We start from the raw sequence: 144179 nt of genomic DNA, 5'->3' as shown, positions 1-144179 counted from the left end.
TCATTTTCTCCCTGTGGAGACAAGGGACAGCTGGCCCCTGCAGGAGGGAGCCAGGAGGCCCCAGCCATGGGCGTGTGTGCGCACACAAGCATGTGTGGTCTGGCGAGACCAAACAGCCCCAGCAGAGCAGCCCAGGACTGATGATCCCAAAAGCAAAATGTTCTGAGTGAGACCTTCACGAGTCCTTCAGACCTTCCCTAAGTAAGGCAAAGCACTCAGGAAACAATCGTTGGCCTTGAGGGATGAGGGGAAGATTGAGGGCTCTGCAGGCTCAGAGAAAGACATGCGACTTTCATGGCAGTATTTTATAAAGAGAGCAAAGTGGGTAGATAATATGTCTAAGTGCTGTTCTAGGGATGCTTTCTGTGGCTCGCTCTGTGCCTCTCTGTGTATTAGGGAGGGAGGGAGGTACATAGAAAAATACAGACAGATGATAGATAAAGTTCAGACATGTAGATGAAGGTATTGAATCCTCACATCAGCCCTGTGAGTTGGAAACTGGGGCACAGAGAGCTTAGGTGACTTCCAGAGGCCTGCAGCTGGTCAGTGTCAGAGCTGAGATTTGAACGCCACACTCTTGCCTTTAACCTAACACTGAGCTGCCTTCCCGCACACGGGGTCCTGTTGTGGGTCCTTTCCATCTGGGCTTCCCAGGAGGAGGAGTCACGCTGCGGCACATGGCATTACATCCGGGGCAGGCCCAGCTTGTGGGGCCCGCAGCTTTGACAATTTGAGGGGCTCCTTCTTTAAGACAAAGACCATAAAACTTTGACTACCTATTGCACAAGCTTTGGAAGCGCCTGTGCCAATAAGGAGCCCTGAATTTTCTGTTTCATTGGCCTCATGGTAAATAGGCGCTTGCCCTAGTGACCTGTAGGGCTGTGAGTCTCCGATTAGATCTGCAAGGTCTTCCTGGGCTCTTTTCTGTCCTCTGGCACCTGGTTTATCTCTCTCCTCTGGGAAAGAGAAATGATATCTCAGAATCAGAAACTGCCAGGGGGCCTGAGGAAAACCCTAAAAGATCCTGGCCCCTCTAAGCCCACTGTGGAGACGAGTGCTGTAATAGGGATTCCGGAGGGCGGGGAGGGGCCTGGGTGCTGCTAAGCAAAGCTTGGATGATTCAGACAGGAAGCTGCTGGCACCAGGCCAGCTTTCAGAAAGCATGGATTACCAGGGGAAGATGTGGAAAATTTTCTGACCAGCCCTGAAGCTGGCGGGATCATTAAAATGTAACCCACCCAGGGTCACACATGAGGCCTGAAGCGAAAGTGGGAGCACTGAAGGAGGAAAAGACCCGTTCCCATCCTGAATGCTGTATCCCACTCCTCTTTTTAAGAGGTACAGACAAGGTCACAGATGAGCTAAGCCAGAAAGAAAGCCTCAGTCCCAAGAGAACTGCCATGAGAGGGGTAGTCACAGTTTCTAAGTTTCAGAAACCGTCACCCTGGCTAGAATATTCTGTGTTGTCAAAGTCTCCCTATCATTCTTTGAGCATTTCCTGACTTTCTGGCACAAACATATATTCTAGGCTCATCTGTAGTCTCCCTGCCCAAGCTCTGGAACCAGCTGTCTCTCAGGAGACCTAGTTCTCTTCAGTGGAGAATGAGTGGTCTCCCTCTCCTTCCCTCACAATGTCGTCCAAAAGCCATGAGATGGGGCCAAGTGAGGTTAGTGGGGCTGGGGGTGTAATGCCCTGGGGGCGGGGGGACCAGGAGGGCTGCTGTGGGGCAGCTGGCCCAGCACAGGTCTCAGAGCAGCCTCACAGAGGAGCGGACAGCTTGATGAGCGGTCATAGGTCAGTCGCATATGGCAGGAGTGACCGAGTGTGTCGCTGGATTAAGGACGTTGGAGCCAGCTTTCTCCCTACGTGAGAAGGGGCTACAACACAGCAAGGAGAAAACCAGAATGAGCCCTTTGGTGTCGAGTTGGAAATGTAGATGATGTGCACTGGAGCTTTTCAGTCTGCATCGACAGATGGAGAAGTAAACGTGGATGTAACTGTGTGAAGATCTACGTGTGAATATACACACGCATCTTCCCAAGCTCAGTCCACTGACACTGCAATATCCTCGAGCACACATGACGCCCAGTTGTTGGCTTCTGAATGAAGACCACTGTGAGACAATAAATGATTGGCGACACTTGTTAGAGACGCTAAGCAGACCACTGGAGGAGGGCTCTTGCAATGGGGATTTGTAGTAGGCCGAGCGAGCAGACCCAGCTTCAATTCCAGCAAGGACAAGTGGGGGTTAGAACCCAGAGTGGGGGCGGGGCGTCAGAGGATGGAAAATTACTGCTGGAAATACCAGGGGAGAAGGGCATGCGTGCTGGACACTTGCTGAAGGCAGACCAGGAGATAAGATACGGAGGTGGGGGTGGGGGGGTCTGATCAGATAGTGAGGGTGGTCAGATTCCAGCGGCGGGTTTTTGATAAACTGACTTAGCAGGATTCTTGCTCAAACTGCATTCTACAAGGACAGAGGGGACAGTTCAAGCCAGGCAAGAGCCCTGGGGAGCAGCCTGATTAAAGTCAGACCAAGGAGAGAGTCTTTGTCACCACTCATTCTCCACTGAAGAGAACCAGGTCTCCTGAAAGACGGCCGGTTCCAGAGCTTGGGCAGGGAGACTACAGATGAGCCTAGAATATATGTTTGTGCCAGAAAGTCAGGAAATGCTCAAAGAATGATAGGGACATGTCAAAAGGACACAGAAGCCAGTTTAAATGGGTTCCCACCGACCAAATCTGGGACAATTTGAGCATCAAGATAAACAATGATAATCATGAGTCATACCCAATGGGATGAAATAGAGTCCACATATATGTTAACTGATTAATTATATTGATTAGTTGTATTTATGATTATATTTAGAACTAATTATTAACTGTAATTATTTGATGAATAACTGGATATTCACAGAGTTTCAAAGTACCTCCCCACAAAATATAAAATAATTACAGATGAAAATTCGCTTCATATGAGAACCGGGCAGACAGACCTTCATGAAGGGATCAGTCACATCAGTGATGGGACCAATGGAAACCTCACACCACCTGATAGGACCCAACGAGAACACAGCACCATGTCCGTGCTATTCCTACTGAAGATTCACAATCTGAATCCAAGCACAATGGCAGAAAACTCAAATTCTATGAACAACTGAGTCCGCCATGCTCAAAAGTGTTAAGATCATGAAAGTCAATAAGAGATGAAGGAACACATCCCATACTGAAGGAGACTAAAGAGATGTGACAAGTACGACACATGACTCTGCACCGCATCCTTTTACTGAAAAGGACATGACTGGGAAGACGGGAAACAGAGTGGGAGATGATGACTGCATGGTAGGAAGGGAGCAGCACAAGCTTCTGGATTTGACTCTTGCATTGTGGTCACGTAGGAAAATGCCCTCGTGTGTAGAAAAATACACGCGAAAATATTCAGGGCTCATGGGGCATCATGTCAACAATTTATTCCCAAATGACTCTGACAAGTACTTGCAGCTTTTCTGTAGAAGTTTGAGGCCGTTTCTCAGTGAATCAGCTAGTCTTCCACAGAACTGCCGTGGTCAGATACCAGGGAGCTCGAGAGATCAAACAGCCTGGAAGGGTTTTACTGTCCCCATTTCACAGAAGAGAGGGCTGAGACCGAGCAGAAGGTGTGATGGGCCTTCGCTCACTCCTTTCATAAAGGGACAGAGGAGGAGAAGTCAGGGAGCTCCTTCCACTGAGACCCCCCTCCTTACGCCTCCCTTAGTCCCTTTCTGATCAGGAAATTCCACATTAAAAGCAGAAATATAGGATTTAGGCGTGGACTTGATGGTCGGGGATAAATCCTGATGACTGCGAACCTTCCACCTGTTTTTCAGGTTTTCTTGGCAAGAAAAGGCGCCCCCCACACACACACCCTGTGCAGCCCATTTAGGCTCCAGTAGCCCATGAGGTAAGGGGGTGTTCTGTAAAGGAATTCATCAGGAAAAGCCTTCTCCTGGAGACAGGTAGGCATTACTTACTAGAGGACAATGGCACAGACATTTATTTTAGGGGAGGGGTCTCTCAGAGACGTTAACATGAAGAGAGAGGGCAAGGCCTGGGTTCTGTGGGCAGCAGGAGGAGACAGCTGCTGAGGCCCTTGTCTGCACTGCTCTGGCCCTTGTCTGTGCCTGGAGGGGTCAGGCCCCACGAGACCAACTTCCCCTCACACGGCACGGCCCAGACAGAGCTGGATATCAGAGAAATAAAATGAGAAAATAAATAAAATGAGAAATAAAATGAGAAATAAAGCTGCTGAAGTCCCATGGCTAATATGGGACAGCACCAAACAAGCCCAGACATGCTCCAGGGACACAGAAGTGACACCAGGCTTGAAATTCTTAGGTCAACACCAGCACGGGTGCTTTTTCCCCTTAAGTCAAACTACTTGAGACATCAAATCAAACATGGCTGTCACCTTGGGAAAATACAGTCTGCCACAGACACAAACAGAAAGAGCTCTGCTGGGCTCCTGAGGACAGATCATGGTGACAAGGCTCTGTAGAGAGCAGCCGTTGTCGTTTCTGTTTTTTCATATGGCAACACTGGTCCAGGGCCACTGCGAGACCTGGTAACGGGGGTCAGAACCAGAACACAATCTCTCCCCTGCCTTCAGGGCTTTTCCTCCCCCACCAAATGTCAGTACCAAAAAAACATAAGTGTGAGTGAAACAGAACCAGGGCTGGCCCCAATTTTCTAGAAGAACTGACCTGTCAGCCAACTTTCAGGGAAGGAGGCTACGTGGATTGAGCTTTCCTTCTGTTTTCCTGTAACTCATCCCAAAATGTACTCCTTCCTGTGACCCCGGGCAGATGAGGTGTGGCATATGCTGAGGCCTTACAGCATGGAGTTTCCTACACACGAGGAATTACAACCATCGCACCCAAGGGGTACATGGGGAGTCTGTCCATCTGAGCTTTGGACTGCATTACATAGGAAATCACCTGGCCTGCTGAAACAAAGAGATGCAAATAGTATGTGGTTAAGCAACAGAAACCTGTGCCTATGTCGTGTAAAAGTTCCAATGGGTGGACAGAGCCAGCACGGCACCTCCACAACCATCCGGGATCCTGGATCCTTCAACTGTTTGCTCTGCCATCCTCAATATCTTAAGGCCCAGAATGGCCGCTCTAGCCCCTGCCATCACATTTGCATTCCAGTCACGAGGAAGGCAGCATGGCGAAAGGTAAGGGCACACCACTTCCTTTTAAGGACATGACCCAGAATTTGCACACAACTCACTTTCATGAACATTTCATTAGCCAGAACTTTGTCACATGGTCACAGCCAGCTAAAAACGAGGTTAAGAAACTAGCAACTCCAGTACTACATAAAGAAAGAGAATGCATAGTGGGGGTCGTCTAGCAATTCTGCCATACCCATAGTGCTCAGAATTAACAGGAAAGTCTTTCTCAAGCCCTAGCACTTTTAGTTTTCAACTGGACCCAACGTTCTCTGCTCAGAAGTGCACAGTGGACCTGAGCCACGCTGGACCAGTGTCCGTCCCCAGTCTCTCCTCGGAATCGGTCCAAACATTCCACACTCTCCCTGTTGTCTGATTCACATTTTTTCTGCTTTGGGCTTGGCCTCCCCAGGCCTCCTGCTCTGCCCTCTGGGATAAAAGCTGCCGGGCACCTCCTTCTGCACACGGAGACTCTGACTGCCTCCCTGTGGCCAAGGAGGGGTGACAACAGAGGGCGGGGTAAAGGGAGGCTTCTCAAGCTCACTGACCAGCCCTCAGGGCAGCCTGGACTGGCAAGAGCCTGAGCCAGCCCTGGTGGCAGGCAGAGCAAGGTAAAAATCACCCCTGCCCATGTGTGGATTCAGTGTCAGTGGCAGATGCCCAAGCACAGCAGGGACGCCGGTCCTCAGAGGCCAGGCCCAGCGGCTGGCCGCACACGTGGCTGGCAGCTGCATCCTTGCATTTCTTTGGCAATGCAACCAGGTTGCAGCATGGCCCTGACTGACGGAGGCACATTTGGCCTCAGGACCCCATCCGCAGAGAACAGACACAGGACCTTAGAGTCCTGCGTTTAGTAACTCTGTGACCTGGCGTGCAGTTCAGCAGAGTGCTGAGATATATGTGCTTTGGGGTCAGAATCTCTGGAGCCAGTCCTGGCTTCAGCGCTGACCAGCCAAGGACTATGCGTGAGCCCCCTGCTGTCTCCAGCCTTGGTCCCCGGCTGTAAAACCGAGGTCACCGTGCCTCTGTGATGGGATTGATGAGTAACAAACAGGTGAGCACATGTCAGTGAGTGGCCCATCGTAAGGCCTGGATGGACGTTAGCCACTCCTGTTCCCTCATCTCTCCGAGCCTCAGTTTCCTTGTGATATAAATGAGGAAACCATTTTGGCACTCAGCACGGGGCATGAAATGTGAACGTGTCTTGCATCTAGAGAAGGTTCTTTGTGTGTATGCACATTGTCTTTCTTTTTTCTTCTCTGCTTTCCTGGGTCTGCCTTCCCTACAAACAGGAGGGAAACAAGTGATCATCCTTGCGTGTCCTCCAGCGTTCACACCAGCACTCGGGCCAGGGAGGGGTCCTGCGAGTACCTGGCTGGCCTTGCCCGTCGTCCTGTGTCCTGGCCAACGTGTGACCACGTGACGAACAGTGCAGCCAGCTGCAGAGGACGGAGGAGGCAGGCAGAGCGCTGTGTGCATATGAGAACCAGAGGCTTCTGGTGGCCCATGGCTGGGAGCCTTTCAGGCGTCATGAGGCACGTGGTCCCCATCAGACCTGGAGCCCTGCACGAAGGTACGCTGGACGCCAGGGGATCTCAGGAGGAAAGACGAGCACTTCCAAAGAGTGGTGCCCGTTACCCTGCAGGGTGACTTGTCCCAGTTCCAGGAACGGGGGCCCCAGGAGAAATGAGGTAGGAGGGAGGCCTTCACAAAACATGAATGCGTTTTATTTACTTATTCCCATATCTCACCCTAAATGCCATTAATGCCATTGTTCCAACATGCACTGACTAATCATAATACTGGAAATCTTGAGAGCAATGCACAGTCATCTGAGAGCAAACAGAAGCCGCCTTGGAAAACAAAAGCAGATTCTGTCCAAAGTCAGTCGTTGTGGCTTGGAGTTTGAGACAGCTGGACACGAGGGAACTTTCCTCCTTTCAGAGATGAGGGCGTGTTTGTCCGCAGCAGACGCAGGTGTGGGGCTCCTGTCACACCTGGCCCTTGCCAGCCGTGCTTACAGCTTCCCGATTCTTCACGTCCCGCTCGTCTGCTCGCCCCGTCGGGTGCTGGCCCTCTCTTCTGCTCCAAGCATGCTTCCTTCTCTTCAATAGTCTCAGTCCATCTCTGTGGTCCTTGGAGTGTTATTGTTTTCCTTGTAGCCTGCGCTCTTCACTCAGATTTCATTAACAGCTTTTCCCTACGATTTCTGAGTTTTACACCCATTCAGTCATGTTTGCACTTCTGAAAACTTTTAAGCCTTTAAGTAAACACATGCTCAGAGATGCTGAGCATCCGTGGGAACGCCCTCGAACCTCCGAGGGAGGTTCAGAATGGGTGATACGGGTTTACACTTACAGGAAGTCTAACCTTAACTTTAAAAATGTTATGTTAAGAGTTCAGAAAGGCATGTAAGTCTTGCACACAGTAGTTGCTACAAGCCTATCATTTGTCAACAAGATTATAAATGACCCACGGGGTTGTCTTGTCATCACGGGATGTGTCTACAGTACACGTCTAGGTCATGTGGGACCTAGGCTCCTCTGAGATTTGAGGGAATACATTAACTGGTCATTGTTATTAGATCTTTGTTTTCTCATCATCTAATGAAGCTGACGTTGGTTACCCTATGGCCTTGCTTATACCCAGGCTCATCACCAGGTATCCCCAGGGACTCATGGTCCCGTGTCAGAAGCCCCAAAACTAAGGCCATGTCGGGTTTGTAAAAGAGAGAAAGGGGGATGGCAGGGCAGCGATGTGCTGTCAGTCATTTACACCACAGTCTAGGCGCACTTCCCTTTCCACAGGAAACGTGTTAAGGTCAGGAGAGAGGAGAAGGAAGAGGACCGGGACGGGTGAGGGCAGCAGAAGGGACAAAGGAGGGAGGGAAGCTGGACCAGCACAGTCAGCCTTCACCTCCCGTCTGGCCCCAGGCCAGCCCTTGATCCTCTGACATCACTGAACAGGCATTTGGAGCATTTGTTACACACCTGCTGGTCCCAGAACATTCCATTCTAGGCCTCCTGCCAGGAGCAGGCTACATGGACGACCCAGGTGGGACCTGGCTGGGAGTTCAGGCCCCAGTAAGTATGAGCCTGGGAGCTTCCCCAGGACATCCCTTTGGCTCTGGGCACCTCTCACTCTTCATGAAGTCTCAGCTCCTGGGCTCCTGGGCGGCCTGGGTCCCAGCCCTGGGACAGGGTGACCAGGCCCACCCAGAAGGTAACTTACAGGCTAGGCCAGAAGTGACCCCTTGTTCCTGGCCTTGTGAGTTTGTCCCAGGACCCAGAGGGCAGTTGCCAGGATGTCCCTTGTCCCTCTCCTGTTCCCTGCTCTGTCTTCACTTCTGGCTGCTGGCTGCATATCCATTTCTCTGGGGTGGGGTGGGTGGTGGTGTCTGCAAAGGGGATCCAGCTGGATCTTTTGAGATTAGAGCAGCCTGTCCAGGGTGTCTCCAGGACCCCAGTAACCCTTTCCACTCAGGCTATCTTTGGGCCTGTTGGGGTGTGATAGGGTCTTATTAACAAGGCCCCTGGGCCCCAGTCTGCGGAGCAGGCCGGCAAGGAGTCCACTTACCCAGCCGAGTGTATTGCTCAGGGCCGGCCCAGCCCCCTCTGAGGTAAGACCGCCAAAGCCGAGCCCCTGAGACTCAATGTGACAAGGCCCTCTGGGTGCCCCTACGTCCAGATGTAGACGCGGTGTTGTCATTTTCAAGCCACACAGCGGACCTCTCAGACTTGGTCCTGAGTCCACGGCAGACGGGCTATGCTCCTGACCGATGATCGCAGGAGCACCAGGGACAAGCCCCTCTGTGCCAGGCACCATACAAGCCTTCCAACGGATCCCCTTCATCCTTCTCGTGACAAACGTGAGACGTGGGTTCCACTCTTGTCTCTGCTGAAGGCTGAGGAAGCTGAAGTTTAGAGCAGCCAAGGTCTGTCACAGAGCCAGCAAGTGACGGAGCAGAACTGGGTGCAAAGCCTGCCGGCACACCAGCTGCCCCACTGCACCCAGAGCCCTGCAGTGGGATGTGGACACCCCGGGGGGACCCTCCCACCTGAGGTCACAGGTTGGGGTGAGGGCACCAGCAGATGCCCTGTGCCCTAGGCAGCATGGTGGTCAAGGGCAACAAGAGCTCATTCAAAGAGGTTATGCTGGAGCCAGTAGCCCCAGGGTCTAAGTCACACATGGGACAGGACCTGGGGGCGAGGCAGAGTCATGGCCGTGCTTGCAGGAGCACATGGACCGGTGAACAAGGCAGCCCTGCGAATGGAAGCAGATTCTGCCACTTCAGGCCTTCCTCTGCGGAGCCTGGCTTGGCTCGCTGACGCCCTCACTTCTTTAGGAAACCAAACGGGGGAATGAACACCACGCACCCTTGACCACACTTCCCAAATCAACAGTCTCCACTTGGAGCTGTGTCTGAGAACAGTGGGGCTGTGTTTGAAAGCCAAAACCTGCGTCCTGTGGTCACTGGACATGTGCCTCACCTCGCTCCTTCTCTCTGGGTGGCAGTTCCTCCATCAGCCACAGGGTGAAAGGCCACGCTTCCGTCACGGGTGTGGCGTGGGGTTGAGCCTGGAGCCCGCAGAACGTGATTCTCTCAACCCAATAAGCAGGTTCCTAGAGAACTGATTTGTGTTCCCCAAAACACCTTTGGGAATCTCTTTATAAAGACAGGGTGCGATCTACATTAGCTGTGCCCTCACAGGCTTGGGGCAAGTGGGGACCGGGGCAGCAGGCAGCTGACCGGAGATGCCCTTCCTGACTTTTCCTTTCTCTCCTTCGGAAGGAGGGCGATGGCTTTGTTACAGAGTCAGCACATACTGAGCCCAGGTCCTAAGAACAGACTGATTGACTCTCACACCTTGTAGTGACCTCTGCAGAGACCATGTTCTCCCCTTGCAAATCAGGAGTGACAGTGCTCACACAGCAATCGCTCTTATTACCTGACAAAGCAGGTCTCACATTTCCCATATTCCTAAAAATGGCATTTGTGGGTCTGAAAGGGATTGCCCAAATTCATTTTTCAATGAAAACATCATTTTCTCAAAAAGTGTTTTGGGCCTGGGTCAGTACAGAACTTTGCTGTCAGGGGTGTGTTATGGGGAAGTAGGGAGGGAGGGAAGAAAGGCGAGGGGAGGAAAACGGGAGGGAGGGGGAAAGAAGGAGGGGAGAGAGGGGGCATTAGAGAAAGAGCTAAGGGATGACACACAAACAGAAGTCCAGGAGAGCACAGAGCAGATCGCAAAAGGACGCCTGTGGTGGAGGCTCGTCCCTCCTCACCCCCAGCCCCAAGGGCAGACCCTGACCTCCGTGCCAGCTTCCCACAGCTCCTCCACCTGCTCTGGCCTGACCTTGCCCAACCATATGTTGGCCCTTGTCTGCAAATACAAACAGGACCGGAGGGCTTATCTGCATTGCCTAACCAAGGTAAACAGTCCTGCACATGCCCGGTGCCTGCCCTCACCCCCAAGGTCAGGCTGCTGGCAAAAAGTCTGCGTGGAGACATTTTTTGGTGACTATTTCCTCCTGGCAAGACTTCTGGATTCAGATGGTTTCAGTCGAGTAGTTTCCTAATGTCATCATAGAAACCTGAGTCTAGATGGCTCTTGAAGCAGTTATGAAGTCCATCCCCTGCACCTTTGCCAAACTTTCTGCCATTTTTGGAGGAAGAAACCCCATAACTGCCACTGGCCACCTTGGCAGTGACTCACAACATTTTCAAACAGGAAGTCTTCCTGAGGTCCAAGCTAAATCCTTCAGGTTTCAGGGTGGGCCCGTTCCACTCTGCTCATCTCCCACATAAACAGAGCTGTAAAGGGCAAGCCCGTGACAGGCCTTGCCACAGACAGCCCTGGTAGCAAGAAGATATTGTCCTTTTCTGCTCGTATCTGGCAAATGCCAGGTCTGACTTCCAGTTCTAGTTGTGCTGCTAGCCAGCTGTGTGACCTTGAGCAAACCACTTAACCTCTCTGAGCCTCAGTTTCCTCCTTGGTAAAATGAAGGGGTTGGGCTAGAGGGTCTCTTAGGCCCTGCTATGAACTGAATTGTGTCCCCCCAAATTCACATGTTGAAGCCCTAAATAACCCCTCCATGTGACTGTATTTGGAGAAATGGCCTGTAAGCAGGTAGTAAGGTTAAATGAGGTTGTTAGGGTGGGGCCCTGATCCGAAGTCTGGGATCTTTATAAGAGAAAGCTACAGATCTGTCTCACCCACAGACATACAGAGGCGTGGCCATGTGAAGCCACAGGTGAGGCAACACCTGCAAAACCCAGGAGAGAGGCCCACCCAGGCCTTAGCCCCGCCCCAGGCTTAGCCCCGCCCCCAGGCTTAGCCCCGCCCCCAGGCTTAGCCCCCTCACCCCCCAGGCACACACACAGCTAGATCCTACCTAGACTTTCAGCAGCCAGAACTATGAGAACTAAACATCTGTGAGACTTGGTTATGGAAGCCCAGCCGGACGGGGCCTTAGCTGATGTTATTAAGGTGGCTTGAACTCTGGTGGGAAAATCAGCAACCCCAAGTCCCTCTAGAGATTCTAAGCAACTGTCTCTGGCAGTGAGTTTCTGCTTCCACAGAGTTCTTTCATGTATAGATCAATTGTTGTCCTTCACTAGCCCACACACACCACCCTCATCTCCTACTGACAAAGGGCCCCTGACCCAGAGCCTTACCTGTGCCACCCTACAGGTATAACCCCCCACCCCATCTGCCTTAACCACACCCCACACCTACCCTCCTTCCACACACTGAGACAGCTGTTTGCTTTCCCAGAAGGACCACTGCACTTGGTGTATGCCGGAGTTCACACTGTTCCCAAGGTTTAGGTATTTGAGATTCAACCCTCTGTTGTAAATTACAAATGTCTGGTGAATAAGGACTGCGTTAGTCTATCTCATTCCATGCCATGTCTCAAAAGACGCCTTTGCACCTAGCTGGTGCTGGACAAATCCACTAAGTAAGTGAACAGATTCCTGGAGGAAGGAACATATGAAGTCAGATTCTTAGTACAGGAGACAGGCACCCCAGGAAAACAGTTTCATGTGCTTGTTCCTGGTTTCTTCCCTGGATCAGTGGGGAGTTTTCCTGTCCCCCACCCCAGCCCACTCAGCATCCTGGAGTGATGGGGAATAAGACAGCCTATGGTAACAAAGGACGCTTTGGAGGTTGCCTGGCTGTCATTCGTGGGTATGGTGGGGAAGGAGCGGAGATTTTAATTATTGGGGAAGCACAGCAAAGCCTGTAATATATCAGCAGTCCTGCGTCCAACCTCTTCAGCTGTCAGTTCCAGTACTGGATGTCAGGACAAACTCAGTCTTCCTGATCTCAGAGAGCTGATCCTCCTCCCAACTCATCTCCTTGGGAAGCCTTTCTGGATGCCCTCGCTCAAGCACCTCTTTCTCAGGGCTCTGGTACTTGGTCAGCATACATTTTTTTTTCTGTATTATATTGCATGATGGAAAACAGAATGCTTTCTCCTAAGATCAGAAGCAAGGCAAGGATGTCCCCTCTTACCACTTTTACTGATTTTTGTACTGGAGATTCTAGCCAGTGTAATCAGGTAAGAGAAAGAAATATAAGACATTCAGATTAGAAAGCAGGGAGTAAATTCTGTTTGCAGATGACACCTGTATGATGAAAATCCTAAGGAATTCACAAAATAACTACTTGAACTAATTAAAGGGTTGAGTAATGTCGATGTAAATAAATTAACAGCATTTCTAAATATTAACAATGAACAATCTGAGAATGAAATTTAAAAAATAACCAAAATGTCCTTCGATAGATGAATGGATAAAGAAGTTGTGGTATATATACACAATGGAATACTATTCAGCATTAAGGAAAGATGATATAGGAGCATTTGTGACAACATGGATGGATCTTGAGAGTATAATGCTAAGTGAAATAAGTCAGACAGAAAAAGCAGAGAACCCTATGATTTCACTGATATGTGGTATATAAACCAAAAACAACAAAGGAACAAGACAAACAAATGAGAAAGAAAAACTCATAGACACAGACAATAATTTAGTGGTTACCAGAGGGTAAGAGGGTGGGGGGTGGGTGATGAGAGTAAGGGGGATCAAATATATGGTGATGGAAGGAAAATTGACTCTGGGTGGTGAACACACAATGGGATTTATAGATGATGTAATACAGAATTGTACACCTGAAATCTATGTAAATTTACTAACAATTGTCACCCCAATAAATTTAATTTAAAAAATTTTTTTTTAAATAATTCCATTCATAATAGCTCAAAAATAACTTAATTCCTATCAAAATCCCAGCAAGATATTTTGCAGACATAGACAAGCTTATTCTAAAATTCATGTGAAAGGCAAAGGAACTAGATTAGCTAACAGTCTTGACAAAGAAATATAAAGTGGGAGGAATCATTCTACGCAGTATCAAGGCTTCCAGAGCTTCAATGGTCCAGACAGGGTGGTCCTGGGGGAGCAGTGGACACAAATCAGCGGAACAGAAGACAGCCCAGAAATAGACCCACAAAGTATGTTCTGTGGTTGTTTTGACAAAGGTGCCACAGCAATCCAATGGAGAAATGACTCAACAAATGCCATTGGAACAACTGAACACAGATGAAAAATCCTCGACCTAAATCTCACGCCTTACACCAAAATTAACTCAAAATGGATCATAGACTTAAATGTTAAACTACACAACTTTCAGGAAAGAAGGATGGCAGGAAAGTTTTGAGATCTAAGGCTAGGGGAGAATACAGTTCTTGGACATGATATCAAAAGGATAATTTATGGGGGGAAAAGATAAGTTGCACTTCATCAAAATTAAAAACATTTGCTGAGCAAAAGACACTGTCAAGAGGATGGAAGACAAGCTACAGATCGGGAAAATAATATTTGAAAACCACACCTCTAACGTGTATCTAGAATTTATTTAAAAAACCTTCACAATTCCAAAACACAAACACAAGCCCTCTTATAATCAAATTAGAAAGGCAAAAAAACATGAACAGACATTTCACCAAAGAGCAGATATGACGGTAAATAAACATATGAAAAGATATGTGTTACATCATTAGCCACTAAGGAAATGCAAATTAAAACTACAAGGAGATACCACTATACCCTTATTATAGTAGCAAAAATAAAAAACAGTGATAAGACCAAATGCTGGCAACGATGTGGAGAAATGGGATCACTCATACATTGCTGGGGAGAATGTAAAAAGGCTCAGTTGTTTCTTATGAAAGCAAACAGGCACTTACCATACAGTTCAGCAGTTGCACTCTTGGGTATTTGTCTCAGAAAAATGAAAACTTACATTGACACAAAAACCTGCACATACAGTCAATTGTACATTTAAAAATGGTTAAAATGGTGAATTTTATGTATATTTTACCAAAATTATTTTAAAAAAAGAAACAAAAAAATTGGTACACAAGTATTCCTAGCAGTCTTGTTTAGAATAGCCCCAAACAGGGAACAACCTAAATGTCCTGCGGTGGGTGAATAGTTAAACAAATTCCGATATACCCATACCATGAGACACTACTCAGCAACATATAAGAAAAAGATAAGGCACATGCACCAACTTGGATGGGTGTCCGGGACATCACAAATCCATTCTGCATGATCCCATTTATACGACATTCTCAAAATGACAAAACTGTAGAGCTAAAACCAAATTAGCAATTTCTAGGTATGTTAGTGTTATGTGTGAACTGGACTGGGCTAAGGGATGCCCAGATCACTGGTACGCATTTTGGGGTGTCTCTGAGGGTGTTCCTGAAAGAGATCAGCGCTTGAATCAGTAGCCTGAGTAAAGAAGATCCTCCCTCACAAATGTGGGCCTCACCAATCCACTGAGGGCCTGAACAGAACAAAAATAGGAGGAAGGCGATTTTATTCTCTTTACTTGACCTGACACATGCACTGTCTCCTACCCTCAGACATGGTGCTCCTAGTTCTTGAGCCTTCAGACTCAGACAGAATCACACCACTTGCTTTCCTGCATCTCCAGTATGCAGAAGGCAGACTGGAGGACCTTTCGGCCTCCAGAATCGCATAAACCAATTCCTGTGGTAAATCTCCTCATATCTCCCTCTCTACTGGTTCTGTTTCTCTGGAGAACCAGAAGACAAAGGGTAACTCCTCTGTGGTGATGAGTCATTCTGTATCTTGATTGTGGTGGGGCCACGCAAATCTGTACATAGGATAACACTGTGTACACACACACACACACACACACACACACACGAACGCGTGTGTAAAAACAGGTGGAAACTGAATAACGTCTGTAGTCTAGTTATCAGCACTGAATCAATGTCAGACCCTGGTTTGGATACTGTCCTACACTCATGTAAGATGTCATCACTGGCGGAAGAAGGGTGAAGGGTTTGTACGTCTCTATACTAATTTTGCAATCTCTGGTGAGTCCATAATAATTTCCAGATAAAAAGGTTTTAATAAACAAAGTGAAGTTAGGGATTCTGTACTCATTTTAGAGTTCCTCCCCCAGTTATACAAGGGCGCTGCCCAACTTTCATTCTTTTGACCTCCATATTTGCTTTCAGGTTGGAGGCAAGCAGGAGCTGGGAGCTCAGGTGGAAACACAGGACGACTATGGAAGGGAAGGGTAAAGGACACGAGTCACACAGGCTGGCACTGGGGACCTACACACTGTTCCGTCAGCCACAGCTCGTGGACTCCTTCTGACTCTCTTCCGAAGGCTCTGAGGAGTGACCAGAAGCCGCTCACCTGTGGGGGCTATGTCGGCTGATGCCACCTTCACCGGGTGCGGGGAAAGAGTAGACCAAGACATGACGCGGGTGAGGTTTGCTGGGTACTGGGCCTTTGGGAAGCCGAGGGGTGCTGGAAGATGGCCAGACCTCTGGAGGGACAGCAGCAGGTGTGGACTGCGCGGCCCCCAGCCTGCTAAGGTGAGCAATGATCAGACAACTCCAACCTGGGCTGCCTCTGTTATGTGCACAACTCTCAGAAACAATGCAAAGTACACAAACAGAAGTCAGAGTGAAAAAAAAGGAAAATCCAGGTCAGGCAGACCAGGGACAGAGATCAGTTTACACTCACCCATTTCTCACCAGTCAAGGCACACCCAGCGGGGAGCATCCCGCACTCCTCAGGTGCAGGCCCAGGGGGACCATCCCTCACTCCTCAGGAGAAGGCCCAGGGGGACCATCCCTCACTCCTCAGGTGCAGGCCCAGGGGGACCATCCCTCACTCCTCAGGTGCAGGCCCAGGGGGACCATCCCTCACTCCTCAGGGGCAGGCCCAGGGGGACCATCCCTCACTCCTCAGGTGCAGGCCCAGGAGGACCATCCCTCACTCCTCAGGGGCAGGCCCAGGGGGACCATCCCTCACTCCTCAGGTGCAGGCCCAGGGGGACCATCCCTCACTCGTCAGGTGCAGGCCCAGGGGGTCCATCCCTCACTCCTCAGGGGCAGGCCCAGGGGGACCATCCCTCACTCCTCAGGTGCAGGCCCAGGGGGTACCATCCCTCATTCCTCAGGTACAGGACCAGGGGGACCATCCCTCACTCCTCAGGTGCAGGCCCAGGGGGACCATCCCTCACTCCTCAGGTGCAGGCCCAGGGGGACCATCCCTCACTCCTCAGGAGAAGGCCCAGGGGGACAATCCCTCACTCCTCAGGTGCAGGCCCAGGGGGACCATCCCTCATTCCACAGGTGCAGGCCCAGGGGGACCATCCCTCACTCCTCAGGTGCAGGCCCAGGGGGACCATCCCTCACTCCTCAGGAGAAGACCCAGGGGGACCATCCCTCACTCCTCAGGTGCAGGCCCAGGGGGACCATCCCTCACTCCTCAGGGGCAGGCCCAGGGGGAACATCCCTCACTCCTCAGGGGCAGGCCCAGGGGGACCATCCCTCACTCCTCAGGGGCAGGCCCAGGAGGACCATCCCTCACTCCTCAGGGGCAGGCCCAGGGGGACCATCCCTCACTCCTCAGGTGCAGGCCCAGGGGGACCATCCCTCACTCCTCAGGTGCAGGCCCAGGGGAGACCATCCCTCACTCCTCAGGTGCAGGCCCAGGGGGACCATCCCTCACTCCTCAGGGGCAGGCCCAGGGGGACCATCCCTCACTCCTCAGGCGCAGGCCCAGGGGGACCATCTCTCACTCCTCATGTGCAGGCCCAGGTGGACCATCCCTCACTCCTCAGGTGCAGGCACAGGGGGTACCATCCCTCACTCCTCATGTGCAGGCCCAGGGGGACCATCCCTCACTCCTCAGGTGCAGGCCCAGGGGGACCATCCCTCACTCCTCATGTGCAGGCCCAGGGGGACCATCCCTCACTCCTCAGGTGCAGGCCCAGGGGGACCATCCCTCACTCCTCATGTGCAGGCCCAGGGGGACCATCCCTCACTCCTCAGGTGCAGGCCCAGGGGGACCATCCCTCACTCCTCAGGTGCAGGCCCAGGGGGACCATCCCTCACTCCTCAGGCGCAGGCCCAGGGGGACCATCCCTCACTCCTCAGGTGCAGGCCCAGGGGGACCATCCCTCACTCCTCAGGAGAAGGCCCAGGGGGATCATCCCTCACTCCTCATGTGCAGGCCAGGGGGACCATCCCTCACCTCAGGTGCAGGCCCAGGGGGACCATCCCTCACTCCTCAGGTGCAGGCCCAGGGGGACCATCCCTCACTCCTCAGGGGCAGGCCCAGGGGGACCATCCCTCACTCCTCATGTGCAGGCCCAGGGGGACCATCCCTCACTCCTCAGGTGCAGGCCCAGGGGGACCATCCCTCACTCCTCATGTGCAGGCCCAGGGGGACCATCCCTCACTCCTCAGGTGCAGGCCCAGGGGGACCATCCCTCACTCCTCATGTGCAGGCCCAGGGGGACCATCCCTCACTCCTCAGGTGCAGGCCCAGGGGGACCATCCCTCACTCCTCAGGTGCAGGCCCAGGGGGACCATCCCTCACTCCTCAGGCGCAGGCCCAGGGGGACCATCCCTCACTCCTCAGGTGCAGGCCCAGGGGGACCATCCCTCACTCCTCAGGAGAAGGCCCAGGGGGATCATCCCTCACTCCTCATGTGCAGGCCAGGGGGACCATCCCTCACCTCAGGTGCAGGCCCAGGGGGACCATCCCTCACTCCTCAGGGGCAGGCCCAGGGGGACCATCCCTCACTCCTCAGGCGCAGGCCCAGGGGGACCATCCCTCACTCCTCAGGTGCAGGCCCAGGGGGACCATCCCTCACTCCTCAGGAGAAGGCCCAGGGGGACCATCCCTCACTCCTCAGGAGAAGGCCCAGGGGGATCATCCCTCACTCCTCATGTGCAGGCCAGGGGGACCATCCCTCACTCCTCAGGTGCAGGCCCAGGGGGACCATCCCTCACTCCTCAGGTGCAGGCCCAGGGGGACCATCCCTCACTCCTCAGGGGCAGGCCCAGGGGGACCATCCCTCACTCCTCAGGAGAAGACCCAGGGGGACCATCCCTCACTCCTCAGGTGCAGGCCCAGGGGGACCATCCCTCACTCCTCAGGTGCAGGCCCAGGGGGACCATGCCTCACTCCTCAGGGGCAGGCCCAGGGGGACCATCCCTCACTCCTCAGGTGCAGGCCCAGGGGGACCATCCCTCACTCCTCAGGTGCAGGCCCAGGGGAGACCATCCCTCACTCCTCAGGTGCAGGCCCAGGGGGACCATCCCTCACTCCTCAGGGGCAGGCCCAGGGGGACCATCCCTCACTCCTCAGGCGCAGGCCCAGGGAGACCATCCCTCACTCCTCATTTGCAGGCCCAGGTGGACCATCCCTCACTCCTCAGGTGCAGGCCCAGGGGGACCATCCCTCACTCCTCATGTGCAGGCCCAGGGGGACCATCCCTCACTCCTCAGGTGCAGGCACAGGGGGTACCATCCCTCACTCCTCATGTGCAGGCCCAGGGGGACCATCCCTCACTCCTCAGGTGCAGGCCCAGGGGGACCATCCCTCACTCCTCATGTGCAGGCCCAGGGGGACCATCCCTCACTCCTCAGGTGCAGGCCCAGGGGGACCATCCCTCACTCCTCATGTGCAGGCCCAGGGGGACCATCCCTCACTCCTCAGGTGCAGGCCCAGGGGGACCATCCCTCACTCCTCAGGCGCAGGGCCAGGGGGACCATCCCTCACTCCTCAGGTGCAGACCCAGGGGGACCATCCATCACTCCTCAGGAGAAGGCCCAGGGGGACCATCCCTCACTCCTCAGGAGAAGGCCCAGGGGGATCATCCCTCACTCCTCAGGTGCAGGCCCAGGGGGACCATCCCTCACTCCTCAGGGGCAGGCCCAGGGGGACCATCCCTCACTCCTCAGGGGCAGGCCCAGGGGGACCATCCCTCACTCCTCATGTGCAGGCCCAGGGGGACCATCCCTCACTCCTCAGGGGCAGGCCCAGGGGGACCATCCCTCACTCCTCAGGCGCAGGCCCAGGGGGACCATCCCTCACTCCTCAGGTACAGGCCCAGGGGGACCATCCCTCACTCCTCAGGAGAAGGCCCAGGGGGACCATCCCTCACTCCTCAGGGGCAGGCCCAGGGGGTACCATCCCTCACTCCTCAGGTGCAGGCCCAGGGGGACCATCCCTCACTCCTCAGGTGCAGGCCCAGGGGGACCATCCCTCACTCCTCATGTGCAGGCCAGGGGGACCATCCCTCACTCCTCAGGTGCAGGCCCAGGAGGACCATCCCTCACTCCTCAGGTGGAGGCCCAGGGGGACCATCCCTCACTCCTCATGTGCAGGCCAAGGGGACCATCCCTCACTCCTCAGGTGCAGGCCCAGGGGGACCATCCCTCACTCCTCATGTGCAGGCCAGGGGGACCATCCCTCACTCCTCAGGTGCAGGCCCAGGGGGATCATCCCTCACTCCTCAGGTGGAGGCCCAGGGGGACCATCCCTCACTCCTCATGTGCAGGCCCAGGGGGATCATCCCTCACTCCTCAGGGGCAGGCCCAGGGTGACCATCCCTCACTCCTCAGGGGCAGGCCCAGGGGAGACCATCCCTCAATCCTCAGGGGCAGGCCCAGGGGGGACCATCCCTCACTACTCAGGCGAAGACACAGGGGGACCATCCCTCACTCCTCGGGTGCAGGCCCAGGGGGACCATCCCTTACTCCTCAGGTGCAGGCCCAGGGGGGACCATCCCTCACTACTCAGGCGAAGACACAGGGGGACCATCCCTCACTCCTCAGATGCAGGCCCAAGGGGACCATCCCTTACTCCTCAGGTGCAGGCCCAGGGGGGACCATCCCTCACTCCTCAGGTGCAGGCCCAGGGGGACCATCCCTTACTCCTCAGGTGCAGGCCCAGGGGGGACCATCCCTCACTCCTCAGATGCAGGCCCAAGGGGACCATCCCTTACTCCTCAGGTGCAGGCCCAGGGGGGACCATCCCTCACTCCTCAGGGGCAGGCCCAGGAGGGACCATCCCTCACTACTCAGGCGAAGACACAGGGGGACCATCCCTCACTCCTCGGGTGCAGGCCCAGGGGGACCATCCCTCACTCCTCAGGTGCAGGCCCAGGGGGACCATCCCTCACTCCTCATGTGCAGGCCAGGGGGACCATCCCTCACTCCTCAGGTGCAGGCCCAGGAGGACCATCCCTCACTCCTCAGGTGGAGGCCCAGGGGGACCATCCCTCACTCCTCATGTGCAGGCCAGGGGGACCATCCCTCACTCCTCAGGTGCAGGCCCAGGGGGACCATCCCTCACTCCTCAGGAGAAGGCCCAGGGGGATCATACCTCACTCCTCAGGGGCAGGCCCAGGGGGACCATCCCTCACTCCTCAGGTGCAGGCCCAGGGGACCATCCCTCACTCCTCATGTGCAGGCCAGGGGGACCATCCCTCACTCCTCAGGTGCAGGCCCAGGGGGACCATACCTCACTCCTCAGGCGCAGGCCAGGGGGACCATCCCTCACTCCTCAGGGGCAGGCCCAGGGGACACCATCCCTCACTCCTCAGGAGAAGGCCAGGAGGACCATCCCTCACTCCTCGGGTGCAGGCCAGGGGGACCATCCCTCACTCCTCAGGAGAAGGCCCAGGGGGACCATCCCTCACTCCTCAGGAGAAGGCCCAGGGGGACCATCCCTCACTCCTCATGTGCAGGCCAGGGGGACCATCCCTCACTCCTCAGGTGCAGGCCCAGGGGGACCATCCCTAACTCCTCATGTGCAGGCCAGGGGGACCATCCCTCACTCCTCAGGTGCAGGCCCAGGAGGACCATCCCTCACTCCTCAGGCGCAGGCCCAGGGGGACCATCCCTCACTCCTCAGGTGCAGACCCAGGGGGACCATCCCTCACTCCTCATGTGCAGGCCCAGGGGGACCATCTCTCACTCCTCAGGTGCAGGCCCAGGGGGACCATCCCTCACTCCTCATGTGCAGGCCAGGGGGACCATCCCTCACTCCTCAGGTGCAGGCCCAGGGGGACCATCCCTCACTCCTCATGTGCAGGCCCAGGGGGACCATCCCTCACTCCTCAGGTGCAGGCCCAGGTGGACCATCCCTCACTTTTCAGGGGCAGGCCCAGGGGGACCATCCCTCACTCCTCAGGAGAAGGCCCAGGGGGACCATCCCTCACTCCTCAGGTGGAGGCCCAGGGGGACCATCCCTCACTCCTCATGTGCAGGCCAGGGGGACCATCCCTCACACTCAGACGCAGGCCCAGGGGGACCATCCCTCACTCCTCAGGTTCAGGCCTAGGGGGACCACCCCTCACTCCTCATGTGCAGGCCAGGGGGACCATCCCTCACTCCTCAGGTGCAGGCCCAGGGGGACCATCCCTCACTCCTCAGGAGAAGGCCCAGGGGGATCATCCCTCACTCCTCAGGGGCAGGCCCAGGGGGACCATCCCTCACTCCTCAGGGGCAGGCCCAGGTGGACCATCCCTCACTCCTCAGGCGCAGGCCAGGGGGACCATCCCTCACTCCTCAGGTGCAGGCCCAGGGGGACCATCCCTCACTCCTCATGTGCAGGCCAGGGGGACCATCCCTCACTCCTCAGGGGCAGGCCCAGGAGGATCATCCCTCACTCCTCAGGGGCAGGCCCAGGGGGACCATCCCTCACTCCTCAGGAGAAGGCCCAGGGGGATCATCCCTCACTCCTCAGGTGGAGGCCCAGGGGGTACCATCCCTCACTCCTCAGGTGCAGGCCCAGGGGTACCATCCCTCACTCCTCAGGTGCAGGCCCAGGGGGACCATCCCTCACTCCTCATGTGCAGGCCAGGGGGACCATCCCTCACTCCTCAGGGGCAGGCCCAGGAGGATCATCCCTCACTCCTCAGGGGCAGGCCCAGGGGGACCATCCCTCACTCCTCAGGTGCAGGCCCAGGGGGACCATCCCTCACTCCTCATGGGCAGGCCCAGGGGTACCATCCTCACTCCTCAGATGCAGGCCCAGGGGGACCATCCTTCACTCCTCATGTGCAGGCCCAGGGGGACCATCCCTCACTCCTCAGGTGCAGGCCCAGGGGGACCATCCCTCACTCCTCAGGAGAAGGCCCAGGGGGACCATCCCTCACTCCTCAGGAGAAGGCCCAGGGGGACCATCCCTCACTCCTCATGTGCAGGCCCAGGGGGACCACCCCTCACTCCTCAGGTGGAGGCCCAGGGGGACCATCCCTCACTCCTCATGTGCAGGCCAGGGGGACCATCCCTCACTCCTCAGGCGCAGGCCCAGGGGGACCATCCCTCACTCCTCAGGAGAAGGCCCAGGGGGATCATCCCTCACTCCTCAGGTGGAGGCCCAGGGGGTACCATCCCTCACTCCTCAGGTGCAGGCCCAGGGGGACCATCCCTCACTCCTCAGGTGCAGGCCCAGGGGGACCATCCCTCACTCCTCATGTGCAGGCCAGGGGGACCATCCCTCACTCCTCAGGTGCAGGCCCAGGAGGACCATCCCTCACTCCTCAGGTGGAGGCCCAGGGGGACCATCCCTCACTCCTCTTGTGCAGGCCAAGGGGACCATCCCTCACTCCTCAGGTGCAGGCCCAGGGGGACCATCCCTCACTCCTCATGTGCAGGCCAGGGGGACCATCCCTCACTCCTCAGGTGCAGGCCCAGGGGGATCATCCCTCACTCCTCAGGTGGAGGCCCAGGGGGACCATCCCTCACTCCTCATGTGCAGGCCCAGGGGGATCATCCCTCACTCCTCAGGGGCAGGCCCAGGGTGACCATCCCTCACTCCTCAGGGGCAGGCCCAGGGGAGACCATCCCTCAATCCTCAGGGGCAGGCCCAGGGGGGACCATCCCTCACTACTCAGGCGAAGACACAGGGGGACCATCCCTCACTCCTCGGGTGCAGGCCCAGGGGGACCATCCCTTACTCCTCAGGTGCAGGCCCAGGGGGGACCATCCCTCACTACTCAGGCGAAGACACAGGGGGACCATCCCTCACTCCTCAGATGCAGGCCCAAGGGGACCATCCCTTACTCCTCAGGTGCAGGCCCAGGGGGGACCATCCCTCACTCCTCAGGTGCAGGCCCAGGGGGACCATCCCTTACTCCTCAGGTGCAGGCCCAGGGGGGACCATCCCTCACTCCTCAGATGCAGGCCCAAGGGGACCATCCCTTACTCCTCAGGTGCAGGCCCAGGGGGGACCATCCCTCACTCCTCAGGGGCAGGCCCAGGGGGGACCATCCCTCACTACTCAGGCGAAGACACAGGGGGACCATCCCTCACTCCTCGGGTGCAGGCCCAGGGGGACCATCCCTCACTCCTCAGGTGCAGGCCCAGGGGGTACCATCCCTCACTCCTCAGATGCAGGCCCAGGGGGACCATCCCTCACTCCTCAGGCGCAGGCCCAGGGGGACCATCCCTCACTCCTCATGTGCAGGCCAGGGGGACCATCCCTCACTCCTCAGGAGAAGGCCCAGGGGGATCATCCCTCACTCCTCATGTGCAGGCCCAGGGGGACCATCCCTCACTCCTCAGGGGCAGGCCCAAGGGGACCATCCCTCACTCCTCAGGGGCAGGCCCAGGGGGACCATCCCTCACTCCTCAGGTGCAGGCCCAGGAGGACCATCCCTCACTCCTCAGGAGAAGGCCCAGGGGGATCATCCCTCACTCCTCATGTGCAGGCCCAGGGGGACCATCCCTCACTCCTCAGGTGCAGGCCCAGGGGGACCACCCCTCACTCCTCAGGTGCAGGCCCAGGAGGACCATCCCTCACTCCTCAGGGGCAGGCCCAGGGGGACCATCCCTCACTCCTCAGGGGCAGGCCCAGGGGGAACACCCCTCACTCCTCAGGTGCAGGCCCAGGAGGACCATCCCTCTCTCCTCAGGCGCAGGCCCAGGGGCACCATCCTTCATTCCTCAGGCGCAGGCCCAGAGGGACCATCCTTCACTCCTCAGGGGCAGGCCCAGGGGGGACCATCCTTCACACTCAGATGCAGGCCCAGGGGGACCATCCCTCACTCCTCAGGTGCAGGCCCAGGGGGACCATCCCTCACCCCTCAGGGGCAGGCCCAGGGGGACCATCCCTCACTCCTCAGGTGCAGGCCCAGGGGATACCTTCCCTCACTCCTCAGGAGAAGGCCCAGGTGGACCATCCCTCACTCCTCAGGAGAAGGCCCAGGTGGACCATCCCTCACTCCTCAGGTGCAGGCCCAGGGGGACCATCCTTCACTCCTCATGTGCAGGCCCAGGGGGACCATCCCTCACTCCTCAGGTGCAGCCCCAGGGGGACCATCCCTCACTCCTCAGGTGCAGGCCCAGGGGGACCATCCCTCACTCCTCAGGAGAAGGCCCAGGGGGACCATCCCTCACTCCTCATGTGCAGGCCAGGGGGACCATCCCTCACTCCTCAGGCGCAGGCCCAGGGGGACCATCCCTCACTCCTCAGGAGAAGGCCCAGGGGGATCATCCCTCACTCCTCAGGTGGAGGCCCAGGGGGTACCATCCCTCACTCCTCAGGTGCAGGCCCAGGGGGACCATCCCTCACTCCTCAGGAGAAGGCCCAGGGGGTACCATCCCTCACTCCTCAGGTGCAGACCAGGGGGACCATCCCTCACTCCTCAGGTGCAGGCCCAGGGGGTACCATCCTCACTCCTCAGATGCAGGCCCAGGGGGTACCATCCTCACTCCTCAGATGCAGGCCCAGGGGGACCATCCCTCACTCCTCATGTGCAGGCCAGGGGGACCATCCCTCACTCCTCAGGCGCAGGCCCAGGGGGACCATCCCTCACTCCTCAGGAGAAGGCCCAGGGGGATCATCCCTCACTCCTCAGGTGGAGGCCCAGGGGGACCATCCCTCACTCCTCAGGTGCAGGCCCAGGGGGTACCATCCTCACTCCTCAGGTGCAGGCCCAGGGGGACCATCCGTCACTCCTCAGGTGCAGGCCCAGGGGGACCATCCCTCACTCCTCAGGTGCAGGCCCAGGGGGTACCATCCTCACTCCTCAGATGCAGGCCCAGGGGGACCATCCTTCACTCCTCATGTGCAGGCCCAGCGGGACCATCCCTCACTCCTCAGGTGCAGGCCCAGGGGGACCATCCCTCACTCCTCAGGGGCAGGCCCAGGGGGACCATCCCTCACTCCTCAGGTGCAGGCCAGGGGGGACCATCCCTCACACTCAGACGCAGGCCCAGCGCAGAGCATCCCCTCTCACCTCATGTCCTGGGGCCCAGGGCTGAGGTTCCTTAGAGGCCAGGAAGTTTAGTTCTGGTGAAGAATACCCTCTTCCCATCGGCCTCCTTTGTCTTTCCCAGGACAATGGAATTGTAGGTCTCTGGCCAAGGCCCATGCAGTCCATCTGCACACTAGGTAGTCTCTAGAAACCAGGTCCATTTGGCAGTGGCATTTACACCGGCAGCTTGTGGAAACGTTTGGTGTGGAGCCAGGCTATGCACCTCTCGGATGGAGGACTGCGCAGCGCCTGGCAGTTCTCCCTCTCAATGCATGCCACCACACGGGCTGTGTGCATGTGTGCCCTCTCAGTACCCACCCGCCTCACTGCCAGGCCAGGCTCCCAACCGCCCCTTCATCCCACCCTCTCCTACAGTGACCCCATCACGTCCGCTCAGTCCTACTTGGGATACGAGTCTTGAATCTGTCTTTGTCTCCACCGTCACCAGCAGCGTCTGTTGCCCACGCTCTTGCCATACCCTCCTCATAGGTCTCCCCAATTCTCCTTTAGCCCCCTTTGTCTTGCTCTCCTCTCAGCAGCCAGATTGATCCTTTAAAATCATATCAAATCATATCACACCTGGACGAAAATCCGTGGCTTAACCAGTCTTCTCGGGTAGGGGCCCTGCCTCTCTGCGACTTCTTCCTCTTTCCTCCACCTCTTACTGGTTTTTCAGTCCCTCAAACGGGCCACGCTCCTCCCTTTCCCTGGTCTCCTGTCTGGGATGTCCTCCCCCATCTTCAAGGGGCTGCTCCTTGTCACCAGGTCTTGGCTGCGCTTCCTGTCTCCAGATGGAGGGGGCTGGGGCGCTCCTCCACATGCCCAACCTCAAGGAGCCAATCAGTCACGGCACAGCACCCCCTGGCAGAGCACTCGGGTTGCAGTCTGGGTCTCGGAAAAGCAGACCCCAGCAGGAGTTTCGAGCACGGAATGTTTATCAGGCAGCACTCCTGGGATCAGCAACTGTGGAAGGGGGGCAGGAAGGACGGCAGGGGGCCAGTGGGCCATGACGCAGGCTCAGCAGCAGCTTCCACATGGGGCTCTGCAGCTGAACGGCCCTTCAGTTGTCGTGACCTAGGTCAGGATGGCCAGGCCTTCGTAGCCCTGCATGTGGGCCTCCGCGGGCCACCTGGGCGGCATCTGTGGCTGAGCCACCCCCAAGGAGCTGACAGCTGAAGGCCACCTGCCAACAGCGCTCCCAGAACAAGGCGTTCAGTGAACGCAGCCTGGGTGGCCCATCACGGTATCCGTCACAGCTTATCTCGATTTGGTCTTTTCCTTCATTTCTCTTTATTATGTCTCTCTCTTCCCTAGAATGTGAGCCCCACAGAAGCACAATTCTGCCTTGTGTATCACGGTGAACTCGACCCAGCACATAGGTGTTGAGTGAATGCTTTCCATTCAATTTTCACAATCACCCTGGAACATTCATAACTTGATTCTCATGGTATAAAAGAGTTAAACAAGGCTTAGGTGAAGGAACTAGCCAGCCAGTGGCAGCCAGGACTCCCAGCGGCTGTCTGCTCCCAGCCAGCACCCCTCCACCACCCTGCAATCACAGGACGCGGCAGTGCCGCCGCTGGTGTGTGCTGACAGGGAGGGTGCATGTGCCGCGTGCGGCTTGGAACAAGATTATAGATGATGGAAGGCTTTGGGTCATTCCCTACCGCTCCTCATCAGTAGCCCCGGTGCACACAGAAGTGCACACAGAAGTCCAACCCCCATGGGCCCTGGTGCTACACACACAGCAGGTGGTCAAACTGATTGAGCTGAGGAAACACTCCGCTTTCTCATTTCAAAACTGCTTCCTTTTGGCTCCCTGCACTTCCTATTCTCTGCCAGTGCCCTCTCAAGGAGCCCGGCAGGAACCCACCTCGGTCTCAGGATAACTTTGGAACATTTGCCGGGCCCACTCCACTGAGACACAACTCACCAGCCTGTGTGGTTTGAAGGATCCCTTGTTCCAAAGGACATCCTGGAATTTTGTCGGTCTGTCCCCCACCCATGATATGTATCTCAGGAACACACTCAAGGAGGTCTGACCCAATAGCCCACTCTTGTGTGGGGACGTTGGAGGACTCAGAAGCTGCCATCTTTCTGGAGTCATATGAACTAGGGTCACCATGTGTTTCTCCTTAATATGCAAGCCGACCACCAACCCCGTTGTTGGGGAAGGAAGAGACGTACACAATAAACTTCATGAGAAAAGGTTTACGCCTAAATCGAAGTGTCCAATGATCTCTGGGAAGTGGGGACATTACTTCTCTGTTCGGCAAGGACACAGGACTTGGTCCAGGCCAGTCACCTGCAGGGTGGCATTCCCACTGCCGTTCAGGCACATTTTTCTGTGGGCAGTAAGGCATAGTTCATTAGAAATTACATGTGTGATCTTAGCCACCCAGGTTGGAACTTGATATTCCCTCTGCACACTTGAAGGGTTTCTGAGTTCTTCAAGGGCAGACAGCCTGCTTGGTCAACTTTGTATCCCACACTAGCTGGCACACAGAGGCTGTGGTGTTGTAAGTACTTCTACCACGTAACCTCTATTGAGCACTCACTATGTGACAGCCACTGTGTTAGGACTCTCATGTCCATTATCCTATTAATTCCTCAGACAGCCCTAACAAGTTATCCCCGTTCTACAGGAGGGAAAACTGAGGCCTAGAGGTTAATAACTACCCAAGGCCACACAGGTAGGAGGTATCGGAGCTGGTGCTCAATAAACATCTAATGAGTGAGTGAGTGACCAGTGGTCAGCCTGGCACCTTCACTGCCCTTCGGAATATAATAGGCATCTCTTTTCTCTGGGCGTCTACTGAAAAACTTCCAGACCTGAGCACCCCCAATGGCGTGCACCTACAGGTGCACACAGCTCTCGGAATACATGAAGCCCACCTGTTCCTCTTAGATTACAAAGCAAACAGTTCATGGAACAAGAATAACGTTCTCTGCCCATCAGTGCAGGCAAGAAATTTCCTGCCAGCGTTGACCCTGAAAGTCGCCATGCCATCATCCACAGTGTGAACCGGGCAAATGGCAGAGTGGTGGGACCTGTTTCCATTTTCCAAATTCCTGAGCTCAACTGGTCAAGCCAGACAAGTGAGAGCTAAGGTTGGGCAGCATGTGGGTCAAGTGCAGAAGTTCTGTTCCGCATGTGGCAGGGGCAGGTGGTTCAGAACACGGTCACGTGCATGTCCTGGGGTTGAGCAGATTCCCTCAGAGTCTGGGGGAAGCATTTGTTGAGCATTTCATAGGGGTCCCTCATTCCTAGCCTTGTACTCCTATACAAGGGGCTCCACTTGTCCTTTTTGCAAAAAACGGCAGCAGAGTAACCACTCTCCTTTAAAACTCATCTTTCACCAAGGGTGGGCAGGCAGGAAGGCAAAGAGGCATCTTAATAAAGCTCCAGAAAAGCACCTAAATTGAAGGGGTGGAGAGGACAGCAAGGTTTCCTAGAGGTGGCGAAGCTTGAACTCAACCTTGAAAGGCAAATGGCACAAGCCAGGTAATAAAGGACAGAACAGCATCCCTGGCAGAGGGAACGACATAGGCAAAGGTGTAGTAAACAGTAGCTGCCAACAAGAGAACCCTTCCTGTGTGCCTCGCAACGCAATAAGCACTCGCAGACACCGTCACCGACTTTTTCACTTCTTGTCTGTTTCCCCTGCTACCGTGCCAGTTCCATGAGGGAAGGATTTTTTTCTCACCTTCTCTGAACCCCCAGTGCTTAGGGCAGCGCCTGGTATATAGAATGGGGTTAATAAAGTTTTCTTGTCTTTCTCTTCCCATAGTTGCCAAGTATTCATACAAATGTTTAAATCCATGAATCCAAAATAAAACTGACTACACAGTACCATGTTGAAAGCCAAAGAAAGGGTACAAACATGAGTACCGGTACAAATACATACACGTACTCAACAGAATTTGAAATGCTTTTCCCAATAACTATAAAATCGGATCCGCTTCTAAAGAAACAAACATTTGAGTAATAACCCAACAATTTTCAAAGTTACTCATCCAGAAAGAAGCATATCCATCGAGATAACAGAAGATGGCTAAATGTCCTTTGACTTGCAAAGGTTAAAAAAAAAAATCACATTTAAATAAGATTTAGATAAGAATGCCAAAAACCGTGATGTTACTTATAGCATGCTAAGTATTTTAAAATTTATTTCAAATTACTTCCACCTCCACTTGTTTTCATTCAGAACAAGTCTAGCAGGAACACCAGCCTGAGAGCTGGGACAGCTGCCCCCAAGGGCCAGCCATGCAGAGTAAAAGGGATGGTTTAACGAAAGCTTGTATAGATAACACATTCGGAATTCTTTAAAAAACAAACTTCTTTTTTTTTTTTAATTTATTGGGGTGACAATTGTTAGTGAAATTACATAGATTTCAGGTGTACAATTCTGTATTACATCATCTATAAATCCCATTGTGTGTTCACCACCCAGAGTCAGTTCTCCTTCCATCACCATATATTTGATCCTCATCTCCCTCCCCCCACCCCCCTTACCCTCTGGTAACCTCTAAACTATTGTCTGTGTCTATGAGTAAAAAACAAACTTTAGAAATAAATTTATAGCTATGTGGTAAACCTCACATTTAAAATTTGAGAACCCCAATGTTGGATAACCGAGTTAAGGACGTGACCCTCTCCCAGTTAATTCTTAAGGCTCCTAAAGAGTGGCCGTGATTTCACAGGACTCCCGCCCACTGACCACAGATCACTGGTCCAGGCTGGCTTTGTAGCTGCAAAACAAAACTCGGGAACTTTTGGCAGGCAAGTTTACGAGTGTCATAGACTGAATTGTGTCCCCCGAAATTCATAGGTTGCAGTCCCACCCTGCCAGTGTGACTGTGATTTGGAGATGAGACCTTTACGGTTACATGAGGTCACAGGGCGGGTCCCTAACCCAATGGGACCGGTGTGCTTAGGAGAGGAAGAGACAGCAGGGATGGACGCACAGAGGAAAGGCCACGTGAGGACATAGTGAGAAGGCGGCCAGCTGCAAGCCAAGGAGAGGCCTCACCAGAAACACACAACGCTGGCACCGTGTTCTTAGGCTTCCAGCCTCCAGAACTGCGAGAAAGAAATGCCTGCTGTTTAAGCTGCCCAGTCGGTGGGATTGATATGGCAGCCTAAGCAGACTAAGACAGTGAGGAAGAATAATGCTGAGGAGCAGAAAGCACACACGAGTTCTGACCCATTTAGTTATTTCTAAAGCCCAACGACATTCTTGTGCTGGTTTCAAACTTTAGGATCCTTACAATAATCTCCTGTGAGTTTATTGCGTATCTTTCAAATTGCGTATCTTTCATTCGCAACTAAAGAATGCACTGACTGGGCTTCTGGATAGTGGGAAGTTGATCTCTGAATGCAAAAAACTTTAAAGCCATTTTTGAATGGAACCTGAGATAGCTTTCATCTCTGCCTTTTGTAAGAAAATGTGTTTTTTTTTTTTTTAAACCCATTACCTCAGGTTTTCCATTATGAGCATTACGGATATTTTATGATACGGCTGGAGTTACTAAGAAATCAGAGGGCCGCCTCTCTTTGCTGTTAGCCTCACGACTCTGGGCCTGTTTCTCCTATAATGAAGCTACTTCTGCTCATCACAAAAACTCTGACACCACCAATGACAGCTTACCGCACATCTCAGAACGGTTCCCATCCGAGAACTGAGTGTTTCTTCCAAAGCTGACATTCCCCGCGTTCCAGGATCACCACCGGGGGCCTCCAGGGCTCGGCACCTCGCCCTCCCGTGCTGCTGTGACTTAGGCGGTGTTTGCTGTCCTCATCTTGCTCCCTGTTCAGGTCCAGCTACCGTGTGCGATCTGTGTCCTTTCTTGTCTGGCCGCCAGGGTCCAACACTGCCTGGAGACTAAGAGCATGCAAGGGCCTGGGCGGCTCTCACAGGCAGTGCAGGGACTCACCGGACAGACTCTCAGGTCCCCAGAAGCCCTTTTGGCTTGTTAGTCCCCAAAAAGGAATCAAAGGATCAAAGGATGAAGACTGAGAGCTGATTCCTCTGGTGGATTACAAGAGGAAGAGAGGCCCAAAAGACTGACAAGCTTAGGAGAATCACAGTATTTTTCAAAATTCTGGAGGCTTTCCCCCTCATTTTTTAAAAAATGGAAGCAAGCTTCTTGGTGGTTAACACAGAACCTATCTTACATATCACTAATCTTTTGGTCCCCAATAACCTATTACTGTTACAATAATCTGACTGAATAAAGTACCAATGTTACAGACCACCTTATGTGATCCACTCTCTTTATGGTTCCCAAAACATGTTACACCGCTAGTGACCGTGTTCTTTCTAGATGACAGACGAAAGGTGAATGAAGGGCAATTACCACAGCTGACTTGCAGGCATACTACACACTACAATTATCCCTGGCTCCCCAACAATTTAAAACTTAGAAATAGTATAAAAATGACAAAACTTGCAACCATTCTCCCCAACACAGAACAGTAATAGCACACAGGTCAGCGATGAAGTTGGTGAGGAAGGTTGGAAAATAGGGATAATCAAATGGAGTTTTGAAACTTTTTTCTAATTAAAATTCAATTTCTTTTCAAATTCTAATGACTCAGCTGAATTTCAGATGTGTTTGCAGTAGTGATTACAGTCATTCCTTTGGACTGTAAGGCGGCTTCCGAAAGGGAAAGCAGTGGTCTCTGCGTCTCCTGCCTCCCTCCCACAAGCTCTCATCACCCTTCTGCATGTGGGTGAGCTGTAAACATTCCTGCTCCGGTGCTGTGCCGACAGTTTCCACCTTAACCAACATTCGGCCTGTTCTAAAAATGTTCATTTCTCTGATCTCCACAGGCCCCTTCTGGTACCGACCCAAAAGGAAGCTAACTCAGACACCCTGGAAAACAAAGCAAAATACAGAAAGCTGAAGCAACACTGAGAGCAACACTCATGCTGACATGCTGAAGTGACATGCTGAAGAAATCGTCTCTGAGGCCACTTTATAAAAGATGAAGATGACCTTTATAGAAGCAGCTATGACTTACCCATTTAGTAGATTTCCAAAACCCAAACCAAAGAAAATGCAACCACACCAGATATAAATTACAACACTTTATTGCAGCATCGGCAAAGGTCAGATTTTTGAAGCTGGTGAAGTTGGGGCAGCATTTCCATGTGAAATGTTACAACTTTACAATTTTGTTTCTTATTTAATTCTACATGCAGAAACTGAAACATGGTAAAAGAAAAAATGCAAAATAGCTAGGAAAAAAGATGTAATCAAGTTGTAGCATACAGATGTACTCTTTAACTAAATTTACTACGCCTACTGGAAAGCAAACGAAAGACAACTATCCTAATAAATTAACAGATTGCCAGAAACAGACTAAGAACCCTCATTTCTATTTAGTGGGGGAGGGGGGAGAAGGTGCGGGGGGGTGGGGGGGGGGACAAAACAAAACCAAAAGCAAAATAAAAGCTCTACTGTTTCCATACTTTGTTTAGAGACAGAGGCTGTAAACCCATGAAGGTCAACAAAATCTTCCCATCCACTTCTTGTTGTCCTTCGTCCATTTCCTGTGACATGCTGACTGGCACGCTGTTTCCAATGATACTTACAATGGGCTCAGTACCCCTCTTCTCAGCCTGGTGGCAGACTTCCCTAAGCCCTCTGAATCCATGTTCTTTGTATACTAACAGTCTTCACATTTTTCTTTCACCCTAACAGGCAATTTTGTATCACTGACTCTGATGGATAAAACTGATTTTTCTCCCTCATCCCTTGTTCCTCTTGAAGCAAATTCCTAAACAAAAGCCTTCCTGGTAGATTACCTGGTATTTAGTTATCTTTCATCATTTTGTTGTCCTGCATGTAAGTTTTTACTAGAAGATTTTACTGCTTGCTCTATACTTTTCTACTGTAGTCCTGGAGCCCCCAAATGTATCTTCTTCCAACATGGGATGTTCAATTCAGAGACACTGTAACTCAAATCAATTTTAAAACTCAAGTTCATTTCCCCCATACCATTACCATTACAGCCCTTTCTTCTCCGGCTCAGTCATCTCACTGCCGCTCTTCTGGGTGTAACTGCTCAGTAGTCAAGGTAACCATCTCACTTCTTGACTGCTATTCTCAGGAGAAGATGAACCCTCCCATGATTTCCATGACAAAAGGCCGTGTGTGCCTCATCTGGAAGCTCGGCTTGTTCCGGTGTTGGCAGAGGCTGCTGTCCCCGCCTCATGGCCCCAGCCTGTCCCAGGTTTGGATTCGCAACTCTTTAGACCGACATGCTGAGATGTGTCCACTGCTCTCATTCAATTGCTGGAGGACTCCACTATCCACAACATCAGATACAGGACCTAATGAAATGACACGTGCTGCTGGATCAACGTCTCCTGGGGGCACAAACGGGGCAACATTAAAGAACCAAACTGAGGACAAAGCTCCAGCAAGAGAAGAGCCCTGAAACACCACCAGCCACTGTTACTAATGTCTCCACGCAAATCAATGCTTTGCAAAGAGCACGCAAACTCCTACTGACTAAGAAGCAACAGGAACTAACAGGGCACTAAAGAGAGCAATTCGGACAGTGATACGGGTATCTTTCCTGCAACGGCTTTCTTAGATGCTGAAATCCATGGTTTGTGTGATGGTTGAATTGTGTACCCCCCAAATTCATACGTAGAAGTCTAACCCCTAGTACCTCAGATGACCTTATTTGGAATTAGGGTCACTGCAGATGTAATTAGTTACGAGGAGCAGGATGGGCCAGCAAAGCAGTTGACCTTGCCCTTAGAACATTGGGAGATTCAGACAGACACACACACAGGAAGAATGCCCTGTGAAGATGAAGGCAGAGATCAGGTGGTGGTGCAGAAGCCAAGGAATGCCAGACGTTGCTGGCAAACCATCAGAAGCCAGGCAAGAGGCCTGGAACACATTCTCCCTCACGGCCCTCAGAAGGAACCAACCCTGCCGACACCTGGCTCGTGGACTTGCCTCCAGAACTGTGACAAACAGTTCTGTTATTTAAGTCACCCAGTGTGTGGTACTTTCTTATGGAAGCTCTAGCAAACTAATAGTTTGTTTTTCACAAGGCCAGCTACATTAGCAAGAAACTTCCAAAGAATAAAGTGCAAATAGGAAAAAGTGTATCTTCGCCTGGATAACATGTGCAGACTGAACTAAATGAAAAAAAGGTCAATAACACAAGAATTCCCTGAGAGAAAGAGAAAAGTCTCTCTCCTGAAATCAAGACAAAGCAACGGTCTAAAATAAAAATACTTTAAATAAACGCAATGAATGACAGGAAAAAACTGTTCATAGTCTTTGATAAGAAGACACACTTCTGTCACTAGGTATAGTGTAGGCGGTGTCACTTGACTGGTTTATAAGCAAACAATGAATCTGAGAGATTTAAAAATCAAACAGCCCAAAAAGTACTTACAATCTACACTTTGGATTAAATACTATTGTAGGAGGGACTGTGTTTTATAACAAAACTACCACTTATTTAACCTTACAAATAAGGACATACAGAGAGTATGTAATAAAAAATGCACATTCTCCTTAAGATGGGTTTTAAAGAAAAGCCTGTTCGTATAGCACTTGCTACTCAAGAGTGTGGTCCCCACTGCAGCAGCTTTGCCGTCACCTGGGGGCTGGTTAGAGATGAATCAGCACCAGCAGTAATAAAAGTCAAGGTGATTCCAATACGTATTTTAAAGTTTGAGGAGCACTGGTGTAATCCATGTGAATTTGTAGCATATAAATTATCTTAGTACTAACACTTTGCAAAGATGTCAAGCTTCAGTGTTCTCGACATGAACAAGCAGAAAACAACTGAGTCCTGTCCTAAGGGGTCCCTGGCTCTTGGTTTACTTAGAGTGATATTGCTATTTTAACTCATTAGAAGCAAATGCCTATACTTTGTTACAGCATTACTGCCCAGGGAGAAGGGCAGAAGTTTTAATTTACAGCCCTATTTTGATTCTGATTAGAAAGGGTAAAAATCATAATTAACGTCTCGGAGCCTAATCAAAATCCACAGGTAAGAAAAACATTGAAATGCTTTACTAATGAGTTTTCAAATAAATTTCCCTGTATCTGCTATGTAATTTCAACAATATTTGTAACAATTTATTTTTAAAAAAGCACTTGCCAAGGATCCAACTTAAAACAGTTTCTCAGATCTCACTCAGATTTTTCGTTTTGCTCTTTTGTACAAGAATTCCCCGCTCAGCACGTTCTCCGTAAGAGAGCTGATAAACCACTGTGCCACATAAACATCTTTCTGCCAAGTCTGGGCCCAGCATTGAAAATAGAAAATAAAGAGGAGACAAAGCACCAAGAGAGACTCTACCCCATCAGTTACGTTCTTTCAAATTACTACATTTCTCTGCTTAAAACTTAAGTATAAAAAATGGCAAAGAACATTTGGTGCTCAAAAGGCTCAAAAACTCAAGTTTAAACGTCTGCTTGCTCCTCTATACTGGTCATCCACACCCACTCTGTAACAGCACTGGCTTTGAAAATATCATGATACTTTATATAGAGGGCTTTTCAAGAATGATGGACAAGTTAGGATTTTTTTTTTCAAGTTATGATTTTAAGAAGAGATTTAAAACAGGTAGAGGGTTTGCTTAAGAGTTGGGACTCTCACAAAATCCAGAAACGACAGAGAAGAAAGTTAGGGAGGAAAACACAAGGAGAAAGATTGTGAAATGACTACACATAAATTTGTAAAAGGCCCTTTGTCCACTTAACAAATATTTACTGAGCATCTACCATGTTTCTCCGAAAATAAGACCTAGCGGGACAATCGGCTCTAATGCATCTTTTGGAGCAAAAATTAATATAAGACCCCGTATGTTATATTATATTTATTATATGTTATATAAGACCCGGTCTTATATATAGTAAAATAAGACCGGGCCTTATATTAATTTTTGCTCCAAAAGACGCATTAAAGCCGATTGTCCAGCTAGGTCTTATTTTTGGCAAATGGTAGTATGGGCCAGGCAGCAGGAAGTACGCAGGACTTACAATGGCTCCGCCTCTGCCCCAGGCTTCAGTCTCATGGGGGAAGCAACAAGTGAGCAAGGTGGTTAGCTCGGGCTGTGGAGAGACGTGAGCCAGGGCGGCACACACACTGACCTGTTAGGCTTCAGAGTACCAAGGTGAGATCTGACGAAGGAACACGAGCTCTCCCAGGGAAAGCATGAGAGGGTTCCAAACAGGGGGTGGCCAAAAGACCCTAAGAAGAACTAAAAGGCCAGCTTTCTTGGGAATAAGGGTTAAAAATAGCAAGAGAAAGCTAATAAAGCAAGCACACCCCCATCATGCAGGGCTGTTTAACCAAGTTCAGGGCCTTGGACGTTATCCCACCAGCCATGAGGACCCACTGAAGAGCTCACATAATCAGACAGCAGATCTGCACTGTGGAAAGAACACAGAGAATGAAACAGAAGGGGTTGGAGCTGGAGACTGAGAAGTCGATAGCAGGCTGCTGGCAGTAATCCAATGGGAGGTGATGGTAGCGGGATCTAGGATTTCCCCGTGGAGGTGGAATAAAATGGGCAAGTGTGAGAACCATTCAGCAGAAGAATCAGGGATTTGTTAATTAACTAGATATGGAAATTGAGGGAGAGAGGAGTTTAAACTAAAAGCTCCTTTTCTAGTTTGGACAACTGGGTGGGCAGTGTTTCCATTCACAGAGAACACAGGAGGAGAGTGGCGGGAGGCAGGGGCGCACTGACGTTTAAGTTCCTGTGAGACATCTAGGTGCCTATTTAGAAGACAGCTGGATATACAGTCAGAAACTAGAGACACAGCACCTCCAGACAGAGGCAAGCCCAGAAAGGAGGCAGGAGACGGGAGACAGGGAGGGAAGAGCAAGACCAGAAGACAGCTGAGCCAGGTCCAGGGAAGAGAGTAAGCCAAGAAGAACAGGAGGCCTGCATGCTACGTGCTCTGAGAGCCTGAGAGACTCCTGAATGAAGACCAGGAGGCAGCTGGTGGCTGGAGGAGGCCGTTTCAGCGAAAAGGCAGGGGAGGCAGGAGACTACAGTCAGCCACACAAGTGCATGAAGAGAAAATAAGAACAAACGTGGCCACCAGTTCCTCGAAGTCTCGCTAAACTGGGGGACTGGAGAGAGGGAATTTTGAAAAACGACTGAAAAACTGGTACCAAACAAAGAGAGGCATACCTTTGTGTTCATATACACACCCATTATAGCATATATATTTACACATCTGTCTTCCCACGTTTGTTCCCTATTGGCCTAAGAAATGCTTAGTACTTAACACTTTCTACCAATGAGTTTTTAAAGAAATATATGACTAGAATTAGCTCTTTCAAGTACCTGTACTTGGTTTTCCCATTGAACTATAACACTGAGGGTTAAAACTTTGTCTTTTCTACTTTTTAATTTTCCATAGTACAGGACTGACGCCATGGTAGGTGCTAGATACGTGTAAGTGGAGAGGAGCAAATCCTACTACAGATATCAATTATGTATCAAACACTATACTGATTCTACAAAGTCAAACACTTAGAAGTTAGGAAAAGATGCTACATTCGCAATATCTGACTCGAGAAGGGGTTTGGCAAGAATAAAATAATGGTGTTCAGAGATGTCAAGGTGCAACACAGGAAGGTGAAGTTGATGGAAACATCCAGATAAAAATATTCTAATAGTTCTAACCTCCTCTAATCACGAGACAAGAACAGGAAACAGAACACTATGGTATATATTCAAAGCCACTCTGAGAAAATGTGAAAGCAAGAAACTAATATTTTCATGGCCAGTTAACCTACCTAGGTTTAGTAGCAATATTTATATGTATTTACATTTATTAGGGAACTTTAATGAAGTTTGGATAATTAAAATTAACCTAATATATCATTATGCCTAATTAGATAGGTTTGTACAGCATTTATAACTTAGATTTCTAAAAACATTGCACTCAACAGATGTTAAAAAACAGATCCCTAAACCGCCTTGACAAACCAATTTTCTAGACCGCAATTTGATTAGAGTTGTCTAAGCATACAGTTCAAAGAAAAATGTTACCAGAAACACACAAAGACACTTAGTGAATAAAAGACGTAGGATCTCACGTCTGCATTTTCCCCAAGGCTACTCTCCCCAAAAACAAAGCGCTCCTACTGCTCCCAGCATACTCCCTTCTATACCTGCTCGCCACCCCCAACAACAAGGTGATTCTCGGGGCTGTTGTATATCCTCCTCTAAACACTAACACCCTGAGCGAGACCAGTAAGAGCAGCAAAGCCAATGTCACTTTGATCATAACCCAATCACAAAACAGAAAATTGAGTTAATGGTATGGGTCTTTAGATCAGGTCCCAGAAAAACTTTAAATAATTTTTAAATCCTTAAAAAAAGATGAATTAGGTCTTATTAGGGAACATCGTCTATGTGAAATTCCTTATGGAGTTTTAATTATTTCACATTAAGCAACTCAGGTTCAAGTAGAGTTGGCATAAATCCCAGCAGGACATTTTATAATTTAAAAAACAAACAAAATACCTCAAAACAAACTCAGCCTGCATATTTGAAAGTCTAGTAATTACGTCTTGCATTTCTGTAAACATTAAGATGACGTAATGTTGACCCTGACAGATCCTGACACAAAGCCTGTGATTTCTCTCAAACTAAATCTGTAGCTTGTCTTCTCTGTAAATGCAAAAGAGAAAATTAAAAAACCCAGAGAAGTCCACTCGGAGAGAGTGAAAGCCAGAATCGGTGGCTGAAATCAAGATTTAAAACACAAAACAAAACTGTAACTATTTTATAAACAGGTTTTCTTTTCTCAAATACCTACTACTCAAAGATTTTTCTATTTCGGTGGTAATTCGGCCTTTACGAATAAGTATAATCCAGAACTATCTGATTTGTCCACATGGACATCATGCAAAACAAGGAGCTCTGGAGAAATGAGAAAGATTGTCCTACCTCCCACCAGTCTTAAAGATTAGATCCGCATTAGGCGCTCCCTTTGGGTGCTGGTATCGTGGCCGCCGCTCCCGATTGGTGTTTGCTGGAGCTGGGCGCTGGGCAAGAGACTGCAGCATTTCTGGAATGAGCAGCAAAAGAGAAAAGGTGGTGAACTCTGGTAAATGTTCTGCCCCAGGAAAGCAAATAAAACCCGAGGGAGCTAGCAAGTGTATTAGTTCTGTCAGGTGGCTGACTAAAGAAAAACGACCATTACATATGGAGATGAGACGTGCTCTTCCACGGCCTATGGCTCCCCTTATTGCCAGTGTGGCCACACATAAGGGTCTTGTAAGGCAGTACAACAGTACTAGAAGCAGTATGGTACAATAACTACAAGCAGAGTGTTTGGAGCCAGACAATACTGGTTCAAATCCAGCTCTGCTACTTACTAGCGATGAGAATTTCGATTCAGTTTCCCTAAATGTAAAATGAAGATAATAATAAGCATTTATCTCACAGAACTGTTGTGAGGATTAAATGCTTTGAAAAAGCACATAAAACTGGGTCCAGCCCAAAGCAATCACTTATACTGAGTGTTAGCTATTATTAAGAATGCCGGGTATCAACTGGAAGAGGAGATTCTAGAAATGGGACTTAAAGATAGAAAACCAAGAATTTCTTTACACAACAATCTCTCGCACAAAAAGTAGTTCTCAGAACAGCTCTAAAATCTGGTGCCACAGAAACATCAAAAGGCTGTTTTGATGGCTCGGCCAGATGGCTCAGTTGGTTAGAGAGTGAGCTCTGAACTACAGGGTGGCCGGTTCGATTCCCACACAGGCCAGTGAGCTGTGCCCTCCACAACTAGACTGAAGACGAGCTGCCACTGAGCTTCTGGAGGGGTGGCCGGATGGCTCAGTTGTTTAGAGCACGAGCTCTCAACAACAAGGTTGCCAGTTCAATTCCCGCATGGGATGGTGGGCTGCGCCCCCTGCAACTAAAGTTGAAAACGGCAACTGGATTTGGAGCTGAGCTGCGCCCTCCACAACTAGACTGAAGGACAATGACTTGGAGCTGGTGGGCCCTGGAGAAATACACTGTTCCCCAATATTCCCCAATAAAATTAATAATTAAAAAAAAGGCTGGCTTATGAAGTGTGAATGAATTCTATACAGAAGGTTCCAGTTAATCCAAGAGTGCTGAGTATGTCTGCATGAAACTAGAATCCTAATTTGAGCATACCCTGGAATCTGAAGGAACATATAGGGTCCTCGAGATTGGGACTCCCAAATAGACAAAACAAGCTAATATTTGTTGAGTCAATTTGCTCACAGTTGACAACATGAGATGATTAAAACCTGACCATTATCTCTCCTACAAAAATAGCTCTAACAGTATGGAGACTGAATTAAGGAGTTATGATAAGATTATAATGAAATTTAAAATTATGAGCAAATTATGATGAAAATTACATTACTGTTATTGCCAAATAAGTGAGAGAAAAATGAACATGGAAAAGAATATAAATAATAATCAGCTACTCAGACTAAATATATACAAACATGGCATAGAAAGGTCGAGAACAACTTTGACACTACATTTAAAAAGCCTAAAAAGCATCAAAATTTACCACGTCTGTCCTCTAAGTGGTTTTATACCTTGATAATCTTCTTGTTCTTGCCGTTCATTGATATCTAGTGTGAGCTTTTTCATTCTCATCCTCTCTTCTTGTTCTGCCTGCTGCTGGTTCCAGTGATTTGCAGCAAGTTGGGAAGACATGGGCACATTAAGGATCTTAAACTGAGGGGGGAAAAAAATCACAAATGGCTTGAGAAACTCAAGAGAAAAAAATGATTTCAAATAAAATAGTAAGTAGAATTAAAAGCGTTGAAAACAACAACAGTGGCTTTCCTTTCCTATAAATCAATAAAGACAGTAAACTCCAACAACAGAAAGAGATAATGGTATTACCCTACTAGAGGCTCACTCGGGTTGGATGGGAAGTGGAGGCCATCAAGTTCAAGCTCCTGAGAAGCAGACGCTCATCTTTCTGCACTGTTGGGAGCACGCATCTAGCACCAAGGGGATCATTTTTCCATCCTATAGCCCCTATTATGCATGAGTAATTGTCAAAAAGGCTTTCTATAGCAAGCTGTAATTGGCATTCTTTTCATTTCTGTCCTCTGGAACCAGTTCTGCTCTCCTGAACTACCCAGAACAAATCTAGCCCACCTTCAGTACAAACAGACCTTCTTACTGCTGAAGACAGCTGTGATGTGGGAAAGGAAGACAAATTAAACAGCAGATCTACAAGATCTATTTCTCTGTTATGTGGAGAGTCCTTACCTACGGAATGTTTTTGTTTTTAGCAGGATGTCCCGGTTTAGGATTGTGCAAAGTAAGTGAACCTAGACAGAATCTATGAATTTACGGGCCATGGCTCCCAGAAAATTATTGAGTAAGCTTTGCAACTGAGTAATAAATGGAAATGTTTCATAACCTAAATTCTCTCTGCTGTGTATAACCTGCACTTCTCACTTACCCTCCTCTAATACTTTGGACCAAAGACATGTTGACTGAGGCAGAAAGGAAGGACTTAAGGAGCTATTATTCTCAGGATCCCACAACTCTCTCGGCTTGGTCTGTGCCTTCTGAATGCATGCACCCTTGAAGTTATTAGTAAAGCTTAACCCTGCATAAGATCTCTGATTCATTTGCGTTTGATTTGACAATTTGATTCTTTGTATTATTTCAGATGTCCTCTCTTGGTATTTATTCTTTTATGATGCATGTAATATGTTCCTCTTAAAATGTAATACCCAGAATACTAAATGCAAAAGGCTAGATGCACACTAAAGTGGAAAATATTAAATGTGGGTGTGAAACTATCTACAAAGCCAAATAACTACATTTCATTTATATCACAGCAGATAATTATCTCACATATAAAAATACAAATCTATCTAAGGCAGTCCATTTAGCTACCGGCCTAGCAGACCTCACCCCTTCTCCTCAATGAACTTAGTGGTCTAGTATGGACTCTTTGCAACTATCACTTTCTATTATACAAGTTCAAAACCATCTTTAAAAAAACAAACAAACAAACAAAAAATTTAGTGAGTTATATTTAACATGAGTACAGTAAACTACACATATTTTAAATGTACAACTTGATGAGTGTTGACAGGTGCATACACATAAGAAAACCTCACTGTAATAGATAATAGAAATAGTGAGTACATCCATCACCTCCAAAGGTCCCTCTTGTTCCTTTGTTACCCAGCTATTCCTTTATTTAGACAATGCTGACTGCTTTTTGTCACTATTGATTAGTCTGCACTTTCTAAAATCGTATATAAATTGAATCGTTCAACATGTACCCTATTTTGTCCAGCTTCTTTTTACACACAGATTCTGAGATGCATCCAGGTAGTCGTATGTGTCAACGGTTCATTCCTTTCTATAGTAGAGCATTACCCCCTTATGAATATACCACAACTTCTTTATCAGTTTGCTTGTTGATAGCATTTGGGCTATTTCCAGTTTGGGGTTACTACAAATGCAGTTGTACATTCATGTACAAATATTTGTGTGGACATGTTTTCATTTCTTTAAATTAAAAAAAGAATAGAAAAATGCTAGGAATAGAAGAGCTGGGAATATCTGATGTGTTTTATGAGAAAATGTTTTCCAAAGTGGCTACACCATTTTACATTGTAGTAGCAGTGTCTGAGAGTTCCGGTTCCTTCACATTCGTGGGAATACTCAATCTTTTTAATTTTAGCCATAACTTCTCAAGAGAAATCATTATAAATGAAAGAAACAAAAACACATTTTATGACCTGAGGCAAGTTTTACAAAAGGAATTTTTCCTTTTGTAAAACTTTATAGGGACAGAGAAGAGACAGTAGTAAGTAGAGAGCACAAAAGAAATGTCCCGACACCACGCTCACCAAGTGCTCTTACTATAAAGCTGCTAAGACACTTTTAAGAGAGATACTACTTTATAGCAAAATAGATGATAAAAAGATTAAAGCCACTCAAAGTAGATTTCCTGGGGCATTACAATGCCAATAAAGCAATATATATATATATATATGAAGCTACCGCATACTTATAGCTGAAACTGGAAAAATATATATACACGTATGTATCCAAATACATATATATAATCCCATTAATATGATAAACAAGTATCGATTACTCCAAAGGACATGTAAAACAAATCAAGACTCCTTATAAATGTTAACTGCAAAAAATGGGTGTTTACAAGTACTCAACTGCAATAAATATATTGTGCTTTTGTTTAAAACATTGTATTTCAATTCACTATCCTAATTCACAAATATTTAAATTTAGAAATAAATTATTCATGGCATTATCTTTCTTTCAGCTACTTACTTCATCAGTATTTTCCTAATGATTAGAGGAGAAAGTTTTTTCTGAGCATAAATTTGGTACAAAGAGATCTTTCACTTGAGAACTAAAGATTCCTATAAAGGCAACACATCTCACTTTTCTAGAAAAAATGTTGCACCAGAAGGACCAACACCCAAAAGTCAAATAAAGAAATAAAAATCAGAACAAACTATACTTTCTTTTGCAGACCACAAAATACCAGTGATGTTGCTTCAAATAATGTTCCTAAAATTGAACATTTTCCAAAATTCCAAATAAAATTTATGAGTTGAAACTTAATAGCCAAGTATTCTGAACTCTCATTTCATGTTTGCTAGTATTTTTTAAATGTTTCCTTAAAAATTAAACAAAATCTCACATTTTAAGAAATGAGGACTTCCACTCCTTTTGTATAGTTACATGGGTTACACAGTATAAAATCTATCCACTTTAAACTAAAAATATTCCTCCCAAGAAATAAACACATAGTCTTATTTTGAACCATACAATTTAGAATTTGGGACTGCTAAAATGAATTTATTTTTCAAAGCTGAAAAACTTAAGGTAGGTTTGAATATAATTTATGCCTACTCATTCTGAAAAGGTCCAATGGAGTGTACGAGTTGACTAAGGTATAATGAATTTTCACTGTGCCTCACAAAAGGGAGGGACAAATGAAAAAACTGATTATTCACTCTTGTGTAATTTGATCTTCGCAGAAATACATTTCTAGCCCGCTTGTAGGTAAGAATATTCAAGGCTCAACAAGTGCGTCCATGTAATACAAATGTCCAGTGCCTGCAGGGGAAAGGGAACTGAGGTTTATCTAACTGAAGTTGCCATGTATGCCCTTCACAATTAAAAACATTTTTTTTGATGCCAAAAAAATCTATGTTAAGGATTGAGGGCTTTTAAAGAAAAAGAGGATGAAGCAGACCTAAAATGTGATAACAGAAATTGAGAAGTCTAGCTCAGAGAACTTAGTCCCAAGAAAAGCAAAATCTCTGAACCTCAAGAATCCTGGTAACTGTGGTGATCTAGCAATTCCGGGTGCTCAGAGGAGAGCAGTTTTGCAGAGATCTCAGTCTAATACCAAGTTTACGGTCTTAATTAAAAAAAAAATCCCCAATTTTTCTAGGGACTGAGTGGAGGATGGGAGATCAGGGAAATGGCAGCGCTTCACCTTGGCCTGAGGGTGGGACAGAGCGAAACTTTCCTGAAAGCATCATAACCCAAGAGCCTGGGACGGAGGAATCGCCTGATGACCGGAAAGGAATTATGAGGAAGTGTCTGAAAGATACAGCAGTGCTCTGAACCTAAGTCAAGTTAACTATTAACATGAGTCACTATGTAAAGCCTTTCCAGCCCTCCAGTCCACATTCTATTTGGTACATACTTTTCATATCTCAAGATTTACTCTCCCTATAGCAAAATAATGGTATACTGTGCAACTCTGAGCCTTTGTGTAACAAGAAACGACGTGACGAAAGCAGAGATGAAATCAGGCATCGTCTCTGAGGACAGTGTATCCCTTCCACAGTAGATGACACACGTCCTAGAGGTGTTTCCTGATCATCCGTCTCGAGCAGCGGCCTCCCTCTCATGGCCTCCCCAGCCCCGTTGCTTTCTAGCCTCTGATTTTGCTTTATTTTCCTTCATAGCATTTTCCCAACCTGACATTACGTATTTCTTTATTGTCTGCCTCCCAACCCTAGAATTAAGGCTCCCAAGAAAGGAGGGACTTTGGTTGCCTGCCTGTATATTCTGCACACAGAACAGTGTCTGGCGCACAGAAAGTAAACAATAAATATCTGTTAGGTGACTATTAGAATGAGGGTGGGAGCCAAGTGTATTGAACTTGTCTATGAGAAGCTGTGGGAGATACCTTATTTCATAGAATCTAACATTCTATGAAGCATAAGATTTTACACACCACTAACACAGAAAAATGTTGCCAATTTTCACAAGATTCATCAACTCTAAAAGGCAGCTTGATTTCAGAAATGTTTTTACACCACTGGTAATATATGATACCTCCTAGAGTTGTGTCTGAGAATCAGGCCTTATTTTCCTCATAGCACTTTTCACCATCTGCAAATATATGATGTTTGTCTATCTCTCTGAGCAGGATGTGAGCTGTCAATGGACGAATTCCTAAAGTAACAGCTTAGTAGTCGGGGAAATGATTCTGAGGGCTGTCTGTGAGACAAGGAAAAGAAAGGGGAAGCAGTCTAAGGAGAACAGAGGAGGATTAGGGATCCAAAACAATGACTTTCAACAGAAGTCTTGGTAACTTGAGTTGTACCTGTCATCCTCCTTTCCTTTCCCACCCTGAATGCACTCAGGAAACCTTGCTGCTGAAAGTCAAAGTTATCTATATATTCTAATATATATGCATAAATTTTCAATGGAACTATCCATTGGTAAGTCAGATGTATCTTCTATATACTGGATCCAATTATTTCTCCCACTAAATACTTTAACTGTTTCCAACTCTTTCCCCTTGTAGGCAACAGAGAATTTAGAACAAACTCTCACCTTACACTTGATAACTAACAGTCCATTGTGAACACACAGTGGGCAGTGGGCAGTTTCATACCTGCTGTTTATTGCCTTTTCTCGTTAACATGACGAACGGCATGGTGTCTGCGGCCTCGGCCTCTCCTTCCCCACCACCAAGTGGGGGCCCTTTTCTCAGCTGGCTTTTGAGATGCAAGGGAATAGCAACATCAAGTTGGTGTACTTTAACAGATTCGCCACTTCGTTGCTTAAAGACAAAAACGAAAGGACATAAATACTCTGAGGTACACAAGGATCTATGTAAATATCAATTTCAAACAATTTATTCAGTGCTGTATTTCTTAAGACACAATCATTAGAGCCCGAGCAATCTTTCTGAAATGCAGATGAAACCAGAGTCTTCCCTGCTCTGAAAGGACTGTGATTTTGCCTCTAGTTATCCCTCTAGCATCTCGAAGCCCAAACACACAATGTTGTAGGTTCTGCTAAATTCCCGTTCCTCGAAATGTGCTGTTTCATTCATGCGCATAGCACACATCTTCCTTCATAATGATGTGACATAATTGCCTGCTTATATCAGAATTCCCCACCAGACTGGTGGGGTTTATCACCATATATCCTTTCCCTGGTATTCTCTAGCAATGCTTTAATCACAGCACGTTCTCAATATTTACGAATAAATGGAATCTATTAATGTTCAGGTTAACTTCCTGGTTGTTAGTATCAATTATTTTTAACATTTACACTAGATTTATCAACCAATTTATTTAAATAAACCCTCACTGAAGACTTACTGTGTTAGGGTTGGAGATATTAATATTAAAAAGACAGTCTCTACTCTCAAAGAACTGATAAACTTGTTAAGTGCGAGAGAGAAATAGATTAATTACTTACAATTCATCCGAGTTATGTACAGCCTGTGTTGGGGATGGAATGACTAGCTAGACCTGGTTGGGAATGGCGGGTGCTCAGATTGCATGAAAGGTTCAATAAAAATGGGACATTGGAATGTTCAAGACTTCATATGACTTCTTTCAAGCAAAGGGTCAGAGCAGTTTTGTGATATGGGGGGAACTTACGCAGGGGAAGAAGAGGTACAAAAGCAAGGACATGAAACAGCATTTAGGGAACTGCACCTAATTTTCTATGTTTGATGAATGGAGCACAAGTGAAGAAAAAGCTAAATATGATTCTTCAAAGATAAGCAGGTAATGCTAAAAGGCCATAAAAGTTTTAAAATTACTACAATTTAAACAGTCTTTTGATATAGGCTCATTGTGCAAGAGACTTGCAAGTCACACAAAATGGTAAAAAAAAGTAAAGTTTTATTGTTTTTGATTTCTAAGTTCCAATTTGTTAGAATTTGCTTGAAGTTCTCCCAGGTTCATAAGATTTATAAAGCTTTTTACTTAAAATTTGAATGGATCATGTTAGATGAATCTTGATTTGTAAATTATCTGTAAATTACATGTTGGGGTTCCTGAGGGTTCAAGCCTGAACCTGTTTGCCCCCTCTCTCCACACTTTACACCTGAGCGATTCATTTGTTGCCATGGCTATAAATATGCTCTAATAACCACTCTATTTGTGTTTCTCTTCTGATCGCCAGATATTTCCATTTTGATACCTCACAGGCTTTTCAAACTTACCGTGGTCAATGGAATGCCCACTCACTCTGCCCTTGTTTCCCATCACGGAGACTGACCAGTGGGCCAAGCTAAAACATCGAGTGTCATCCTTGACTCGTCCTCCACACCCCACTGTCCAATCAAACACCAAATCAATCCAATCCTTTCTTCCCCCTAAAAGCTTTCAAGTCCACACTTCTCTGCAGGTGTCCTGGCACTATCCTAGACAGATGACCAATCATGTCTCACGCCAGTTACCAAACAGCCTTCTGACTGTCTCCCTGACTTGTCCCAGTCTGACTCACCTCCACATAGGACCATGCCACTCCACAGGTGTCCCACCCCAATCACCCGTTCTCATGCTGTGCCAGCCTCCACAGACTGACTTTGTTCTATTAACACGGGCCTTCTTTTAGTTTTTCAAATATTGTAAGTTCTTGTTTGGCTCAGCACCTTTGACAAATGGTTCCCATATTCTCACAATTTTTCACCTAGATGGCTCCTTTTACCTGTCCTGTCTGCAAATTATGATCTCAGAGATGCCTTTCCAGATTCTTGTATCAAAGAAGGCCCTTCCCTTACTCTCAACCAAAGCACTGTTCTTTTAGTACTTCAGCATTTATTGCAATGTGAAATTATGTATTTGTTTAGTTGTTAAACATCTACCTTCCCCCTAAAAACTACATTCGGAGAGCAGGAAGCAGGTCTATTTTTATTTACTACTTTATGGTAAGCCTGTTGCAGTGTTAGGCACATAGTAGGTGCTCAATAAATAGTTGCCAGACAAATGAATAAGTGAGTGGCTACTGACTACATAAGATAGGAAAAGTTTCTTCACAAAGTAAACTGTTTATTATCTCTTCAAAGGATTATATTTTATTTGATGACTTCTGCTCCTAAATGACATGAATATATGATTTACTTCATAAATTAAAAGAACTTTCTATATGTACATGTATATATATACATATACATATATAAATATACCTATATGTATATATACACCATATATATGAAGAAATTTTAATATATGCAGGAAGCAGATTGGTCTAATGCTAACTTGTGCACACATTATCATAGTTTTTGGCCTTAGTAGCATCAATGAAAGTAAAACCCACTATTTCTTCTCTAAAGGATTACTCCCCACCCCCACATAAAGACTCTCTAATTCCTTCTATCTTAATAATAACCCTCCTCTTTTAGCTCTGATCTTTTTTAGCTACCTCCCATTTCTCTTCCCTTTCTAGTAAAACTCCTCAAGAGCTGGCAATATTTGTATGCAGTACCTTCACCTCCTCCCTTCCCATTTGCCACTGCTCCCACACTATGGGGTGTTCATCCCACCATTCTAAAAACAGCACCCTTCTCAAGTCACCCAAGTGTTTCACAACAGCTACTACGTACAGGGCTAAAGTAAACTGTCTATGGGTTTTACCTCTAACTACAGAAAAAGACAATTCTCTAAATTACTGACACGATAGAACTTTTCATGACATCCAGTGTATTAATGCCACCATATAAGATTTAAACATTAAACAACATTTCTTTAAAAGATCAAATAACTAATATTCCTTGAAGTATTTACATACCAGTTATTCAAATTATAAATCAAACTTAAGAATTTACTAAATTAAATTTCCCCAAATATTTATCTTCTACAAAGTGTGACTGCTAAACAAACCACAAGTAAAGGGTCTTAGAAATAGAGATGTGATTCAGAAAGAAAAGGCGGAGCGTGGTGCAATGAAATTACTCTGTTTCAAGTCTTATATTTACTAAATTTCCCCCACTCTATCTCAAAGAAAAGTGCAAATCAGGATGTGGGATGCAAGCATTGGCAGCTGCAAACCATACAAACTAGCAAAAAAACTGCTGCAGAGGCAAGTGTTTAGATAGTAGAGACACTCATATTAACTGGAATTAAATATGCTGCAATCGTTTGTATTGAGAAGATACTTCGGAAAAGAGCAACGTATACCTGAAGATTTTCTAGCATCATTTTATCCAGAGCTTGAATGAAGTCCTCATCTTCTACACACGGTACATGCTTCAGTCCACCTCCTTTGATCATTACCTCCTTATGAAAACAAAACAAAAACAAGAAATCAGACCAGAAATTTTAACTGTAATGTTTTGGATGGCAGAGCCTTTTGTATTAATAACTTGTTTAACGTAACTCAAAGAATGTGAGTAAAATATGTAACATTAAATGCAAAAAAAAACTTGTTAATAAAGAAACTTACTTAGGAAAACAAATTGAAAATAAATTTCCAGAGAAATACTTTTCAATAATCACAAAAAACAAAACTTCAGTGGCTAAAATTGCAATATTATGAAAATGTTGCACAATTTCAAAAAGCACATTTTCAGCCATACATACAGTATTTTCTTCATCAGTTTCATTTTCCTTGTTTGAATCTGTAAGGTAATCTGTATTCTCTTCCTCTTCTTCCTCTCCTTCATCCTCATCATTATCAGAACCCTCCTGAAATTGTGTAATGGTAGAAGATTAAAACATTTTGAAAAGGGTTACTACATTTTACAAAGGTGAAACTTCTACGTAATTGTTTATTATTCTCAATGTCAGAGCAAAGTCAGCTAAAACTATCTACCAATAGCTAAATACCAGTAGCTAAAACCCCATTCACTATTGTCCACTGATCTAATAATACAAAGCATAACCTTATGCTTACACTAAAACTATGAAAAAGTGCTAATTCTATGACTGAAATTCTATTTTCATTAGTGTTTTATTATTAACCTTATTCATCCTGCTTTTTATTTTTTTAACTTTCTAATTTAAATATATATAGAGAAAGAATAGCATAATGAACCCTCACTTACTCATTTCACAATTGAAAAATTATTAGCTAATGATCAGTTTATACTTTCTTCTATATCCCTAACTTACACCCACACCCCCAGTGTACCTCCAGATTATGAACCAAATCCCAGACATTCTATTATTTTAGTTGGAACTTTTAAAACTTAAACAGGTTTAGAAAAAAGGAAAGAATTAAAACTATTAGGTTGAATTGTATGAAAATGACATTTTGGAAGGTCCAAAATGGTAGAACAGCAATTTCATATGGTTTAGCCTAACAGTCATAAAAACAAAAGGGCATGTCAATAATTGTGGTGCATGATGAATTTCAGATTTCATAAACCATTATATCTGGGAAATACAAAGCGAAGTTCATTAATATCTAGTCAGTGGTGTGTGTTTTTTGTTATTGTTGTTGCTGTTTTTTTGACGCCCACAGGTTAAAAGTTCATATTCAAAAGTGAGACTAAGATACACAGGAGATCAATTTTTTTTCTTCAAATTGCTTATTAAGTAAAAATGCTAACAATAATGATGGATACATGTCATTATACATTTGTCCAAACCCACAGAACGTACAAAACCAAGAGTGAACTGTAATTAAACTATGGACTATGGGTGATTATGAAGTGTCAGTGAAGGTTCATCAATGTAACAAATGTCCCACTCTCCTGGGGGATGGTGATAATGGGAGAGGTTGTGCTTTTCTGGGGGATAGAGAGTACCTGGGAAATGTCTACACCTACCCCTCAATTTTGCTATAAACCTAAAATTGCTCTAAAAAATAGTCTTAATAATAAAAACAACCCTAGGATTAGTATTTACTTAAAAAAACACAACTCTTAATTAATCCAACAGTTTTATAACAGACATATACTACCATGTTTCCCCGAAACACAGATCTTATATTAAATTTTCCTCCAAAAGATGCATTAGAGCTTATATTAAAGGGATGTCATCCTGAAAAAATCATGCCAGGGCTTATTTGCCGGTTAGGTCTTATTTTCAGGGAAACACAGTATTAGTTACATTTACTGTAATAAAACTAAGGAGTTGACCTTACTTTACACATTAAGAAAATCTTGGCTCATATAATCAAAATACTCTTGTACAAATGTACCTATTTGCTATAAATAAAAGTTATCACCTCTTCTTCTGGCTCATTTACTTCACTTTCATTTCCAGATTGTTCTTCTGTTTCTGCTCCTCCTTCTTCTTCTTCATCATCCTCTTCAAGATTTTCTCCTTCTGTCATAGAATCTTTTGAATCTTTGTCATTTACTAGGCCTTGAAATGAGGAGAAAGTAGAAAAACACATTAAAAACAAAGGCAAGTTTTCATTATACCACTGCATTTAAAAGTATGCATTATGAAAATTCACAGTCATTTTCTCAGAATAGTAAAATAAGAATAGAATTTAAAATTATTTTGAGAAACATTTTTAAAAAAACTAAACAGACCTTCATTTTAACATGGAGCACTGATATATTTTTAACCATTAGCAAAAAGGAAAAAAAAAAAAGCATGTATTTTTCCTTGTCTTAGAGCTTCCAACAGTTTATCTCAGTCTCAAAAAAAAAAGGGCAAAAAGTAGCAGCATATTAAGGTGCCACTGCAGCCACATAAGATGCACTATGGTCACACTTTTTAATCAAACAATATTTCAACAATCTCTAAAAACTCAAAAATATAAAATTTTGTCGCTTGAGTAGAGAAATCACATTTGGCTATCAATTTGAATGTCTGCAAATTAAGACTGAGGGAAAGCGGCAAAGCCACATGGTGACACGCCTAGCAGCTGTGTCACCATAGAGCATAGTTTTCCCTTCAGCAACAGCACTCTCTCTCCTCCTAAGGAAACTCCCTGGCTTGAATTTGCTTCCACCTCCCCGTGTTCATCCACGTTTTACTGCCTGCTTAATTCTTCTTCATTATCATTTGAATCCCAAACTACTATCTCTACTTTCCACATGCACCTAACATGGCCTCATGGGATCTGACTCTCCCCTGCTTTCTCCCAAGCCTTCTGCTATGGTGTCAGCCTCTTCTCTGTCATTAATGCACACCACCTTGTGATCTGGCTCATAAATACTCTTCTCAATATAGAATAGCCTTCAATATGCATTTTCAAATCCTGCGCATTCTTCAAGTACAGTCTAAGTTTTACTTCCTGCGTAAACTGAGTACTTGATCCATTACTTTTTGCTCCTACAGCACTTGGAGAATTTATCATAGCACTTTACATTTAAGGATATGCCATGTGATTTTTTAAAAATGATTTCATGTTACGTTAGATTATAAGACCCTTAAAGGCAAAGAATTTGTTTTATATATTCAAAACTTATCAGAGGCCATATATTGATAAATACACAGTAGGTGTTTAGTAAATACTTGTTTATTCACAGAATCTTGGGCAATTAGAACAGAAAGAAATTTTACAAAAATGGTGTGATTTATGATTTCACCTTTTCATTTTATGAAGAATACTGAAGCCCAGAGAGTTTGAATAACCCAACCAATGAAAGTCAAAAATTACTCCAGTGTCTTTAAGTCTAAGCAATTAAAAACTGACAAAAATATGGAAGTACAGAGTGATTAAAGCAGGTACGTTCAAGTTTGTAAATTTAAAAAAAACTGAGAAGACGGATGGAATTCAGAGATCTATTTTAAAAGGAAAACAGTACTGAGAAAAAAAGTTGGTGTCTCAGATTGAGATTCCACGAACTTAAATATTTTCTACCTATTACTTATTAGTTTTCAAGGATACAGATATAAATTTTATACATGTAAATTTTACTTATTTATAGGGACTTTAAGAAGCAAAATGTTTTCAGTTATCAAAGGCAAAAGACTGAAAGTCAGGACTGCGTAAATCTAAGCATTCTCAGTAAAAACATCACAGTGGTGATAAACTCACGTGGCCTGAGATATCATCACACCCTTCCTTGTTATACCCACTTAAAATACGTGTCATGGAAAGAACTGTAATATATAATAAGTAGCTTTGGTTTGAAAGCCATACTTCTAATTCGTAAGGAAAATACGCACTATTTCTAACATGTTTTCATTTGCCTTGCAAGTTAGTTTCAAAAACAATTTATAAATACAACATTTTGCATTTGCTAAACTATACAGCATTTTAGCATTTGCTAAAAACTACTTAGCTGCTGACCCCTAGGTCACTGTCAATCTAAAATATGTAAATTAGGGGTATCCCAGTTTTGGGTACCCCCTCTCGTAAGAGAGCTGTACTTTCACTTTAATAAAAAAATCTTTGCTCCTCTAAAAAAATAATTAAAAAAATAAAATAAAATAATGTAGATTAAAATACATATTAAAGAACACAGGGATGACAAAATGCCAAATCCAAACAGCAAAATATTAAGATATGTATGTGTCAGAATTAAGTGTACTTGGGGATCAAAATCAAATACCATTGTCTTGAATTTGAGGTGCTTGGTGCCTCAGCTTTCCTGTTTATAACAGAGATGGTAATAATTGTACTACTTCCTTTCAGATTGTTTTCATGTACATTTCTCTGTTTACTAGACATGTTGAGCATTTCCCCTACAGACTAACACACCAAAAAGAGCAGAGTCCTTGAATTCTGGAGTGACAGCTTAACCTAGTGTTTTGATTTAGGCTTTACTTAACCCATCTGTCAAATATGAGTAACATTACCTTCCTCTTAACAGGTAGTACTCAATAAAGACACCAAATTCCTCCCTGCCCTCCTTTATTTGATTATGTCATGTTCATTTATATATTGGGGTATTCAATTCTATTATCAATTTGCCTGTGCTCTTTATGTAAGTGCTAATAACCTGGCAAGAAAATTATTTCCATTTTCATTTAATTTTAATTTTTTATTGTATAACAGTTTAAACACCTAAATCTGTCTACACATGTACTTTCGTCTATCATTTTAAAGTTTGGGAAAATTAACACCTCCTCAAATATTTGATAATCAGATCTATTTTTAACTTTTAAAAATATTTAATTAATCCATCTGTAGTTTGATGATACAAGATGTGGCTTTCTATCAAGTTTCCTCCCAAATGCTCACCTGTTGCCCTTATCCTATCCTTAACATTGCTCGTTCACCATGTATGTAATACATTGTTCTGTATTTAACTGGTGCTACTTCTGGGTCTTTTATTCAATCCTACTGATTTTATTTCTAATTTATGAAATGCACTCTTTTGCTTTATAATGTAATTTATTCTTATGGCTTCATTTCTTTTTCACTTTTATTTCCCTCATTTCTGTTCCTTTTATTATAATACTACCTAAAACTTCCAAACCAGAATTAAATAATATTGCTTATTACCATTTCAATTTTGTTCTTAAAAAGAATGTCTTAACCAGTAATTCTACCTATTCTGAGAAAACCAAGATACACACAAAAATAACAAAAGAATGTTATTTATAGTGGTGCAAAATTGGAAATATCAAGTGTCAACAGAATTCAATAAATTATGGCACATTCATACAAAGAAATATATATAGACAGTTTTAAAAAACATAAAGATTCAGAAAAATATTTTATGGAAGAAATTCCATAATGTATTAGTGGGGAAAAAATCCAGTTATGAAACTGTAAACATGAAATAATTTTAATAGAAGAAAAATACATCAAAATGTTAATACATAATTATCCTTGTATATGGAATATCAGTCATTTTTGTTTCCCTGGTGTTTTTCAAATTTCTACCATAGACATTTACTACTTTTAATAATCTTAAAAAGATTTCAAGTAATTATAAGGGAATGTTTTTAGCGTTTTCCCATTAAGTATTATGTTAGCACTGCGTTGCTATAAAACTAAAATGAGATACTAAATTTGCTAAGTGCTTGAACACAAAAAACTATCAAAGGCATGATATTATATTATCTTATGGGTTTGTCAACAGGAAATAGATTTAATACATATTTATTCATGTAGATCTTCTTCCTGATATTTAGATTCTAAAACAGGAGGAAAATGGGACAACATGGTAGCATAATGATAGCTGCCACCATCTTTAGAGTTTCATTAGCAAATGGTGACACATTTTTCCCTTCCCATATTCTAAACAAAGAAAGACTCTTCAAAAGAAGCCTGAAGTCCTTTAACCTTTTGGTCTACGAAGGACAAAGCACACTGGCTCTTTTTACAGCTCCCAACCAGAGTGTCAATCTAGTATTCCCTCAAGCCCTCTACACAGAGAGTACCATTCCTGAAGGTTTTCGGGAAATAAGGCTAAGACTCAACTATTCGAAAGCATATAAAGTAAATGAAATCAATATGTAGAAAAATAAGCACTTTGCTTGAAAAGATCATTTTATACAATTAGAAATCTGAAAAGGAAAACAGATAATTGGAGACAAAGTTCAAAGAGCAAAAAGAATCACATATGTCTTTATGGATTGAGTAGCAGGAAAAGTTAGTAGTTGCACAATCAGGAGATCCTTTAAAAATAATGCTTAACTGGATGACAGCAATCATATTCTCCAAAAGAGGATTTACCTTTGGAGAAAGAAATCCTATTAATATGCTGGATGTAATATAAAAGTTCTGGACAACAAAAGTCACAACTGCCTTCACCACGAAAAGTGGTTCTTCAGATATGCAACGTAGTAAGTTTACACAATTGGTATAATTGGTGAAGATAAGACCTATTGACGGACTTATGGGTACCAAGTCCCAGCAGGAAAACAAATACTAACTTAAAAGCCTGAAAACATGTCGTCACTTTGAAATGACTAAAATGAAACATGCTAAGAAGTACTGGCAAATAAACCAATATGGCTACACTTCATTCCTATTGTTTCCACTGACAAAGATAGTGGGATCCGACAGTTCCAGGTGGGAGCTAATCAAGAGCTAACTCGTCTTCCAGAACAATCTCAGAAGGATACGGAGAAAGTAAAAAGATCAATCCTCCTGTAGCACGTCTGATGCATTTTCTCTAGTCCTTACAAACAAAAACAACTCTCCTAGGGAGTCTGAAATTCTGTAGGATAGTTTCAAACTTCTAACAGGTACTCCCCTCCTATAGTTTCTAGCCTATACTGTCTAAGGAAATAATGCTTGTTGAAACTATGTATTGTGTTATAAGAGATGCTTTAATCAAAAATAGATTTTTGTATGAGCAACCGAAAATTCTAGAATCAACAGAGGCCAACAACATTGTGTTTTTTCCACTATCATTTGCTTCAAGTCTTACATGACTATTAACCTCCAATCTGGGATTTAATGAAATAAAAAGGTATATTACCCAGGTCTTATCTAACACTATTACGTAACACCCAACATCGAAAATAAAAAGTATACAAAAGTAAATTCTAATTGATGACATTATAAAGCAAATTCTAGAAACAATCTGCCAAATACCACCTTCATTTTCTCTCTGTAATTAATTGCTTACCTAGTTTTATTAAGAATTCTCGTTCCAAGTCTTGTACCTGCCTGATGGATTCTTCCAGAGAATTACAGAGTTTGATCTTTGGTCTTAGCAGTTCTAGTGTATCACTGATCATGTAATCTATGTCAATAGGAAAAGGATGGTCTTTTGTCCAAACCTCCAAACTTTTCTTCCACCAAACATAACGCTGATAACAAATGAAAAATAAATTTAGCTATAAGAAATTAATAACAAAAATATTTTAAAATAATCTGTATTGTGATGTTACCTAGTTATAATAACTAAGCTAAAAAGCTGTACAAGACACCTGCCATTTTTATTAATGGTCAACAGCAATGATCCTATTCCAATTATTTCCCTCTATCTACACAGTTTCTAAGTCATTTGGTGACTTGAATTTAAATATTGTTTTATTACAACTGTCATAATCTTTTTTTAAAGGCAAGGAAAAATTATAGATTAAATACCAAATAAATATTCAGGTACTGAAACAAGGCAGAAACCCCACTCCCAAACCCCAAACAGGGTTTAAATATTTAATTTTACGAGCACAACTAGATTCAAAGCCATAGTTTTTATAAATTTTCATTATTTCCCCTATGCCACCTGGTTTGATTTTTACAAAGGTCAGTTCAAGTATGTCAAAAGATAGGTTTTTAATATATAAAAGTAATTAATCAACAATCATTTATTGAACACCTACTGTGTATATGGCACTATTTAGATATTTTCCCTGTCTTCTCCTCTCCTGGTTCCCTCATTCTATTTTGTACTTACAATTCATAAGTTAACATTAAAGAGCACAACCCCAGAACTTACTTGTCTATACACAGGTATTCATCTGAGTGCTTTACTCTTCCTGTCCAGTTTGCCCTAAGTCCTTGCTACTCCGAAGTGAGGACCTCACTGAGGGCTTGTTAGAAATGCACGCCTAGGCCCCCCCCTTAGATCAACTGAATCATAATTTGCATTTTAACAATATCCCCAGGTGACATATTTGTACATTAAAGATTAGAAGCACTACTGCTGGTGATCCTTTCTACCTGGTCTTCCAGCACATAACTGTTCACTCTATGTTCTCGGCAGAACGCACTGACCACCTCATCTCCCAGGCCTCACTCGCTTCTTACTCCCATTCCCCAGGTTTATCCCTGCTCCACATATCTGTCTGTTAATCAATGTGGAAAACTATTTTTGTCTCTTCCTGCTCCTGGTTATTTCTGAGTGGCTCTTTTCTCTCAGCCTGGGATGTCCAAATGAATGCATGTAAGGATTCTCTTCTGAAAGAGATTCCACTTTGGATGCTAACAATTTTGCAACAAAACTCTGGTTTTCAATATAGGCAGTCTCCAACCTAAGGCAGTCCTTACAGACAACAGGGAATCTGACTCTCAAATCTGCAGCCCCTTCCCCATTTTTTCTCATTAATTCAGAAAATAAGAGAGTAACAAATTGTCCTTTCTTGCAACAGTACAGTGTTAAGAGAACGTTAACAAACTGCTCTTCCTCAAGGGTATTTACCCGACTTAACACCAGCCACTATGTGGATGTATTTTTGATAACTCAAGCTGTAGTTTTAAACTTATTTTCTTTATCAGTGGGTGAGTGAAAATAATACTAACAACAGTGATCATACAGAACTGAATGGTACTAATAGTACTTTATTTCACTAACATCTGGAGAATTTGATAGTTAGCTCTATTCACCCAAATCAGTACTTATAACATTATATTTTATGGAAAATAGTGATTGGGTTCCAAACAACCAACCTATATTAACTTTTGGAACACCAACTTTACAGAAGTTATAGAATCGGTTAATGTCTCGGTATTTGTATCTGAATTTAATTTATACTGTACTTGTTCTAAATCATAAGTTTAGATAATTATCTGAAATTAAGATATGAAAAGCACAACCCAAGACTTTACCAGTGAATGAACAAATATTTTTCTGTGTTAAAAATAATATATTTCCCCCAAAGTGAGTTTTTTCCTTTAAAAATATTAAATCATTTAGAAACAACTATTTTAGGGGTAAAACCACAACATAAATGAGTGAGAGGAATGTTATCAAATGTATAAAAATCACAGGTAATTCAATCCATAAGTTACTGTAACAAATATCATAATTCATAAATTACTTCACCAAATTTATAAACTGCACCAAAAGAATTCAAAAAATTAATGGTCAATCATTATCAATCCTAAAAGTTAAATGCAATTAGAATGTTTATATGATAGAATTCATTGAATTTTACTTTTAAATCTCTAAAGCATCCTTGCAGGATGCAACTTAATTATGAACATGTATAGGAATGCTACAGGGTTTCTTATCTAATATTTTTGCAACACAAGCAATGCATTAAATGAAGCAAAAGCTGCATATTTCAGTTTATATACCTGAAAATACACAAGGAAGCAATCGAGTTTTCGTTTACTGGAACCTCTGTCAAAGTACTGGCCACAGGTATCCAAAATCGTGCACACTAGTCTAATTCTGAAAAGGTGCTCAGGAGGGTCCAGTGAACTTGGAGAGCCATCAGGGTTAACACCAAATGAAGTAAAAGAATAAAGAGTTCTAAAAATAACAGCCGATTCCACCATTCGGTAATTATAAAGTTCCCCCAAGAACTTGGCACTGCTGATCCGTCTCTGATTAAATTTAGGTTGATTTACCTAAAGAAAAAAGAAATAGATTTCCATTAAGAAATAGTAATGTGTTTGAAAAGAGGTAAAATTCCCTTTTGTCACTTGACAGTATCAACTACTTAAAGAACACTGAACAGAGAAAAAATAATGGGTTCTTTCCTTCTTTTCTAATAAGGCAGTCACTTTTGGGTGTCCTTTTTCTCTCACTAGGAAATGGCTGTCTTTAAAATGTAAACCTGCTAAGAGGTTGGCTACACAATGAATACTATTGTATTTCACATGCCAAATGTTTATCATACAACAAATTACATAAAAAGAACACATTAAATATTAAGTTTAGTATTAAGCTATTATTAAATGAATTGATAGTTTATAAAACAATTAAGATGTAATTGTCCCTATCAGCCCCACATAACTTATTTTCTCTGTAATTCATAAATTAAGGAAACAATACGCCTACAGAAAAGAGGAATCTGCTTATAGAAATTCTTATCAAATGATTATCAACTCTTCTAATAAATTTATAGATTCCTACAACTTGAGTCCCAATAGTGACCCAGAAATAAAAATTTATTATACTTTTCCAAAACAAGCTTAATTGGACTTAAGAAAAAGAGACAAAAAAATGTCCCAGCATTAGCCTGAGAGAAGACTAGGAAATCTAACACAACAAGGTTTATTTAGAAACCGCTAGTTCCAATAAAGTAATAGCAAACGATACCACATGGGAAAGGAAAGTTTTCAAATTATTATTTCAACAATAGGATTTAAAAGTTAAATTTTCCACAAACACCAATTTGGTGATTTAAAGAAAAGTCTTGTTACCTCCATTCCTAACCGAATATCTTCTAAAACGCCATCCACAACATGGATCCCGACATCCTCTTGGTAGAGCACCAGGCCTGCTAAGAGGTTGGCTACACAATGAATACTATTATATTTCACATTCCAGATGTTTATCATACAACAAATTACATAGTCTTTCACTTCTTGGTCCTGCCAGGGTAACTTTCGCATCTGTCTCAAAACCTAAACGAAGAGAACTTTGTTACTTAAATTACTAAGATAAGGACATAGTCCAATGCACCCAATAACATATTTTATTATGATCATGTAGATAAAGAACTTTTGAAATGCAAAATACTTTATAGATCCTCTATCAGCTTTTTCACTTTAGAGATAAAAATATGAAAATTTTCTAATTATTGGCAAAATTTATTCACATTTTCCCTACATCTTTCCACGATGACCTCACATTTCCTACAGTTTCCAGGTCTTCAATCAAGCTAACAATATACACTCATGTACTAAGGTCACTGAAAGAAATACCCAAGGTTTATCAAAAATAATGTTTTCTTCTGTGCATTGTTTGATGCAAATAATCTCAGACACTTCTTTTTATAAATAAAAAACTTCCACTGGTTGAAAGATCACTTAAAATGGAGAACACAACATCAAGACTGACATTACACAGCATCCTATTTCCTCATGTGTAAAAGAGGGATACGAAAAGCATTTGTTTCATAGTTTGTTGTAATAATTAGACAAGTTGAAACACGTGAAATACATAGGAAGTGTGTGGCACATTATAAGTACCCTCCCCCACAAAAGTTAACTATTACTATTTCAGAAACCCTACTGGTAATGGCATAATCAGCAGAGCTCTACCTATAATCAAGTTCTTTCCATTCTTATTCTGAAAGCCAATGGATACAATCGGCAGATTACCAAGTGTTGCTTTCATCTCTATATCCACAGTCCATCTTTCAAACGCTAAATATGTCCTCATCAGCTTCACTGCAAATGTTAAAGTCGTCTCAACTCATGAGTATTTCAGATTTTTCAAACTTTTAGCCCCTTGTAAAGCAGCTTTGAAAATCCTTATTGGTTTTTAAAACAACTACTGTCTTTGATTCTCTGAAAGTTGGTTTCAATTTTCAAAGCTGCACTATCATTCCTTATCACCTTCTACCCTGCCCCATATATAATACATGAATTAATTCCTCCTTATAGGTTTCCTCTGTCCAGAAGTTAATTTGCTTTATTCTTTCTTCCTAAAAAGAAAGAAGTTCTACATTGTACTATTACAACTAGAGTTAACCAAAATATGTTTTTGTTCACTATATCTTACTAAAAAGTGAAGTTTCTATCAAGATAACTATAATTATTAAGATAATACATCAAGGGTTCTTAACCTTTTCTGGAAATTGACCCCTGCTGAAAAATCTAAGGAAAGCTACTGACCATTTCTCCAGAAAAAGACCCAGAGGTTCAAAATTATGAAATTTCAGAGGGTCATGGGCCTCCTAAAGCCCATTCAAGGTTAAGATCCCTTGTTCTGAAGCAAAATATTTAAAGGCAAATTCATTACAGAACATCAGAGACAAAGTCATGGTTCCAAATATACCAGGGGTGCCAAAAAAATGTATACAAGTAGACACTTTCAGTGTTGCTCAAGCAGCAGTTCACCATAATCAGAAGTGTCTGGACACTGATTGTAACCACTTTGAGCACCTCTTGTAATTGCAGACGTCAAACGTGACTTGTGTTCATTTTTCGTTATCGGTATATATTGAGTATTATATAATTTTAATACAGTTTTCCTTTCTTAAAATGTGTACACATTTTTTTGGCACCCTCTGTATATATAGGGCATCAAAATTCAAGTTAGAATTACCATTTTAATTTGAGTAAGAAGTTATTATCATAAAAGGAAAACAAACCCTGTCTCATATATTGTGTATCATCATATGAATTCCTTCTTAGGAAGACTTGTACAGTCAATCATAATGGAACCTGGGATCTAATCCCACCTCCCCTAAACTTCCCTGATGGGTCTTTAATTAATTGCTCTGCTTCAATTTCTCCATTTACAAAATGTGAATAATGCAAGTTACTTACATTTCTTATCTATACTTTGTGGGGCACTGAAGCAATTTATAAACAAACTGATCTAGAGAAACTGAGTATACGTTCCTTACCTAAAATAATTTAGTGCATAGGCTAGAAGGAAAGTGCACTGCTCATAATACTATCGTTATTAGGATGATAAAAAATCCAGTTGAATATTATATAAGCTTAGCACTACCAGAAATCTCAAGTTGACTATCACTCTATGATTGCACTGAGATTTACCTTCTCAGTGGTAACCTTGGAGAGATCCTTGTACAAAAGTTTCCGGACATATTCCTGGAGAGGAGGACGTTTCTTTTTCACTGTTTTTTCAGCTGGAGGTGGGTTGCAGTAGTAATATGCATTCTCTACCATTGTGACATATCTTGCATCGAGATGCATTGCTTGTTTCTTTCTCATCATTTGTTCCTAAAATTAAAAGTCTGCATTAGTCAAAATACTTTCATTCTAAGGTTTCTTCATTCCTACAAAACTTCTATGCTCAGTGATAAGATTTTAGGATAAAGGCCTAGAAAAGGAAAAAAACAATCACCAGGTATTTCTAAGCCTGTACAGGCACACTAATTGCTATACTACTAATCAATTTTTTTAGAACAAATCAATATACAACTACTTGGACTTAGGCAGTGTCCAATACTCCAGAGAACTTTGCTACAAATGTGACTTATAACTCTACCCAACTACCTGAATTCTAAGTAAAACAGGCTCATGTATATGAGTGGCTGAAATTAAGGACCAAGAATTAAATACAGAGATAGCTCTGGCTCTGGCTGTACCACACAGAGCTGAGAATAAACTTATTCTCAGGGCTTGTGCCATCTAATGTTGCACCACAGAAATCCAACATATCTCTACAGATAAGAATACTAAAGGCTCCCAAGGTCTTGTAACTTGTCCACAGCCCTCAGCATCAACTCAGAGGGGTGATTAAAAACAGAGATCTAGTCAATCATCATCTACTTCAGGCTTTCTCAATTTGACATTTTGGATTGGCTAATCGGGTGGGAGGAGGGGGCTGTCCATACATTGCAGGATGTTTTGCACAACCCTGACCTCTAATTCACTAGATGCCAGTGGAGAACTACCAACTAGTTGAAGATCTTCAAATAGTACTCCTAATTCTTAAAACAGCATCATACTAACAAAGCGTTAAGGTTATTGAATTTACTCAGTCAACAAGCATTTTTCCTGGCACTTACTATGTGCTGCTAGGCACTACGCTAGGTGCTAGGACTTGCCAGTGAACAAGACCGACGTGGTTCCTACCTGCATGAATCCCAACATTCTAGTGCAGGAAGATAAACAAGTCAGCAAAATCTTTTCAGTAATAACTGTGATCAGTGGTATGAAGGAAAACAAGGCACTAAGAAAGAGAGTCAAAGGGAGCCTACTTTAGGTGGGGTGGGCTAGGGACCACCTCTCTGAGAAAGCCACATGTAAGCTATTATCTGAAAGATGACAAAAGGTTGAGAAGAGTCATGGGGAGAGCATTTGTGGCAGAAGCAACAGCCAGAACAGAAGCTCGGAGGAGAAAGAGTGATACATTATAGGAACTAAAAGGCCAGCGAGTGGCCAGCAGGGAATGGCGTGAGGTGAGATTTAAGAGGTTCGAAGGGCAAGTTAATACCAGACACTGCAGACATGGTCAAAACTCTGGGATTTAAGCGTGTAGAGGGAAACTGCTGGGCTCTGTATAATTTACTTTGTGCCCACCTTTCTAGTCTTATCTGCAACTGCTTGACATGATGCACCTCTCTTCTCTGCCTTTAAGACTCAGATCAGACTCTAAAATAAATACTTTTCCCAGGAAACCTTTCCTGACATAACAAGACTAGATTTAGCCTCTTCTAACTACACCCATAATGCCCTACGCTTACCCCCATCATTATATTGCATTTACCACCATGTATTCCAATTGCCTATTTACTCCTCTGACTTATTAGACTGTAATCTCCATGCGAGCAGGGATTACCCTTTCTTTATATCCCAAGGGTCTGACGTAAGAGTTGGCACTCAGTGAACGCTATGAAGCTGTTAGGGAAGATCTTCCCTGACTCCTTCAGTCTGGCTTCAGCACGCCCTCCACGAGCCTGTCATATTCTCTGCATCCCTCTATTAAGGTACGTACAACACTGTGTTAAGAGTTAGCACTAGATGTGGGCTGCTGTGAGGGTGGCAACCACATTCCATTCTTTGTAGCACCTTCCTAACCAGCCCCAAACTGCCGGACATACTGGAGGAACCACAGAAATGCTACACATAAATAAACAAAGCTTCTCTCCAGAAAGCAAGAGAATCAACTATAAAGGCTAGCTGCTGTTCCTATAAGAGGGGAAAGATTCACCTAGTCAAGAAAACCAGTCAGGCAGGAAAGGACCCTGGTTTCCAGCAATGCAATGTTCACCCATACTACCGCAATGAGTACATTTTTTTCCCCAGCAAAAAATAAATATAGAGGATTCAATGTTATAAGTAACATATAGACATTAAAAGCTAAGCTTTCCTGGCATCTCTATTACATTTTTATATACAGTATCTCGTCACTTAACCGTACCAGCCTGAGCCAAAGAGGAGGAAGAGTTTTCTCCTTGTTACAACAAATGTTTGTACTTGGAATGACTATTGTAGGATTCATGTGATAGAAGCCCAGAGAGAATTTGGAAATCAATTCCATCTGATGGCCTTCACACTAAGATTTTTGTTTAATTAGAAATACATTTTCATGTTTCTTCATTTTAAATATCATCAGCTGAGTATTCAGGCTCACAACTAGATTATAAGAAAATAACATCTAGAGAAGATGTTCAGACTTCCAGTTCAGACTTCTGTAACAGCGCCGCCGATGTACTACGCCTACGCCCAGGGGTTCCTAAAGCAGAGCTCTCCTGAACACCACCCCCACCCCACTACACCGCCTGCCCAGCCAAGGCTGCAAGCAAATGTATGCATATCATCAATAAGCATGAGAACTTCATTGCTTAACAAACTTCATGGCCATGTAGCCTCTAAATTGACTTAAGTAACTTCTCTCTCAGGTTAATTTTTTAGGCTTACATTTTATGTTTTTTAATTTTCAAGTTAATTTTATATTTTAAACTTACAACTTACATGCTTATGGCACATTAACAACGGCTTCTTTGAAATGTGCCAAGAACACCCATATAGACGGCACTGACACAACGTAGTATTAAGAGTACCTGCTTATTTGCATCATCTGTGCAAGTTATTTTCCGTTAAACTTAATCCCCCTTCACAATATTGTTAACTCACTGGAGCCAAGTGAGAAAAATTCCACTGGCTCTCCAGGAATGGCAACTGATATGAAGGGATGTTCTATTCCAGCTGAGGTAGAAATGTTTACATTTATATGGCAGAGCAAGATAAAAGGTGCTGGTCAATAGTTTTAACCCTTGAAGTACATAAAGAAGCTCAAGCTCTTGCTAGGATTCTCAAGCACTTACCAAAAGTACACTGGTCCTCAAGTGAGATTCTGGAGATCTGAAAAGAAATCTTCCACATGTTTCCAGGAGGGTACATGCCATTTCAATATGGTGATGGGAAAAGTCTGATAGAAGCATCTGTAATAATAATAATGATGATGAAAAACGACAAAGACAACACTGCAATCCTATCAGAGAAAGTGTTATACATCTAATATGTATAACAACTTAAAAACATAACTATAAAAAACAAAAGCTAGTCTATTTTAGTTTAACAATCTTCACTGCTGAACATCTTTTGTGTTCAGCCATAAAACTTTTACCTAAAACGTCAATATATTTAATGTCTTTCCTTTTAGATAGATATATGGAAACTAACATCAAAGCTCTCTGAATTTCTTTAATGCTATGTATATAAACATATGTCACATATATAACTAACATTTTCTAAATGGTTTTTTGCTTTTGGTTTATATAACATTTACTTTTAAAATTCTGATTACAAAAGGCTTACTGTATAAAATTTACAAACACAACACATTACCATAACATTTTAGTATTTATTCTGTCAATCTTTTCTATGCATATTTTCTAAACTAAAACAGATTCAGACATATCACATCATTTAATAACTTAGTTTTTTTGGCTAACATGAGCGTTTTTCCATGTCCTTATTTATCCTTCTATGGCATGACTTGAAAAGTACATAGTACTGTATAACATGAACTATGCTAACTCTTAATTGATTCTCATTTATTAGACATTCACGTTGCTTACAGTTTCTTGCTATTGTAAACAGTGGTGACAAATATCCCTATAGACAAATCTGTGTACACATTTATGATTATTTCCTTAAAACCAATTTATAGAAATGGAATCTGTGTCAAAGAAATGTATGTTCTTCCTATACAATTTTAACATTCAGTACAAAGAAATACACAAATATGTTTAAATTGTTCATGGCATAATTCCTTTCGATTACAACACCAAGAGAACTTTCACAATCTCTCTTAAAATGCTGTCCAGAGTTTCCCCAAATGTACTTTGTAGTCTCCTGAGGTGCTCCAAGTAGATTTAGGAAACCTGACCCCTTGAATATTATTTTAAATATTCTTAATAAATCATGCAGTAAAGGCTCTTGTTTAATGTTTATTCAAGGTTTTCCAAATGTACTTGAATTCCTGAAACTCATTTTGTGATACGCCTAGTAATATCCCAAGGATATCAATCTGATAAAGAATTCATTATTGTTAGTAATGAATGATCAATTCCAGATGTATAACTATTCCATTCATGTTACATCAGCTTTACCACATAGAATTAGTTACTAACTGATTTCTAGTTTAATTCCATTGTGGAAAGAAAACATCATCTGAATAATTTCAGTCTTCTCTAATTTGCTGAGTCTTTCTTTACAGTTGATTTTGGTAAATGGTCCATGTGCATTTGAAGAGACAAAATTTTGATGCTGTTGGGTATGGTGTCAATTAGATCAAGGTTGTTAATTGTGTTGTTCAGTTCTATACAGTACTTACTGATTTTGTCTGCCTCTTTTTTCAGTTATTGAAAAGTGTTTTCAAGTCTCTCACTATGATTGTGGATTATTTATTTCTCCTTTTCCTGTCGATTTTTGCTTTATATATTTTCAAGCTACCTTACTGGATGCATACTGATTCAGGAAGGTAACAGTCCGCTGTTAAAATGACCTCTTCATCATTATGACATATCCTTCTAACACTGCTTCGCGCCTTAAAGTCTACTTAGTCTAATCATAATGAAACCAGATGTCTTTTGATCAGTGCTCCCGTGGTATATCGCCCCCATTTTTTTACTTTAGCCTTTCCGGTCTTTATATTTACGGGTATCTCTCTTGTACGCAGCATATAGTGATGTTGTTGATTTTAATTAAGTCTTATATTCTTAAGGCTTGTATGTGATGTATTTTGTCCTGTTTAATTATAAGAGATGTTAATTTCTTATATTAACATTCATAAAATTATTGTTACAGCTGTATTTATGTCTGCCATCCTATTACTTGTTTTCTAGTTTGTTCATCTGTTTAGTGTTCCTTTTTATTCCCTTTTTGCCTTTCTTTGGATTAATCAAATATTTCTTAATTATCTCATTTTCTCCAGCATTTGTAACTAAAACTTTAAATTTTTCTATTAAAAAATAATTCAGCACTGACCTTTAAACAATGTAATGTATCATTTTTTGTGAACATCTTAAACTTAGTCAGCTCTCCAATAAAACGAACAGTTTTGTTCTTTGTTTCAATATTGATCTGGTCCTTTTTTCGTACCTACAAATTAAGAGACATTGCTTAGATAATTAACATTTTAAAATCTCTGTGGTAAGAACTGTTAGTGTAATAAGACTGAATTCACTCCAAATATTTTAAATAAATTTGGGTATAATTTTTTGCTACAGTCAAATTATTTTAAATTAAGGCAAAATAAGCTCTGTGGAACACCAGTGCCAGGATGTGCTTTGCAAAACAGTTCCGGGGTCAAATAATCTGGGGAAATAATTTCAAATAAAGAGGCTTTCAAATTAAGAAATCTGTTTAATTTAATTCAATGCTTCTTAAATTTATTTGGCAAAATAAGTCCCCCTTTTTAAACATTAACAACTACTAGTCAATATCCCATTAAATTAAGATTATAAGGAACCCACTTTAGGAAATGCTACTTCGAAAATAATGAATGCCAAGAGCTTACTTAAGCAAAAATATTATTAAGGCTCCGTTAGTGTGTTATAGTTACGAACTACCATGTTTTCCCAAAAATAAGACCCAGCCGGACAATCAGCTCTAATGCATCTTTTAGAGCAAAAATTAAAATAAGACCAGGTCTTATTTTACCATAATATAAGACCGGGTCTAATATAATATATAATATCGAGTCTTATATTAATTTTTGCTCCAAAAGACACATTAGAGCTGATTGTCTGGCTAGGTCTTATTTTCGAGGAAACATGGTATATACTGCACTTTTTATTATAAATTCATTACAATGAAATTTCCAATATAATCACTATTCTTTTCTATTACCAATCACAGTCATATCAAAGTTCAAATCCTTTGCAAATATAACCCCCTAATTAGGCACACATTTAAAGAAATTTTGAACATGACAAAATCCTATTACAACACTACCATGTGAACATACACCTCAAGATAAAATGTAATTGGATTAAACCTCGGAAATATATTTTCATCAGAAAACCAAAGCTACAGTCCTCACACTTTGATCTGAACAGCAATGGCAATACGGTGGTGCCTAGAAGTGGTTTGATTTTTGCTTTTTCAAAATATTATCCTATATTATTTGTTCTACATAACAACATTCTGAGAAAGGTACAACAGCTGTTGCAATTCTGGTTTAATAATTAAGACAAAAATAACAACAAAAGAACCCAAGCTGTCAAATGACCTGACCAAGGTCTACTCTGCTACTTGAGAATTCTACTACACCAGCATGTGCTGGGATTCGAGATAAGACCTAACCTCACCAAAGCTGGACAACTAATGATAATCATTTACATAAATACTAACCTCCTACACACTCAGACACCTAACACTTAAATGGACTTTATCATCTTCGTTGTTAAGGATCTACTCTCTACAGCATTCAGAGATAGGCATTTAGACTCTAGAGCTAATTTTTAAACAAAACTATGTTTACTCATTTTTTAAAAATCAGAAAAAAATGGGAAGCTCACTATAACTGTATTTAATCTAAAGCTTCAATCAAACTGCATCAATTAAAAATAAAATCACAAAAACTCAACTTACAGAACTTTATTTAATCATGTCATTTAAACATACAAAATAGCTTTGGGATTAGAGACAAACAGAAAAAACAGAACTAATTAGATTCTAGTTTGCAATACAAACAAAATTATATTGAATAAACTTGGCTGTTTTAGCCTTGTAATTTAGAGAAGAGCAGAGCCTTTATAAAGACCCTTTCACAAATATGTTTGATAAGCACTGCAAATGGAAAGCTCCTCATATTAATTTATTTCATTTTGTGAACTCCTAGGATAGATTAAGAGTGTGGACTCTGGACCAGATTAAATCCCAGCTCTCTCACTTACTGGCTGTGACTTAACTCTGTGCCTCAATGTCCTCATCTTTAAAATGGAACAAATAAAAGCACCCTGCCTCATAGGGCTGTTCTGAGTCTGAAGTGAATCAACACAAGAAAGCACATACAATAGTGCCTACGGGGACCAGGAAGAGTCCAGTAAACATTAGCTGTTATTAATTTTATCCATCTTTGTACATTTGCATCACTAATACGTGGACACTGAATAAATATTGGCTGACTAAACAAATAAATGTAAATGATTAATGTTTACATATGTATTGCAGTGATGTGAAAGAACAACAGATCTACGGTCCGAACACCATAAGGCCATGTTATGTCATTTTGGGGAGGTGTACGATCTTGGACAATTCACATAAACTCCCTGAACTTGTTGGCTTACTTGGTAAAATAAAGACAAAAATAAGGATAATGATGATGATGGGGGGGGGGTGATAACTACACTTCACTTAATACTAAGCAATTAATGTACAGGACAAAAGATTATACAACTTTTAAAATGATATTTAAGAAGCGTTTCAAATAGCATTGTAAAAAGCTTCTAAGTGAGAAATAAAGAATGGAAAATTGTACATACAATATAAATTCATCTATGAAAACTAGAGGAGAAAAAGGTAAAGAAAATGTACTAAAATATTAACAGGATAGGCTTTGAAGTGATGAAATTACGGGGTTTTCACGCTTTTGTTCTACTTTATATATTTTATATTTCTAAATGACCCACAGAGCACATGTTTACTTTAGAGTTAAAGCGATGTAGAAACAAAAAACGTGTAAGAAAGCATGTCAAAAATGACATACCGAGAAAAAAAAAATGATATACGGAGCTGAATCTTTAGGGGGAGTAGGGCTGAGAAACGCATACACACGTTTCTTTAAATCTCCTTGGGCGAGTCTGGATGCACAAGCTCTGAACCGCTGTGGAGTATCATACAATTTTCAGTGGTACTGAGATTACAAACACGCAACACAGTGTGTTAGCCACAATTATTCTTAAACACGATTGAGGTTAAGGAAGTACAATCTAACTGACTAATTTATAATTTTATAATTTATAATTTTAAAATTATAAAAATTTTAAATGAAGTATTAGAAATCAATTATCTCACTCCCTCATTTTAAGATGAAAAAACTGAAGGCTTTTCGAAAGGCTGGAACTTATAAAAAAGACTAACTTATTCTGACTCTTCATTCAGTATTTTCCAGTCTCATTAGCTGACTCCTTATGATCAAAAAGTATGTCAAGACACTTCTGCAAAAGTAAATACAGATGAATTAACGACGTAAAATTTTCTATTTATTTTTAGTTCAATAATGTCTCACCAGATTTTACTAATATGATCAATCATCTTTAGCAAATATGGTGACTACAACTCATTTATCAATCACAGGTGAAACTGAGGTTAACTGAATAAATTCATATGCATTAAAAAAAACTCTTCAGCTATGTCAACATATAAAAAGTAAGGATTTCCAAGTTCTATCATTCATCATTCCGCTATAGGAAGAATCCTCCACCCTCTATAACTGCACTGAAATAGATATTATACTTTCTGTCCTCCATAATCTGTTCATTTTGTTTTACATAAACTTTATTTGTTTAATCATTCAACTTATTTTTCAGAAAATCTACCATATGCTAAACACTAAGTAGGCACTAAGTCTATAAATAAGTAAATCTGCCTCCAAAGAAATTTATTTATTTTATTCTATGGCCCAGTGATCTCCACAGTAGTGTAGGGACAAGACTCTTGATCTACTGGGGTATGGAAAAGAAGTCCTGGAACTTCTATTTATGTTTTTGTTTTTTTATATCATACTTTTCAATTTACCTTTGTATGTTTTTATAATGTACATATTTGGTACAATTGCAAATGAACATAATTTATAAATAAATATGTCTATGTTGAGATACATGGTCAACTTATTTTACTAAGAGGAGCTTGATCAAAAAGTTAAAATAGAACTAATTTTAAAAATGTCAATCAGTGAGGGTGATATGCTTGTATTTAAATAAAAGTTGTCCCCTCTGATATTAAAGAAGTAGGCTCTGCTGAAAACTTAGAGAACAAAGAAAATTAAAAATATATACCTACTTCTTGTTAGCCCCCACTATTCAAAGATAGCCATTGCTAACACAGTGATATAAAATTCATTTCTTTACATTTCAAGCATTTTAACACAACTGTAAGTGTATTACTTTATATATATGTAAGATTTTATAACTTGGTTTCTTCCAATAAAAAAAGCACCTTCACTATGACATGAAAACTTTTTGGTAAATATCATTTTCAATGGCTCTATATCACTTTCAGCACTATAATTACATGACCATTTTCTTAATCCATTGTTGAGCTTTTAGATGATTTTCTACCGTTTTCCTATTACAATTCATGATATAAAGTTTTCTGGGGGCATATAGGATTGTTAGGACAGATTTTCAGAGTTGTCCAACGTATGAATGCTTCTAAGGATCTTGAAACATATTGCCAAATTCCTTCTCCAAATTTCAACCACAGTACATGTGAATGACTTCCTATTTCTATTAGCCTTACTAATCTGTCAGTCAAATTAGAAAATACATTGTTTTAACTGCTAGATGAGATTTCACATAGCTTTGCTAACCAGCTTGATTTCTCAGGGCAGACTCATAAGCAGGGGACAAATAAGATCAGATTGTGACAATATGTTGGAGCTAGAAGGCAGAGATGGGGAAGCCTGGTTAAACGCTATTCTCATAATTCAGACTACGGAGTGAAAGGCAGTGGCGCTGGGTATGAAGCGAACATGCTGATTTCAGGAGCTGTTTTAGATGACAGGTTCAACAGAACTTGGTGACCAGTGGCTCCTGAATGTCAGAGGGGCAAAAGTAGAGATATTTCTCTTAGTGATCAGATAAAATATATTGCAAATTTACAGGGAGAATAGAGAAGTTGATTTGAGGAAGAGAAGGATAAAGACATTTTAAAGAAGAAAAAAATGAATTTGTTTAATGAACAAATTTAGCTATAAGTACATGAGAACTTACTACACATCAGGAGAGAAGTTCTGGCAAGAGAAATGTACTAGAGGTTGGAAACAGATGTTAAGTGAACCCCAGGTAAAATGTGTTCCATCAAAAAGGAGCGTGAAGGAAGAAAGTCTGGGGAACACCAACATATAAACTCAGCTGGGAAAAAGAGCAAAAGATATTGAGAATGGTAGTCATAAGTAAGAACTAGGAGAGAGTGGTGGTAGAGAAGGATTATTACTACAATATCTACATCTGGGCACTGTGTGATCAACTCTATATGCATTACCTCGTTTAATCTGTTAAGAACAATCCTATTTTAAAAGATACAAGTACTGTCCCCATTTTTGGCAAGGAAACTGAGGTTTAGGAGCACTTAAGTAACTTGGCCAAAGTTACAGTGCTTAGCATGTAGTGGAGCCAGAATGATAGATTGTAAAAAGCAGAAGAGTCCAGCAGTATAGAATCTGCAGACACATCAATGAACAGAAAGCCATAGGGAAGACGCTGATGGTCTCCGCCATAGTGCTATGATAGCAAAACAAAGGGTAAATGTATCATCAGAAGAAGAGACAAGCGTACTCTAAAAACTCAAACAAGAAGGGAATGAAAGAGAATAGGGGGTAGGAGGTCAATTGAGGGAAGTTTTCTTGTTGCTATTACTGTATTTTCCTTTAAGGATGTGAGTCTTAAGCATATTTATGGCCTAATAAAAAGTCACTGCCAAAGTATGCAGATTTGGGGGTGGGAAAGGACAGATCCAGGAGGAAGTGGAGGTGACCAATGACCACAAGTGCCCTTTCTTCTCTCCTGAAAGCAGTGGTTTCCAAAGTATACTCCTAGAATTCCCCCGACTCCCACCTCAATTTTCAAAGGTGGGAGGGGAAGTATACACGAATAGAAATTTTCTTGATTTTAACTTTTTCACCAAAAGCACTGATTATGTTTGGTCCAGAAACATGTGTTTTAATTTTGGATTTGGTAGAAGGTGTATGCATTTGTCTCACGTAATACAGTCATACTGTCCACTAATAAGGCAGTTTCTTGTTCATATGATGAGACGTAATATATCAACAAGAATATCATGACTTCTGATGCATCTGTCCTTGAACTAGCAATATTTCTCAACTGTGTTCTTTGAGTGACTACATATTCAACCCCCTTCAGAAGGTTCACAGTGCACATTACCCTATCAAAGCTTTGAGAATTCTTATAATAAAACAAAATCAAAAGCTTAACCTTCTTGATCTCAGTTTCCAAACTTCTTTAAACACAGAAATCTGTTCTTGTTTGAATACTATCAATAAAATAGAAAACATACTTCAGCAAAAGCTGGCCCAAAAAAAAACCTGAACCACAAATCTCTTAGTAACAACCTACCTGTAGTAACCCTACCTGTAGCAAGAAGCCTTTACAGCTCATCCCACCCATCGCTGAGACTTCCTCCTTCCTCTGAAAAGGCACTCACTCACGAACAAGTCATTTGACAATTAAGCATGCAATTCGTTATGCTATCCAATATATTTAGGGTTTAAGTTTTTATTTCCCTTTGCTTTTGTGAGTATTTATGCCTTATCTCCCCAACAATATCATGGATTCCTGACCTCAGGAATTGTTTTCTGAGCATTCAGCAATACTGTTTTGTGTATAGCGAATGCAATAAAGCACCTGTTGAACACAGCAAACATTTATGTGCATTCCAAACAACTTGCTATAAAGCTAAATTTTGTGAACACAACTGTTCCATTGACTAACAACATCAACACTTGAAATTCGTGTCTTTTCAAAGTCTACCAATGTTTGCTCTCAGTCACCTCAAGGTATAACTTTACTCCTTTCAAGTCTGTATTTGAAACTTCATCATCTCAAGATGACTGGGTAACATGGGTTTGGGAGAACCACCAACGGGCAGTCCGTTAAGACTCCTGGGACCGGAAAGGGAAGTAAGTTGCCTGGCAGCAGGTCCCTGGTACTTACCAGGATGCTCTTTAAAGAATTCACCACTATCCAAGGTAAAGATTCTTAAGGCAAGAACCCATAAAAATATGAGCTATGGCAGAATTCGCTGAGATGAGAGCATTTACGAGCCTCATATGCCCTCACTCATTTGGACCCTGTCCACCTAAATAGGCTCTGTGCCTTGATTTGTCAGGGCCAATCCTATGTTTCTTCTGGGAACACCAATGAGGCTTGCTGGCTCTCTTGACCTTGGAGATGGTTTTTACTTTACAAAAGCAAAAAATGCAGTACCTATAATGGGGAAACATGGTAGTAGCAGTAGCTTATCTCCAAACGGGGATATCATTTAACAATTTCAAGCTTTGTTGAGTAAATTTACATTTTAAAAATTTAGAAGTCCTTCATTCTGAACTGTTAGACCATTACAAAATTTCAAAAATATTCTTACCAATAAAATAAAAATCCTCACTCAACTTATAAGTGTATATAGATATAACAAAATAAATGCGTAAATACATACATGGAATCTGAAATCCCCCCTCAGCATGGAACAAAGGTCCTCTGCTACATCAGACATGCAGGGATGCAATGTAGCAACCAATCTTGCATAAAATGGTAGCAAATCCAACCTGCAAAAGTTATATGTGATATGTGTAAAAGGGAAGACATACCAGAAATAATTCATTTTAAAATTTAAACTCTCTCAGACACATTCACACATTAAACAATTATAAAAACTAGGAATCATGCAGATATGCCTATTTATTGACATCATAGTGCAGTATGTGGAAATTCAATTTGCCTCGTGAAAGCTTACTAATAATCTGGTATTTTCCATTGTGTGCATTACCACACATATGCAAATTTACTGAGTATGCAATTTTGATAAAACACTAGATAAAACAAAGAAAACACTAAGGTTTGACACAAAATTTTAATCACACAATGAGTAAATAAACCAAAAGGTAACTTAAATAGTACAAAACAGAATCCTTTTAAACCACCTCCGTCTCTTATCCCTGGGTAAGTTTTTGGAAACCTCAATGTCTAAAGTAAAAGGGTAACCAATAACCAAAAAGTCATTCAAGGGTCAAAATTCCATCACAGACCCACATACTAACTTCCGTATTTCACTTACTACAGAACCCACTCAGATTCTAGTACAGTGCCTATTCTTACTTCAGGAAATGAATGGCAAGTCTGGTTACTCATGCCGCCACCCCCTTTCATTATCAGAGCACTTTCTCTTCAAACTTGGATGCAGCTCCAGAATCATGCTCAACACAGCATTCCAGGCAGCCAGCACCAATCAGAAGCAACACACGCTAAAATTTACTTTTCATTTCTGCCAGACATTATTTTATACAACTTGATTATCCAATGATTCAACAGCCAGCAGATCAGACACTGAAGATGAGAAGCAGTGAGGAACTAATAAAAGCAGCTGCACTGACAAGTAAGTCACAGTGAGGGAGCTTACAGTGAGGAAGGAAGTTCCACACTACACGTTCAACACAGGAGCTCAAAAATTACAACAGCCTGAAGCCATTTACAACACTAACATAATCCTACGCGTCTTAATTATCCCTGAATACTATCACTATAGAATAATACACAAAAGTGGTTTGATCATTAGAGAAAAGTCTGCATACCATGAAAGGCTTAGAATTAGAGCTTGAAACTCCCAGTACAGACAGATTAAGCCTCAGCTGGAAGGGACATAGTGAAGGAAAACTGAGATGAAATTTGAAAGGTGGAGTCAAAGGAAGGAAAGTGCTCCAACTCATGCTGAAGAGCCTCAAAGGCTTTATATTTCTCTTTGACCATTATACTTTCTTTTAAAAAATGATCATTTAGTTCTTACTAATGTGCCAGGCCCTGTCCAAGGCATCTGGCACCAAGGCATCTGGCATTACGTAACATGTTGACCCTATGAGGTAGATCTTATAATCACCATTTCAGAAAGAAGGGGTCAGATGTTGAGAGAAGTCAAGAACATGGTGGCTTTGTAACAGTACCTCAATAATTTTTAAATGCATCATATCCTTCCTTTAAAGAAACAGTGAAAAGGACAGTCCATTATGTAAAGATCTGAATCAAAACATTTACTGGTAAACTTTATTTTAAATGTTTAAATTATTTAAAAAGTTTTATCAACTGAAGGTTAAGCTCCTGTCACACAGAAAATGCACACATGTGGCATGTGGGTCACATTACTCCTAGATGATATTACAAAAATGAGACATTCCTATAAGATACTCTCATAAAAATGTAATAATTTTCTGAGTATCTGCTAGTGTTAAAAAAGCCTGGGGCAAACAAACATTCAATTTTCTTGCATAATAGAAGGAAGGATTCTTACTAATATCAAATTTACTTTCTAAATTTTAAAACTTTAGTTAGAATATATTTTAATATGTTATATGTATATTTAAGTTAGAATATTAGGTTTTTCATTTGTTTTTCATATCTACTTTAGCAACAAATACTTTTTTTTCAGTTCATAATCAATTGCCAAATACAAATATCGGGCTTTAAACCCATGCCTAGGTTCACTACTTTCAACTGCCACAACTATAGGTCAGAAAAAGTAAGATATGAGCTAAGATCACAGGATAAGGAAGACTAGTGCACTAGGAGGCAGGAGGCTCAGGTTCTAAATCTCTCAGACAGTACTTCTGTGACCTCACGACCTGGTCGGGCCTCGTCTCCCACCAGTGTCTCCCGGTCACTGCTCAGTCTCACCAGCCTGGCCCTCATGAATCCTCAACACGCAGGCAACACGCCGGCAAGCCCTCACCTCAGAGCCCTCTCCCCCCACTGGCTGTTCTCAGGTAGCTGGAATACACTTGCCCTAAACATCCATTCACACTGCTCCCTCCCTCCCGGAGGTCAAATCTTAGTCCCAAGGACTGGCCCTCATTGAGACCCATTCTGAAAGCTCCACTGAAACTGCAACTCTACCTCAGCCCAACTCCCAATCCCTTTACCCTACACTACTTTTTAAAAATAGAACTTATCACCTTCTAACATATAATTTACTTACTTGTTATGTTTATTGTTCCGTTTGGCACCCTTCCCCATTAGAATGGAAGCTCCATGGGAGACAGTATACCAGCACTCAAAACGGTGCCTAGATCATAGTAGGTGCTCAATAGATATTTGTTAGATAAATGAATGTCTCTGGTTAAGTATACTATGTGAGCTTTTAGTCTATTGTTCACCATATTAAGGAAGCACCATCTTATTTTTATAAGAGTAATGTTAAACTTGATCAAGTTTTATATTTTATCAAACAAAAAGTTTATCAAATATCTTACATGAAATTAATGGGATCCTCATTATTTTCGCTACTGATGTTATATATATTAATAGGTTTCCTATTTTAAGTATTTTCATTCCTAAAGTCAATCCTCTTTGATCATGCTGGATTTTTATTTTAAATGTACTATAAAATGATATGTTAGTGGTTTGCTGAGAATTTTTATATCGACATTCAAAAGTAGGACTGGTCAATACTTCTCACTTTTTTGTTTTTTGTTAGAATTTTGCCTATTCTCTTCACACTATGAAATGGCAAATTTCCTTTTTTATGCTCTGGAATGAACAATACAACAGCAAAATTACTTTTTCCATAAACGACTGCAAGAATTCAATAAAGTTATCTAGTCTTAGTCTTCTTAAGACAAAATTAACTGATTTTTTTTTTTTACATTTACTTCCATGATTACTGGTCTATTTTGTCTTGAGTTAATTTTGGATATGTATATTTTTTCCAAATTATTTTTCACTTTTTAATGTTCTTTTCCTTTTTTCTAAATGCTTCTTAATTAGGATTATTTTTAAAGAACGAACTCTTGAGTTATTTAACTTCAATCTTGGTTACCTTTTTCAATAAAATTTGAGATTGTAATTTAGCATTAAAAAATTTTAACCAAATCATATCATTTCCTCTTTCTTCTTTTCCTGAGCAGGACACTTATACTATGCTCCATTTTTTCTTTTTCCAATTAACCCAATCTACTTCAAGGTTTTTTGTCAGCCCCAAAAGAAAGGTATAACATATACACCTATTTATTTTAAAGTAAAACAGTGTGTGCCATCCATTCAGGCTCCCATCAGTGAACTAACAACACAGGTGTTTTCAACTTCAATAGGAATTTTAAAAATAGTTTAAGGATTCCTTGGAAGATGTGATTTTTTTAAAGCCTTTTCAGATAGTTAGAAATTCTGGTTTTTGTTTCTTTTGGAACTGGCCATAGAGAAGTTAGATATTCCATTTTCTCATAATCTTCTACCCATTAAACTCAACAAATCTTTCTTTAGCTAACAAGTTCCTAGAATTCCTCTTTTCCATTATACTTTTACAGTCAAATATAGTTTATACTAAATGTTATCCTGCCCCATTTAAATCTTCAAGTTCTGTGACTCTTCATTCATTACTTCACAAAATAAAATCCCTTGTTGTAAATGATGTAGTAATTTTTTTCCAATGTAGCCCTGTGTAAGTGTGCATTTGTTTTTTCTACCTTCCTAGAAATGCAAGTCTGAAATGGAATGAAATGCTAAATGCTATATTGAGCACATTAAAGTTATTAAAACATAAAATATTTTAAGCAACACAAAAAAGAAATTTGTTAAAATTTAAGCTAGATATACAATTTTATTTGACTTTTCTGAAAGTCAACTAGAAAATAAACTTATATCCTCCCTTTGACTACTGAACTTTACAATCTTCTAAGAGTGAGAATTATTTTACCAATAGTATATGAGTGAACCATTTAAAAAAATGTTTTTTCCTTACACAATAAAGCCTTGCTTATATTTTCAAGGTCTCCTGAACCACACATTTAAATATCCCTCTAGCAGTTAACGATCATCAATTTGGTAAACATCCAGCCACTAATAATAAGTAATAGCAAGAATGTAGAAAGGAACACATTTGTTATGGGGTGGGGTTGGGGGTGGCGGGGAGGAATTCTTTTTTAAAAATAATTTTTATTGACTATTGGGGTGACACTGGTTAGTAAAATTACATAGGTTTCAATTGTACATTTCTATAATAAATACATCATCTATATATTGCATTGTGTGCTCACCACCCAGAGTCAGTTCTCCTTCCATCACCATATATTTGACCCCCTTTACCTTCCTCTACCACCCTGCCTCCCTTCTGGAAAAAGGAATTCTTAAAGGTTTTTCCTCTCATAATCAATCAGCTTTCTAAAAGAAATGTCCAGTTTTCTTCTCTCTTTAAAATCTAAAGAATTTAACTTGAAAGTTATTAATTTTATGTGTTCAAAAATGCCTAGGAAAAAGTGAATGCAAGAGAACACTCTTACTACTCAATTAAAGAATACAAAGGATTTTCTTCATAGGAAACACTAAACCAGATGATGATTCAAAAAAGACGAAATATAATAAACAAAAAGACTGGGGTCATAACATCCAAATGCTCGGAGGACTTTTTTCACAATGTTGACGTTCCCAGTACAACAGTGCCACCAAGTGGTACAACCACTAACACATTTCCAACAACCTCACTTTTTTCATAGTTCCGGATTTAGCAAGTGGGACGAAGTCCAATCAGAAAGACTCACAAAAACTCCAGCAAACTTGTCTACAAGCTGGATTGGGACAAGCTGTTCAAGAATTAAGTGAAGCCTTTCACCTCTGAAGAGGATCGTGTTGATATTAATCTGAAGAGACTGTGAATATCCATCTGCTAAAATGTGGCTATGTACATAGGCTTCAAAGTCACTAAACCAACACCAGGTTTGTCCGTATTTAAAACAAGGAAGGAAGAGATTCTTCGGTATGCTCCCTGGCCTGACTCACTGCACTCAGAAGTTTGCATAGCTGAGGGAGCCTATTAAGGTGTTAGGAGTGTTCTAATCTAGATACATATGTATATTTAAGATGTAAAAACTTTATGTGAAATTTCAATTATGTGTGTATTGTTATACTACAAATTAACTAGGAAATGATATGTAAATATCTAATTAAGGGAAATTCTACATTTCATTTCTGTGGAGTCCCTCAAATTAATAAGCTGAGAAATATAATTCCAGCCTGTTGAGATTATTTTAACCACTATTTATTTAGTAAAGGAAGAAAACAATTGAATGTTAAAACACTGCTTTAGATCAGATCTTTAATAATAGTAAAGATGGACTAAATCAAATTTTAAAACTTGTACTGCAAACGATACCAAGAAAGTAAAAAGATAGCTTCATAAACTGAGAGAAAATATCTGCAAACTGTATCTAAGGTACATGCTTAAAGAATATATAAAGAACTCTTACAACTTAATAAAAGAACACAATTAAAAAGGAGGCAAAGGATTTAAACAGACGTTTCTCCACAGAAGATACAGAAACGGCCAATAAGCACATGAAAAGATGCTCAAAATCATCAGCCATAAGGGAAATGCAAATCAAAACCACAATGAGATAACCACTTCATACCCACTAGAATGGCTAAAAGCAAAAAGAGACAAGTAATAAAAGGTGCTGGCAAGGATGTGGAGAAATCAGAACCCTCAATGAGAACTGTTGGGAATGCAAAATGGTACAGTCACTGTGAAAAACAGTTTGGCAGTTACAAAAATGTTAAACAGTTACCATAAGACATAGCAATTCCACTCCTAGATATATACTCAAGAAAACTGAAAACATACCTATACAAAAACGTGTACACAAAGTCATAGCAGCATTATTCATAACAGCTAAAAAAACAGAAGCAACCCAAATGTCCATCAACTGTTAAGTGGGTAAAATGTGGTATATTTACACAATGGAATATTATTCAGCCTTAAAAAAGAATTCGAATACAGGCTACAACATGAGTGAATCTTGAAAACATTATACTAAGTGAAAGAAGCCAGGCACAAAAGGCCACATTATTGTATGATTTCATTTACACAAAATATTCAGAATAGGCAAATCCAGAGACTGAAAGTAGATTAGTCGTTTCTTAGGGCAGGGGGAGGGTAGGTAGAGAGGAAATGAGATATGAGGTTTCTTTCGGGGGACAAAAATGTTTTCAAATTTGATTGTAGTGACGGTTGCACATATTTATAACACTGAACTATATACTTCAAATGAGTGAATTGTATGGTACATGAATTATAATTCAGTAAAGCTGGGGTTTTTTTAAAAAAAGAACTGTAAAGAACCTTAAGAGGTATCTAGTTTAGTGCTTCCTAAGCCAAACTATACAGACTAGGTAAGATAGCTAAATTCTCTATCACAGAGTATTTACATACAAGTATAAAACTTTTGGTTCCTCATAGGCATTCGAGTAACTATCAAATAATTCATTCTGGCTTTGTTAGCACATTTTTTTGGTCAGCTCAAGCTGAATGAGCTGGACAGATGGAGAAGGAAATCCTGGCCACAGAATAAAGACACTAAATACCGTGTTTCCCCGAAAATAAGACCTACCCGGACAATCAGCTCTAATGAGTCTTTTGGAGCAAAAATTAATATAAGACCTGGTATTATATATTATATTGTACATTATAGTTTATATTTTATATATTAATTATATTGTATTGTATTGTATGTATTGTATTATATTATATTATACCTGGTCTTATACTACAGTAAAACAAAACCAGGTCTTATATTAATTTTTGCCCCAAAAGATACACTAGAGCTGACTGTCCGGCTAGGTCTTATTTTCGGGGAAACACGATAGGATTCGTGTCCTTTGGGGAGGTTGGGTGGGTGAGAAAAAAGCCATACACAGAGGGAGGACTAACAAGTCCTACAGGGTCTAGGAGGGCCTGAGCAACAGTGAAGCTAGGAGAAAGCAGGAGGCTCCTGAATCCAGAGGGCTCACAGAGTAACCTGCCTACCGCTAACACTACCTAACTGGCTACCTAGGAGAATATTCTAGCCTGCTGCTCACTCTAGATGCAATCTCTTTTTTCCCTTCTTACCTCTCCCCTTGAAGGCTATCAGTCTTCTCTTGGATTCAAAGGGTGGAGAAAGGTTTGTGAGTATATGGGGACATGCAGAAAGGAAATGAGAAATAAAAGGAGAGGACTGCAGTACATGACTACTATCTTTCTACTCCAGTCTCCCTAAGGACCGAGCTATAATCCTCAGGGACAAACCAAATCTTGCAGGTATGGTAGAATGATACCTTAGGGTTAAGGACAAAAGACTTCCAAAATTAAAGGCTTTTCTGATCCATGAAAATGTACAACCAACTAGGAAACATCAACTTAGTCTAAGACTCTCCCAAATATGCCATTTTACAGATGTGTAAACACAGGCCTTGGATTTTCTAAACACTGATATCTCTAGAAAAGACTAGAGAGCACTTTTTACAATAGAAAAGTATGCAAATTAGATATCTGCTTTTATACATATTAGTTTTTATATAATTCAGCTAATTTGAAGTGTATATAAAACACAGAAATGTCAGTAAAGAGAAACAGTCAATGTTACTTATAAATTGTAGCCTCAAACAGACTGTCCTCTGTCAGTCAAACCATAACGAGTATTTATTGTTTTCAGTAAGGTAACTTACTAAAGAAATAAACAACGCTCTGTGAGTATTTCTGAAGCTAAGGCAGTAGTGCTAACCCAATGCTCCATGTGCTTCTTCACATTTTCAAATGTTCTTATCCTGGCCAATGGGCTAAGAGTAAAAATGAGGTGTCACCTCTTGTCCAAGGTCCCTAGGAATGAGCTGGCTTCACACACTGTCTTCCCAGGCTATGACAACCCTGGAAGTTGTGGTAGCTATGTGAGATGACATTGTAAACTTCATTTTCAGAGGAATTAAGAGATATATAGTTTTTAAACACAAATGTCGCAGAAGGTTAGACTGAAGCTGCCACATCAGTCCAGATTCGGTGCATTAAGTGAGGTAAATGATAGCAGAAGCCACATGTGAAAAGCCACAAGGGAACTAACAGGGCAGATCTTCAAAATGTACTATATTTATTATTGTTAACCACAATTATTTTTAAAATAAAAAGAAGCAAAAAAGGAAAGGAAAAAATTCCCTTAAAACCTACCAAAGTTCACCAGAAAAATGAAATATATGAAAATTCTGGCCAAATATTTTGCCACGATTATAAAAATACTAAATGAATCCTGAAAGAAGAAATGAGGAAGGGAGACCCAGGGAGAACAGACTGCAGAATGCTGAACAAGAGGCAGAGGATGGAAAAAGAAGACATTGAGAAAGTGATTCGAGAGAGTATGATAGCTAGAAAATAAGTAAGTCAGTCAACATATGCATAATTGGAGTATCTAAAAAGGAAAACCAAAACAAAACAATGGAACAAACATTTAAAGATATTTAAAGAAAATCAGGAAAACTTCCCCGAAGTATTTCACAGGAACACTGAAAGGGCATGGACAATCACGGTAATGATCAACACAAACGCTATCTATCCTAGCCACATTACTGAATTTATTAGACAATGAATTATTTGGGCAGCCACATAAATAAACAAATCAATTACAGAGAGGAAAAAGAATAAAAAGCAGGCTGGCCTCAGCTTTCTCCACAGTAATACCAAATGCCAGATGATCCTGGGGTAATACCCAAAAGACATTTAAGGGGAAAAGGTATGAGCCATGGATCCAATAACCAGCTAAGCTGTCCTTCAAGTAAAAAGTCCAGACATATTATTCTGAACATACAAGAACTCAAGGGATATTTTTTCTCAAGAATTGTTCTTGAGAAAATTATTAGACGATGAACTTCAGCAAACCAACAGGTAACCAGGGAAACCAAACAGGACTAGCAGGGAACATGGAATATTTTAAACTGTAGAACTAAGATAAAAACAAATGAGGGGTTAGAGTGGCAAATCAGAATGTCAATGTTACATTCCCTATTAGGCTATGTTATCAACATAAAAATAAAACAAAAGGAGGGTGAATGGAAAAGAAGAAGGAAAGTCAACTCTGCTGCTTGCCTATGTATAATGCTAGAAGTTAAATATCATTCAAGGCTGACAAATCAAACAATACAAATATAAGCACATTTAAGAGCAGAAATGGAAAACATTAAGATAAGATTACTGACTAATATCAGATGGGTGCAGAGTGGGGTGAGAAGAGAGGAAGAAGGGGACATGGGCTATTTTATCATTACTCATGATAGGAAACAAGATTGTCTAAACAAATGATCATTAAGCAAACCTATAATCATAAAAGCAACTACTAAAACAAATACACAATCCTTCCTAAAGTCAGAAAACACGTATACCCACACATGTATACTAAGTAAGACAATACAAACAGAACACATAATGAAAGACTTAAAAAATTAAAACCAAAAAGACAAATAATATAACAGAACTCAGACTAACCTTATCTGCCTTAGCAAAAATGTAAAAGCCTAACTTACTTATAATAAAAATATTTTCATAATGGGTCTCAAAGTAAAATTCAATTCAATGATATACAAAGAGACTCAAGTAAAATAAAGTGATTCTAAAAGACTGAATATAAAAGGGCAAAAGTATACCAAAAAATATATATACAAATAAAAAGATAGCAGAAATCATAATCGTAATACCAGGTAAGGTAGTATTAAGACCAAAAAAGCATTAAATAAGACAAAGAAGAACACTTTATAATGATAAAAGGTGCAATTCACAATGAGATATGTCTTATCTTCACACCAAATAGTACAACAGTAATGGTCAGAAAGCTGAGATCGTAGTCGTTATCAGGAAAAACAACACACATCAACAGTAGCAGTCTTCAATTCACCTCTCAACCAAGGACTCCTAATCAAGCAGGCAAAAGAGGTCAAGAAAACGGAAGACCTTAATAAAATAGGTAATAATGTAAACCTGTCTGATAATACATTTAACTCTGCACCATAAAAACAAAGAATGTAACCTTGTTAAAATATACTCATGAAACCTTCATAAAAATTGACTATATAATAGACCACAAAGTAAATTTCAAAAAAAATTCCAAAAAGTAAAAACAGTAGATAGTATTATTCTCTAATTACAGTGCAATAAAAATTGTAAATTATTAACCATGTCAGAAAACAAACACCCCACTACCCAGAAATTTGAAATCTCTCTCAAATATCTCCTTAGGTAACAAAAGAAAATAGAAACTAAAATTGGAGAATTTCTTGAAAACATAAAAATAGAAATCACCACATGTCAAAACAAAGAGATACAGCGAAAACCATGCTCAGAGGACAATTATTAAATGCCAAAAAAGGAACAAAATGAATGAAAGAAACCGAAAAAGGAGAAATTTAACAAAGATGAAAGCCAAAAACAATGAGTAAGAAAACAGTAAAATAGTAGAATAAGTACATAAATAAGTCTAGAGATTTTTTGGTTAAAAAAAAACTAAAATGGATAAACCACTAGTTAAAATATCAAGAGGAGAAAAGGGGAAATACAAATATAGCATTGTTTGTAATGGCAAAGACTGAAATGTCCAAAATGGTTAAATATAGTACATTCATTAAAAGAACAAGGGAAATCTTTATGTATTGATGTGAAAAGCTCTCCAAGATATACTGTTAAGTAAAAACAGTAAAGTTAAGAATAGATACAGTAAGTTGCCCTTGTTAAAAAAAACGTTATATAACAAATCTACAATGGCATTTTCTTATACCACATGCAAAAGAAACTTTGGAAGGATACACAAGAATCAAGACAGTGGTTTCCCACTGGGAGGAATGGGAACTAGGTAGACAGGGAAGACAAGTATAGGAAGGATACTTTCCAGCACATAATCTTTTATACTTTTGGGTTTTGAGCCCTGTGAATATATTACTTATTTTTCAAAATAAAATTTTAAATTTGCATATGACCATCAACTCATCAAATATTTTCCAGCACTTAAGTGTGTACCAAACACTACACTCGGCGTTGGAGATGTACAACATGAAAAGATCTAGTCCTCTCTTTTAAAGAGTGTATAGTTTTTACAGTTTAGTAGGGATACAGGCCACAAATCAACATTTTTTATGATGTTATACAATGTGTGTCATTCTTCATATGAATATATATTGAAAGTGCTCTAAAAAAGTACCTATATTTACATAAAGGAAATAAGGATGGTTGTTCAGAGAAGCTACCTCTGATACTAAGAGCCAGAGATTTTCAGAAAAAGAAAGGATATCCCAGATACAGCAGAAAACAAAGGCCTGGAAGTAGAGAGCAAAGGGTAGTCAAGCAATCATTACAAATTAGGATTTTGCAAGAGGAAGAGTGGCTAGAATTAATACTGAATAAGTTGAAAGGGGCTAGATAAGAAAGGATGTCATGTTATCACCTTCTATCTGTCAGGCACTGCACAAAGTGCTGGGGATAAAAAAATAAACGTGGCCTCCTTCCTGAAGCTTCTTCTACGGTATAGGTCAATGTCCAGGGAAACCAACAAAGAAGTTTTGCAGTAGTTTGATGCCGTGACCTTTCCTGTTTCTGGCTCTTTGCACATACTGTTGCCTGTATCAGAAATGCTCTCTCTACATTCCTCACCCATCCCGAATCTAGCTAATTCCTTTCTCAGGACCCAGATTAAATGCCCCTTGTTCCAGGCAGCCTTTTCTTTCCCAAGACTAAATCAATCAGTTCCACTTGCTATATACTTCAAATGCTGTAACTGGTCTTGGTAACTGCACTTCTAATTCCTTATCTTCCTCTCCAAGCTGTAATCTGTCTGAATACAAGAGCCACATCTGTCTTGCTCAACACTCTCTCCAGCACCAATCACGAGTACAAAGTAAACCCTTCAGGAATTAGTCAATGAATGAAACAATTGTAGAACATTATCTTTCCTGATCTCTCAGGTTGATTATAAGAAACTTAAATTATTATATTTCAGATATAGAAGACTATCTGGTCTCTTCCTCATGTCTCCAAAATGTTATACATTTATTTAAGTACATGTATATTTTTCTTCTCTCCTCTCAAACCATAAATTGTTACTTTCTACTATTTTTAAGTCCACTTTTTCTAGCAGATTCCAGCTACTTCTAATGTGCCATTATATGCTGAGCTAAAAGCAGATAAATTCAGTTATAAAGACTATAAATATTGGCATAAAACCAATAATAGCACATGGGTTTCGAGGACTTTTTTTTTTTTTTTTTTTGGACAGGGAGCAGATCGTGGTGGAGTGGAATGGAATGGGAATACAGAGAGACAAGATGCTCTTTTATAAGTAAACTACTTAAATATCATTGTATGATTTCCTTTGTTAACAAAGCCTTTTTTTTTCTTTTTGCTAACTGTAGTTTACTCTCTGTTATACAATTCCAGATAATTGTTACACACCTTTCTTCATTCAAATAAACAGTTGGAAAAAAAAGTGAAAGCAACCATTCCATTGTATAAGGTAAAGAAAAGCATCACTTGAAAAAAATCGATCCAACTAATGAGGAGAAAAAATTTCAGTTTTCATCAATTCAAGGTTAACATCTTTTCCCATTTATAAATTATATGAAAGTGGAATGTGTCTCACAATCAAAACCTTAAAATTTGCAAGTTTTTTCTTTCTTAGTTGTACATAACATAACGAAACATCTCATAATTGACGGCACCTTACGTTTAATGACATGCAGTATATAATTTTATGTAAAAATATTCGTCTTTTTTACTTTCTCAACTAGATGATTCTTAATTATCTACTCATGATATTAGCACATTCCATCTGTTTTGCCTCACTAAAATGAAAAATCAAATACTCACATTAATGATGCTGACAGGAGATAAACACCAATATGAAAAAAATAAAGTAGTGATTTGGTTTCACTGAGAAATTTTACCATTAAGAGACACTGGACCTCTAACAATCAATGGACCAAATTAAAACCTAGCTTTAAGAAACCTTTAGTGAAATCCCTCAGAATCCGTATCTTTTGGGGAAAGTATCTTAGCTATGCTGTATGTAATCAATATAATAGTTAACTAAATTCTTTAATTATTTATTGTTGAATACACAGAAATGAATCTTCTTCAGGTTCCTAAGGCGAATAGTCTATGAGTGGTCCTGAAATATGCAGGCGAAGTAGGAATTTTAATTCAGTACAATTTAGCATTAGAATCCTAATTAGAGCATTGGAATTCTCTAAAGCATTATGTAACTAACTGAATATGCTTCTTGAATTACTAGCAACACAATCACTAATGGGACTTCCAATTCTAAACCAGAATAACTACCAAAAAAACTTGACAATTTTCATTTAATCTCAACTGCAAATATTAGATACACTCAATTACTCTGACACTTACACAAAATAAAAACTCTCCAAAAAACTTATATACCATATATTATTTTTTCTCTTCAGAGGCAAAAGTGTAAACCAATTGCTTCTAGCAATGATTAAGTCATTATTTTTATTAAGTCACTATTAATCTTAAAACATTTTCTCTTAAAATAACAGAAAAGCAACAAAAGAAATATTTCCACTTAGAGCTAATGAAAAAAAGAACAAAAATCAACGAGAAACAAGCTTTAGAAAATATGCTAATAATAATGTCTGTTGACAAGAGATATTTTTAAAGAGGTAATTAAATAAAAGCTTTGATCTTACAATTATAATCATCACTGCAGAGTAAAAACACTAACAAATTACTCTTTTTTTAATACCTACCTTTGTCTGGGAACTATAAAGAGGGCCCGGACCAACTTCTTCCTATTTGCTTTTGTGTTCATGTTCATGCAAAAATCCATTGCTGCCTATAGGAGAAAAAGCAAACTTTTTTCTTAACAAAAATTTTGATTTAGCCACTGAAAGCAGAAATGCTGGATTTTACAATGGGTTTCTACTTGTTCCTCAACATTTCAAAAAGATCACTAAACTGAAATTCTTCTCTACTTATATATCTCAAAATACATGTTTTACAAACTTAATTGCAACCTAGTGTTAGAAACAGAACTTTGAGAGGGTAAAGTGAAGAATATGAGATGTTTGGCAAATGATTATATGAAATGTACAATCAATGCCTTTGACCTCTTTAAAGTCAAGTAAATCAATGTTAATATCAAGGAAGTTTTCTGACAGAATTAGAAAGCGGCAAGAACAGTTACCAGGAGCCAAGAAAACTACCAAGGCTAATAAGGACAATTAAAAAGGAATAAAGATGAACTAGGTATGAGAGACAGGCACAGATTCTTCCCAGGAATGTGGAAGAGTTGACTGCATCGACACTGACTTTAAAGGTTCAGTGTTGACAATGATGTTTGATAACTTTCAAGAAACCACATCACAGGACTATAATAAATATACACAATTGTCATTAAATATAGCAATCCACCGTTCTATATTTTAATAACAAAAATATGTTCAATATTTCATCAATATGTCTAACATCAAATATAAGTGTAAAAGAAAAGCTAGGAGAGGTTGTATGTTCTGGGAGACAATTGGAAAACAAAAATGTAAGTAACTGATATTTTTTAAATACAGGTGTGTATATTTTTTAATGTTAAAAAAGAGTTTCAACATACTTGGTTTAAGAAAATAACAAGTTTAAGTTATACTTTAAGGAATAAACTATTATCAAATATCCTTTTGAGTTTCTCAAATATTTTCCTTCTACAGGTTCATAGGATTATTTTATCGTCAATCTCAATCTTTAGGTAGATTTGTGGGTCAGATGTAAATAAAAGCCTCTCAGATTTTCCTGAACTATGAAGGATTTCTACTTCTTACCTCCCATTTGAGTAAAACTGTTGATGAAATAAATGCCACAATAGATGTTGACGAGCTCACACTGAAAGTGTTCACCAAGATTAGACTTCACACCATTAGTCCAGAGATTAACGTTAGTTAGTGTCACTGAAGTTGATATGCAAACCCCCCACCACTAAATACAACTGGCTTTAAAAAATATATATTTATCAAGAGAATAAAATCAATTCTTTTCTACTTATAAAGGGAATACAATAAATGTTATTGAAGTTTACAATTTATAACAGTAAAGCTTATTATAGCTAATTAGAATAACAAAAACTGAAAATACACTCAAGCTCCTTCAAGCAATTCACTCATAATGAAACATTGAAAAATTCTGAACCTAATAATAACAATCCCAAAGGTCATGTAGTCAGAAAAGAAAATCGGCAAAAACTAGAAAACTTTTCTCTTACACACATACACCCCCCCCCCAAAAAAAAAACAACAAAAAATAGCTCTAATATCAACATTTTTGAAAGATAGAATATTAAGAAAAATTTTAAATGGCTAATAAATGGCCTATGTTTCAACATAATTAGGAAACATAAAAAGTACTTCAATAACTATTTTATAACATTATCCTTTAAAATACATATGTATTTTGCATAATCTAAGTAAATGTTATAAAAATAGACAAATCAATAAACACCTTCCCTACCATAATAAAAGGTCAGTTAGATGGAAAAAAAAAACAAAAACTAATGTTTAAAACTCTCCACAGATTAGGAGTTTGTAAAGCATATCAACGCCTGGTACACACGGTAGGGGTTCAATAAATATGTAGAATAAATGAATAAAAGACTACATGAGTGGGAAAACTGCCAGAATTAATAAATCTGAGGAAATTAAAAAAGAAAAACACGTCTCACATGAATATTAATTCTTAGATTTAACCAGTCCTGCCCTGTGAGTAGAATAGGAAGCAAAGGAGTCGCCATGGTGTTGTCTGTTTGCCTGGGTTACAACTGCTGCTTGACAACTCAATCAGCAGTTTTTTTAAAACTTGTTTCAAAACATTTTAGGTAATGAAAGACAGTTCAACAACCATTTTTTATTTTATTAAATAAAATTCTTCTGATCATCAAATGCATGCAGAAACACGCATTACCGTAAATGACACTGGGTTTATACATTGTTATATAATTAATGAATTCAAAGAATTCTTAGATTTTTCTACCTATTTCCCAAATACTTTTCCCTTTTAAACCATCTGGACCTTTGCCAACATAAATGGAAGAAATTTCTTTGATGAGAAAGCTGACTCTCAGAGGAACCCACTGGAATCCAACAGGGAAGAGTGGCCCCCTGTTTTTCACCTGGCCCTCAGAAAGCTAATTCAGAATTTGATATGTGGTCATCAGTGACAACCGTTCTTAATACTGAGCTGGGCACAAACGGATACTTTTCAATAAAGATTCACAACAACATTGTTACTAATATTCAAAACCGACAGGATCCTTCCCACCTTCAGCATCTCAAAATGAGTGGGGGTGGGGCAGCATTGCTCAGGTTATCTCTCTTTCATCCTGTTTATATCCAATGAATGCATGAAAATTTAGCAGGAAAGAGGTTCAATCATATCGTAAACTTACAAAAATAAGCAATTGCTTAAGAGGTGGTTTCTGCTATATTTTACAGAAGAAAAGGAGAGACTATCTCTTAAATAAACAAATAAATCTGTAATTACTGTTTCTGAAAACAACACATAGATCTAATCACTGCTAGAAGTAAGCCAATTTGGAATTAGAGTTTGAAGCCTGTCTGATTATATGAATAGTTACTAAAATACATCTAAGTTATTTAAAGCAGAGCTAAACAAGCTTAAAGTCGAAAATAAGCTAACTTCTATAGTTCTCTACAGGAGACCCTCAAAGCATTATGGGGAAAAAAGATAAAAGATTACATTATACTTTGACAAAAATATGGCCTAAAGCAACAATTTTCGAACTTTGGATTTCAAGAGCCTTTCATGCTCTTAATTATCAAGGATCAGAAAGAACTTCATTTATGTGGATTACATTTATTGGTATTTACTATATTAGAAATAAAACTGAGAACCTTTAAACAATAAACCTTTACTAATTCAATAAAAATACCAATAAACATGTTAATATTTTTTGGAAATAACTATTTTTCTAAATGAACAAAAAATTAGTGACAGAAGAGTGGCACTCTTTTAGAAGATAGCTGGATTCTCGTATCTATTTATGTATTCAGTCTGCTATGATATGTTGTATTGGATGAGATATGTGAAGAAAATCCAGCTTCACACATACATACAACTGGAAAAAGGAAATGCATTTTAATATCCTTCTCAGGATTTATAGGTATTTTCTGATACTACACAAAAACTCGACAAGTGGTAGTTTCTTAAGGGTTAGGTGAAATGTGGAATCTGAAGCCACATCAATCAACTTCTCATGCTGTTAGTATAAAATCCATCTTGCACTTTGGCTCTGTAACACCCAAGCAAGATTTTGTTAACACTGTGTACTGGCCATTTAGAACAATGGTTCACTGAACTAAGCAGATCCTCCAAAAACATACATAACAATTCAAAATTACATTATTGAATATCACCACCAATCCCATCAGAGAAGTCTCATCAATAAAGTCTCGTCAGAAAAGAACAGGGAGCTGTCAAGTTTATGGTGATGGATGTAAATTTTCCAAAATTTTAATCTTTGATTGAAAATTCAAATGTGTTCACCAGCAATTAAATACTTCGTTGTTTTTCTTAAAGTGAGAGGTTCACCTTGTTCATGTTAGAAAAATCTGCTAAATACCCAAGTTTGAATAACCACAGTTTGTCCACCAGTTCTTTCAAGTAAAACTGGTATTTTATGAAAAAAGCAACTAGTTCAGCTTGCAACTCAAACACAAGTGGTTTTTCTCAGGACAGCAGTGAGACAGCAGAAATGCTTTATATGTCCTTCCCTTTTCATCAGGTTAAAAGGATGTGCACTCAAAGGTTGAAATGAAATAATATCACTCATTTTTATGGATTCATCAAAGAGATTCTTAAGTCAAAGCAGCATTGTTCTTTTCACTGCAAATGCATGGCAGTGAAGATAACAGGGCTGTTAGTACGTTTGCTACCATTGCGTTTTGATTTGTGCAAAGTCCTGTCAAAAACAGTGAAAAAGGGAAAAAAAAATCCTTAAAATTAGTATAAAAAGAGTTTTGACCTTACAGACCCCCTAAAGGTGCCTTGGAAGACACCAGGAATCTACAGAGCATACTTTAAAGAATTTCTGATCTATTTTCTAAACTGTGGGGTCCCTCTGTAAAGAGGAGAGGTGTCACGCCAACAGGATTCTAGAGACAGTTCCACTTCCCCCCCCAAAAAACCCTATAAATTGGCTCTAATTTTATGTTTATTTTGGATTCCCATATAAGATCCCATTTGAAGAAATGGTTCATTCTATGGCTAAAATAGTCCGAAAATCAGAGACATTCCTAATTAGAGCTATCCTACATGGTCTATATGCTTGAGCAAAGTTACACAGAGACAATCATACCTTGTCTATCAGATCTCTGTTGACACAGTTGGGCAATTGCTGGAGGAAAGCATCTACTATGAGCTTGAGATGAGATCCGGTGCTGGCTTCTTCATCCTCTTGTTCTAACATAAAATTAGTTTTTAAGTAGGTTAAAAATATAGAGACAATATAAAGTTAAAAACAGCCAATTACTAGTTATTTGGGAAATAGATAATCTACAGTACTTTTCCTACCCATGAAAAAATGAAGCATTTTTAAAGAATATTACCCTAGAAAGTTTGGGTATCTCTAGAATCACAACCTCGGGTTACTCCAGTCTTTCAGATATCAACTCTAAAAAGGCAAACTTTTGCACTGGACACAAAAATCTGAATCATACACTACATGTAGTTTTTATAGTACAGCTGTTATTTTCATCTGCCGCGCATCCCTTCCCACAAGGATTCAATTAACAGCACCTCACTGCTCTTCTTTGAAGGCAATCCCTGGGGTTTTGATGGGGAAGGGTGCTGGCAGGTCACAGCACACCACACTCCCCTCAGCCATAGGTAAAGCATGCCGGACCAGCCAAGCGCTTCCATGACACTTATAGGCAGACAGTGGGAGAGAATCTCTCCTTTCTTTGATGTCACTAGCTGGTATGATTTGAGCCTGGGGCAGCCTCTAGCCCTGACCACCCTCCCTTCATGACATAGAGAAAGAGAATCTGCAGTAGGAAACAATGAAGCCAACAGAAAGAAAAGCAATACTGACAGGAGATATCCTTCTAAATAAAGAATCCTAACTAATGAAACTAACAATGTATTTTTTTTATTAAATATATTTTTTATTTTATTTTTGTTTTTTTAAATAGTATTTTTATTATTAAATACAAAACATTACTCAATTATAATATCACAGCTGAACTCATACTAGTAGTTGTCTTTTATCTTGCAACCATTTTAGAATAACTTTCAACTCCAATTATGTTAAGATTGTAAAGATTATATCATAGAATTAAAATAAATTCAGAATAATGCTAGGAAGTAGAAAAGTATAAGAAATATTTATTAAGATATTTATAAATATTTATGAAATTTATAGTCACATAACATGGGGCATACAATGTTTCTGTTCTAAAGCAAATTCAAAAAAAGTGATGGCATGGAAACAAAAGAAAAATAGGAATTAAAGAGAAAGATCCCTAGAGCTTTATGTACAAAAACTAACCAAAATTAAAACTGGCAAAAGAGTGAGTACCTTGCTCATCAAGAAGTTTCTTTGTAAGATCTTCAGCTTCATCCGTACTCTCTAGCTCCAAGGTGTCATCATTAATTTCTAGGTTCTCCAACTCAAGTTCCAAATCATCAGGATTTGATACCTCCTTGGTATCCTTAGGTTCTTTTGCCTCTGCTTGAAAACAAAGAATCAGTATCTCGGAATTAAAAGTCATACTGAAATCTTGCTACAAAAAAATTGATAAGGATTCACAAAATGTGCATCATTTGTCTTAGAATCTATATATTTATCTGGCAACATTTGAGTATAAATTTAATGTACACTCGTATTCAGATTTTATAAAATAACATTATGCTCACTGAGGACCAAGACCCTTTGATTAGGTATGTTATCTGTTCTCCAAATGAATAAATGGATGGATGCAAAGGATGGACAGAGACAAACACAGCATGAGGATTTGTCATAAAGTGAAGGGGAAATAAAGTTGATTAGGTAAAGTGGACTCAGATTAAGGAGGGTCTCAAACTCCAAGATGATGAGTTCAGACTTTTTCCTTTTACACAGTATCACCTTTGCTGGGTCATGAGAACATTTAAATGTGACACGACATGAAGATTAACTTACCAACAATATATAAGATAAATCAGAAAGATAGGAAAGACTAGATGTAGAAAGACCAATTAAGAAAACATCCTAGATTAGAGGAAACAAAAAAATTCACCAAAACAAAACAGCTGGGAATTGGTAAAGGTTAAATGGGAAAGATAAAAAAAAGAGGAACTGAACTTGATTTAAAAAGATTGGGATAATGTTGATAATTATTGCTGGGTGATAGGTAATTGCCAGTTCACTATACTAGCCTTACTTTTATATTTGAAAATTATTGTAAGTAAAAAACAAAACTCCTCAGTTCCGAACTTATGCTTCAAAGAGTGGTGAAATCACAGTATAAGTGACTGAAACTTACATTTTTCAGCCTCACCTTCTCTCAGTCTTCTAAATCTCATAATTTCTGCACTGAAAGTAGAAATGTTTTTTTGTTTGTTTGTTTTTTATTGGGGAATGTTGGGGAACAGTCAGTGTGTTTTTCCAGGACGCATCAGCTCCAAGTCAAGTCATTGTCCTTCAATTTAATAGAGGGTGCAGCTCAGCTCCAGTTACTGTTTTCAATTTTTAGTTGCAGGGGGCGCAGCCCACCATCCCATGCGGGATTCCCGGCAACCTTGTTGTTAAGAGCTCATGCTCTAACCAACTGAGCCACCGGCACCAGCCATCCCAGAAAGCAGAATTGTTTTACTGATACATGATACCATACCACACTTGGGAGAATCAAAACTAACTACTATGGATTGGTTTTGCGGCTTCTACATGGAGACAGATTAGTATTTTCTCATTCATTCTTTCTTTCATTTAACTATCATTGAAATTGTTACTGTAACACATGCTAAATACTATTCTAAGCACCAAGGATATTGCATTTCCCCGAAAATAAAACCTAGCCAGACAATCAGCTCTAATGCATCTTTTGGAGCAAAAGTTAATATAAGAACCAGTCTTATTTTACTATAAGACTGGGTATAATATAACATAATAAATATAATGTAATATAATATAATAATATAATACCAGGTCTTATATTAATTTTTGCTCCAAAAGACACATTAGAGCTGATTGTCCAGCTAGGTCTTACTTTCGGAGAAACACGGTACAACTTTGCACCAGACAAAACCTTGCCTGTATAGTCTATACACTCACTGTCCAGTGTTCCCTGATGTCTGGTTCAAAAACCAACATTTACTGATTAGCTACTATGTATTCAGAACTATGCTGAACATACAAAAAAAGTTTAAAATGTAACCTATGTTCTTAAGAAATGTACAATATATCTGAGGAAAATAAACTAATATGTACTTGGGAGTGAAGTGGGGTATGGTGAGGAGAGCGCTACAAGCAGAAAATAGAGCAATGGATGAAGCCTAGGAGGCAAGATGGCTGGCTATTACAGAAACTGAAAAGGAGAAAAAGGTAAGGGTAATGTGGTAACAAACATAGTTGGACAGGAAGACCTGAACCAAACTATGCAAGGTCTTTGAGACAACGTGAAGAAGTTTACATTATATTTGAAAGAAAGGTAAAGCCATTAAGATATTAGATAGGAGAGTAAAGTTAATTTTTTAGAATGCATAGAGGAAGCAAGAGCAAATGCAGAGCAGCCAGGTAGGAGGTACCCTAGCCCAGGTTAAGAGATGCCTGTAGCTTAGATTAGAATGGTAGCAGTACAGATAAAGCAAACCTGAGATACATTGAAGAGATACATAGATTAACTAGATTTGATTACTAAACTGACGACTGCTCCTCTTCCACTGGACCTTGGGAAACACTGGCATTTAAAAGAGCAAATGAAACTGGAAGCCCAAGACAAGTAGAAAGAAAAATCAGGAGGGTTTAGTACCACAGAAGCCCTGGGAAGAAAATGCCCCAAGCAGTAAACTGTGTTAAATGGCTGGAAAAAGCAAATGAGACAAAGACTGGAACTGCCCTGGACAGTACAGCAACATGAAAGTAATTGGCAAGTTGGGCAAAAAGAGTTTCAGGGCAGAGGTGGGATTGGAGCCAGACTGGAATGGATTGAAGAACGAGGAAGCAAGAAACTGAAGACTCCCACTACAGCCAATTCTTTCAAGACACGCTTTTTAAAAGAGAGCAGACAGTAGCTAGAAAGGGATGGGAGGCCCAGGGGGGCTCAAAGTATTCAGTTTGTTTTCTCAAGATAGGAAAATGTTTGTACGCTGAGGTCAGGATCCAGTAGAGATGGGGGGGAGGGGAGAAACTGATACTAAAGATATACAAAAAGGATAATGGATTACACAGCATTCAGGAGAAACAGTGAGTCAAGATTCAGAGTAAGACAGACTGGCCTTTATTAGAAAGCATACAAGTTGACCATAACACCCAGGGAAGAAACATTCTACAAGCACTAAGGCAGGTGGGTTTATAAAGAAGGGGCACAAGGTTGAGGGAGTTCTGCCTGATGGCTTCTATATTCTCTATTAAGTATCTGGCATCTTCTGCTAAGGAGGTGTCATGCAGGGAGTCATGCGGGGTCTCTGGTCCCACTCCCCACATAAGAACGCAGGACATGGTGAGGCCCAAAAGGAACACCCACGGAGCCATAGGTAGGGGAGTCATGCCACCATAGTCTCGCTGGCGGCTGGGTTGGAGACACAGGAAGCAGAAGCCATACTATCCACAACCTGCCATCCATTTGTCTCTGCCAAACAACCGACTGCACTTGCTAGCTGCAATCCGCCGTGCTAGCTGCCATCCGCTCTTGCTAGCTCAGCCACCACCTTCTTGCTAGCCCCCATTTGCTGCTAGCGTAGCCACAGCAGTTATATTAGTGGCCAGTGGCTCACTGGTTACAGCTGACGGCCATCCAATCACAGTTGATGGCCATTTACTACCTGAGCCAGCACCTTTCCACGTGAGGCCAAGAGCCTGGAAACTGCACTCCTGGCTCTGTCCCCACAGGAGGGAAGCAAAATAAAAACTGGAGAAAGAATGAAAATATGTTGTGGAATGTGGGAGAATGAGTTGAGAACAGAAATGCTGTCAGGTTTCCAAGCAGTGTTAAGGGCCTGATTAAGGTTGATGATCATGAAATTATAAAGTTATCAGCCTATAACTGATCATCTCTAGGAAAGCGCAACAGTTTGGATACAGAAATCAATAAGGTGGGTGGCTGAGTTCATCCACGGTTAAACTTGACAAGCAGATGTGAATGAAGGACAGAGGGCAAAGAATGTACAAGAGAGATACTAAAGACGTACTATACCAGAAAGCAATCTAGAAGAGGATGGCCCACCCCCATGGCTCCTGTCAAAATCCATACCAAGCTTCAAAGTCTGTCACGAAGGTCCATTCATTTCTTCTCTAGGGTTTTATCTGCTCACCAGCCATGTGCACTGCGTCCACTGTCTTAACTGCCACAGTGCTTTGTACTGTGTTTTATATTTATAGCTCACTCCTGCTTTACTGTGTGGCCCTGGCTGCCCCTCACTAATGTGACTGTAAGTGCACAGATCCTATGCTCCTATGCCTCTCCCGTGGTACTAAGCACATTATCTCACAAGATAATGTAGACCCACTTCCTGAAAGAGAAACAAGTATTAGGACCCTTCAAGTAAATCAATCTTGTATGATGACAATACGGAAAAACCTAGACATGGCAGAAATCATATAACTTTTTCAAATCCTTAAAAGTGTAAAAAATACGGGGGTGACTAATGTTTTAGGAGCTAGTCCTCACGGGGGCTTCAACAGCATCTATGAGGAAATGCCCTTTTTAACATTTTAACTAAAATGTTAGCAGATATCTAAAATAACTGTTTTATATGTACTACTCCCTATACTTTTGAAATACCTGAAATATCTCACTACTACTCTTCATAAAATATTAATTTACCTTAAGGTGAAAATATCTTTGCGATCAACCAAGAGGTTTTACCATTTTCAGAGCACACAAGGGCCTTATAAGGCTCTCCCCATAGGATGACTCTACTACGTTTTTCACAAAAACAGCAAACTTTTAAGGTTCAGTGTATTTCAACTTAGGTTTTGAAAAAGAATGTTATACAAAGTAAGAAATTGTTTTACTATTCTTCTAACTAGTATCCTAACAAGTACCACCCCACTCGTTTCAATATATATAGCACAAAACATTCTTTTTTAAAAAAAAAAAAAATTAAGTTAGATTATTATACTAAACAAAATAAATCAGACAGAATGAGTTGAGAACCATATGATTTCACTGATATGTGGGATATAAAACTGAAGGTGACAAAGGAACAAGACAAGCAAATAAAGAAAAACTCATAGACACAGACAACAGTTTAGTGGTTATCACAGGGTAAGGGGGCAGGGGGTAGTAGAAGAGGGTAAAGGGGGTCAAATATATGGTGATGGAAGGAGAACTGACTGGGTGGTGAACACATACTGTGAGATATAGATGATGTAATACAGAATTGTACACCTGAAACCTATGTAATTTTACTAACCACTGTCACCCCAGTAAATTTAATAAAAAAGAAATTAAGTTAAAAACCTTTGCGGGCCACTGAGCCTTGAGCCTTTTGAGCAGCTTCTTTTGCTCAGCCCGCTCCATACCCTTAGGAGTGTACTTTCTCTCTTAATAATAATGCTACCTTGAGCTTTGAGCCCTTGAGCCTTTGAGCCTCTTGAGCCTTGCTTTTGGTTGGGGCCCACTCCAAACTCTTTGGAGTGTACTTTCCCTTCTAATAATGAACTTTGAGCCTCTCGAACCTTGTTTTTGCTCGGCCTGCTCCAAATTCTTTATAGTGTACTTTTTCTCCTCATGAGGCCACCTTGAACCCTGAGCCTTGAGCTGCTTCTCTTTGTGCTCGGCCCGCTCCTAATTCTTTGGAGTATACTATCTCTTCTAATAAACTTTTTCACCACTTCACCTCTGTGACTCGTTGAATTCTTTGCTCAAGATGCCTAGAACCTGGTCACTGCACCAAGGATGGCCCAACCCCCGAGAATGTAGCAGCTAGGATTCCCAGTTTTCCTCCCCAAGGCCCGGGTTCGACCCCTGGTGTGAGAGCCAAGCCCAGACATCTCCCCGAGAAGGGCATCCTTCTCTGGTAACAAAACTGCACTATGTTATCTCTGTGATTCTGTACAAACTGCACATCTTTCCTAAGTCTCAGTTTTCTCCTTGATAATATCAGTATCTAAATATCAAAATTACTATGAGGGTAAATGAAGTAATGTATTTGAAAGGACTAACTCAAAAGTAATATCCATTTACTATATATTATATTACACTATTAATATGGTATATTTTAACATGAGAGGGAGACAGATAGCTTTTGATGGAAATAATTTCTCCACATATTTATGTAAATTTATAAACATAATTCAGTTATTCTCATTATCGACTATGATTAAAATCTCATGAGAAGCTTATTAAAATGCACATTCCTAGTCCAAGACCCCAGAGATGCAGATGTAAAACAAAACAAAACAAAACAAAAACCTTTGTGTTTGGTTGAGAATGATGTGTCTGTCAGTGAGGGTTCATGGCCTGTAACGAATGCACCCCGTGGTGGGGGCGGTGACAGTGGGGAAGGCTGTGCCTGTGTGGGGCAGTGCATAGACGGGAATTCTGTACTTTCCACTTAACCTTGCTGTGAAGCTAAAACTGCTCTAAAAAATAAAGTCTACACTAAAAGAAAAACCACTTTTGTATATCAAAGGACATTATCAAGAAAGTAAAAAGACAATTTTTAGAATGGGAGAAAATATTTGCAAATCATATATTTGATTAGGGTTTGGTATCCAGACTAGATACAAAATTTTTATAATAAAAAGACAACCCAATTAAAAAATGGGTAAAGGACACAAATAGACATTTCCACAAAGAAGATGAAAAGATGTTCAACAGCACTAGTCATTAGGAAAATGAGTACAGGATAGCTATAATCAAAAAGAAAATTGGCCAATAGCAAGTGCTGGAGAAGATGTGGAGAAACTGGAATCCTTGTACACTGCTGGAGAGAATGTAAAACGGTTCAACCACTGTAGAAAACAATCTGGCAATTTCTCAAAAAGTTAAACATAAGACCCCACAATTCTACTCCTAGGCATATACTCAACTAATTGAAAACAGGGACTCCAGTACATATTCATAGCAGCACTCTTCAGAATGTTTCCACAAACTGTGGAAACAGTCAAAAGTCCACTAATGGATGACTGATAAACAAACTGGTATGCACACACAATGAAATATAATTCAGCCATTAAAAGGAATGGAGTACTTATAAATGTACAAAGTGGATGTACCTTCAAAACATGATGCTAACTGAAAACATATACAAAAGATCACACAGTGTGTTATTCCAGTTATATGAAATACTCAAAACAGATAAATCTATAGACACAGAACGCAAGCTGGGGGAAGGAAGGATTGGGGAGAAACTGTTCAACGGGTCCTGGAGTGATAGAATGTTTTGGAAGTATGTATTAGAATATTTATATATCAAAAGCAAAGTATATTATGTCCTAATTTTAGTATAAGTCACAAAAATTACTAATCTTAACTTGAACAGCAATATTACACAGTAATTAAGAGCACAGTCATTAGCTAACAGGGCTTACATTGTGGATCTACCACTCACTAGCTGTGTATGTTTTTTAACCCTGGGTAGGTATTTAACCTCTTTGTGCCAGTTTCCTCATCTGAAAAACAGGGATAACAACAGTGGGTATCTCACAGGGTTGTCATGATTAAATGAATTTTTATGTATATTATAAGTGCTAAAATGATGTTTAGCACAAAGTGATTGTTACATAAAAATTATTAGCTATTATTTTCTTAAATGGGCTCCCTAATAAACACATCAGAATGCAAAAGTAACTTTAAAAAAAATTATCTCCTCTCTCTCCAAACCCCTGCCACCATGCCCTTCCATCTCCTTTTCTCCATCACGACAGTTTGGCAGAACTCCCTGTAGGAAACATGATGTGACTGGCATTCAGGACCTTCCACCCTATTAATGATCTCCAAGCTTCTGATTTCTCTAAAGTAACTCCTCCTCACAAAGAGTTAGGGATATCTAGCCTAGAAATAGAGCATTATAGGTATACACTATAGAGCTAACACTTCCCCAACAATCCCAATTGAGATCTCACACAAATTCATTGTATTATAAATAAACATTTTCAAATTATTTCACATTAACTTAAATGTATGGCACTGTTTAAAGAAAGTCAATTATCAGCTTTTCATGTTGCATTCCATATTATCCTGTCATTCATTTAATCTAATGACTCAATGTTCATATTACAAAACTAGTAACTAAAGAAATTTGTTTTCCAAATACTATTTTGAAACTAATTTTTATAGCACTTAACGTAAAAATTTGTCCTTGAGTATTTACCTTTGGAATCATCTTTGCTGGACTCTTTATTCTGACAATTTTTTTCATTATCTTTAAACAGGATGGCGGGAACAAAAGCCTTCAAATCAATGAGGTTTTCATAAAAATTCCGAGCATCTTCGTCTTCCCAGATACCACCTTCCAAGTCATATTCTCCAGGTTTACCAGGTGTAAATATATCAATTCCAGGCCCATGCTCTACAACAAAATAAACCACAGGGAATCAAAACAATTTCTGGTTTAGCATGCTAAATATGACAAGATATTTTATAGTTTCAATTTTATAACTAATGAATCTTGAGTGTTTCAATTAATAGAAGCTTCTTCAATCAACAAGCACTCTGGACTGTTCACATAACAATCATATCATCAAATCATAAAATGTTTTAAGTAAAGCTCCAATCCAGGACAGACGAGAGGACAGCAAAGAATAAAGATGTTTTTCTCTTTAATATTTTAAGCGATTAATATGAGATTAGGTAGCCATTTGATGTATTAGACCTATCTTCATGAAATGTGAAACCAAAATATGAAATATATAAGCCCGGCCTTTCTTAAAACACCCCGCTTCACATCCCACCTCCCGCATTAAGCCTTTCTTTTTCTTTTTGATGTCTCAACCCTCTGTATCACTTATATCACACGTAGACCATAAACCCTTAATTAAGAAGCATTCTTCCTTTTGGTATAGTCCTTGGTAAAAAGTAGATTGCCATAAATGGTCAATTGATAAACTTACCCGGAAGTGAAAAAGATTAAAACAATACATAGATATTTCAGTAGAAGATGGAAAAACATGTACAAATTTACACACAGACACACACACAAACACACACACACACACACACACACACACGTCTACCTTTACATACAACTATAGATTCTTAACTCAGAACATTGAAAGTAATTCATTTCCTACTTCATGATCATGAGACCATTCATGAATTTATCTATTTTAACTGTGCTTCTCTCCAAACCAGAATTACAAATGATCATGCAGATTAAAAATAATCCTAAAAATAATTAGATTATTCATTAAAAGTCATTCAGGGAAAAAAAAGAATAACAGCAAAGACAACAAAATGCTGGATCCCTAACTCATTAATTATATGCCTTGGAACAAATATATTTAAACATCGGACACTAAACCCATACACTATAAAGGAAAAGATTGATAAACTTACAGCTTCTATTTAATGAAAAACATAAACAAACTAGAAGACAAATACTGGCAATATTTATACAAAGGAATTAATATCCATAATATAAAGTGCTCCTGCAAATAAAGACCAAAGTCCCAATAGAAAGATAGATAGAGCCTCTGAACAGATGAGTAAAAGAGCACATGAAAAGATCCTTAACCTCAGTACTAGTAAGGACAATGTTAAATAAAACAAACTTTTATAAGTTTGCCCCATTAGATTATGTTTAAAAGACTGATATCAACAGATGTTGACAGTAAGGAAGTAAGCACTCTCATATCTTAACTAGAGCACAAACTGATAAAGCACTGGGAGAGTGTAATTTGTCAGAGTTTACCAATTTTAAAATAAACAATCTTCCCTCAGAAACAGCAGAAAATGTAAACTAATATTTACAAGGTGTTCACTGTAGCACTGTTTTAACAGAGCAACACTGGAAAGAATCTAAATATCTATTAAGAGAAGAGCTGACAAATTGCATATATATAGTATATACTATGCAATATTATTAATCAGATGTTAAGAGAACTGAGGTAAATCTACCTGAACTGACTGCAGAAGACTCTCAAAAATATATTATTGAAAGAAAAAAGTCATGCAACATAACATCCTACATAAATTAACAGTAAAGCTACAAAGAGATGTCTGATTATATATTTTGCATATACGAATTGTGTTAAAAAAGTCTAGACAGATTCATATCAAACTGTTAACCATGATTATCTTGGAGAATAGAATGGATATGACAGGAGACTTTCTACTCTATAATATGCACGAATATTTTGCAAATCTAAAAAATAACGTACATAATATTTTAAATTGTAAAAAAAAAAAAATTCAACTTCTGATAAGCAAAAAATGCTACCAAGTCAAAAAGCAATCAAAAATTTGGGGAAAATATTTGCAATGCATATAAAAAAAAGAGTAATTTCCTTACTATGCAAAGCACTTTTACAATTCAATTTAAAAAGTAGTAGACAAACATTTCATTTTAATAAAAGGGGTAACAGATTTAAGCCAGTATGTTACAGGGTGCATGCGTGTGTGCATGTGTGTGTGTGTGTGTGTGAGTGTGTGTGTGTGTGTAAAACAGCCAATAAACTTAAAAGATGCTCAACCTCAATGAGAATGTAAAAAGTCAAGAACTGCATTATGTGTAATGAAACACTCATTTTCATATACTCAGTGTCATGTAAATTTCTTTGGAAGAAAATCTGGCATTACATGTTGAAACTTAAAATGCATATAACCTTTTAACCCAGGAATTCTACTTAGGAATTTATTCCTGAAATACTAGCATGCATACAAAAAATCGTAACTACAGAGATTTTATCATAGCATTGGCTGTGATAGCTAAAAACTAGAAATAACTGAAATGTCAGTCAACAGAGAACAAAGTAAATACAGCACAATTATGCAACAGAATATTACTATGCAGCAATTTTAAAAGAATTAGATGGCTCAATATGAATTGATATGAAAAGACATATAAGATACATGGTTAACTAAAAAGAGTTGTTGCAAAACAGTACGTATGATACAATCTCATTTCTGTGAAGTAAAAAAGGATATTCCGATCACTGAAAAATTTAGGCCTCTTCAGGCGAAGATGCAGTACCAGTGACCTAAAACAACCAAGGAGGCAAATAACAGAACGTAACGGTTTTCAAACACTAGACATGAGGTAGCACAGGCACAGGAAAGTGATTCCTGAGAGAATTAACTGCCCTGACTGACTGCATGGTAAGATTTTCCAGACCATGGCCAAGAAAGGGAGAAGCCAGGCAGACCTCAACAGTCTCCATGAGTTGAGGACAATGGGGCTGACAGTCTGGCAAGACTCTTGCCCACGTGGCTAGATTCTGTAACACAGAGTACCAGAGCAGAAAAAGCAGCACAAAATCTGCAGAAAGTCCCCCTGGAATGTTCAGGTGAATACTGATTAGCCCCTATGTGTGAGGGAACTAGGTGAACCGGGAAAATAATTACTCACGAATCTTCTAATTCATGGGAAATCAAGGAAGAATCCAAAAGGATATTGGTTCAGTATTAGGGAAAATCAGTTCTTGAATCAAGGATGCTGTGATCCCACCTAACAAACAAGCCTGGAGAGACTAGACTGGAACTGTTTCCAACTCACTTAACTCTGCCCCAGAATAAGCTCAATGATATTTCTAAGAATACAAAACTATCCAGCACACATCCAGTGAGACATAATCAGGCACAGAAAGAAGTAGAAAAATTACCAGAGATGTACAGGAGATCAATCTATCAATCAATTAAAAGCAATGCAGACATGATATAAATTATAAAATAAGTAGGCAACATACTGAGCATGTTTAAGACCATGGAAAATATAACCAGCTTCTAGAGATAAAAACAACATCTCTCCATGAAATTAACAGTACATTAGACACTGTAAAAGGGAAAATTAGTGAATTTGAAGACACAGCAATGGAAACTATCCAATATAAAACACAGTCAAAGAATAAAAAGGGCAACCTCAAACCACCTAATGTAGTTGTAATTGAATCCCCACAGGAGCAGGGAGAGGAATAGAAAATATATTTGGAGAAATAAGAGTCAAATTTCCAAATCTGATAAAAATTATAAACCCACAAATACAGGAACTCCAGCGAATCCCAAGCACAAGAAACTATAAAGACAACTATACCAAGCCACATCATAATGAAATTGCTTAAAATCAGTGATATGAAAAAATCTTAAAACAACCAGAGAAAACTTACATAAATATTACGTAAAGAACAAAGATAGGGCAGCTGGATGGTTCAGCTGGTTAGAGCGTGAGCTCTGAACAACAGGGTTGCTGGTTCGATTCCCACATGGGACAGCGAGCTGTGCCCTCTACAAGTAGATTGAAGGCAAGGAGCTGCCGCTGAGCTTCCTGAGGGGCGACTGGATGGCTCAGTTGGTTAGAGCACAACTTCAACAACAAGGTTGCGAGTACAACTTTCTGCATGGAATGGTGGGCTATGCCCCCTGCAACTAAAGATTGAAAACGGCAACTGGACTTGGAGCTGAGCTGCGCCCTCCACAACTAGATTGAAGGACAACGACTTGGAGCTGATGGACCCTGGAGAAACACACTGTTCCCCAACATTCCCCAATAAAATTCCAAAAAAAATTAAAAAAAAGGACAAAGATAACAAAAACAGCATTCTCACTAGAAGCAATACAAGCTAGAAGACACCAGAGCAACACATTTAAAGTACTGAAAGAAAAAAAAAATCTTACCCTAAAATTCTACACCTGGTGAAAATATTTTTAAAATGTTGACAGAATTTTGTCAAGATCTATTATCTCTGGGAAATGCCTAAAAATACTCGAAAAGTCATTTAACAGTTTTAAAAAACTAGCTTAAATTTTAGTAGAAATAAACAAAGTGAATCAATATCAAAAAATGCTGAACACTATGATAAGACTTTGGTTCTAAAATATAATAAATAGACTGAGAAAATTCTGAGAATCCAGACAGATTCAACCAAAACACAAATTCTAAATTCTATGACGAAACTTCTTTTAAAAAATTAAAAAGTTTATTGTCACCTCAATAAACTTCAATTAAAATAATCAAAATGTTTGAGGCTCATTAATCAGGAGATACAAAAATTAGAAATTATGTACATGATTACATATAAGTAGAAGAAAACATTCACAGCATACAATAGGCATTTCTAACTGAAGATGTAAAATACAAAGCACCTTCTTATATTAGGAAAGGATGCTTTACAAACACCCACAGGGGCCCTTACATCTCTGTGTTTGGTGACTGAGACACCACAGACCTGGCACACGTGGTTTGGACCCACACTCTGCGCAGCAGCAGAAGGCAGTAGTAAACCACTGCTGCACTTTCTTTTTTCTTTTTTGTCAATCTTTCCTTTTACCTTGAAAACGCTCTAATGACACAGTCCAAAATGAAATGAGATAATGCTGAAAGATGAGACTCCCAGGTTGGAAACCACTCAGTTACTAGGGAAGAGCAGAGAACAAGTACGAATAGAACTGTCGCTAATGGTGCAACTCGATCAAAGCTGAAAGGACATCTAGCAGCTACTGCACTCACAGGCAAAAGGAAAGTGAGATGCGGCACCACAGATACATGGAACCTAAGAAGCATGAATCAAGGTGAACTGGAAATTGTAAAGCAAGGAATGTAACGTCTAAACACTGTAGTACCTGGTTTTAGCGAGCTAAAATGGACTGGAATGGGACATTTCCAGTCAGGCAGCCATAGTGTTCTACTCTGAAGATACAAACTCAGAAGAAACATAGTGGGTTTAACATTGAGGCAAATTGTAGCATGAGAAGTTATGGGCTACAACCTAAGATCTGAGCAAATATTGTTAATCAGACTTCCAGGAAAACCGATAACCATCATTCAAGTCTATGTTCAATTACAGCGGCTGAAGAAGCTGAAATTGAAAGCTTTTACCCAAATATCCAAGAAGAAATTGATCACACACCAAAACAAGACATGCTGATAAAAATTAGAGGTGACTGGAACGCAAAAGTAGGAAATAAAGTAGAATCAACTGTCATTGGAAAATTTGTACTGGGGGTCAGAAATGAAGCAGATCGGCTTGTAGATGTCCGCAAAGCCCACAACTTGTCCATCACGAACACATACTTCCAAGACCCAAAGAGATGACTGTGTACATGCACACTGTCAGCTGGCCAATGCAGAAGTCCGACAGACTATGTCACTGAAAGCAGAAGATGGAGAAGCTGTATTCTCTCTGCCAAAACAAGACCAGGAGCAGACTGTGGTACTGACCACAAACTGTGAAAAACAAACAACAAAGTAAAGCTGAAGAAGAGCTCTAAAGGAAATATAATGTACATAACATTCCTGATGGATTTAAAGTCCATGTAAAAAACAGATTTTCACTGTTAAACCTAACTGAGAACTAGAGCAACTGTGGACTAAAACTAGAAATATTAGCAAAGAATATGAAAAGACAATGTTAAAAGTGAAAAGGAAACAAAGATCAAGATGGATGACAAAAGCACTAAAAATTGTTAGACAGGCAAGAGGCAAAAGCAAAAGGTGACAAAAGCTCAGTTAGTCCTGAATGCAGTTTTTCAACAATTATCAGATAAAGAGAACTATTATAATAGTCAATGTAAGAAGATAGAAGAGAATAACAATAAAGGAAAAACAAGAGATCTCTACCAGAAGATTCAAAAAATAAAAGAGAAATTCAAAGCTAGGTCAGGAACGCCAATGACCAACGAGGAAGCACATTACCTGGCCAGGAGAAAAGAAAAGGGAGGGTGGAAAGAGTATACTGAAAATCTAGACAACAGAAACAAAAGGATGGGATACTTTTGAAGAGGATTCCTATGAGGGAGAACCTGTCATTATAGAAAACGAGTGCAAGTTGCTCTGAAAGGATTGAAAATACATTACCAGAGGTAGATGCAATAATGATGCAATTAATTCCAACCACACAGACTGAATCTGTGAAAATCCTAACATGTCAACACATGGAAAACAAACGACGGCCTACAGACTGAAAACATTCAACATACATTCCAACTGCCAAGAAGGAAGATGCCCAAAACTGCAGTAACGATAGGAGCATTGCTCTAATTTCCCATGTAAGGAAAGTGATGCGCAAGGCGATACAACAAAGGCTGCCACCCTACATGGAGCAAGAAATGCTGGATGTTCAAGCTGGATTCAAACGCTCCAAAGAATTTCAGAGCAGGTTCGTCTGTTTCATCAACTCCAGTAAAGCCTTTGACTACGTGGATCATGAAAAGCTACGGGCTGCTCTGAAAGAAATGGCCGTGCACTTGATGGTCCTGATGTGTAACTTGCATTGTGGGCACTTTCAGGACAGAGTATGGAGATAAAATGGTTTCCTATAGGCAAAGATGTCAGACAAGGGTGCATTTTTTCTTCCTATTTGTTTAATCTGTACGTAGAACATATCATATGAAAAACTGGGCTAGATCCAGAGGAAAGAGGATTAAAAATTGGTAGAATAAAAACTGGACTAGATTCAGAGGAAGGAGTGAAAATTGGTGGAAAATTAAAATATGCAGATGACACCATCTTACTGGCAGAAAGTAGCAATTATCTCAAACAACTTTGATGAAAGTGGAAGAAGAAAGTGCCAAAGCAGGGTTACATGTGAACATCAAGACAAAAAATCATGACAACAGAAGAAATACACTACTTTAATGCAGACGATTTAAACTGTTAAAGATTTTGCTTACCTTAATTCAGTCATCAATTCAAATGGAGAGTGCAGCCAAGAAATCAAGAGAAGGCTGAGACTCGGAAGGACAGGAATGGAAGAATCAGGAAAGATCACCAAGAGCAAAAATGTGTCATTACAGGCCAAGGCTAAGGTCATCCACACCCTCGTGTTCCCAACGATGATGTACAAATGAGAAAGTTGTACAGTGAAGAAGGCCAACAGGAAAACATTGATTCATTTGAAATATGGTATTGGAGGAGGGCTCTACAATCGCCCTGAACCACCAGAAAGAACTCGTGGATCCTATGGCACATTAAGCCTGAAACATATAGCTGGAGGCAAAAATGACAAAGCTGAAGCTGCCCTACTTTGGGGTACCGCATGAGAAGGCAGGGTGCTCTGGAAAAGACAAGAAGAGCGCAGGGAAAAACAGAAGGCAGCAGGACAAGGGGAAAAACAAATACGAGATGGATCGTGTCCATAAAAGCAGCCGCAGACATGTCCACAGCTCAGTGTCCACAGGAGCTGAGCAGGGCTGTGAGGACAGGACACTGTGCACGTCACTCACTCATTCACAGGGTCAAAAGTCAGAGCCGGCTCAACAGCACAGAACACACACTTACAAATACTTCACTGTTAAGACTTTTAAGTACATAGGATTGCCAGATAGTTTTAAGATTAATAATTTATTAACACTTATCTACATAACATACATATAATTATTTTACCAAGTAGTTGGTATGACAGGTTACAGAAATATATTAGGAATCTTACCAACTTAAGGACAATCAAAAAGAAAGTTTAAAACACCTTTGAGATAATATGGAAAACAACTCATCTCACAAAATGATAAATAATTTATCTCACAAAACTGCAAGGTAAGCTTTAGTCCTAAATAAAAACTTAATACATCATTCAAAACAAATAGAATAAAAATTAGGATAAATATAGAAATACTAGAATCCGAAACGTCTAATCTACTTTATCACCTACCTGAGAAATAAAGTGAAACTTTCTATAAACTATTAAGTATGGCTTAAGACAGGCCCTTCTTAGATATAGTGCAAGGATATCTGTTACAAAAACAAACAAACAACAAAAACAAAAAACCAAAGGAACCCATCATAATATCTAAGTTAATTATTATTCTCTAAGCTCAAAGCCTTTTCCATTCAGAAGAACATTTCAAGTAGTTTTTCAAAGTTCTTTCAGGTCTTCGTACTACTGCATTTAAGATTTAAAGGCATTAAAAATCTTTTTTCAGTACACATCTGACAGGACTAAAGATAAGTGATAGTTACTTACTAAAAAAATCAGTGTTTTTTTTTTTTTTTTTAAGGATATCTTACCTTCTGGTGTTGGTTTGTCCTGAGGAAGATCTGGCATATTTTCATCCAAAAGGTCTGCTAAGGACTGAGAATTTGCCAGCAACTTCTGATAAGACATAGCAAATTCTTCATACTGTTTATGTCTATCTTCACTTAGCTCCCCTTTAGAATGTAGAATACGCCTATAAACAAATGATGAAATAATCTGATAATCTTATCAAAACAGATATGATCATATATTATCACACTAGGAATGTTCCATAAAATTTGAGTTTATCACACAAGATTATTATTAGCATAATCTTCTTCAACGTATTTTTAACACTTTCAAGATGTATCTGAAAATTAAATTTGTATAATCAAATTCACCTATGCAATTACCTTTTAACGTTGGTACTTCGAAGACTATGAGCATGATTAACAATTATGCCTGCAGAAATATAAAATTTAACAATATGCCACAATATAAAAATCATTTAGTCTTTTGTTACAACCATAATCCCCTCAGACATAGTTAACCAAAAATACAGTGCTTCCCCAAAAATTAGACCTAGCTGGACCATCAGCTCTAATGCGTCTTTTGGAGCAAAAATTAATACAAGACCCGGTCTTATATAAGAGCTGGTCTTGAATTATATAAGAGCTGGTATTATATTATATTATAGAGCCACTCTTATATTAATATTTGCTCCAAAAGACACATTAGAGCTGATGGTCCGACTAGATCTTATTTTCGGGGAAAGAGTTGTTAACATACCTAGACATTAGTTTTCAAAAAATAACAGGTTATAGAAAGAATCAGTATCTTTAAACTTTCACAATGATTTGAATCGAGATTATCTTTTGGAAACGCCCGTATCTTCCATACAGCTAATTCTCAATTGGCCAGCACTGGTTATTTACCCATTTAACAGATATGAACTGTGCGACCCACGTAATCAAGGCCAGGCCATCTCTCGGAGCAGAGGACACAACTTCTCTTCCACTCTGCAAACCGTTCACTAGTAAGCCACCCACAATTAGAAATGTAAAACTATTTTAGCTTTTCAAAATGTATAAATTCAAGTAAAAGTCTTACTATATTTGTATAGATAGGTGTGATGTCTATAGCTGGATCCAATTTTTTTCTACAACTAAATATTTATATAGTAGTATAACATTTAACATTTACAAACCCTAACTCAAATACAACATAGGTTTCAAAAAATCTATTATAGATTGTAAATTAAGTCATTTTCAAAACATTAAGTTTTTTTTATCCCGTGTCATTTGAGTTTTCTTAGAAATAGGGAAGAAAATGAATTAGAGGGTGTGTGTGTGTGTGTGAGATACCTTTTTAAGTTACAGAAAATAAAATACAAAAAACATGCCTACACTTACTTGTCCCTGCTTATTTGGAACAATTTCCAAACTTTCCCATCTTACTCCATTACTACCCACATAAACTTTTGTTTAAATGCTATTAACATTCCAAATTACATTTTTTATTTTAGGAATATCAGTTCCCATTATAATACGCACAAAATGAATCAATGTATAGATCAGTTAATGTTCATTAACTCAATCTTTCCCCCCACCAAATCTAGTCCATTAAGATCTAAAATGAGAAACTATCACTCGTTTTCTTATGATTTAAATATAGACCACATCATTTTACGAACAGATCAGTAAAATGTCAAACTAGCGTAACCATAATAATGTAGAAAAAAAGTATTTCTCTAAAAACACTGTCATTAAAGAGCAGTGTCTTTCTCTCTGCACACATTTATTTCAGACTACTTTCACAGGCAAAAACAAGGTTTCTTTTGGTTAAGTTTTATCAGTTAATTTTAAAAATTAAATAAAAAACCCAAAGCATTTAAAAATTTCAATCCATGAAAGAAACGACTAACATACTTTGAATGAGCCTGTTAGAATTTTCAATTAGAATGTCATTTTTGAAGTTAAAAAAAGACATTAAAATTAAATGACTACATGATTTGAACAAATACTACTCAAAAGTAGACTACTCTAAAATGTTCTACAATGCATTATTAGGAAAAATGTTAATAAAAACTTAGGAGTCTACTCTGAAGCAAATTACGTTAAAAGGGATAGTAATAGTTCTAATGGATTTAAAAACTTCTGACAATTAAGATGCAAAATTATTTCACTGCTTGGAAAGAAACTGAAAAATATCTCAAAATAATGTAGCCTGGAACATATTTATCTAACAATTTCTAACATTCTGGTCATCTGAAGAACGTACATCCAGTTTTAGGTTTTACAATATTCATTAAGGACTTATAGTATATAAGCAATAGCAAGGTAACGACTATTTTATTAGAAAAGAAAATGAACACTCCTTTTCCAATATTAACCTCACTTTCAAACATTTGCCTGAAACTTTGCACTGGCTCAATTAAAAGTGATTTAATTCTATGATAGTTCCCTTTGTATGCATTCCAGTTCCTTTCCAGTACTCCTGGAATAAATATAAAACTTGGAAGCTTCAGAGATACTGTCTTCCCCCAAACCTAAACTCCCTCATCAAATTTTTTAACAGTACTCATTTACCTAACTACTTAATTTATACACGTTTAGGTTACTATCTAGTGAGAATAGTTCCCAAGAAAAAAGCCGAGATTTTGGTTTTTCTAACTGTATCTTACACTAAGCACTTGGTAAGAAGTACAGAATACCAATGAAATGGCATTAGAAGAGTTCTGTTACACAAAAAACTTATACAGTCACATCGATTTTCCTTGGCCATTTATTTAATATACATTTACTAAACACCTGACTAAACCACAGCATGTAGTTAAGACTACAAACTTCAAGCAGAGTAATAACATCCTAGGTGCCCAAACATTCAAAATCCCTAGAAATCATTTCGAGGTTCTAATGAAATTAAAATGAAACATTTTTTAGTGAATGTGTGCTATGTATGTCAGTTTTTTCTAACTTTATGAAGCCCATAGGAAAAGTCTGATTAAATTTTTTCAGAAGGCTTGCATGAGGGGACTAAACATTACGTGGCACATTTGACCAGAGTACCTCTTCTGTACATCAGCATAAATCTCACCAAAATGTCTTATGTGAACTCCATGGGAATATATCACTATGCAAACTCAAGCCGAAGATATGATTCATCACATATTTTAATTACAATCTGTTCAGAAGCACACCTATTATAGAAAGTTGAACTGAAGCCACACTTTTGAAACATATATTAGAGGTCAGCACACTTTTCCTGCAGAGGGCCAGATAAATATTTTAGGCTTTGCAGACCACATGGTCTGTTGTAACTACTCAATTCTACTGTTATAACACAAAAGCACAATTCTTAAACAAGTAAGTGTGAATATGTTCCAATAAAACCTTATATATGGACAATGAAATTTTAACTTCATATAATTTTAGTATTTCACAAAATATTCTTTTGATTTTTTTCAACCATTTAAAAAGGTAAACACCATTCTTAGCTCACTGGCTGTACAAAAACTAGTGGTGAGCATAATCTGGCCTATGGGCCACAGTCTGTCAATTCCCATCACAACTGGAGTTAAACAAGTTAGTATCACTATTAAATGTACTATAAAAGAGTTCATTCCCTTTTGTGATATCACTATACAATAGGGAGGTACTGGCACCATTTTGAAGATATGAAAAGCAAGAGAACAATATTAATTCCAAAGTCATATTCACTATAATAAAAATACAAGAAAGCAGACCTCCTTCACCCAATATAAGTGACATCACTGTCAGGAAGCACCCCTAAGGTACATCAATCCTTGATTTCTGGAGTGTTTTAATATTACTAATTTAATATTGTAAAGCGGACAGAAAACATCATTGTCCATTCTTGAATCAAGCATTATTATCTCATAAAGTCATAAATGCCTCAAAAAACTCTAGTATTAAGAAACATTTTTGTTTTGTTTTTCTTGTTTCCATTTTATTATTGCTTGACTTTCTTGCTATTTCTTTTATTTCTAATTTATTGTTCTGTATTGTTTTAAAAAATGAACTTTTGAAATAAGCTATGGACAAGTTTAGCATACAAATTTTCAAAATCATGAAAAGGCATAAAGAGAAATTTTCATTTAAAAGTCTTGCTAAAAAAGAATAAGGCAATATATTAAGAGTGAACCAACATTTATTGTATACTTACAATGTGCCAGATACTTTTATTAAGTGCTTTCACACATGAATTCATTCACCACATCGTTTACCTTTACCTCAGAAGTGCAGTGCTATTGTTATCCCATTTTACAGAAGAGAAAACAGAAGCAGAGATGTAAGGTAATTTGCCCAAAATTACAGAATGTGTAAGTGACAGATCTAAGGCTTGAGCCCAAGCAAGTCTGGCCTCAGAGTTCATGCTCATAACTATTAGACTGTACTGCCTCCCAAATTAGAGTAAAACTATCTATTTGGTACTTTATATTGAAATTAGAATGTCTCTCCAATGCATTTACTACCAAAGACAAGTCTTCCCACACTGAGATGCTAGTTTTATATTCTCTTTTTGTTTGGCTATGACTTGGTAAGTACTGAGTGGTTAATGTTTTTACTAGACACTTACAAAACAAATACTAAATGCAGATGAGGATGAGTACTATGGCAGACGTGAAAATATATAGTATGGAGGTAGGAAAGAACCTGATTCTGTCACTTGCTATCTAAGTCACATTGGGCAAGCTCTTTAATCCCTAAATCTGATCTATCACCTTCAAAACAGAGGTATTTCTTTCAAGGGAACTGTGAAAATCAATTAAGATCATACATGCAATGTACCATATCAGTGTAAAACAGTATTTTCATGACAAAAAAAAAAGCAGGGCCCACTGTTGAAAAGGCAACAACTTCAATGCCAAGGATTATTCTGATCTACTATTAGCCAAATTAGAAAAGAAAAAAAATCTTGGCAAGAAAAGAGAAAATCCATTTTAGCTTTAACCTTATGCAGTCATGCAAAATAACACAGAACATGTGGCTAAATCTTGAAAAAGTAAACATGAAGCAGACCCATGAAAAACTACTAGGTTTTACTTTTCATCTCCTTTGTCAAATGTCCTTTGTCAAAATGTTGTCAAATTTTCCAAGAATTACTTAAATTTCCTGAGAATTATCTTACATTTTCTTTTAGTTTCATTTTAGAATTTGGTTATGAATTGTCTTTTAATCTTGTGTGAAAAGACACTAGAGTATAGTTAAGCACAACTGTACTCAATCAAATATTTATTAAACAACTATATCTAAGTCATTGAAACAAAATTGGAGAATATCTGGAAGAAGGTAATAATTTTAGAGCACTTATAAAATTGTTAGAACCTAATTCTAAAGCACAACCATATAACATCTTAATAGTGCTTAAATACTACACAATTTATCAAATTTACCTGTAAAGGCAAAGTACACTTACCTGGAAGGAAAGTGAAAGGTAAAAGAGACATTAATTTTAGGTTAATGCATTTTTAAGATTCAACATTGGTAAAGTAATGTCTCATAAATTTGCATTAATTAAAAAAAAAAACCCTAATTTTATTAACAGTGAGAAGGAAGCCTACATTCTACCTTTTTTTTTTTTTTTTTTAAACTAAACTTTAGAGCAAATCACTTACTGCTGCTGGACTGAGTATGCAATCATGAAGGTTGTAATTTACCAATACTGAATAGAGAAACTTGCCACCACTCCCACCAATTAGAGGGGAAAAAAAGGAATTAAGATACTTCAGAATTATTCAAGCAAAAATTCTGACTTAACAGCTGAATTCATGATTCTACTATGCTCCGAGAAACAAATTCTGTTACACAATTAAGATTAAGTTATATCTAATAAAAATTAAATCATTTCTGCAACAAATTTTTATTAAATGCCAAAAAAACACTAGATAGTATTACCTCTATAAGAATAATATCTCAAAGTACAAAGCATTTCAAGTACAAAGAGCACTAAATGTAATACAAAGCAAAACCTACCAAGAAGTAAAGCTCTAAACTCTAAATTGGTAAATATTACTAGATGATGTTTTAAAATGTGTAAATATTAATTAACTGCCCTGATCACTTAACCAAAATGTATTTTAAAAATTCTTTTAAGTATAAAAAGCTTATAAATTCAAATTTATGAGAATTCCCCCAACTAGAGTATTGTACTGCTTGCTTATAACTAACCCCCTCAGGGTTAGTTATAACTAACCCCCTCAGGGGCTTAGAAACAGAACTAGCCATCATTAATACCTATGGTATCAGCCCAGATAGCGTTGGAAAAGAACAGGTAAGACTTCGTTCGTCTCAGTCTCTGTCTTCACTCATTCATTACAGTGTCTTTAAGAAAATACCAGAGATTTTATTACTCTTTTTTTAAATTGGTTGAATAGATTTGTAAGTATAGACTTTTTGAGTATAGACTAACTTCACAACCTCTAAGAACAAATAGTGCCACCTCCCAAGCTAATTAAAGTGACCAAGAGCATTTGATATTTACAGACTGAACATACAGTGTACTTGATTTTTCTTTAAATCATCATTACCAAGATATTGTATAAAGGCTCAAAGTAATCCAACTACATGTGAGTCTTAAATATCCACTAGCTTGGCACTTACATATTAGCATTATCATGCCTGAGAAATCTTACTGGGAAAAACTACTCCCCATGATTTTATTCCTATCATGCAGCAAAAACCTCAACACCTACTGGATAATGATTGGGAGAAAATGTTAGAAATTGGTCATTTTAACAGTACTGTGCTTTCTTATAAGTAAAGAAACTAACAGGCCAAGTAGGGTCTCTGCAACTAATCAATTTCTCATTTCTTTTTCTTCAGTCAGGTATTAAATCACTTCAATATAGAAGCTGCTCAAATTGAAGCCATCCTAAAGCATGAGTCATTTATTAAGCCAAATGCCAATTATTTTCCACACTGTGATTAAGATTCTCACATCCCTCAAATTATTACATCTAAGTGAAGTCTCCCATGTCAAAATGACTGCTACAATTCTAAGGTCAATTCACACTAGGTAAATACCCTGCTCTAATAACCACGGGTTAATAGTTTTGTATTAAAATGAGTAAAAGATTCTAGAGAAAGGCCACAAAGCCTAGCTTTTAACACTATATTCTGTTCAAAATTTTCATCAGTGACTTGAATAATGAAAGAATAGAACTTCTGCTTATGAAGCCGAAAGTGACCAATAGATAAATACAATTAACAGTATACATGTAATCAATGTTCAAAATTCTCACTAGGTCAAAATGATATGCCAAAAGCACCTAAAGTTTAAAAGAGGTAAGAAAGTCTGTAATTAGGTTTAAAAAATTATTTCACTAGTTCAAGGTGAAGAACTGGCTTGGCAGCACTTCATTTGAGAAATTTGGCTTTCAGTATATACACGCCTAACAAAAAGTCAAAAGAATGACAGGGCAGGTATAATAATTAATGGAATTTTAGGTCCTAAGCAGAAAAGAAATATCCAACACAAATGTCCCAAGGACAGTGAAGTGTCTGGAATTATGGAGCAAACAGAAAGGCAGGCCTTTATCCTGAAGAACATAATATGAAAGTGAAACAACTTGGCACTCTGCAAGTATCTGCGATATTACCATAGGTAATATCTGAAAGGGAACCCAGTGCTTCTCAAACTACCTGTGATTAAGGAATAATTTTTTCCAGTCATTGTAGACACTTTCATAAAATACAGTAACAATATCATGACAACGGATAATTGACATAAACATGTCTAAAGGTTTAGTCTCAGTTTCTATACTTAATTCACTGTGAACAGGTAAACAGGTCATGGACCCCCACTTTCAGTAGCTTTATTCCATCTGCAGCAGAAAAAAAGAAGTAAATCAAAGGGAACCATTTATGGGGATTTAAATTTCCACTTGAATTCCTAGGAAATACGTGTGTCCAACATTGGGATGGTACAGAGCACTCAACTCCTTTGGAGGTTTTCAAATCATTCTACAACGATTTAATCTCTACCCTCTGAGCTTCTATGTGGCCAAACAAAAGCAAACACACACACAAAACCCTTAAAGCAGCTATTAAAACGTAATCAAAGCAGACTTATAAAATCAGTTGTGATGTATTAGGTAGAACATAGGGGGAAAGGGAAAAGACAAGGAAAATGATGAAACACTATGTAAATCTTAATTTTAAAAACCTTAAATATGTGAGAAATATTAAGAGGACCGCTGTTTTCCTTTTTAACTCATTATTAATTATGTAATGGATTTAAAACAGTCCTCACTACTCAAAAGCACAAAACAAGGATTCTTTTTTTCTTTTCAGAAACACTGAGGAAGACCATCGCCATCTTAAACGCTTACCTCTGAGTGGCCCTCAGACGCCAGGGTTTAGCCATACAGTCTCTGCACCTATCTCGCACTGACTGTACTGGCATACACTATCAGTCTTCTCTTCTGGTTAAGTTAATCACCTTCTACTGGTAACTACTTAAATCAGTCTCTTCCAGTGCAGACTTATGAGAATAGAAAAGTGTACTCCCCATATTAATTCCTGATCAATAGCAATTTCAAACTTTCAACCATGTACTTTAAATGGTTGCAAAGCACTCAGCCAAAGGCTACTGCTGCCGCCTCCTTTCTGTACCCTCAGCCCTCCTCCACGTCCACCCTCCATAAAAGTTGACCTAACAGCCACCAACTACTACATCAGCTTCTAGTTTGTTGAAGCCTCCTAGGCACAGATGCTACACAGTAGTCTATAGTATTCTGAAACAATCAAAGGTGGCCCCTGAATCAGGTGTCTTCACTAATTATCATGGGCACACACATTATTTCTTTAGAATTTTAAATTGCTGACCCCAGGAGAAAGCCTCCTGTAAATGCACTTTACATATTTGCATTTAAGACATTTGTTCACAGCTAATTTGATGCACTCTTTTCCAAATTTCTGATCTAAAATATCCCTGATAATGAATGACCCATCTTTTTGAAAAAGAGCAAGTGTCAAGTGACATCAATAAATTGAAATACAAAACAATGAAAGCAAACCTGTTATAGAGAGGAAATAGCAAAACACACAGAAAAATAGCAGATAAGTAACAGAAAAAGAAAATTTATCCCTCCACATTACGGAGTTTTTAAATCACAGGAAGGAAACAAATTCACAAAGTAAAAAATCACCATATACTTGCCAGATTTCTTTTAAAATCAGAAACAACATCTATGGTAGACTCACATTTAAACATGAGTACTTAGATTGTTAACACTTTGAAATTTTCCTGGAATGTTAAGAAATCACCTGCAATGAGCCCTTTTCCACAAGTTCTTTCAGTGGCATGAAGACTGTAAACATTTTTAAGTATGAGCTCCAAAATAAATTCTCAATTCTGAGAAACATTTGAAAATCACCTGTTTTGTCTCTCAGTATTCTGTAGCTCCCTGTGGTCCCTTTTCAGGTGTTTGGTCAAAGACGTAAAGTATTCTTTTAAAAGATTCTGGAAAGGTAGTTGCTTCTCTGGACTGATTATCTCACTAGGAGGAAAAGTCAAATGAAACTTCTCCGCAGCACTCTTTACTTTCCTTGGTAGAAGTCCAGCAATATCATCTCCACAATGTCGACAAAAACTAATCACCACAGAAACATGAGTATGGGATTCCCGATCAGCATTAATAATATTTTTCAGCTGTTCATAGATTAAAGATAGACCTTCCTTGTCAGTGAAAATCCCAACTATTGTCAATTCTGCAATGAAACGCAAATCAGTTCTTAATTTGGTAATGTTAGGTGTTTTCTCTTCTTTCCTTGCTTCAAAATGTTTTTTCCAAACCTGAAGAAGTGACGGGGCAAAGTCGGCATAGCGCTGGTGAAAGAGAGAGCATAAGTGCACAGCACAATTCACATCAGATATTTTTAGCTTTGCTTCCACAATAGAAGCTACAGCTTCTGCAATGTATTTGCTTAAATTTAGGCCATTAAAATCATGGGACAAGGAGTCTCTCTGTTGTTCCGTAATAGTTTTTAGTTTCTTGACAAAAGCGGTATTTTTCTTCAAACTTGAGTCTAGTCGGCTAAAGAAATTTTCCTCTGGTCGATTGTCTGGAGCATTTTGGTTTTTGCTACGAAGTTCCTTCCTTAACTGATGTCGTTCCCAAGCCTCCTGATGAAGCTGAAGGGATTCCTCCTTCTCTCTATATATATTAAATTAAAAAAAGTAAGTAAATAAGTAAAATACCCGGTATATTTTGAAGCATCATTGCCAAATCCCGTAAGAGAAAGCCAATGAAAAAGTAATCACATAAACATCAGAATCCAAGAGAAATGAAAGATGCAAAAGAACCTTTCACCACTTTTAAAGACATTTTATTAATGACTTAATAAGAACCCAGTACACTGCTAATGACACATGTGGTAAAGCACAGGATTCTGAATGACTACATTAAAAATCATTCTGCCGGCCGGCAAGCTAAATGGATGAAACTTTTATCATTTATACCTCAATAAGGCTCAAAAAAATAAATGCTTAATATAAAAAATACCAAATATGCTTGTGAAGGACATACAAGATGTGATCAAACAATACAGTGAATGTTTAAATAAAAAAAATTATTACAGTAAAAGACACACTGTCATTAATCCCCCTCAAAATACTCTCTCTCGCGTTGAACACACTTACCCATCATTCTTGCCACTTTCGGAAGCAGTTCTGGAAGTCCTCTTTCATGAGTGTCTTTAGTTGCACTGTCATGGCTACCTCGGTGTCCTGAATTGATTCAATACATTTTCCTTTCATGGTCATTTTGACTTTGGGGAGGGGCCAGAAGTCGCACAGTGCCAGTGTGGTGAATAAGATGGGTGGGGCCAAATGTTTTTATTTGACAGAAATTGCCATATACCCGAAGTATGACACCGAGCATTGTCATGATGATGATTTACGGCACACTTTAAAACACACCTTCTCTCAACCGTTGCTCACACTTGACTACACCGAACAAGTTGAAACTTGTCACAGATTGTTACTAAAGTTCAATGCACCACCGCTTCCCGTACTGAAGATCCCTGCCTTTCTGTTGGATGGCACTCAGCAGCAGCAGTCACCATATTGTTTGATCACAGAGGAAAGCCTCCGTGTCACACATCACTTCTGGTACAGCAACTTCTGTCAAATAAAAAACATTACGCTGTATCCTCAGCCACGTTATTCACTGGATCAGGTACCATGCGACTTCTGGCTCTTCCTTAAAGTCAAAATGATTCAGGACATCAAGGCAGCCAGGACAGCACAACTAAAGGCACTCACAGAAGAGGACTTCCAGAACTGCTTCAGAAAGTGACAAGAATGATGGAATGTGTTCAAAGGGCGGGAAAGTATTTTGAGGGGGATTAATGGCAATGTGTCTTTCACTGTAATACATTTTTTTTAATTTTTTTTTTTTTTTTTTTTTTTTGAGCCCACTGGCCCATGTGGGAATCGAACCGGCAGCCTTCGGAGTTAGGAGCATGGAGCTCCAACCGCCTGCGCCACCGGGCCGGCCCGTAATACATTTTTTTTATTTAAACATTCACTGTATTTTGTGATCACACCTCATTAAAACCTAAAACAGATAAAAGCACTGGGAAAACAAAAAAAAATTGTCCACAAAGAACACTTTAAATTGCAGAAGTAGTAAAATAACTTGGGCAGGAGTGGGGCAGGAGGATGTACAATCTGACTTTGACGTTTCTAAGATACCGAAATATGTACTTTCAAATATATATTTCTAAAAGTAGATGTTCATCTTTCTGAGATAACCATCCTTGAGCTACCCTATAATTCCATGGGTTTTCCCCCACTAAAAGCCACAATATATTAACAGAGAGGTGCACCCATCACTGGGAACATGGACACGTGAGTGTATCTCAGAAGTCTCCCAGCCACACACAAACACAGGAGTAACACTCAGTGTATACTTGAAGAAACTATAACTCAGGTAAGAGTGCATTGTGTGTGTGTGTGTGTGTTGTGTGTGTGTGTGTGTGTGTGTGTGTGTACATACATATGCATTAACTCAATTCTCACCTGTATTAAAAATACTTTTAAGATATATGATGTTTACAGACGAAATAACGTGATGATTTAAAATACTCCAGGCAGAAAAAAGTGGCTAATTGTTGATGCTGAGTAAAAGGGGGGGCGGGGGAGAGCACGGGCGGATTGGTTCATTATTCCATTGTTTTTTGCATGTTTGAATTTTTCCCAATAAAAAGGTGGGGTTTTGGTTTGTTTGTTTGTTTTCTTTTTTTAAGCTCTCTGTACTGTAGGGGAGGGAAGGCAAAAGTTAAAAAGTGAAATCGGGTATCCTTGTGAGTTAAAAAAAAAGGTGAAATATAAAAAAAGCAAGAAACTCTCAAAAATCATGTTTCTGAATATTCCAAAACTGGAATACACCTCTATTGCCTTCCAGACTTCAGGGTCCAGTTCCTCATTAAAAATAGAGGTACCGTACTAAAGGAAAACTTTGGTAAGAAAGTAGGTGGCCGAGCTGTTGTAGAGATCCATGGCAATTCATGTTTGCAAACAGCTTTTTAACCTATGTACGTAAAGAGCTCATGCTATTCAGTAACTCATTTAAGCTCCATCCTAGCAGTCTTCCTGACTATCTTGTTTACCACCACTTTATATTACTTGCTTAGATTTACAAGGTTAAAAATCAATTTAGATAAAGAATGAAAGGCATCATGGAATTGTACTTAAGGCAAAGGTTTTAAAGGCAGCCCAACCTAGCTTCCAATCCCAGCGCTCCACTGTTTACTGTGACCTCAGGCACAATAGTTTTATTAATCTCTAAAATGAGGATCATAAAACTTACTTCATTAGGACTTCCTTAAGGACATGTACTGATATCATTCCTAGTGCCTGGGACATAGTAAGGACTCTACAAATAGCAACCATTAACGACTAAGATTTTCAACTTAAAAGAGAGAGAGAATATTATTCCATGAAAAAAAGTTTTAAAAAACAATACAGATTATCCTATACGTCAAAAAATATTTATTAAAAATTACAATTATTTAATTCAAAGAATTAAAGCACGGTAAGCATGCCTCTAACCAGTGAAGTTAAGAGAATACGTAAATTTAAGATACTCCCAACTCTTAAGGAATTGCATCCCAAAAATTTTATTTCAAACACTGTTTTTCCAAAACAAAACATTTCCACCTTCACATCAATCATTAAAATAAACATTCTTACTTCAACTGGGCAGCTTCTTCCTCTTGCTGTCTTTTTGCCTGCTCTTCCTGCTTCTTTCTCTCTTCTTCGTCATGTTTCTTTTTTTCTTCTTCCTCTTTTTTCTTTAATTCCTCCTCTACCTTCACCTTTTCTTCTTCTTTTTTCTTACGTTCCTTATCTTCTTTTTTTCTCTTATCTTCTTCCAGTTTCTTCTTTTTATCTTCAGGGACCTTAATAACCTCCTTCTTGGCAGTGAGCTTGATCTCATCTTTTGGTTTCTCCCTGCTGTTCATTGGCCGCCTTTCACTGCAGTCTTTTTCCTTGTTGTTTAGCAAAGATTCTTTTTCTTCCATACTTGCTGGCTTTTTACGCTCAGCTGGCATTATGTTACCCAGGACAATCTGTAAGAATAAAAGAATGTCAGTATTGTAGATGCAGTGACTTTTTTTTTTAGTGATGTGACACTTTTTTTTTTAAACAGAACATATTAATGCAACTTGACAACTATGAGATTAAATAAATGCATGCAAAATGAATACTATTTCTGTGATAACTTATTGGTCACTTTCCACATTCTATCATGATTAGTTATGACTATATCTAAGTAATTTTTTATTAAGGAAAAACTCAAACACAAACAAAAGTATAGAGTACAATATAAGGAAACTGCATATATTCATCACCCAAATTCAACCATTATCAACTCCACAACACCCTGCCATTTAATCACGAATACTTCAGCATGTATCAGAGAACATGTATCATAGTCAGCATGTAACAGTTTTAACCCCAACACTTCACATCAGTTAAGAGATGCTGGTAACACTATTTCAGACAATATTCAGCAGAAGTATTTAAGTTAGAGCATAAGTAAGTTCTTGGCTCCTAGAAACCAACTGACAAAAACTGACAACAGAAGACTCACAACAGAAGACTCATTCTTCTAACCTTACCAAATTTTCAAACAAAAAGCTGTCAACTATCTCCAATTAGACTAGATTTAATCTTTTCATTAGTGTTAGTCAAAATAATGTATAAGTAAATACGCTAATTATAAAATCTGTGTATCCTGTTGTATATCTGCCAATATAGCAGCCCCGGCCCAGGGTTTCTCAGACTTAGCGCACTACTGACATTTTGGGCAAGATAATTGTTTTTTGGGTTTGGGCTGGGAGGTGTGATAGGGTGGGTAACACTATTATATGCACTATACCAAGGTTAGCAGTTCTATCCAGTAGATGCCAGTAATATCTCCCCAGTTTTGACAACCAAAAATGACTGAAGACATTGCCAAATGTCCCCTGGGGACAACAGAGCCACCAGTCAAAAATCACTGCACTGACCACATGTGGCTACTTACATGTAAATTAATTAAACAGAAGCTGAAATGCAGTATTTCGGTCACTGTCCACGTTTGAGTGCTCAACCCACACGTGCCCAATGGCTACCAAGTCAGACACGCAGATATCACCATAGACAAGTCTATAGGATAGCACTGGCCTATATCACACAGGCTTTATTTTATACAGTCCGCTGGACACAAACTCGAGAACAAAAATTGTATTTCCCAGCAAAATTCAGGATTTTTCATTTCTAAAATTAAATTTCTCTACTTAGAATTAGGTTTCTGATGTAATTTCTTTTATGGACAGTACTCCATGTTTTAACTCCTAAATCATCTGAAAGTTGTATAAGAAAATCGAAATACTTTCTATTGAAAAAATACAGATTACTTAAACTTCCTAGTTTTTTATTAAAAACTACACACACACTATTCTTAAATATTTTTAAATATAAGTTTTGAATTACAGCAATAAAAACTAGGTCAACAAACAAAACATTTGCAATAATAAATATTGTATTATTTATTAACACACAAAGCTTTTATTTCTTCACACGAATAAAATCTTATCACAGAACGACAACCTAGGCCAGTAGAGGCACTTTAATTTTTGGAGGCACATGCCAGTCTGTACCTTCTCTGTCACTTCTTCTCTCCCCCTTTTATCTTCTACTCTCTTACTCTCCCTTGTACGTTCTATGCCTTTATTTTAACAGTAACACCCAGTCTCTAGTTAACCCGGGCGGTGGAATACAGAACCCCCTCCAAAAAAAGGCTGTTCATTCTGTGTAAGGAATCATTGAAATATAAAAGAGTATAACTGTTTATTTAAATGGCAAGACAGTATTAACATTTATATTATCTGTGAAGTGTAGTTATCAGGTCTTATACACTTTCAATTAAATACCCACCTTGAATGTGAAAATATCATGCCCTAAAGAGCAAGCAAACTTTCAAAAGAGAGGATACTAATAGCTACCATTCGCTGGTCCATAGTGAACATCTTATATACTTTATCTCATTTAATACTAAAATCTTTATGAGGTAGGTATTATTTTCCCTATGTTATAAATGTGTAAACAGAGACTTGACCAAGTAACCTGACCAAGGCCTCCACAGCTGGTGACAGAGATGGAATCTGAACCCATACCCTTAACCAAAGTTATTAAGAACCTTGAGAGTACCAAATGGTAAACTGGAAGACTTCTTCATAGATACTAAGAAAAATCACAGAATTACGTATCTCAGAGTAGAAAGAGTTTTACGTTATGTTTTTATTGTTGGCAGATTCTAGCTAAAATGTATGGGGACAAGATAACTCCTAAGGTACCGATACAATCTTATTTAGGCATATTTGTCATGTGCAAAACGAATGTTTATATAGAATTTGTATTTTCTGATATTAAGCACCAACAAACATTTCAGCGATACAAGGAATGTCTACAGTTCTCTAACAATTTAAAAAATGGCATCAAAATTTACAATCAATGTAAATCTTCCTATTTCATTTATGAAGATAGAATTAGATATAAAGTTCTGTTAAAACATTAATTCACTTGAAATCTGACAAATTTATAAAGGATCATCATTACCCGACAGAGTCTCCCAGTGACTCTCTAGTCTTCATTTATGAAATAAATTTTGAGTGCCTACTATATCAAACTGTAGTAGATACTCATGAATTTGATCCTGCTCTACAGCATAAAACAGATTCTCAATAACACCCTTAAGTCTTGGTATCTTCTTTGAATCATTTCATCCTTGTATCACAAACATATACCCAAAGTATACTTGGAACCAAATTTCAGTGAACAAAAAATAGGATGAAAATCTAAGGGTTCATGTAAAAGTAACCATGCCAACGTGAAAATAAAATGGGTTTTCAAGTCAGACAGACTTTAAGTTTGCATCCCAACTCTGCAACCCGCTAGCTGTGCAAACTAGACAACTTCTCTGAGTCTATTCGTTAACAAAATGGAGACATTGCTACTTCTCTTACAGAGTTCTTAAACTTCTAGCATAGAAGCTAGCATGAGGGAGGCATTCAATAAATGTTTATTCATTCATACAGAATACGGAAAAGATTTTTAGAGAGAAGACCACTAGATTTTTATTTCCAATTCTCAACTGAGGTGCAACAGAAGAGTGACCTTCCAAAATTATACAACTAGTTTAGTGACTGGGTCAAGACTCACTTGTCCAGTGCTCTTTTTCACTACATACTCTGACCCTAAGATTTAAAAAGCCAAAGGAAATATAAAAACAAGACTCATATCAGTATGAATTTGTATTACGTCAACAAAAAAACTTAAGCCGAGCATTAAATTATATTTAATGAAATGCTGAAATCCTTTTAATTATTTTAATAAATCCTTGCTTCAATAATCAACTATTTTATCTAAAGTGTTTCCAAAAGTTGTTTAAGTAAAAACTAGAACTTTAAATAGATTCTATCTCAAAATAATACAGATAAAAATTAGTGATCTTTTAATTGGAATATGATTAGCTCTTACAAATTACTTTACTGACTACAATTATATACAGAGTCCTTAAAAGGAAGCCATGCTTTAAAACCATCTTCCTAGCTCCCAAAATAGTGTCCTGGCCCTTGGGCTTTATGTTTTATTTGGTTTTCTAAATATACTCTGAACTTCCGAAAGAAAAGTAAAACGACTTTACTAGGAAAACAGGTACCCACGGAGTGGACTGGATGGAGGACAGAGCACAGAGATAAGGGTGTTTCCCCTTTAAAGGTATGTCTTTGCAAAGTACCATATGGGCTCTGTATGAAATCACAATCACACTGCTCTGAAAACACACCAGAGTAAGAGAATGCTGTTTACCTTTCAATTCTGTATTATTCAAAATGTTCTAAGGGCAGAACCACTTCGGGGCATTATTTTCCAGAATTCGACTTTAAAAAACGTCCATGGTTTAAAAGACTCATTCAAAAACGGTTTTCTGGATGCGTTGTACAGCATTTATAAACACCTTACTTTAGTCTGACGCTTCCCTACGCCTAAGCCCTAAAACACAGAAAGAGTGCGGTCCAGCGTGAACCCCAAGCCTGTGAGCGGGGTCTGCGTGGCCGACCTGGACACCAAATATCCCGCGGTCGTCTCCTTAGCTGAGCAATACTAACAGGAGGGCACTAGGAACCTTGGGATGACGGCGGAGAGAAGCATCACCAGCCTACGAGATTAGAAAGAAGTAAAGCGGGTCGTCTGTGCCCACGGTTCCCACAGACGCGCAGACCCTTCCCCTCCACATCTCCCACAAACCCCTGCTCCCGGCCCCACATTCCTGCAGCCAACACGCTCCCCTTCCTGCGGGTCCCCGCGGTCACCTTCGCCAGCCACCCCTGCCCCAACCCTCACTTCTCAGCCCACGGGGGCGAGGGGCTGCCCTGCGCCGCACCCCGACGCTCGGGCTGGTCTCCCCGCTCCACATCCTCCCACACACGCACCCTCCCCACTTCCTCGCCCTCGCTTCCCTCTCGGCTCCCGAAAGCTTCCCCCAGCCTCCCCTCGCTCTTCTCCACACCCCCAAACCCCTTCGCCCCGCACGGCAGCCTCCCCGCCTCCAGCCCCGAGGCCCAGCCGGGGCATGTGGGGCAGGCGGCCCCTCCACCGCCCCTCATGCCTGCCCCTGGCCGGAGGCGCCCGCGTCGGTGGGAGCCTCCCAGAAAGGGGTCTGAGGAGGACGACGCTGAGCCCGCGGTCCGTCTACTGCTGGCCGCCCCCGGAGCGCCGGGGTGAGGAGTCGTCTCTTAGGTCCCCCAGGGACTAGGAGTCCAGGCCGGTGCCCCGCAGCCCCGCTTCCTCCCCGTCGTTGGAGCGGAGGGGAAGGAGGCTACCCGGTACTCACCTCGAGCCTGTTGTCAACATTAGCCCCGGGTTTCCCAGCACCAACTCCAGCGCTCGGGTTCTCCCCTCCCCTCCCCCCACCTATCTCGCAGCCGAGGGCCCGCCTTCCTCCAGCTCCCCCTCCTCCCTCCGCCCTCCGGCCCGCCCGCCCGCCACTCACCAGCGCGGCTGGTCTGCGAGTGGGGGCGGGGCGGAGGGAGGTGGAAAGGAAGAAGCTGTCCGCGCGATCGCCAAATCGAAAACAATCCGGGTCTCCCACCTCTCGATATACCGATGTCCTTAGCTTAGCTCCGGGGTGGCGAATCGCGAGCAAAGGCTCAGAGAGGTGCCACACACTTAGCGGCTGGTTCAAATTGCCCACTCGGTGAGAGGAGGGAATTTTTCAGACAGGCAATTAATAGGACAGCCACAACTAGCACCTCGAGCCAGGGCCCCAGCGAGGGGAGGAGTGTTCCGAGGGCCGAAGGCAGGAAGTGGATTGGTCGCCAGGAATGGGAAAGCGCCTGAATTGGAGATGCGCAGGCGCAGATACTATGGGGGTGGGGGGAGCGAGAATGGGCGGGGCGGAGCCAACAGGAGGTGAGGAAGGGCGGTGGAACAGTAGGAGAATTACGGAGCGCTGTTGAGGACAAGTGTGGCCACGTGATTCTCATGGGAGTTTCCTGGAGCGAATGTGAGGAAGAGGTCTAAGAAGCGAAAGTTTGATTGGACTAATTCGAGGGTTGAGGTTGAAGATTTTGGAGATTGGAAACTGGAGAAACTAAAGAATATGGCTGGTGGGGAAGGTAGGAGTTGGTTAGGAATGGGTCTAGATTTAAGAGTGCCCTGGAAAGACTACAAAAGTCCCGTGGGGGAATTTCCAAGAGCAGTTTTACGTGTTCAACATGAAAATATTTCAGAGTGAAGAAGAATCAAGGCTTTTCCCATGCAGATCTTAGTACCCAGTTATAGCAAATCAAAATGTAAAATTACAATGGAATGATTTCCTGAGTTAATGGAATGAAATAACTCGTTTAAAAAAAAATTAGCTAGTCTTGTCATTACTTCCGAATGCGAACCGGTCTTAAATAGGCATCAGCTTATCCACACAACTGACTCCCTGTTAAACTGCTAAATTTGTGCATCTGGCCTCCGACTTTTATCGAAACAGGACACGGATCTGCCAACAGGACCTGACTGGGTGGTGGGACGGACGGCTTTGGCTGGTCAAGCGCCAAAGAAACAAAGGTGCAAAACTGGTCTTGATTCTCGCTTGGCATGCGGCGCCCCACCCGGTTTCCAAGCCCACAAAAGGAGCTGCTACCAACCTCAGCTATTTGAGACAGGTGTAAGTTTCCGTTTTATTCAGCTTTTGCACATTGCCTCTCTCTATGTAGTGTTTTACTTCCCATTTATTCTTAGCATGCAAATTGCCCTCCCAAACTGAGTGTTGATGCTTCCTGTATTTAAGGGTTGTTCCCCCCGCCCCCAAACTACCAACAGGTGAACCATTTAAGGTAGTAAAAGAGAAAGACAAACGCTGCTATTTTGTACCATTGATAATTATGAGAGAACTGTCCCCAAGACACCATACTGGTGATAGCCACCCGTATTTCAAAGTGTTCTTTTTCTCATTTTTCTCTGAATACCTTAAGAAGATTTACCTAAGCTACTGATCCTTTCTTATCCTAAATTAAGTCAATCTTTGACTTTTCATCAGGTGTCAAAAGGAATATAGGGACCAAAAGAGAGAAGGGCATTTTTATTGAGCATTTGCTATTTTATGTTTATCTTAATTAATAATCACAATAATACTGTAAGCATTATGATTCCCATCTTATAGGAAGAGTCACGGAAAGACTAATTAATTTACTCAAGACCACAAAACTAGTAAGTATATCATCTAGTGTTATACCCAAGTCTAAGTCCAAAACCCAAGCTCTTTCTGCTATATACCACTACCTTTATGTACACTTTTACATTAAAGGAAAATGCTGCCAATTTTTTTTTCCCAAAGATGTCAAACTAGCCACCAAAAACCTTCTGATATGCTGATATCATTGCAATCTGTAACTAGAAGAAACACTGCTCTGAAAAAGCTATCATTTTTGTATTCTGATACTAATTCAAATTTCACTATTTTCTGAAACTACATTGAAATGTTTGTCTAGATATTTCATTATTTGAGAAACTTCTTTAAAAATGTCCATTCTTTTTGCCTGCTTCAATTGACAGAACTGTATATACCATGTGAAAAAAAGAAAAAAACTGCTATATACATATTGACATGATACTATTTTCTACTTAAAACCTAGTTGTAATGCTGTTTCACAGAAGAAAGCAAAGGCCTGGGAAAGAGATTATAATTACAGGGCGGGACAAACCCTGAGTTTTAAGGGGAAAAAAAGCAGGTCTCATGGACTGCGTGCATGGTGCTCTGCTGGGTATGTGTTTAACCTTGAATAATTCCAGCTGTCTTTTAGAAGCCAGTGCCCAGTCTAATTACAGCTAGATTAACTACCCATTTTTTCAAGCAGCCGCCTCTTCATGGTACATCTCTGGTGGAAATTTTTCAACAACTTTATCTCTGTCTACTTCACAGTTTCTAAATTGTATGTGCTGACACGTATCCACTCAGTAAGAAATCTAAGTGTTGAGGGTGCATTTAAACAAATGTAAATATTAAGTATATGAAACATAATAGTACTAGTTACCCAACCATATGGAAATTTCTCATAGAACTGTAAGATTGAAAATCAATTTACTAACACTGGCTTCTATTTCACCAAAAGAGAAGTGAAGCAATGTGAGGTTACTTTTTTTTTAGCTTTTAATAAATATGGTTAGTCAAAAAGCAAGTTAGATCATAAAACTTATAGAGTGGTTAGAACAGTGTATAGCAGATACTAAAAGTTCAGTAAATGAGATTATAGTCTAATGTGGCAGGTAGATAGTAAATGGTTAGAATAAATGCTACAAAGGAAATAAACGTAAATATAATGGAGAGGAAATGGAGAGAGAGGGGAGAGTGGCTACTGTAGAGTGTGTGACCTTCTTTAATGATACAAAATTTGAGCTAACACCTGAAGAATTAGAAGGTCCCAGTTATCCAACTATAGATATCAAATGGGCAGTTGAGACTCAAAGGAGAGTTCTGGCTTCAAGATGACAATTTGAGCGTCATCAATATAGCTAATATTTAAAGCCTTAAGAACAAATGAGATCACCAAAGGAAATGTAATAGGAGAAGAGGGCCCAGGACTAAGCCCTGAGAAACTTCAAAATACTGAGGTTAGGTCTCTAAAAGAATGAGGAAAGGGAAAAACCTGGACAGCGTAGTGTCATGAAAGCCAAGAAGAAGGTGCTTCAGGAAAGAAAAAGTGGTTAGCTGTCTCAAATGTTACTGAGAGAAGAAACAACGTGAAGACAGACGGGCTTGTGTGACTGACACCACGAGGATCCATATTGACTGTAGGAGGCAGTTTAGTGACATAGTGGAGTCAGCCGGGTATTTGAGAAATTTTATCGTGAAGAGCAGCAGAAAAATATAACAAGGAGAATGTGAGGTCAGGGAGGATTTTGTTTTTGTATCTTTTTCTTTTTTTTCTGAGAGATATAGAGAATGTATGCTAATGGGAATGATCCAAAAGAGTTATTGATGCAGAAGAGAGAAGAAAAGATAATGTAGGAACAAAATCCTTGAGAGTGAGAGAATGGAATCTGAAGTACAAGTAGAAAGAGTGCCTTTGAGAGAAACGGGCATTTCTACAGGATGTTAAGAGAAGACAGAGAAGATGGATGAATGCACAAACAGGCTTGTAGATTTGGAGGGGGGATATGCAGGACTTCCTCCTTGGTCTGTCCTATTTCCTCAGTGAAACTGGAGGCAAGGTCAGCAGCTAAGAGGTGATGGAGAGATTGTGGGAGGTTTGAAAAAAGAGGAGAAAATATGAAACACCTTGAAGGGTAAAAGCAATGGAATGCATAGTAAGGATTGCCAGGTCATGCTGGAAGCTACTTGAGGTTTGTGGTCATAAATTTAAAGTCAAACCATCTGGCCGACCCATGCCACTTTCTCCAGAAGAGATGGACAGTTAAGTTTAATCAGGGTTGTGGCTTTTTACCCCATGAAGGTATTGACACAGAAAGATAAGAGTAAAGAAGTTGGGGGTGTTTGCAAGAAAATGATTATAATGAAGGATCATGGACTCTAAGCAGGGTAGAAGGGAAGTTAAAGGGCTTGAGGTGTGGGTGGGGTTAACAGATTGACAGTAGAGGGTGCAAAGAAAACTAACCAGTGACAAAACAGCCAAAAACTTCTGTGAGTTAAAGGAGACAGATGAGGACCTCAGAAGGTGGTTCTGAATTGCTGCAGTAGCTGGGGGTATAGATAGAACGAACGGGTCCAGAGGAGCCAAGGCTTTTGAAAGAGGATGGGTTTAGAAGCCATAATGGAAAGCAAGGAACATGCATCTCTGAAGTCACACTACATGAGTTCAAATTCAACATTTTCCAGCTGTTTGAACTTGGGCTAATTCTTTCATCAGTTTAGATCACAGCTTTTTATTCTTAAAAATGGCACTAATAATACTGTGGTTTTCATAGGGTTTTTGAAAAGTAAAGGAGGTCATTAAAATGAAAGCACTTAGCACAGAGTTCAGAGTATATGCTCTGTGTTAGTTAGTACTAAACCATTTTGGAAAAAATAAACACAATCTAAATGGCTTCACAGTTTGAATTGATGGTGCTTTCACAGCTCTTTCTTTGCCTTAACACTGGTGTAAAACCAGTACACCTGAAACGTTTTACTCCAGCAGTATGAATCCTGCTAGGACAATGAATTTTAAAATGAAGATTAAAAAGAAAAGTTAAATCACCACTTGCAGTTTTATTTGTCAATGAAATATCTTGCAACATTAGTTGTCAATTATATCTCAAGCTGAAAAGAAAAAGAGAAAAAAGGAAGCATATCCTCAGCTATTGTAACCAATGATGACAAAGGTTTGTAAATATCTCTAATTCTCATTTCATTTCAGTTTGTCCAGCAGACGAATCATTCTCAATATTCTTTGGGAACTAATGGATAAGTGGTGAGAAAGCTAACACTATGTCATCTAACTGGTCTTAATTCTTTAATTCCTGACCTATATAGCTAAATCTTTGCTGTGGGACAGCTGTAATGAAATATTCCACATATACTTCAAAACTGAAGAGCCCAAATCAACTTAATATTGGTTTTGAACCCCATCTACTCCTTTTTCTATGTTTATTCTTTTAGTTAGTGGTGCTAAAGGGAATCAGGATATGCCACTTCATCGTAAGGATTATTTTGAGCTAAAGGCAATTGAGAATCAACAAGAAGGCAGGAAGCGTTCTCCAGAACGGTGCTGTATCTGCCTAAAAGCAGGGCATGAATTTCCCTTTGTGAAAGTGTCCACGCTGCACCCCCACCCCCGTATGGAAAGAGGAGAGTGACTCATATCACTGGAGATGAAGTCTCAACACCCAGATGGGTTTTCATAAACAGGTCTTAACTAAAATAACCCCTGTCTTCCATTCGTTTCCCCATGTATTTCCTAGTCACTTCCCCATGATTTGTGGACCCTTAAAACTCAAGCCCCCTTTCCTTTGTTAAAACAGTATGTAAACACCGAGGCTAACTGCTTCTTTGTGTTTCACTTCTGTGAATTCCTATGCCTGTGCACATAAGTTGTAATAAAAATTGTATGCCTTTTCTCCTGTTGATCTGTCTTTTGTTTGTTTCATTCATTAGCACACTCCCACTGAAAGAACCTAAGAGAGAAGAGGAAAAATTTTTCCTCCCCTACACGTTTTCTTAGAAGAGGGACAAAAACCTGTGTACTGATGTAGGCATGTGTGGGGTTAAACAAGAGTGAAAACTATATTGTAGAGGAAACAGACTGGAGTTTCATTTTTATTTACTACGCGATATACCAATGCTTAACAGTCCAAATACTGTACCCCTTTTTGTCATTTCCATTAAAGGTAATTCAAGTTTTTCAAACTGAGTGGTTGAATGGGCGAATGGAGAGAAATGAACAGACATCTCTTAGTGTGTGCCAGGCATTAGTCCACCTGACAATGGTTCTATTTTCCTTTTTTTAGGAGAAACTACGACTTAGCATAGTTAAATAACGTACCCAGAATGACAGCTACTAAATACAATCTCTAGTCAGGACTGCCTGATTCCAAAGTTCACACTTTTATATGATATTTCCTCCCATTCTAAAATGTTTTCCCTACCTTACATAACTGAATACCACACACCGATAACAGATGTCCTCTTACAGGAAATTAGAATGTAGAACAAGAAAAGACATGATTTTTATAATCTAGTTCTAACAAGATAGACCAGTATATATAATGAAACAAAAATGTCTGCTTGGGTCAGACCAGTGTGTGGCTAAGACTGCCTACGACAGCACAAAGGAAAGAGGACTGGACTGGAAATCAAATCTATGTCCCGTCATAGAGTATGGCTACTGCACATGAAATGCAGTAAAACGAGGGCAAGTCATTTATAATCTGTCTGTGACTCAGATGCATCATTTTAAAAAGTAGATTACACTTTATGATTTCCAACTTCATTATTTTAATTTAATTTTGGCCACACACCTTATCACTTCCAAGTGTTTAAGAATCCAAGTGAAAAATGGTTTCCTTCATAACCCAGGACGATAATGGCACATTGAGAAATAGCTGGAAAATAAAAGTTATTACCCAGGGAGTCTTCTGGCTTCACTTTACTTCTTGTATCAGTTGCTAAGGGTAAGATAAAGGAATAGGTGTCATTTCTAGCTTATTTTTCTTCCAAAATGTCCTGCACGGCAGACATAATATATACATTATACTTCCCTAAGTTTTCCCTATGGAAGCTGTAGAAATTGCCATTCCATTGTGTTTTACCCCCTTTCTTTCAATGTAATGAAAGACTGATCTAAAGTCTTAGAACAAAATGCCACTTTGTACTAATTTCACACCCAACATTCAATATCAATTTAATAATAATGATAAGCTAATAACAATTATCATTTGGGGGGCAAGGTGTCATAGCAGCCAGTGGAAGAGTTACTTAACGAAGTACATGACTGATAGGTCAAAAGGATGAATGCTCTTCACCCTTCACTGAAATATTTCTGAAAATGATCATGTGGGTATGGTAGGTGGCCTTTAAGATGGCCCTCAAGGATCCCTGCCTCCTGGTGTTCCTGTCTTTGTGTAATCCTCTCCTCAAATGCCGGCTGGATTTGACTTCGGGTGAATATATGCAGCAGGAGTAATGAGATGTTAGTACCACTGTTCGTTTACAGAATGTTGTGGATTCCTTTAGGGGTCTCTGTGGCACCCCCCCTACACACACACACACACACACACACACACACACACACACACAGGGTAGCCAGCTGCCATGTTGTGAACTACCTTTTGGAGAGGTCAGCACAGCAAAGAACCGAGGGAGGCTTTTGGCCAATAGCCCATGAGGAACTCAATCCCGCCCAATCCTGTGAAGAGAGGGGAAGTTGAGTCTCCCCTCAGTTGAGCGGTCAGATGATCACAATCTCAATGACAGGCTGACTGAAACGTTCTGAGAGCCCTTGAGCCAAAGGCATTGAACTAAGCTGTGTCTATATTACTGACCTACAAAATCTATAAGATAACATGTTTGTTGTTTCAAGCCACTACATTGTGGAGTAATTTCTTACAATAAATAACTAATGTGATAATAATTATTATTTTAATATTACATGTTATATATACATATATATTTTTAATGATATATTGCATTTAATGATATATGTGTGTGTGAGGTGTGGCGGGTGTAGAAATCATGAAAACAAAGATAAAACCCTTAGTATTAGCTAGAGGAAAGTAAAGAAATTAAGAAACAGTCATTTTTAAAAGATATTTCTATTAAATGGAGAAGAAATTGTGGAGACAGAATCCCAGAGAGCTGGCACGGTTATTAGATGGCCATCAACTGTAATCAGATGGTCATCCGCTGTGGCTGGGTGGCCATCAGCTCTTACCAGTTAGCCACTGACATAACTGCCATGGCTGAGCTAGCAAGGGCAGATTGCAGTTAGCAAGGGTTGGTTGGTTGGCAGAGAAGCGGACGGTGGATTGCAGCTAGCATGTGGGGTTAGCAAGGGCAGATAGTGGATTGCGGATTGTGTGGATCCTACTTCCTGTGTCTCCCACAGCCACCAGCGAGACTGGGGTGCAGGGAGACGCCTCGTTGGGATACTGGCAGATGTTTGCTTTTGTCTCTAGACCATCGCCATTGAGAATATAGTGGTATGACTCCCCTATCTATGGCTCCGTGGGTGTTCCTTTTTGACCTCACCATATCCTGCGTTCTGGTGCGGGGAGCAGGAGCTAAGACCCTGCATGCATAGCGAACAGGGTAAGGTGCCGACCAAAGCTCTCCAAAGGGCGGTGGAGCAGTTTGTGCGTATGAACACTCAGTCTAAGGAAGCCCGTAAGGAGCGGCGCCAGGAACAGGAAAAGCAATCTGCTTGGGAGAAACGTGACCCCTTGGTGAATTGGTGGTCCTCTCGAGCCTCGGGATGGCACACCTGCCCTGTTGGCCATAGCAGGCGTCTCCTGCTTTTTGGTAGGCTGCTGTGGCCTTAGGCTCTGAGGGTTGCAGACATCTTGCACCGGGGCCACCACCCACTCGGATAATTGGTCCTCCAAGAAGGGTTCCGACCATATTGGAAGGGCCGTGCAGCTGCTGGAGAGCTGGACCCCCACGGAGGGGTGGGAAGACATGGATGGTTCTCCAACCGGCATAGACCAGAGAAAGCAAATGTTATTGTGGCCGTGTGGGAAGTGCTTACTGAGGCAGGCCAGATGCGGGACTTGTAGTCCCAGGAGGAAATGCTTTCTGAGTCCTCAGTGGGAGATGCAGGTGAAGTTGAGGTCGTCCCTTACCCCCAGGTTGGGGAGGACTCGGAGCCCTCACCCTGTGGGGAGGGCACATATTTTGAGACCAATGCACAGCCCTGGCGAATGACGGTGGACTATAAGGAATGGCCTTCAATCCCTGATTTGGTGGACCGCTTGACTGTTTCCTTGGGAAGTACCACCATGTAGTGGAACTGGCGGATGTTTAATTCCTGTATCTCACCGGCCACTAGAGAGACTGGAATGCAAGAAGACCCCCTGTTGCGGTACTGGCAGATGTTTGCTTTTGCGTCTGGACCAGCCGCCATCAAGAATATAGTGGTGTGACTCCCCTATCTATGGCTCCGTGGGTGTTCCTTTTTGGCCTCACCGTGTCCTGTGTTCTGGTGCAGGGAGCGGGAGCTGAGACCCTGCATTACAAAATGAGATTAAGTAACAGCAATAAAGAAAAGATGTTATTTTTCATCTGAAAGGATTCATTTGAATAAATTTCACTTTTTTCTTTGTACCCTCCTAGGTTTGTATGATTGGTCATTTTACCCTACTGTTCTGAACATCTCTAATACAAGTGTGGGTCCCACCTGCTGCGGGCTCCTGGGCTATGGGGGCTGGAGAAGGACATGGTGGGGGAAGGTTAGCTGTGGCCTCGAGAGCTCAGCCGCCCCCTTTGCGTCCGCATCCTCACCTCTGCCTCCGGGCATCGGGCCTTCTGATGAGGTGCCTGGGCAGGGGAGCAAGACACCTGTCAGCCCCAAGGAAACCTAACACCAGACAGCTAGTAGGGGCTGCCCCTCTCAGCTTCATTCGTTAGATCTAGAGAGCGCAGCAGGGCATTTTACTCTCTCCTCAACGTGCTACTACTGCCTTGTTTGGTTCCATTTATTTTCTAGCTGCCGTCTGTGTCTGCCCTAAAAAGGCCAGGAGGTCCAAACCTCAGGGCCTGGGAGCATAGGGGCCAGCTCCAAGGCGGCAGAAGGCTGGGGGTGGAGCTGACTGAGTGCAGAGTCCCGCCCCCACCACGTGCAGGTCCCCCAGGGTGATGTTTTCTCACCAGGCTGCTGAGAGACGCTGGGCACAGGGTCTGGACTCCTGCACACCAAGACTTTCATTGTGTGTTCAGTGTGTCTAGATCTCACTTTTTAAGAAAAAAACAGAAATCTGGACTTTAATACATGACCTTCCACATTTTAATATTAACATCCAATTTTTATTTTATTTTTATTTACTTTTAAACAGCCATCTTGGCAATGCCAATGTCCATGATATATTTGAAATTTTTTTTATTATTGGGGAAGGGGAACAGGACTTTATTGAGGAACAGTGTGTACTTCCAGGACTTTATTTTTTTATTCCAAGTCAAGTTGTTGTCCTTTCAATCTTAGTTGTGGAGGGTGCTGTTCAGCTTCAAGTTGTTGTCCTTTCAGTCTTAGTTGTGGAGGGCGCAGCTCAGCTCCAGGTCCAGTTGCCGTTTTCTAGTTGCAGGGAGCACTGCCCACCATCCCTTGCGGGACTCGAGGAGTTGAACTGACAACCTTGTGGTTGAGAGCCCACTGGCCCATGTGGGAATCGAACTGGCAGCCTTTGGAGTTAGAAGCATGGAGCTCTAACCGCCTGAGCCAGCGGGCCGGCCCCTAGCATCCAATTTTTAAAGATTAAGACATTATGATGGCAAACAAAACACACATCAGCAGTTTGGTTGGGAACTGTGGGCTACCAATTTCCAAAATGATGATATTGTAACGTATCGTGGGTTCATAGCGATATATTAAAAAGTGAAGATGTTGGTAGACCATATTCTGCATATGTGGATCATGAGTTCAGAAGAGAGATGTACTATGTTGGTGATTTGTGCTTGGTGTCATTCTTATGTTATTGTTCATTAAAGTCATGAGTGTGAATGCGATTGCAAAAGAAAGCAGTTCGGAAGTGTGGGAAAGCATGGTACATTGAAGTTTCTGGTTGGAAAATGGGCAGATGGGAATTTTAAGAAATGAGCCAAGGTCAGTGATCTTTAAAGAACTTTAAAGCTATGTTAAAACATTTAGACTTTATCCAAGAAGAACCGAGAACCATGAAAAGGTGTCAGGCAATAGCGATGTAAATTAGATATTAATTTTAAGAAATAACTCTGACTCAGTGTGGAAGAAGTATGGCAAGGAAAGGAAAGACCAAAGGCAAAAATACCATTTAGGAAGCTACCATTTTACTCCTGGAAAGGGGTGTTGATGGCCTCAACTGAGTGATACTCAGTTCACTGTGGAGTGGACAGATTTGAGAATTATTTTGGGGTGTATTTTGGGTCTAATGATGGGATCTGTATCATCTTTATTCCCAGTCACTGCCTACATTTTTGCAAAATTTCCTGCTGATTTGAATCCATGCATAACGGACAGGACATGCCACACCTTCTTCTCAGTATCGCAGGCTAACTTCCTATCGTAGTCACTCCTCTTCGGTCACTGAAGGCTTTAACACATGAGTAAGAGTCTTCCACTACTTCTACTCCTGCCAATTCCAAGGTGATATTAATGTCCCTAAGGCAATTCATTGACAAACCTGGCCTCTCAGGTTCTTGACCTTTTCACCTCTGATGACCTTCTCCCCTCCACCACATTAGTGAACCAACTTCCTGGTCATTATTAAAATTTGCATCGCCTCTACAATTGTCACTTCAAATATCCCATTTTCTGACTATGACCTTCTGTGTTTCTAGCTCAGAATCTCAAGCACCTCCAGTTTACCTATTCTTCAACTGCTTTTGGAACTGCCAACCTCCCCTTTTTGTCCCTCCCCTTTTTTCATTAGTCCATTCTTATATTTGCTAGCCTTTTTTATTTCCCACTGTAGAGTTCATGTGTTATTATTTGAGTTGTTCTCTAATATCTTAGATGTTTTTGCCTCTTGGCTTTTCTATCACATTTGCCTGGAAAAACCTCAGCCCTAAGTGAATCTAATCAACATCCTTCCGACCTCTGTACCAAGGCAACTGAGCACTAATGGAGAAAATCACAAAAGAACAGAAATTAGTATCTCTCGATTCATGGTCACCAACCTCAACTGGGTGGCCTCAAAACTTGAAGACAGTCTTCTACATTTTATTACTCTCCTCAATAACAGATTCATACTGTCCTCACCTTTCTCACCTCCCCACTCCCCAGCACCTTCTTGGATGATTCTTTGGGGAAAATGGCCTCATACTTCACATAAAAGAAACTCCCTCAGAATCCCACCCCTGGATCTATAACTCTGACTGCTTTTGCACCTATCTTCTCTTTTTGCTAGCTGAATCAATGGAGGGCGTGTTTCTTCTTTGTAGCATTGTCTGCGCTTGGATCCCGTCCCCTCTCACCTCTACGTGGACCTCAATCCATTGAATTATCTTTCTCTCCTGTGTTTTTGATTTAATATTTTGTGACGTGTTTCAACCATGTTCCAGACTCTCTCATGCTAAAATCGTGAAGAAGAGGAAAAACCTTAATCACCACCGGGAAACTTTATCCCGGAAGAGCTTGCCCTGGTGTCCCTTCCCCGTGGAGGTCCCGGACACACCTGCTTGTGCTGGACGCCTTTCCTCTGCGCTTGCAGGGCCCCTGCACGTGACTGTATCGCAGCATGTCTCACGTCGTGTGTCGAGTTCAGTCTGCAGCTGAACTGGGAACCCATTAAAGACACTGTATTTTATTAATCTTTCAACCTAGCGGAGTTCGCTGTGGGCATAGCGGTTGCATGAGTCGGGCTCACATCCTGGGCTCCTATACGTGACGTTGTTAGGAGTTTGGAGTAAGCGGCACAGCTGACAAACGATGGATGACAGACGAGGGAGGGATTCAGATTTCCTTCCTCCCCCACCACAGTAGCAACGTGAAAGGTGAGTCAGGATAAAATAATAGGGGAAACTGTCAGAGATACACCAATGGAGAATCTCAAACATCCTTACATTGCTGAAATCTTCCATGCCCAATTTCTTTTCCCTCCTAGTCTACACCTTTCTTATAGGCTACTCCTCCCCTATTTTGTACTTTCTCGCACAATGTTTCTTGAGGGGGGGGCCAAAGGGGGAGAGATATTGATTTTCTGGCTCCTTCATACGATCTTTTCTCCTTGCGTCCCTTGGTCT

General features: G+C 40.7%; 1 protein-coding gene and 1 long non-coding RNA gene across 8 annotated transcripts; one reads left to right on the top strand and one right to left on the bottom strand.

Annotated features, from left to right (window-relative positions):
- Positions 1-32918: 32918 nt before the first annotated feature.
- UPF2 (UPF2 regulator of nonsense mediated mRNA decay) lies at positions 32919-131292 on the bottom strand (the record flags this gene model as incomplete). Of its 7 annotated transcripts, none has more annotated exons than XM_081050711.1 (22): positions 131157-131292; positions 125969-126348; positions 122148-122927; positions 112801-112961; positions 104017-104214; positions 96077-96229; positions 94856-94959; positions 90249-90334; positions 76159-76267; positions 68746-68859; positions 66579-66695; positions 63340-63525; positions 61030-61233; positions 59956-60231; positions 57560-57743; positions 52297-52436; positions 50706-50810; positions 50304-50402; positions 46778-46945; positions 41439-41580; positions 39799-39919; positions 32919-34215 (listed from the first exon to the last, which is right to left on the bottom strand). In XM_081050711.1, the coding sequence occupies exons 2-22, from the start codon at positions 126328-126330 to the stop codon at positions 34206-34208; spliced, it is 3819 nt and encodes a 1272-aa protein (XP_080906837.1). In that variant the 5' UTR covers positions 126331-126348; positions 131157-131292. The 7 variants fall into 7 exon arrangements, with proteins under 7 accessions (XP_080906837.1, XP_080906839.1, XP_080906838.1 ...); XM_081050713.1 differs by having other exon boundaries at positions 96077-96226; positions 131157-131237; XM_081050712.1 differs by lacking the exon at positions 131157-131292 and adding an exon at positions 130133-130273.
- A 428-nt stretch (positions 131293-131720) lies between these two features.
- LOC308499649 lies at positions 131721-136877 on the top strand. The gene is made up of 4 exons (XR_013993620.1): positions 131721-131940; positions 132306-132482; positions 132978-133024; positions 136171-136877. It is a non-coding gene; the product is annotated as an uncharacterized lncRNA (long non-coding RNA).
- Positions 136878-144179: the final 7302 nt, after the last annotated feature.

The sequence above is a fragment of the Rhinolophus hipposideros genome, assembly GCF_964194185.1.
Source record: "Rhinolophus hipposideros genome assembly, chromosome: 1".
NCBI lineage: Eukaryota > Metazoa > Chordata > Mammalia > Chiroptera > Rhinolophidae > Rhinolophus > Rhinolophus hipposideros.
This window is presented reverse-complemented; position numbering and strand designations above follow the sequence as displayed.